Below are 137788 nucleotides of genomic sequence, written 5' to 3'. Positions count from 1 at the left end.
ATTTTGAACAAGACCTATTACTCTCATGCACTATTTAATAGTGTATTTTAAAGATATATAAGTGTCCAGCTGAACAAGTTACTATTTATAATGATGCAATATTTATGATGTTCACGTGGACACCTCTATATCTTTAAAATACACTATTACATAGTGCAGTGGGTAACATGTCTTGCCCAAAGTTTGGGATTGTTACATCAATTTTGATCAAAGTTCAGATATATTTCGAATATTTCTCCCCAAATTGAAATAGCTTTTAGGCAAGCAAGAACAAAGCAAAATAGGTAAAATTCAAACTTCCGCTATTTTGGAATTTTAGGTAGCAAATAGATGTCTTATGTTATCATTTTATGTGCCACTTCTAAATAACACAAGAAATGAGGTTGAAAGATGTCAAAAAGATCAGTGAATTTTGACGGGAAGGTCCTTCATAATTTTACTTGTATATTTTAAAAACTAAAGTTGTTAGTTACATTAAATTTTTATGGGATATCTTTTTTAGACATTGTTTTTAAATTTGTACTCATTATTCTACACACTTGGAAAAAACTTGGACGTATGATATTAAAGATAGATTCCTTAAAATCTAATGTCGTGTGATTGAAGTTTAAGTAAAAATAACTATCTAGATTCAATCATATGAAATTTTAAAAATTACATGTATGAAGTTATTCGTAGACTTACAAATTCTTACGCACTATAAACATAACTTATCGATGATTTTAAAAAAAGTACAGTTACCTAACTTATATTGCAAAATATAGTCAAAACCTGACATTACAAATCTTTAACCCAGAACACAATTTGATGTACAAAATATTATACATCCAACATACAACAATATACGAAACTCTCATATTTTATTTTTACAATAATGTTTAGAAACTTGATATACAATATTATCCAGTCAATATATAATATTATACAAAATTTTAACAAACATCTATTCACTCATATACAATATTATTTAAAAAATTGAACTCGTATCCTCCCTTGAATTCAAATACCAAATTCATCCAATAACCCCTCAAAACTTACATCAAATCACCCAAAAATTCAAATTTAAACTCCCCAATACATAATCGATCAAGACTCTCTCAAAACATAGCTTTCTTTTTTGCGAAAAATCAAATTTTAAATTTTAAAGTATTCGATACAATAATAATCGCCTATGAAGTTACTGTACAAATTGGAAACTTCTAGAAGTTTTAAAGTTTTTAGAAATTCATATATTAAACCCTTAAATTCGCCACCGACTTAGAAAATGATAAGCATCGACGAATTTGAGATGAAACTTGGAAGTACACCATTGATATTGTTGTTGGTTGTTGAGTAGATAAATATGTTTCAAGATTGGATGGTCACTTGACTATAGTACAACCTAAAATGTGAATTTTGTGGTAGAATTGTTATGTACTGCAATGCCACGTGGGTTGGGGTAGCATACTAGCATTGAGTGCTACTCTTTGATTTCATTAAGGAAAAAAATAATAATTGGTGTCTTTGAGTTGCTAGCTAGGATAATAGATAAAAAGTAAATTTCAATTTATATAGTAATTGAGTCAAATTAGATAAGAAAATAAAACCTTGATAAATTTTGATAGCATTGTTGCTTCAACTATAACTTAAGTGGTAGTTCCCATAATTCATATATGTGCACAATGCTCGTTAGTTGATCCATATCCTTAAACTAAATAAAGGACAAATATTTTTATGATATTTATTAGTTTTTCTTATAGTTCGAAATAATTACATACTATTTCACTAATTTATAATTTCATACCAAATTTCAAGTCAGATGCATCTAGATACATATATTTCTGCTACCAGATAAACTAAAATAGGGAGTGAGGCGAGAGAAGGTGAGAGGTGAGCGAGATAGGAGGGAAGCGAGCGAGATCCACANGTATAGGACGAATATATATGTATTTGCATGTGTATATACAATTTTCTCTCGCTTTATACAAACAGAAAGGCAATTTATACACTTCTGTGTATAAAGCGAGAGAGGAGAACACAGACGGAGTGAGCGAGAGAGGAGAGTGGCGAGCGAGAGTTTGAGGGAGAGAGACGCTGGCAAACAGTTTGCTACAGGACACAATTAAATCAAAGTGTGGTTATACCATTTAATTTGAATTATTAGTTTGCCATTATATACAATTTTCCCTTTATAATTTCATACCAAATTTCAAGTCAGATGCATCTAGATACATGTATTTCTGCTACCAGATAAACTAAAATAGGGAGCGAGGCGAGAGAAGGTGAGAGGTGAGCGAGATAGGAGGGAAGCGAGCGAGATCCACAAATGCATACAAATCACACTAGATACATGTATCTAGGGTACCAGATAAGAGAGTCAGATACATGTGAATTCACTTGGATACATTGTATCAAGAATAAATTACACTTAGTTTTGACCCCATGATATCCGAGATACATGTATTTTGGCGTATATAAACATGCCAAATACATATATCCGAAGTCAAAATTCTGGTAAGACTCGTAATATTACAATTTACAAACTAACATGAATTTAAGTGATTAACTCCTAAACTAGTGGAATTTCTGTAATTACCCTAAAATAAAACATAAAACATTTTAGGCTTTGTATACTTTTACTTTTTACTTTAGAAGGAAGTCAGCCCACAACCAATATAAAGGTATTAAGGAAGGAACAAAAGAAGTGAAAGAAGTGCACAATAGGCTAATTTAAGGCCCATTATAGAATCGGATTCTGGTGACCAATAAAGTGGTATTCAATCTTCAAAACAGCTTGAAAAAACTTCTTTAGATTCTATTTTGAAGTATTTTTTTTAAAAAAATATTCTTTCTTTTTAGAAGCTACCTACTTTTAAATTCCAAAAAACTATAATTCAGGCTCCTAAAAAGATAAAAATAAGAGAATAAATTAGAGTTGTCAATATGGGCTAGGCTCGTTGGGCTAGCCTGGTCTAATATGTGATTTAACTGGATTGGGCTAAAAAAATTGGAGTTTATTTAAGAAAGGCAAAAGGGTCTGGTGAACCCTTATACTTGATTCGGATTGTAAATTGGACCCTTCTACTCCACAAAGTTTCAATTGGACACTTCAACTCAAATAAAATAGAAATTTAAAGCCCCTTTGACCATTGACTGGCCTTAGGTGGCGTTAAATCAAGTATAAGGGTCTACCAGACCCTTTTGCCTTTAAGAAAAATGCCTTTTAGCTCGGTCCGGATAAGCATGCTGATTTATAGGGCTTGAGCAATATGAGTTGGGCCTCCCGTTGGCTAATAAAATATAGTATAAAAAATAATGAAAGTTCAAACTCAAAGTTTATTCAAAAGTTATATTAAAATTTAGAATCATCAAACATGATGTACTTAGTATTCCTGTTACTATTGAATCATCAGAATAATAATATAGCATTGGTGGATGTGTTCTCACCAAGTATAAAATTGTATCCATCATGAAAACATTTAAACACTTGTTGCTACCCGAAATTGGTTCCATGGTATATATATCTTGTCAAACTTAATAGGACAAATTACTTAACTACACTCCTTTACTTACCTTAATATCCATTTATCCCTACTTATTTCAAAATTTTCAAAAATCCCTTATTTACCTATGTATCCCGTGTACAATGATATGTATCCCGCTATGTGGAATGTATCAAACGTTATGTATCCGTGCACAACGCTATGTATCCCGCATGTATCCCGTGCACAACGCTATGTATCCCGCTATGTGGAATGTATCAAGCCTAATGTATCCCGTGCACAACGTTATGTATCCCGCAAGCATCATTTTTAAGGGATTTTTGGTAAATAGAAAACTAGAAGGGATAGGATGTTATTTAGTACTTATAATATGTGGTTCCTATAATTTATACAACTTAATAAGTATTACACCCTTTGTCCCAATTTATGTGAGTTACTTTCCTTTTTAGTCAGTCTCAAAAAGAATGATACATTTATATGTTAAGTAACAATTATCTATAAAATGTTTATTTTACCCTTAATGAAATGATTTACGACCACACAAATCTCTATCATTCATTTTGGATCACAAATTTTAAAAGTCTTAATTTCTTTTTTAAACTCCGTGCCGAGTCAAACTACCTCACATAAAATGGGACGGAGGGAGTATGAAAATTATTTTATTTGTGGATTTGATTAGCAAATAGTATCCTAACACCATGCAATAGTATCTTGTCAATATTTATGTTATTATTTTTAAATTATAGTTTAATCTAAAAAATTATTTTAAAAGTATATTTTTTAAAAAGTAGGCTGACTTGACACGGTTTGTGGCCCACATACAAATGGGTTGGGTTAGTTGTTTTCTGGCCCACAAAAAAAATGAGTCAGTCCAACTTGATCTGTCAAATTTCAAAGCTCGTATAGGCTATTCCGTATGGGATAGACTAGCCCATATTGATAGCTCTAGTACAAATATCAAAAATATTTTGCTTACACTATATATCTTAATTGTAAATTTATAATAGTATATAAATAGACACAATATGTGATACAAAACATATATACTTGAAGAAATAAGAAAATGCCATCTCTTTCTCTCTATATTTCTTGTTTTATATTGTTCTATTTTACTCTCAATTTATAAAACATGCTAACTAATTTTTGATGAAAAATATGATATAAATTATTCCTTTTTTCCAAAACAAAATATATGTATTTATAAACTTCAAAATAAGTACTATAAATCACGGATTATACCATTCAAACATAATTTACCTTTGAAAAAAGAAAAAGAAAATCAACTCTTATTAGTTTTGGGATGAATGAAATGTTGCTTTCAGTATTTGCCTGTGTTTTACCAGATTTCTGTACTGTTATGAGGCACGTGTGAACATTATGGTGACACGTCAAATAAACGAGCACAAAAATATAGAATAAATGAGCTCAGAAGTAATAAGACCCTATTTAAATTTTGGTGTGTCGCTGAATTTTCAGGTATAATTCAGGGTACTTGTGTTTTATACTCTTTTTATTTCTTCTACTTATTCTTTGGTCAACTTTGTAACTCTTGTATTTAAATTACTTGATTTTACAAACATAACATACTCAATATAGTCTTACCAGGTAAGATTTTAAAAGAACAAAGTGTACATAAATTTTATCTCGAGGTTAAGATGAAACTTACTTTGATGAAGTGATAATTTGTTTTATTTTTTGAACTAATAGTATCAAGTTCATGTCCTTATCCTCACCAACCAACATTATGAACTACCAATTTGTCAACTTAGACAATGATGTATTTTGTATTATTGTTTTCCATCATTCTCAATGGAATCTTAGAAGCAAGTTTACTTCTTCTTTTAATTTAGACACAATTTTATTTTCCCCACTAGATAGAATTTTATTATTCCATGGCTTCACTATAATTGATCCACTTATATAATGCTTTAATGCCATTAATTCTACCACCAATTAGTAATCAATAGCTTTACCTAAAGTAGCGGCGCATCATGAATTATTCCCTACATTTTGCCAAATTTTTATGGTACACTTCTCATCTTTCGATCTCAAATAATGTCGTATTTCTCTTTTATCCGTCTTTTAATAAATATGAATTAAAAATAATTTTTAATTTTATTAGTATTTGAATAGTATTTTCTTTCATATTGTCTATGCTACGAGTTATAAAAAATAACTTCTTTATCTTTCTAAGATAAGAACAAACTTACCTGCACAATTGTTTTTTTCATATTTGATTACTTGTGAAACTATATTTTATGTCATTGTTATTGTTATAAGACTCACTTCTAATCAAGATGTTTATAGACTTAAAGGACAATAACTTACTAAGAATAAAATGAGATGAAATAATCAGTGGCGTAGCTACATGATGATCAAGGTGTCCAATTGGACACCCTTCGTCGAAATAAAATATTGTATATACAAGTAAAATAATATACGAAATGATTAAATAACATATTTTTTATACCCTTAACGTACTCAACAAGTTATTGTAGCCTAATGGTTTTAGATGATTGAAATGAGACAATGCTCGCGTGTTCAAATCTCATTTATTCTACTTTTTAAAAAGAGTTTTGACTTCGCCACTGAAAATAATTAATCATGATAGATAATTGAGATAAAGAAAGAAACTGATATATGTATTACTTTCTCGATTATTTTACTTGTCATATTTAAGCAGATTATTCTTATTTACTTTGATTTCAATGACTACTCTTTTTAAATCACGTTAATAGCGTAAAAATATTCTTTCATTGTAGAATATCAATACATAATGTTTAAATAATCTGATTGTGTCATCTTATTTTACACCGTCGTGCAAAGTGCTTAATTAAACTCAATCTTCGTGATCAATAATATGGTAGAACTAGAATAGAGGTTGTACATGGTTTATCCTTACTAATGAAACGGATTTGACAAATAATCATGCCAGAGATAGATAGATGGATCTTAGTTGTTTTTTTGGTTTTCATTCTGTTTTATTGGAATCCGATTAAATTTGGGATATTATTTAATTTTGATTGACTTAATAATTAAGAGGTGTGCATCGATCGATTTTGATTCGGTTTTATGTATTATCGGTTCGATTTATCGATTTTCGTTTTTTATTAAGCTAAACCAATAAGATATTCTTTATCGGTTTTCGATTTATGAATCTTTGGTCATTAACGGTTCATTTTTCGCTTTACCCAATAAACATAAAATAAATATATGATTTCTCACTTCTCTAACAATTTGGCACGATACAGACAAACAAATCAACTGTAAGTGCTTTGATATAGTAAAACAAAAAATATAATGAAAAATTGCATCAATAAAAGTAGATGTAATTTAGGCTCCAATAACTTGTTATAACCAAAACATAAAATGGAATTTGTGAAGTAGAAATACTATGACATGTGAAGTGTGTAGACCGTAGGGTAGAATATTGATATAGTGTCTAGTTATATTAAATTATTAATATTTAATATTTATGAAGGGTATAGTAGTAACTTACTATCGTCTTATTGGGTTATCGATTTTACCCAATAACCATTGATACCAAACCGATAATCCAATTTTTTTATTTTATAAAACCACTAAAGCCCGTTAACCCAATAACATTTTTTCGATTCGTTTATTGGTCGGTTTGATTTCTGCTACTTATATATTACTTAAGAAATATTTAATTAAAATAATTTTATTTGTAAAATTTTTGAAAGTTCTAATTGGCAATTGTCATTTTAATGGGAGCACGAAGAATAGTATGAGAAAAACTTTCATTTTACTGAAACAAATACGTAAAATGAAATGGAGGGAGTACATAAACATGTTTATGATGGCAGGTTGTAGATTTTATCGTAAAATTATTCGAGGTGCGTACAAATTAATCAAAGAGCTGACAAAATCATTTGGAGCAACATAGCGTTACAATTTACAACACATTTTTTCCAGTCTGCAAGATTCGCCATCATTTTTTAAAATTAAGTAACAAAACCTCAAAAGGAAGAAGATGAATACTGAATGTTAATTACTAGTATTAAATCTCATGATTAATTAATTACCGTTTACATTAATCTCAGGTCCAATTTTAGCAGTAGCAGCAGCACCATCACGAGGACCTAATTTTCCCTGAGAAATTATTATAGACTTATAGATCTCCACCAGCACTTTCTCATCGTACTCTTTAACCCGCCGCATCCCAAATCCGTCGATTCCGCCGCCGTAATCGCCGCCGAATCCCCGAGTATTCGCAATCCTCAGCATCGCATTCACATAAGCATCACGCAGCCCAATAAGTAGCTTCTTCAGTGAGAATCGTTTAAAATTGATTTTCAGCTTCAATTTGGGGGTTAACTTTATCTTCCAGAACTTTCGTTTTCGGGTCGAACCTTCTGTTGATAAGTCGACCCGGTTGTTCCGATTCAACTTCTGATAACCTCTTCTTCTCCAGTAACCCTTTAATCCTCTGTATACCCGGGTTGATACCCCTTCCATTTTTTTGTCTGTTTGTGAAAAAGGGATCGGATCGGATCGAGCTGAGAAATGGTAATTTACATTAAAGGAGAATGATACAAAGATAGAGAGAGAAATATAGGTTGGAATTTGGAGGATGAAATGCAATTAGCTTTGAATGTGAGTATAAAGAAATAATGGAAATTGGTGAGAGAGATATGAGAGTATTTAATATCTGTTGCAACTTTACCTGTATTTCACTCGGGATATTAATACCTTGTGACTCATGGTTGACGCAAAACTACTCCTTTTAAGTATCTAATGATCGTGGTGGTGACATGGTAAGTATTTTTTCGTTCTTAATAAAAGATCTCAAGTTTTACTTCTCCTGAGTATGAAATTGTTTTTATTAGGCAGGGATTTACTTTTAATATGGATTTTCATGCGTAAATTCGAATTTAATCGGACTTTGATATAACTATCGGACACTGAGTGGAAAAACATAATTAAAAAAAAAAAAAAAACTCCTTGAATAATGCTAAGGGAAGAAATTAGATTTTTCGTGTCTTAATTTATGTGATGTCTTTTAAATTTTGAGATTTAAATAACTTGTTTTTATTATAATATTGTATATGTTTTTAAAAATATTTTAATTTTTTTTTTTTATGATTTATAACATTTTAAAAGTAGTTTTTATATATATAGATTTTATTTTTTTAAAAAAAGTTAAGATCTCATGTCCAACTTTGTGATAAAAACTAAAGAAATTGAGTTTAGAATTTAAATTGAGTGACATATAAATGAAAATAAACAGTAATAGAATATACATAGATTTTAACCCGTATTGTTACTTTTGTTAGAATGGTATAACAAAATAAGTAGGAGTAGTTCTTCAATAAGGAAAGAGACGTCATGGTGATAGAGTGCTATTTTTGGAAAATGTTCTATTTAAGTAAAAAAATCAAAGCGTAACTAAACGAAAAAATGGTAGTAAAAAAACATACTCCCTCCGTCCACAATTAATTGTCATGGTTTCCTTTTTTAGAGTCAAACAATAAGAACTTTGACCAACATTTTATGATGTATATTTTCATCATATTGTTATGCAAAAAATTGCAATTTATAGTACTTTTCGTATAGTTTTTGATTATCTAATTTTTTTTTAAAAAAAATCGAATTAACGTAATCTAATTTAACTTTAAAAATTAGTCAAATTGACTTTCGAAAAGCGCAACATGACAAATAAAAGTGGACAGAGGGAGTAATAACTATTCCCTCCGTCCACAATTGTTTGACAGGTATACTAAAAATAGATGTCCAAGATTAATTGTCAATTTGAACAATCAAGAAATAATTAGTCATTTTTTTCCAATTCTGCCCTTAACGATAGTGTAGTTCAATTGAAAAGTTATGTGGACTTTTGATATTCTTGATATAATAGGGTTATATTAGTCAAATTACACCTTGTATTAAATTTTCCTTGAGGGGTGTGCATGACCTTATCCTAACAAACAATTGTGGACAGAGGGAGTAATAAACAACAATTTAAAGCATTCTATGTCCCCCTATCCTCCTAGATGAAAAAATGCGCAAGGTTCTATATATTCTTTCTTTGTTCAATTATTTCTATCCTTTTTATTTTCAGTCTCAGATTTCTTTTCCTCTCCAAGCCAATCAATCGCCTTCTTAGTTAGCTGCGGAATCCGAACAATAGCATCGATAATATAATAACGTATGCTAATAAATATCAAAAGTTTTAAACTAAATGAATAATGCTAGTACCCTGACAAAACCCCCGATCCTCCATACTACGAGCAAACCCTATCAACTAATAATCTTTGCTATAATTTGAGATCATCATATCTAAAATCATATTTATTTTCAATAAGTTGAAGTTATATCATGTCCAGTCTAATTATCTTTGCCCAATAATTTTTTGACCTATCTTTACCTCTTTTCGTATTCGCAATACCTAACCTATCACGCTGAGCATTGGCCTTCCCTTCTCTCATCAACATAGGTCGATTCCTTCTTGTTATATTCGAATTCCTATTTGATAACTTTTCGTATGACATCCATCTCAATATTATCATGCGCAACTTGTTTCTTCTGAACATGAAATATTTTGGCTGAACAATATTCTGTTTTGTACAATATATTGAAGTCGGTCTAATCCATTTCGTAAAATTTATCTTTAAATTTTGATGATATCTTTTTATCATATAATTTTTTTTTAAAAAAAGAACTTATTTTCATCCATGCCACATCAAAATTAAAATTAAAATATTTAAAAATTATATAAATTAATTTTTTCATATCAATATAATAAAAATTTATTTTAAAATTAGTATATTTCGACTTTCGTAAAATTAATAATGACATATTATTTAAGAGGGAGGGATTACTATTAAATAACTGAAAGGGAAGAAGGAGTAGCAAAACTTAACTTTGCTAGCTGCTATAATGTATGGTCCCTATCTTTCTCAATTTATAAACTATATAGTATATGCCAATAATTCCAAATTTAAGTGATAATAATTGAGTAGGCACTGTTGATTGATTTGGAAATGGATGATGTAATGTTAAACTAATTTTATACTTAAATTAGTAGCATTGGTATGACTATATATATAGCGACGTATGAAACATTATCTTTATTTATATATTTATAACATTATCCCTTTCGTGAAGAAGAAAAAGAACATTAATTGTAACTTTAAATCTAATGGGGGGAATCATAAATAGTTAGTAACGTATTAGGAAAAAACTTCCCTCTCATTCATGTTTACGTACCTAAATAAATACTTCATCAGTTTATATTAGTCGATCACTTTTTGTTTTACATACTCCCTCTGTATGTAATTAGGGACAGAGGGAATACATATTAAGAAATCATAAATTAAAAAAAAATATGAATTCACCTCTTAAAAAACATCTTGAATTTTATAAATACATGTGAATACTTTGAAAAAGAATTAATTGAAAGAGTAACATAGAAAGAAAAAAATTAGTTAATATTTTCTTCATTTATTAAGGTGGACAATTAATTAATATGGGACAACTATATTAGTATGATGATCAACTATTATGAGACGGGGGAGTAGATAATTTGATATGTATCTGTACATAAAATTTTATATTTAATTGTGTTTAATTATACTAGCTTGGTTAGTTAAAATTTCAAAATTTGTTTCAAAATATTTTTTATCAAAAGTATTTTCAATTTTTTTATAAAAAAATACGCTCTCTGTCCCATATTAAATGGAAATCTTACTAAAATAGTTATCACATATTACTTGATCAATTACTAAATCAGGATAGAATTAATTGAATTTTTTCCATATAATCCCTAGAATTAATATGGCCAGTGGAATATGAACAATTCTCAAAACTAGCTATTCTTATATTCTATGTACATTTTTTCCAACTTATTTTTATGTGCATTGATATGAACAAAGAATAAAATAGTAAAGCTGATTAATTTGTCAATAATTTCTTAATCATCATATAAATTAAAAAGTATCCATCTAATATGAAATGAATGGAGTAATAATTCATGTTTGGTCAATCGATTTGAAAAGCAAATCTGCTTATGATTTGGCTAATAATTTATGCTTTATCGAAATTTCAATAAAGCTTCTAAAAAAAAAGTAAGACTATAAACTCTACCAAAAAAAAAACTTTTACTAAAAGCATATGTTTTCCTTAGAAGTTTAGCCAAACATCTGATTTACATCCTCAAGTCATTTATTATTTAATCATATTATAATATGATTAATCTTGGTGTGTAAGTTGAGTGCAAACAAATATTTTCACAAAGCAAATTTCTTATGATATATGAAATTTAACTCGGTTATTGCTAAAGTTAATAGATCTGTCATTTTTTAAAATCTCTCTTCTGATGCAAAATTATAGTGTAACGTGTATCTTTCCTTGTTCCAGATTAATAAGCATGACTCATCAATTATTTGAGGTTCATGAATTTGGGCCATAAACCTTGCATATACATGTATCGTCGCTCGTTAACAATTGATGGCCCAACTGAATGTGATTGAAAAATGAACAACTTCTATATTTCATCATATTTCTTCTATTATTATGCAAATAATATTTTTAAAAAATTGAAAAATAATCATGTGAAGAAGTACGTGCGAGTGCAAATATGGAGGATTTTTTTTTGGAAATTTCGAGAGAAACCCATAATTACTATCATTTGAATACGTATTGTGTAAATTATTCATGTGCAATAGCTTCTAAATCACACAAGAGATGTAATTGCATTGGGCAACCCTTGTACAACAAATCGGACTAAGAAAGGGACCAAGTGATGAACACCCCCTAGCATCCCTTTTTGGGATAGTGTACTCACTACACCAAACTTAGCCAATTCCGAAAGGATCACGTGAGATTCGATCCCTACTCTCTCTTATAGAATACTCTTGCTATACTATATCAGCAACCCTATTGAGTTAAATAAAGAATTGAAGATCTGTGTTTCATTCCGTTAACAAGTTAAAAATTTTAACTTGTGATTTTTGACTTATAAGTCATAAGTTATAAGTCTATCCAAACAGACAATCATAAGTTATTGTGTCCCTCTTGAAGTTACCCTTAACTTTCACTAAGTTCCTATATTGTTTATTCACTTGTTTCATGATCCAATTAAGTACAATATATGTAGTTGGTTCGATATACTTTATCAATCATCAAAACTCCTTAAGTTTAACAGAATTAATTAAAATGCGTGCAAATTAATTCAGCAACAACCTTATAAAAAAAAGAAGAGGAAAATACACACATGGTGTTTTGTTATCTGCTATCCCATAGTGATACACCTCTCCATACATTTGCCATTTGGATCCACACATCTACTCTGCCCTTTATTTTGTGCATGTTCCCTGCCGACAATATGCCATGAAATCCTTTCAATTCTCACTTGTACTAATAACATGGGAAGTGCTAAAAATTAAAAATATTATAATATTTTTTTTATTTTAAAACAAACTAATCTTTTTTCCATTTTTAGTTAAAAAGTATTAAAGTTAAAAGGGTAAAAATGTTTAAAAAGGTAAAATAACATAGATAAAATATCATTTTGACCAAACTCTGATCAAATTTTCTGGCAAATTTTTTTTTTCCCTAATAATGGGATATTCTTTTCTTTTGAGTTCTTGGAAGTTTCTCTCACCCATACTCCCAAATTATGTATTACAGTAATAAAAATGTAGAGAGAATCCCAATGGGTCAACTTTCATGCCAACCTGTATAGTATAAAGCATCTTTTGAGATGATAAAATCGATTCCATAAAGGGATTCCCAACATTTTCGCTATCAGACATTAGTTGAAAATATAAAAAGAATTTTTTTTAGAAATAACAAAAATAATAGATATAATAACACTTTTTACATGTGAATTCACTTGGATACAGTTGAATTTTCACTATCTCAAGTCAAATTCGTGAAAAGAAGATTGCATAAAAGCGCATACTAAAAATCCAAAATAAACACAAACAAATAATATAGGGTAAGTGATAAAATAGTATTGTGAAATATTAAGTAAGGATATAATTGGAAAAAGAAATTAAGTAACACTGGGAACACACCAAATCGGTTGTTCCATAAAATGGGATTTTCATTGTTATGTTTAACAAAATTTAGCAATACAATACATTTTAAGTAACAATCAAAACAAACATTGTATGTATAGTAACAATACAATATAATAGGTAACAATACAATGGGTAACAATACAATAAGAGTATGCAGATGACCAACAAAGGGTTGTAGAGGAGTGGTAAGTACTCCTTTATCTCTAACCAAGAGGTCTCAAGATTGAGTCTCCTTGGATACAGAGTCGCCTTAGACTCCAATTTTTTTTTCAAAACTAATTTTTAATTATATTTTACCTTTTATAGCGCAACAACAATTTTTATAACAACACGTTCTTTGTTTAATTAACCATTTCTATAGAAATAGAATTTCTAAGATTATCAATAATAGGAATAGAAATTCCAACCATATATTTTGATATTTTGCCAAATTGTTTTGGTTCGTTCGTTTTTTTCCTTTTTAGGTTGTTGTGTGGTAACAGGTAACCTGTTGATTATTTCTGTATTAATAATCGCACTAATTTTTAATTAACCTGATAATCAACAAAATTACTCATTTTAGTGATTTTACACATATCTAGTACTCCTTCGATCTCTCTTTACTTGTCAAATCATATTAAGAAAATATTGATTGGTATAGTGAGTTGTCATTTTATCCCTATTAATTGAATAGGATTCCAAATCATATTTATTCACTATATTTTTCAAATCAATATTTATAATTAAAAAAAAACTATTCTTTCTTGATCTGTCAAAAAGTGACAAGTAAAAAAGAACATTAAGTTAAAAAATATTGACAAATAAATATGGACGGAGGGAGCAGAAGAGTTGAGAAAGTTCAATTGAATTTAAGTTGGTAAAAGAATCATAAAAATTAAAGACTCAAAACTCGTAGCATTACATACTCCCTCTGTCCCTAATTACTTATCCATTTTGATAAATCAAGAAATGATAAAATATTTTTACCTATTATACCTTCAATATTTTTTGAAAATCTTAAATTTTTAATTCATTCGCTTCATAATTAATAGCGGTAAAATGATAAACTTACTATGTCAATAATTATTATTTTTAATAGATATGACAATTTAAAAATAAACAAGTTATCAGAGACACAGAGAGTATGAAATTAGGACGGTGATTTACAAACTGAGTGCCCCCCAAGAGCGCCGTGCCTGCTGGAAATTCCACAAAAATTATAAATATGTACCTTCACTTATTTAATTATACGTTAAAAGTTGCAAGTCCCAGCGCAAGCAAACTGCCTACTTTGCCTTATATTATATTTCCTCCGTCCCAATTCATGTAATGTACATAAATTTTTATTTTTTTTTATTTTTTTATCTAAAATAAGTTATAGATATTTATGTTTCTATAAATCATCTCATTAAGAAAAATTAAGAATTCATAATTTTCAAATTTTAGATTCCCCTAAGTTATCATGTGTTCTAAAAAATATTTATAAATAAGACCTCCTATCTTCCACTCAGCTATGACCTTGTCGCATGGGACTTGCCTAGTGCAATTTATATTTCATGTGCAGTGGCGGAGTCAAAATTTCACGTTAACTAGTTATTTGTCACATAAAATTGGTAGCGTAGAAGATGCAACACTAGAAATAGTGCGGTCTTCAATAACATGCACTAGTCCATCAAGCCCACACATGCACCCATTGTCTTCATATATATTCCCTACTTTTCCATCAACTTAATGTATTTGTTACATTTCATACATTTGAACTACAACTTCTCAAAATGTTTGCTCCAAATTCTCAATTCCAAAATTTTCTCACCTTCAATTTTCTTCTTCTTTTCTTCCTTTCACTAAACAATGTCCAAATTACTCAAGCCATGTCAACAATCACAGCAATTTCCAAAGACCAAATAGCTTGTGAAATGTGCACCACTTGTGAAAACCCATGTCAACCTATTTTGCCTCCATCACCACCACCACCATCTCCGTCACCTCCGCTTTTATGCCCTCCTCCACCATCACCACCACCACCACCACCGTCACCGCCTCCTCCACCACCGGTCAATTATTGTCCACCACCACCTCCACCACCGACACGACGTTCATGCCCGGAAGATTGCTCTCTACAACCTCGTTCACCACCTTATTCCATATATCCTTATTTTTCGCCACCTTTAGCTTACTCTAATAAATCCACTCGATACAAAAATCAACCTTTCGTTACTTGTCTTATTATTGCCATTGCATGTCTTTTTAAAACTTTCGGGCTAATGTAGTGTCAAATCGTTCGTTTTAGGTCAAGTCTGCATAATTTTTCTTAAAACGTCTTGTTGTACTCCTATGATTAATTCTTATTGATTTTTAGTATCAGACTTTGGTCGTATACTCAACATAAGCGGAAAAAAAAGCGTAGTGATATGTATAACATTTAATGTTTGTTTGCTTATATAAATAAATATATGTAAGTTTCATGTTTAGACAATGTGAAGAGATCTAGCAAAAAGAAATTGAAGGGGCAAGAAGTGGTGGATAAAAAAAGATGGTGTACCAAATTGCCAAAAAGAAAGAATTAATGTGGATTCGAAGGACATCTCATATGCTTCTATAAGGGAAAGTAGGAATAGCCTTCTTTTGCACTTTAGGTAGTGGAGTTCAATAAAGTGACTTAAGTGTAATACAAGAGTCACATGCTTAGTTTTTATATCATTTATGATATTTTACTTAAATTTACTTATTGTTGGATACTAATGTACTCATCTATTCTATAAAAAAAAATGAAGCATCTAATTGGTTTTTATATTCTTTCAAGTTCTTTTGGTTTTTTGTGAAATATTTTTTTATAGTCCGACTAATTCAGATACGAGCAAAAAATTTCACTTTAAATATAATACTTGTCATCGCATTATAACTTTTGGTGAATTTTTAGATGATCATTGATAATTCATAATGTTCATGTTTCAAAAGCTTCAATATTATTTATCAACACATTGGTTGCCAATCACACAAGAAGAAAAAAGTGGGAAGATTATATTGGATTATAATTCCAATAGTAACTTCCACCACATAGTCATTAAAAGCAAATGATTATATAGATTATAGGAGTAATATTTTTGGGGTGATCTTGGAAAGTTGGAATAAAGATCAATTTTTAAAGCGTGACAAAAGAGCATCGTATAATAAGGAAAAAGTGTCTAATAATGATATGATATAAACTTTTTGGATTTTCATCTGCGGTTTATGTTTATTTTAAATTTTGATTAATTTAGATTTGCATTGTATAAGATCTATTAAAAGGAGAGATTTTTTCTACTAAATTTTTTCCATTCCTAGGACTCGTATTCCAAACACCCCATTAAAAGTGGACAAATCATATTCATTTCATCACAACCTTCGATGGTAATAGATTTTCTTTGTGTTTCTATGTTCTTTTAAACCTCTTTTTAATATGAATTTGGTGAACTTTTAGGAATGAATTATTTCTTCTGCCACAATATAATAGACTTGATTGGAAGTTACTATATCTAGAATAAAATGTTCAAATGGATTATTGATTTATTCAAAATATTGAGTTAAATGTGAAAAGTATAATATTAAGGCCTCGATTAATTCAAATTCACACCTAAACGAAACAGAGAGAAGGGAATTTATTGAAGGAACTAAGTAACAAATTAAAGAAAAAATATTAGTTGTTAAATCGAAAAAAGGAGGAGTATATTTTTTGAACAAAAGAGAAAGAAAATCGATAGAAATCATATTCCATGTCCCTTTATTCTTATTCCCATTTCATGGCAGTCCGTCTGAGAATGCTGATATAAAGAAGGTGAAAAAGCTAACTTTTTTGTGCTCTGTTTGATTGACACTGTTCAACTGACTTTAGTTACGCTGCTGTATTTAATAGAGAAAATTTTAGAAATAGCAAATATAATAAATAGGAGTATAATAAAGCTCTACAATTATAATTTTGATAATTGCACTTCAAATCTCTAATTTCGTTTGAAAGTTGCCATTTGCATTCTGTCCGTTTGTAGATTTCACTTGCGAACATACAAATTTTGTATTTATATATTTAGGAATTTTTCAGACGTCCGTTTGTGTATTTCATTTTTCAATATACAAACAGGGCAATTCATTATGATTTTTTAATAAATCATATATAAATAGCTAGAATAAACATATACAAAATTCTGAATTTATACAATTAGCAATCGGATTATACAAATTTTGAATTTATATAAATCAAGTGAATTATACAAATTAGGCAATTAACAAGAATTGAAAAAACTGTAACCACGAATTACTATTTTCTTAAACTATAGCCATAGTATCTATTATAAGCTAAATGTTTTGTTATTCCGCATAATTTTCCCTATTTAATATGTAGTTAGGGAATAAATTAAATATTACTAATATGAATACAATACAATGAAGAACAACACCATCCAAACAAGGTGTTAGGAGCTAACGACTGGATTAGCTAGTTGGGCCCCATCAGTTTTGGGCCTGCATTATCAGTCTTGCTCAACACTTGCACACCTCATCGCAACAAAAATGTTTAATTTTTGATAGATTCAAAGACATGTTAAACTTAGTTTAAGGATTTCCAACGATATTTCAAAAAGAAAAAATTACCTTATTAAATCATATATACTAATTCTATCTATTCTTTCAAGCTTAGCTTAAGTGAGAAGTGTATATCAACTAAGCAACTTTCTATTGTCAAGCTTGAGTTTTTTCTACACCTCCCAGGAGTTCTCACATTTTAATGTCCTTGACAACTTGAACTCATAACCATAAAGTCGAAAATAAAGGGTACTTACCATCCGAAACTCCCCACTGTCCCAACAAAAGTTCACTACACCACATTTATCAACAAAAAAAAATAGCACGCCAATATAATTAACAAACAAGCTAGGCCAATACATATTTGATACCTAAGGCCAATTCATATATATATACTGACCAAACAATAACAATAACAATAACATATCCAGTAGTATGCATATTTGACTTGACTCTTGTTTTCGACCCAACGTACATTGTAGGATAATCAGAATTTTAAGGAGGATATGAAAATTACATGTATACAACAATAAAAAAAAACCAGTACTATCAACAATAATACATGTAATAAGACAGATAGACTCTATAATTCTACATACCACATCTACAAAAGTAGATTAGGATGTCCTCAAAGCAAACACTCTTAAATTTTCTATGGAAATTTGGTGGCACAATTTGTTTAGTCCACTACTAGCTTCTTGACTTCTTAAACCTATCCCGTGAACGTAACATGTATCCCATGAAATTAGTTGAGTTGTGCCTAAGCTTGTGCAAAACACTACAATTATTAAAGAAAAAACAGTGTCTCTAAGACTGAAATACATATTCTGATTGGTTAAAATGGGATAAAATTATGGTTACAGACACAAGAAAATGGGTAGAACAAGAATGAGACAAGTGATAAAAGGATGGTTCTTGAACTGAACAGATTTGGAGTCAACTGTATAAGGTGAAGGAGGGTTGTGAAAATAGAAAGGGAAATATGGCAGAATGGGGTTTGGAGGTGGAGGGATTGGGTATACAGAAGGGTCTGTCGGAGGATAGTAGTAATCACCATCACCGACACCACCACCACCGCCATTATAAGGCGGTGATGGAGGCTGCTGAGAGCAACCTCCCGGGCAATATTGTGGTGGATGAAAATTATAGTCAGATGATGGTGGTGGTGGCGGAGATGAAATGGGCTGACATGGGTTGTCACAGGAGGAGCACATTGTGCAGGATATTTGGTCTTTGGCAATTGCTGTCGTTGTCGACGTGGCATGAGTTAATTGGACATTGAGAAGCAAAATGAGGGTGCTGAAAACTAGTAATTGAGAATGCAGGGGAGACATTTGCATGAAAACAGAGGAGATATGAAACAGGGCAAATGAGGTTTTGAGTTATGCACAAATACAAGAAGTGAAATGGAAGAGTTGTTTATGGTACTAGAAAAGAAGAGGACAATAATAGTGAGAGGCTAAAAAAAGTGAGAGGCTTAGAAGATAATGAAGAGAATGGGTGTGTGTATTGATGACCGCACCATTCCTAGAGTTTTATCTTCTAAGCCACTACTCTCTATGTGACAAAAATATTACTCCCTCCGTTTCACAAAAAGTTTCACAAAAAATATCTGAACTTAGCACAAAATTTTAAAAAATAAAAAAGACTTTTGAATCTTGTGATCCTAAATTAAAGTTATGTCAAATATACAAAACCGTTCTTTAAACTTGTGGCCTTAAACATGCCACGTGAAAAACTGATATTAAAATGTTACCAAAAAAAAAAAAAGTCATTCTTTTTGTGAAACGGAGGGAGTAATTCCCATTGCCCTTTTCAAGTGTTTGATATAACACACACAAGAATGTGAACGCAATCAGATATCTAAAATTTAGCTGTACGCAGCCGCCTAGTGGTTCAAAAAAGGAGGTGGTTTTAGGTTCAATCTTATTGACATACTTCATACAAAGTCGTATTTCGTATTTGTTAGGAAGTATTGTCCCTCAACATAGATAGAATTTTTTCAGTGCTAATTCAAATTTAATGGGATATAAGATCATCTGCCAAGAAGCAGAGGTAAATTAATTCCCAGCAAGTTATGATGTCTGTTTTTTTTTTACCCATAATACCCTTGAGTCTTGACATTTCCATTTACAAACATGATGTCTGTTTTCACAAAAGAAAACAAGACCAAATCATCATAAAACATAAATCACCAGTTTTCACCACGAAGCTTTCTAAGAATCCTACCTTGAGGTGAATCCGGATCACCTCTCATAGCATTCATTTTCCATATCTCCACAGCTCTCAAAAGAGCCTCTTCAGCCGTATCCAGTTGTTCCGGCCTCCACACCATCATCCCGCCCCAAGGGGCGGGATACAGAGCAATGCCATCATCCGCAGGCACATCAGTCGCCTGCGTAATTGGCTTCCTCGTATCAGCCATCTCCATTTCCGCTAATGGAGATGGCTTATGATGACTAAAATACTCTCTATCATCTTCAAATTGATCTCCCCTGCTTTTCGATTCGTCAGGCCACGGAGAACCATCCAATCCAGCACAACTAACATCTTTTAATGACGTTTCATCGGTAGCATTACTAGATTTCTGTCGTTTTTGTTGTGTCAATGGGTCTATAGGTTGGTTAACGCCCGTGCTTTCGATCTTTTGAGATGACCCGATCGGTGATTTGGGTGGAACAAATGCATCCTTGGCGTTAACAGACTTTATATTGGGTTGTTTCTTTTCATTTTCTGCTGCCTTAACAGATTCCTCCAAGTCATCTCCCTGTAAACACAACATTGTAAGGCGATTTATTCAAACACAATTTGGACACTGCAATAATAAGACGTGACAAAATTGTAAAATATAACTCTGGACCTAACTCAACCCAAAAATTAGTCCACAAAGGAAGATTTGTCATTATCCATATAAGCAAACGGTAACCCACTCTAACAAAAATTAACTCACGGATTAACTAAGACCCATTAGAACAAAAACAACTTTTAACGGCAATAAACAAAAACATTAGTAAAGAGTGCTAAAATATTTATTGACATTAGTTAAGTGTCATTAGATCGCTAAAAACTTTAGAGACATTAATAAAGAGTGCTAAAATCTTTACCGACATTAGTTAAGTGTCATTAGATCGCTAAAGACTTTAGAAACATATACCAAGAGTGTTAATTGCCGCTAAAAATGCATATTTGATTGCGGCTAAAGATCATTTTTATTTTTTTTTATGTAGTGACCCTCCGTGGGAGGGAAAATCATGTAAATATCATGGAATAAGAATCAAATTGAAAATGAACAATTAAACTATAGAGTTAAAAATAGGTAAAGATAGTGCAATGATCATTTTAAGTGGATTGATTTATGCCTCGTACACTATAGGCAAACTGAATCGTAACCCATTTAATAACTTAACCAATTTTAATTGCCAAATTCATCAAATTATTGAACTTGGAAACATTCAGATGGTAAGCACTCACTCTCCACCTCGAACTCCAAAAGGGAAAAAAGAAAAGAATTGCTTACTTCAAGAGGTCCAGAATGGATGGCAGGATCAGCTGTTCGACCTCCAGTAGAAGAGAAAAATGATTTGTACTTTTGAGATTGTGCCAATAAGAGTCGATGAAGTTTTGTAGATGAAGAAATCGCCAATCTTGTTTGCATCTTTGAGCTTTTTTTATATTACGCAACGAGTAATTAAACGTTACAAATTTTCTTAATACTTGTATTGGAAATTAGGTGAGATTATATAAAAGCAACACTAAAAAACTTGTCACTTATGGGCACTGTAGGCATTTAGATAACGTGTCAGCTTTTGTAGACGTGACTAGAGTTTTCTAGTGACTCCTCCATTCTTCTGTTTCGTGTCAAATTCTACACTTTTCTCTTCCAGAATTGCCTAGAAATATTCTACATAACATTTTTATTTTACCTTTTTCCAAATAGTTACAAAATTATGATTTTACTACTTTTAATTAAGATAATTAAGGATTTTCCCTTCAATAAGCTCTACTATTATCAAATTATCGATCACCTCCCTTATTAGTAATAAAATTTTGAGTTTCGACTCTAATTATGAAATCTTTTCATTTCATTCGAGCTGAATTATATTTAGTTTTGAACAACATGCTACTATTGCATTACCATCATTGTTGACCTTCTCAACACAAACGTAAACACAACCACAACTAGCTATCAATTTACAATTATTTTTGTCGATTACCATCATAACTTGTCATAACATCCAGTGGCGGATGTAGAGTGTGTCCAGGGGGTCAACCGACTCCCTCGGAAAAAAAATTACACTATATATATAAGATTAATTTTTTTGTGTACGTGTATATAGTTAAAATTGAACTCCCTAAGCATATGTCAAAGGAGTAGCTCAATGATTTATGGGGTTCAGGATTTCACCTATGTTTTATTTGAACCCCTTGATAGAATTTCTGCCTCCGCCACTGATAACATCAAGCTTTTAAAGCGCGGTTCATAAAAAACTACTTACTAGAAAGGGGTAAAAGTAAATTTCTTACTTTCTTCCCCAGTTTTCCACCATCCAAACAGCCATGTAAATTTTTTTCTTCATATTCCTTTATCTCTTTTCTTTGTGTCCCTAAGCCCCTAATGTTTGGCCCAAGTTCTCAAATTATATTTGGATGAAATTTTTGCTGAAGTGCGCCAAGTTTTTCTAAAAATATTTTGACTATTTTAAAAAAAATAAAATTTATACCCATAAGTTTTAAAAAATTATTTAAAATATTCATAAATTTATATTATTATTTTATAATTAATATGTTTCATTAAAAACAACATTATAATATCATGGATAACAAACAAAAATAACAAATGATAATTTAGGCAAGACAATATATTAATCGCATACTTAAACTTGTCACTGATTCAATTATGATTATAACTCATTAAACACAAATTATTCTTTTCCTCAATTTTATCACTTAATTAGAACTCAAACTTTTTCAAAGAAAATAGTAACAAATATTAGTTGGAATTAATAAATAATGCGTATCTTTTTATAAAATATAAAAGGTTTGGGCAATTTTAAATTTTTTCAAATTAGCACTTGGTCCAAATACTAATTTTTTTTCAATATTTTAAAACTTAAGATACTTGACAAATATATTTATCAAATTATATGACCAAATATCACTTCCCAAATTTTTCTCAAATATTTTTGAGCCATACGGGTCCTCAATACACTGAGGGGCAAGCTTACAATGACAATAAATGTGATGATAGGTACTAATTTAATAATTTTGGTACCCTGTTACTGCTGCAAGTGCCAACTCACAATTGACACCAACCAAAATTCATATATATATATATATATTATTATTATTATTTTAGCAGTGATAAGCATGACGTTGATAGTAGAGTAGCAACTTTCTTGGCGATGATTTAATTCTTATACTCCCTCTTCGCCCCAAAATATTTATTATTATTATTATATTTTGTGTGATTTAATATGGTTAATTTTTTGTATAAAATTAATTAAACCCAATTTAAATATTAAAATATTTCGAAACGGATAGAGTAATTAAATCAGGTGGATTTTGAAATTCAATTTTTCCCTCGAGTCGAGAAATTAATGGAGTCTGCATTCAGAACTGACAGATCCTCCACAGAAAGTACCAAATAACACCACAAAATTCCAAAATTTGAATCAAAATTCAAAACATTACTACATTAGCAATTACAACTGAAACTGAAAAAAAAACTCTTGATCAAAATGGGTCAATTAATTAGTAAAAATTACAATGGGTTTCTGCTGCAAGTAGGAATTGAGGGTTAGAATAGTAATTTTCCAACAGATCCACAAGAAAGAGCCATCAATAATATCGCCGCTTGTTCTTCTTCTCTTAATTTTCCTCCAAATCCCATCAATTTACCAATTTCTCTACTCTTTTCCTCTTTACAAACAATTCTCCTCTTCTTCTCGACACCCAAAATCTGTCTCCTCTTCTTATTATACTTGATCCCACATGCGTTACACAACGACTAAAACACAACAACAACAACAAAAAATTAAATTACACTGTATAACCACCGTCTATCAAAATAATAATCGACAAATATATATTGATCTAAGTTTATTTTTACCTTGGGACCTGATGGACCACTTCTCCAAAGAGGTGTTTTTGTGGTATGACAATAACTACAAGATTTCATTTCCTCTGCTTCTTCTGATCTCTAAACATCATAAGAAAATTGAGATCAGTGAGCAGAAAGAAAAAATAAATATAAGTAAGGACTCTCACCTTTACTTCCTTCAGATCCATCACTACAAATGTTATTGTAAATGTTAATTAAGATCACACAGTTCGTTTGTGTGGGAAGAAAAAAGAGTAACTTTTAAACGTGTTATAAATTGCAAGGCGGGAGAAAGATTTGTAGTGTTGATGTGGCTAAAAGAGATACACAATTGAACTACAATAACTAGTACTAGTAGTAGTAGTAGGGTGAAATGGCCAAAAAAATAAAAATAGGGGATAGGGAAGCTAAAACGGCGATATAGTACTTCCTCCGTCCACTATTGTTTGTCACGGTAAGATGCACAATTCTTAAAAAAATTTAATATAATATGCAATTTAACTAATATAACCTTACTATCAATCATTATTAAAATGGTTTGTACTTTTTGAAAACTATAAAATCAATTTTTTTTCATATTAAAGTAGTCTTGTAACTTTAAAATGACTACTTTTTGAAATTAGTAGTTATGTAATTATTAAGGGCAGAATTGGAAAAAAATGACTAATTATTTCTTGATTGTTTAAATTGACAATTAATTTTGGATAACTATTTTTGCGTATACCTAACAAACAATAGTGGGCGGAGGGAGTATTATTTTGTGGACACGACATCATAGATAAATTTAGATTCCTGTTTTGGGGAATTTTACATTAATACCCTTGTGATAATTATTTCTTGATTGTTTAAATTGACAATTAATTTTGGATAACTATTTTTTGTATACCTAACAAACAATAGTGGGCGGAGAGAGTATTATTTTGTGGACACGANAAAAAGGAGGTGGTTTTAGGTTCAATCTTATTGACATACTTCATTCAAAGTCGTATTTCGTATTTGTTAGGAAGTGTTGTCCCTCAACATAGATAGAATTTTTTCAGTGCTAATTCAAATTTAATGGCATATAAGATCATCTGCCAAGAAGCAGAGGTAAATTAATTCCCAGCAAGTTATGATGTCTGTTTTTTTTTTACCCATAATACCCTTGAGTCTTGACATTTCCATTTACAAACATGATGTCTGTTTTCACAAAAGAAAACAAGACCAAATCATCATAAAACATAAATCACCAGTTTTCACCACGAAGCTTTCTAAGAATCCTACCTTGAGGTGAATCTGGATCACCTCTCATAGCATTCATTTTCCATATCTCCACAGCTCTCAAAAGAGCCTCTTCAGCCGTATCCAGTTGTTCCGGCCTCCACACCATCATCCCGCCCCAAGGGGCGGGATACAGAGCAATGCCATCATCCGCAGGCACATCAGTCGCCTGCGTAATTGGCTTCCTCGTATCAGCCATCTCCATTTCCGCTAATGGAGATGGCTTATGATGACTAAAATACTCTTTGTCATCTTCAAATTTATCTCCCCTGCTTTTCGATTCGTCAGGCCACGGAGAACCATCCAATCCAGCACAACTAACATCTTTTAATGACGTTTCATCGGTAGCATTACTAGATTTCTGTCGTTTTTGTTGTGTCAATGGGTCTATAGATTGGTTAACGCCCGTGCTTTCGATCTTTTGAGATGACCCGATCGGTGATTTGGGTGGAACAAATGCATCCTTGGCGTTAACAGACTTTATATTGGGTTGTTTCTTTTCATTTTCTGCTACCTTAACAGATTCCTCCAAGTCATCTCCCTGTAAACACAACATTGTAAGGCGATTTATTCAAACACAATTTGGACACTGCAATAATAAGACGTGACAAAATTGTAAAATATAACTCTGGACCTAACTCAACCCAAAAATTAGTCCACAAAGGAAGATTTGTCATTATCCATATAAGCAAACGGTAACCCACTCTAACAAAAATTAACTCACGGATTAACTAAGACCCATTAGAACAAAAACAACTTTTAACGGCAATAAACAAAAACATTAGTAAAGAGTGCTAAAATATTTATTGACATTAGTTAAGTGTCATTAGATCGCTAAAAACTTTAGAGACATTAATAAAGAGTGCTAAAATCTTTACCGACATTAGTTAAGTGTCATTAGATCGCTAAAGACTTTAGAAACATATACCAAGAGTGTTAATTGCCGCTAAAAATGCATATTTGATTGCGGCTAAAGATCATTTTTATTTTTTTTTATGTAGTGACCCTCCGTGGGAGGGAAAATCATGTAAATATCATGGAATAAGAATCAAATTGAAAATGAACAATTAAACTATAGAGTTAAAAATAGGTAAAGATAGTGCAATGATCATTTTAAGTGGATTGATTTATGCCTCGTACACTATAGGCAAACTGAATCGTAACCCATTTAATAACTTAACCAATTTTAATTGCCAAATTCATCAAATTATTGAACTTGGAAACATTCGGATGGTAAGCACTCACTCTCCACCTCGAACTCCAAAAGGGAAAAAAGAAAAGAATTGCTTACTTCAAGAGGTCCAGAATGGATGGCAGGATCAGCTGTTCGACCTCCAGTAGAAGAGAAAAATGATTTGTACTTTTGAGATTGTGCCAATAAGAGTCGATGAAGTTTTGTAGATGAAGAAATCGCCAATCTTGTTTGCATCTTTGAGCTTTTTTTATATTACGCAACGAGTAATTAGACGTTACAAATTTTCTTATTACTTGTATTGGAAATTAGGTGAGATTATATAAAAGCAACACTAAAAAACTTGTTACTTATGGGCACTGTAGGCATTTAGATAACGTGTCAACTTTTGTAGACGTGACTAGAGTTTCTAGTGACTCCTCCACTCTTCTGTTTCGTGTCAAATTCTACACTTTTCTCTTCCAGAATTGCCTAGAAATATTCTACATAACATTTTTATTTTACCTTTTTCCAAATAGTTTTAGATAGTTACAAAATTATGATTTTACTACTTTTAATTAAGATAATTAAGGATTTTCCCTTCAATAAGCTCTACTATTATCAAATTATCGATCACATCCCTTATTAGTAATAAAATTTTGAGTTGCGACTCTAATTATGAAATCTTTTCATTTTATTCGAGCTGAATTATATTTAGTTTTGAACAACATGTTACTATTGCATTACCATCATTGTTGACCTTCTCAACACAAACGCAAACACAACCACAACTAGCTATCAATTTACAATTATTTTTGTTGATTACCATCATAACTTGTCATAACATCAAGCTTTTAAAGCGCGGTTCATAAAAAACTACTTACTAGAAAGGGGTAAAAGTAAATTTCTTACTTTCTTCCCCACTTTTCCACCATCCAAACAGCCATGTAAATTTTTTTCTTCATATTCCTTTTATCTCTTTTCTTTGTGTCCCTAAGCCCCTAGCGTTTGGCCCAAGTTCTCAAATTATATTTGGATGAAATTTTTGCTGAAGTGCGCCAAATTTTTCTAAAAGTATTTTGACTATTTTAAAAAAAATAATTTATACTCATAAGTTTTAAAAATTATTTAAAATATTCATAAATTTATATTATTATTTTATAATTAATATGTTTCATTAAAAATAACATTATAATAACATGGATAACAAACAACAATAACAAATGACAATTTAGGCAAAACAATACATTAATCGCATACTTAAACTTGTCACTGATTCAGTTATGATTATAAGTCATTAAACACAAATTATTCTTTTCCTCAATTTTATCACTCAGTTAGAACTCAAACTTTTTCGGAGACAGTAACAAATATTAGTTGGAATTAATAATAATGCGTATCTTTTTATAAAATATAAAAGGTTTGGGCAATTTTAAATTTTTCAAAATTTTCAAATATTAGCACTTGGCCCAAATACTAATTTTTTTTCAATATTTTGAAACTTAAAATACTTGATAAATATATTTATCACTTCCCAAAATTTTCTCAAATATTTTTGAGCCATACGGGTCCTCAATACACTGAGGGGCAAGCTTACAATGACAATAAATGTGATGATAGGTACCAATTTAATAATTTTGGCACCCTGTTACTGCTGCCAACTTACAATTGACACCAACCAAAATTCATATATATATACTTAGACATCGGAGCCCGTGTTAGCACGGGCCTAATATGTATCATTTTTTATTTCAATTTATGTGACAAAGACAAAATTAAAGAGTTAATCAAACTTTAATATTAGTTTTAAATAGTTTAAATTTTTAATTATTGTTAACTATAGTAAAAATTTTTTTATCTCTTTTAACATTCTAAATTGTTAATTATTGTTATATGATTTGTAATATCTTTTACGCAATTTTCAAATAATAAAGGTTATTTCTTCTTTCTCAATTTATGTGGTACTAATAAAATTTTGAGATTCAATCAATTTTTTTTTGTCTTTAAAATATTCTATTGTTTATTACTGTAAATTATTGTACTTTCTAAGTAATTTTCAAATAATATATATTATTTTATTTGTCCAATTTATGTGTCACTGATAAAATTTGAAAAGTTAATCAGATCTTTTACATATTTTTATATCTTTTGAATATTTAAGTAAATAATTATTGTGATTTATAATATTTTATACAATTATTTAAAAAAAATTAAACAACAAACAAAACGAATTCATCATAGGAAAATTACCAAAGCATCCTTCAATACATCAAAAATGGGTCCCACTTTTTGTTTAAAAAAATATGCATATTGGGAGGATATTTTTGTCCAAAGTGAAAATAAAATAAGTATAAAGCATTATAGTCTTTTAAAATTTTTAATTGTTAATTCTTATTGTATGATTTGTAATACTTTTACGCCATTTTTAAATAATAGAGGTCATTTTTTCTTTCTCAATTTATGTACTACTAAAAAAAATTTTGAGATTCAATCAATTTTTTTTTTGTCTTTGAAATATTTCTAGCTGTTAATTACTGTAATTTATAGTACTTTCTAAGAAATTTTCAAATAATATATATTATTTCATTTGTCCCAATTTATGTGTCACCGGTAAAATTTGAAGAGTCAATCAGATCTTTTATATATTTTTATATCTTTTAAATAATTAAGTAATTAATTATTGTGATTTATAATATTTTATACAATTATTTAGTATAGTAAAATAAATTTAAAAGAAACAAATAAAACAAATTCATCATAGGAAATTACCAAAGTATCCTTCAATACATCAATAATGAATCCCACTTTTTGTTTTTAAGAAATTGCACATTCGAAGGATATTTTTGTCCAAAGTATAAATATTGTGTAAAAAATGTGTATTTATTGTGATTTTGCATGTTTTGTGGGGTAATAGGATGCACGCAAAGTTAAAGCGTCTTTTTGAAAATCTGGGACAGCTTCAAGTATCACTTAATGTTTTTTCTCAAAATCTAATTTACTTTCGTAAACTATGTCTCAAATCAAAATGAGATTAACAAATTCAAAAGGAATGAGTAATAAATAGCTCATACAATGATATATTTATTATTTGAAAGAAGTACTCATTTTGGTTAAAATCTAACAAGATAGTTTCAATGTAACTAAATTCTATAAAAATCTTTGCATTGTATCTTATTATATATAGAATATATATAGATATATATATTATTATTTTTTTAGCAGTGATAAGCATGATGTTGATAGTAGAGTAGCAACTTTCTCGGCGATGATTTAATTCTTCTACTCCCCCTTCGCCCCAAAATATTTATTATTATTATTATTATATTTTGTGTGATTTAATATGGTTAATTTTTTGTATAAAATTAATTAAACCCAATTTAAATATTAAAATATTTCGAAACGGATAGAGTAATTAAATCAGGTGGATTTTGAAATTCAATTTTTCCCTCGAATCGAGAAATTAATGGAGTCTGCATTCAGAACTGATAGATCCTCCACAGAAAGTACTACCAAATAACACCACAAAATTCCAAAATTTGAATCAAAATTCAAAACATTACTACATTAGCAATTACAACTGAAACTGAAAAAAAAACTCTTGATCAAAATGGGTCAATTAATTAGTAAAAATTACAATGGGTTTCTGCTGCAAGTAGGAATTGAGGGTTAGAATAGTAATTTTCCAACAGATCCACAAGAAAGAGCCATCAATAATATCGCCGCTTGTTCTTCTTCTCTTAATTTTCCTCCAAATCCCATCAATTTACCAATTTCTCTACTCTTTTCCTCTTTACAAACAATTCTCCTCTTCTTCTCGACACCCAAAATCTGTCTCCTCTTCTTATTATACTTGATCCCACATGCGTTACACAACGACTAAAACACAACAATAAAAAATTAAATTATACTGTATAACCACCGTCTATCAAAATAATAATCGACAAATATATATTGATCTAAGTTTATTTTTACCTTGGGACCTGATGGACCACTTCTCCAAAGAGGTGTTTTTGTGGTATGACAATAACTACAAGATTTCATTTCCTCTGCTTCTTCTGATCTCTAAACATCATAAGAAAATTGAGATCAGTGAGCAGAAAGAAAAAATAAATATAAGTAAGGACTCTCACCTTTACTTCCTTCAGATCCATCACTACAAATGTTATTGTAAATGTTAATTAAGATCACACAGTTTGTTTGTGTGGGAACAAAAAAGAGTAACTTTTAAACGTGTTATAAATTGCAAGGCGGGAGAAAGATTTGTAGTGTTGATGTGGCTAAAACAGATACACAATTGAACTACAATAACTAGTACTAGTGGTAATAGTAGGGTGAAATGGCTAAAAAAAAATAAAAAAAATAGGGGATAGGGAAGCTAAAACGGCGATATAGTACTTCCTCCGTCCACTAATGTTTATCAGGGTAAGATGTACAATTCTTAAGAAAAATTTAATATAATATGCAATTTGACTAATATAACCTTACTATCAATCATTATTAAAATGGTTTATATTTTTTGAAAACTGTAAAATCAATTTTTTTCATATTAAAGTAGTGTTGTAACTTTAAAATGACTACTTTTTGAAACTAATAGTTATGTAATTATTAAGGGCAGAATTGGAAAAAAGTGACTAATTGTTTCTTGATTATTTAAATTGACAATTAATTTTGAATAACTATTTTTCGTATACCTAACAAACAATAGTGGGCGGAGGGAGTATTATTTGTGGACACGACATCATAGTTAAATTTAGATTCCTGTTTTGGGGAATTTTACATTAATACCCTTGTGATTCAAATAATTTACTCTGAGTCAGAAAAATCTCAACCGTTGAATTCTCTTATGATACGATCGAGGGTTGTGATGGGAAGTACCATGGGCATGGTCCCGAGGGTTATCGCTATCGAATGGAAGTAAGTGGCAGGGGAAATAGTTCGATCTCAAACTTTTTGATGAAAAATTATATTATATTAGATCAAAAAATAAATAAAAATTGGTAGGAGTAATTTAATTAACATTGAAATTTGTGGAAAAAAAAGAGATTAAAGGCAAGACTGATAAGTTCTTAAGGTAATTTGACATGAATGTTTCATTGAAATATTCATTTTTATAAGAGGAAGAAATTAAATTTATAAGTTTAAAAATAAAAAATTCGAAATAACTAAATTGATAAAATCGAAACTGAACTTAAGAGGATCAATCATTTAGATTTAGATTCTTAAATACGAAAGAAAATCTAATAGATTGAAATTTTCATATTCAATCTGAACTGTTGAAACGTCCGTCCCTAGAGGCAGACCCAAATGCAAAGTTGGGTGCACGTGCATCCATTAACCTTGAGAAAAATCATGTGAATATATGTATATCTATGTTGGAAAACTGACAAAAATTATATATTTGTAAACTACGTAAAAAGTACTATAAGTCACAATAATTAACAATTCAAAATAATTAAAAGATATATGAAAAATTTATGATCAAAGATAAACTTGTTTGAATCTCGTAATCCGAAAAGTGTCACATAAATTGAGACAAAGGGAATAATTAACAGTGCACCCATGAGGAACATAGGAGTGGTTTGTGCCATTGGTATACGCCAAAGGTACCACCCATGAGACCAATGCTCAATTTTACTTGAAGCCATATTTTGTTGTTTTTATTTTAAGTTTAGATTGATGCATCCAAAGTCTTCAAATCCTATGTCCACCTCTGCAAACCTCATAACAACAATAGATAATTTATCAAAGCAAATGTCACTCATTTTATTTTAAGTTTAGATTAGTGCACCCAAAGTCTCGCTCATAATTAAATAGATACAAACGAACCATAGCCATTAAAAACATATATAGTTATTAACCTACTTTACTTATATCTAAACATCCAACAGCAAGAACATCATTAGTAGAAAACACAAATACATATGCTAATACAAATATTTGCCTAGAGCCTTATTCTTCACCATTTTAGCTTGCCTTTATGTTTCTGGGCCAGAACATTGAAAAGTTGGGCCAGACAGGCAAAAATGCTGGCTATAAAGCACATAAGACATGACAATGCAAATAATGCCCAATCCTTAAATGTTTTCTTGACAAGTTGAGCTCTGTCTGAAATAAGCAATGATCTGTAAACAGCTTCAGTTACAGAATATGCTGAGATTGGATCATATTCATCTGCTAATAATCCATATTCTGTTACACAAACTATATCATATATTCCATTAGTCTCTGAGGTACCAAGATGTTTGCATATTTTCAATCGACAATCGATTCGATCCTCAGTTGATAACTTGTCTCCATGAGTTAAAATCAATATGGGATTCCCATCTGCAATACAAATATCTGAGTTTAACTTCTATATACTGATAATATAAAAAAAAACTTGTTTACTGTAACAAGTGGAAATAGAGATCTAAGAATACAAGAGAGTAGGAAATGTCCAATTGGCACTTGTGAGTTGTGACACAACGATTTCAAATTATGTTTTTTTTTTTAAATTTCCCACTCGGTCTCCGGAGTACACATTTAAACCCCAACAAAATCTAGATCGCGCATTATAGGGTCCATTCAGGGGTGGCGCTCCCAACATTATTTTTTTCATACCCAGAACTCGAACATGAGACCTCTAATTAAGGGTGAAACAGTTTCACCATTGGACCACAATTGAATTATGATCTCTTAAGACTAGGAAAGAGACAAGCTTGTACTCTCTCTAGTCATTTTTATCTGACATTTAAGGTTTGACTATAATTTACTCCTTTCGTCCTATTTTAAATTTTCTTCACGTCCATTAAGAAAAAAATGTCCATACAAAGTATAATTTACTAATTTATGCCATCTATAATTATTTTTTTTTAGAATTGAGCAATAATAAAAATGACTACTTATTTAATGTTAAGAGCATAGTTGAAGTTAAAATAGTTCTCAACTTTGATTTTGAATTTCTGGGTACAAACTTTTCTTAAGTTAAAGCGACAGTTAAAATAGGACAGATGAAGTACTTGACTGAATGAGTAAGGATGAGTAATAGAGTAATAAGAGAGAATTAATAATTAAAACTCACTAGATTTGTTGAGTGAAGATGAGCAATAAAGTTGCTTCAATGCATCCAATGGCTTAAAATCATCAAGTTTGAGAGACTTATATATTTCATAAGCATTAGCCACCACCATAACACAATTGACTCTTCTCTTTATGAACATTGAAGAAGAAGCATCCTCCAATTCATTATTTAACATTGGTACAAGTACATGATCTTCTTGTCTGGAACACAGCTTCTTATGGTGGACTCCATCAGGAGCCATCCATTCTTTCAATTCTAGAAGAGCTTCATCAACTCTATCATAATCGAAACCCCTCGTATCGTAAATGCAGAATCCACTTCGTGTTGATCTTAACACATTGTGTTCCTCCATCGTTAATGTCGTGTAACCACAATCATTTCCTATGATTTTTTTAAAAAAAAAATCACAAGAATTAAAGTCTTAAGAAGAAAAAATATTGATATGTACAAAATTTGTGGTATTTTATGGCTATAAAAACATGTCCTTAACAATAAGACATAAAGTACAAAATACAAAATTAAATAACTTTAAATAGAGAATATGTCATTCTTTCTGTAACAAATTAAAAGGGGATACTAGAGTCATATACAATGAAACAAATAAAGCAATATAGGATTCTTATAAGTGATTCCAACTAGTTTTGGACTAACGCTTCTCTTTTATATCATCTCAAATGTTCCTTATAAGTTACTCTCTCCGTTCTCTTTTACCCGTTCAGTATACTAGAAATAGATTTTTAATTTAGTCATATACTTTAGCAAATTAAGAGAGAATTGACAAAAGGGAGTTGCTCGGATGATAAGCACCCACACTTCCAACATTAAGCCTTAGAGTTCGAGTTACCAAAAGAGCAAAGCAAATACAAGAAATATACAGAACTGACGTAAAAATAAACACTTGATTAGCAGTTTCTTAAGGAAAAAATGCAAAATGTAAACTGGACAAGTAAAAAAGAACGGAGAAAGTTGAAGGAATGTTGCATTAAGTACCTGAGGAAGTTTGTGCAAAAGGGATGAGACCAGATTGACCTAGAACACTATACATAAGGTTGACAAGTGAACTTTTGCCAGCATTATGAAAACCAACCAACAATATAGTATTCACAGGTGGAATATCCAAATCCTCTTTGTTAATTCCACCAATTGGCACCCAAAAATCCCCTACTTTATAAGACATTAGCTTTTGTCTAAGCTCATCAAAACTCTCAATGGACATCAAGTATAACCTCTCCATTTCTCTAAGCACTTTAAGTATTGGTGTCAATTTTGACAAATTTTGTATTTTTTCAAACTTGAATTTTACACACTCATCAAATTTTGATGCTAATCTCCACCAATAGTGCATAGCTCTACTTTCTTCATCTTGTTTGTTAAGATCAAAATTTTCATCCCTCATTGTAGTAGAGCTAGCACTAGTTTTTTTTTCCTGTTAGGCTACAGGAGCTAATTTGCACTGCTATTTAAAGTAGTTCTTGTCCCTACTAGCTTGGTACAAGCATGGCTGAGCCAGAAGGTTACGTATCGTTTCGATCGAACTTAGTAACTATATAAAATTTGATATATTTGTATTAAGAAATTTACTGAATATGTATAAATATTAAATTCATAATTCAGTCACTAACCCTTAGCTTGTATTTGAACATGCGATATATAATCATGATTTCAAATATCAAATTCTTTAAAAAGCACGATTTGGGATTTCAAATCCTAATTTCAAATTTTTTAACATATAAAGCTTGATTCATAAGTTTATATTTTATATTTTTTAAAAAAAGACCCGATTCTTTTACAAAGACTTATGTTCAGCCTGAAGAATTTGTTTGTACCATGTGAAAAGATTATAATAAAGAATAACTAGTTAGTAGTAACTACTATTATTGACTAGTTGATCTTTATAAAATTATGTGTATTTGAAAGTTTGTAATCACAAATATTTATTTATAAAAGGAAAAGGAACATGGAGATATGTGATTTATCCGTTCGATGCCTTAGGATATTTCGATATCTTGTTTATCAACTATGGTTTGATCATTTGGTAAGATTGTATAAGAATTGAATAAATATTAATAGTTTCCACAACATGTGGGGTTTTCATGTTTATATATTAGAAAAAATACAAACTTAAGAAATTCAAATTGCTTGTCCAAATAAAATTTCGACTTTAAATCACTAATTCCAAATCATGATTATATATCGTAGGTGCAAACCGGCCTTAATGTCACTATCCTAAATTTATAACTCATTAAGTTCAAATTTTGATTCTCCCTTTGGGTAAAGTGTTTACTTCATCTATCTTAATTTATGTGACACCATTTGACTGACATACTTTTTATTTTAAAAGACATTTAAAATTCATCACATCTAAAACAAACTTTAGACATTTGTTTAACTATAAATCATCTTAGCAAAAGTAAAAAAGAGAACTTTAAAGTTAACCTATTTGTGACTATAAAAAGGTGATATTCTTGTTTGGACAGACTTTTAAAAAATTGTCACATAAATTAAAACGGAGTAAAAAAACGGGGACAAGAAATTGTACCACCAATGACGCAGTGTTTGTTTTGCACCACAACGGTCAACCGCTACTCATTTCATCCTTTCTTTTCGCTCACTAGGAAGTTTCTAAGAACCTTCAACCCATAACAGTACACATGGAAATTCTCGGACATGTCCCGTATCAACAACGATAATATATTCAATGTATTCTCATAAAGTGAAGGTTTAAAGAAAATAGAGTGTACACAGATTTTACCTTTATCTCTGAGGTGAGTTTGAGAGACTGTTTCTAACTGACCATTGACTCGAGACAGAAAAAAAGACTAGAAAAAGACCTAATAAAAATACAAGAGACAATAAATAGTAACAAGACAACATATAGTAGCAGAACAGAACTACAACCAAATAATACTATAATTAAACAATACGAAACAATAAATATCATAAAAAATCAAACAACATCCATATGCACTTATTCGTACAAAGTGTTTATACTGAATCAATTAATGTAACTTATCATAGTTGAGCAATATAATGAAATAACTAAAGTTAAGTGATAGTTATATATGTTCAAACATGTATCATGCCTCTATTTGGTATAACTACAATTAAGTGATAGTTGTATATGTAAACAATTGTTCAAAAAAATTCACGTTTTCCTATATATGCTTTGTGGATGTACAGTTTTTTTCTTAATTCGCAAAATCCTTAACTATTTTGTTCATTATGCTGTGTATGTATCAACAAATTCACTCCATTCAGGTTGCAAGTGTATTTTCTCCTCTAGTTATGTTCCGTAAATATGAAAATTGTAGCTATGTTTCAAAATTATGTCCTAAACTAAAGCTATTTACGAAAAAAAATTAATCTTGTTCCCTTTTTGTCTCTGGTTAGCCCATTCTAGATTTGGGCGCGAGCTACTAACCCGTTTGGCCATAGATTTCTCAAGTAATATTTGGAGAAAAAACTGGCAAATAGTGTTTATATACAATTTGTCATTATTTGGCAAATATCCCAAATTTCCAAATACTAGTTTTTTCTAGTATTTGAGCCAAATCTCATTATTTGGGATCTTTTAAAAATTGAAATTTTACACCAAACTTTTTTCTTTTACAAAAACACCCTCTATAGTAGTTGTTTGAGTTGTATTACATAATTTTTTACGTGAACACCAAAATAGTGATGAAATATTCAATGAATATGAAAGTGATGATATGGTTGTTGATGAAAATGATGAACAATCAGCTCAAGGTAACAAAGTTTGTGCTTTGTCTACTTCACAATGTATGGAATGATGCTTGTTGCACTCACTCCAAACTACCACATTGCTCTAGTGTCATGGACACTACTTGTTATTAGTTGCAACGAAGATCCAATTGACTTGTAATACAAACTTACGGTTAATTTTGATAGTTTTTAAAACTTATAGGTATAAATCATATTTTTCTAAAACAGTGAAATATGTTTTCCAAATACTGTGGCCAAACACATGGTGAAAATTTCACCCAAATATATTTGCCAAGAATAATTGAAAATCTATGACCAAACGCTAGCTAATAGTGGAGCCAAAATGTGGGGAATATGGTGAGGATGAAAGTTGTAGAAAGCACTAGATAAGGTGAAAAAGAAGGGTAAAGTAGTTAAAAAAGAACAAATCCCCTGGTTCCATTACCATAATGTAAAGAAATATACTAATTTTTAGGATGGTAGATAAGGAATTGTTTTAGTGTCAAGCACAAGCATCCTCTCCATTAAGAAAAAAAATGAGATTCCTCTAACCCAAAAGGGCTATCCACTAATGCTTTGTTGTCAGGGCAAGTTACACATTTAGTCGGACGGCCAAAAATAATTATATTCACTTAGTCAGATATACGTTTATCGACTAGTATTTTGATGAGCAGATATACAATTTAAAGCACTAAATAAAACAAAATGAGCTATAGCTTCAATTGCAAAAATTCATAACCCATGAACTTCAAATCCTGACTCAGTCTCTCTACCTATGCTTCTTGTATCTTTGGTCTATTTATGGGAGTGATATTAATGAAGATACAGTAAAAGTATGATGATGAAGGCAGCCAATTATTAAAGAAGATACAGTAAAACTATGATGATGAAGGCACTTTGTAAGTGTAATATATTATTCCTTCTTACTTAAGAGACATTAATAAATGCATGCAATATGATTTGCGTAAGAAGTAACCTTTCGGCTATATGAAACTTTGCTTCAAAACTCCTCCAACTTTATCTTTTTAATACCACCATCAACGACCCAATTTAACCGTCCCCATTCATGTCTTTTGTCCCCAACTCCAAACTCTTTATAAACATTTATTCCCATTAAAAAATAGTTCATCCACTTCTTGATTTCCTTCACACCACCATCCTACTCCTCCACCTTTGGTGTTTTTCTAATATAATGGCGGCTGAGAAAGCAACTTACGGAGCTTCTGAAACCTACAACACCAGTGGTTGCCACGAGGAGTGTGATGATGGTGAGACGAGGCAACAAGATCACAGCAAAGATTCCAGGGCTGAGTACTGGCTTTTAGGCAAAGCATTGGCACATAGAGCTGTGTTTGGTTCAGGCAGCCGTCGAGGAAGAGCCAGAAAAGTCAGGAACATGAATGATCTTAAGACATTGCCCAGCAGGCTAAGCAAAGTTTCCTTAGCTGATGAAGATCAAAATTACTAGAATGTTTCATTTCATCATGTTATGGCATCACAAGTGCCAGTCTAAACAGTAGTATCACATCCTATAGGTAGTCTTGTAAATGTTGTTTGGACCGAATACAAGTATTAAATCGTAATCTATACTACATAAGCTTAGAATAGATATCCAACTAGTGGAATGTAGACCTGCGCTTTTTGCACATTAGTCAACTTGTACCATTGAACATTCATCGAAACAAACACAGAACGCCATTATCACAGGATGAAGGGAAGAAAAAGAGAGAAGAATCACATGTATCTAGCAGCAGTTGGATTTCAACTAAATATCAATATTATATCATCTAACCTCGCTCTCTGTTTTCCCCGTTGAGGCATGAGAATCATAGTGCTACATCTTAAATGCTTCTTTTTTCCTCTTCTTTTAGGAGTTGAGATTGGTAGAACAGAAATAAGAACGCTCCTTCTTTGGTCCCTGAAAGGAGGACCTTCATTTGTTACAAAAAAAGAATGTTGGTCAGAAAGTGGTGTTCCAGTATAAATAAGAGTCGATTTTTTGGGTCACGAAAGTTTAAAGATATAAAGCATTTGCATTAGGAGAGGAGAAACTGTCGGTTATGGACAGAAGGGATGGTATATATTCCCTACTTCCTCAAAGCGCCTAGCTCCATTTCACAACATTCCTGCTATAAAAAGCCAAGTCTATCTCCATTCAAATCTTCACCTTCTATCATTGGACAATCATTTGCATCATGGCCATACTGCCCACAACATGGAATGGAGAAACGTCTCCTCTTTCCGTAAAAATCCAGTCCATTTCTTGATCCTCTCTCTTTCAACTTTGCCAAATTTATACACTCCTGAGGGTTGCAGGTGAAGCTTTGACCAATGCCTTCAGAATCCTCAACCTCTGCAAGAATCAGTGAGTCTGATGGGCTCTCATATGCAATAGCATTACCCGAATTGGATGCTGTAGGTAACCCCTTAATGCGAGATAAAACTGTAGAAACTTCATCACAAACAACATTGAGGCGTTCTTCGGTTTCAACTGATTCATTAATCAGTGTTGAAACCATGGACTGCAATAACTGAACTTTTCCCATATGATCACTTGGTAGGGAAAAGAGTGTGGGCTTAGCCAAAGAGGATGTAAACTCACGCCAGCGCATGGGCAGATATCGGTCTGGAATGTGAAAACAGTTGTTTGTTGATAGAACACGAAGCACATGCCTGCAGAGAATACCAGTAAACTCAAAGTTATGGCAGCTACAGCTAATGAACTCATCATGTGGAACCCAGAGTACTTTGTAACCCCCACCCATTTCCTTATGGTGTCTCACGACGAAATAACTTTCATCTACCATCAGTGATGCATATTGTGGTGCAAAAACAAGCTCCTCTTGTAGTTTTGAGAAGGCATATGGTGTAAGAACAGTAGCAGCATGAGATTCTATTGGTGAACCTGTTTTCAGGGGAACCTTTTGAACAATTCTCTGTACTTTATGTTTTGCTCCTGCTTGATCTTTAGCATCTACAACCCGAACAACCTGCAGTACGTTAAGTTATCAGAAAAAGAATTGCAGAAGAATCAAACGAGTAATAATTAAACTTTCTAAGAAACAAAAGTTAGATGAAAATCTCACACCTGCTCCACAAAATTACCAAGTACAGATTGAGCACTCAAAAACCTCTGGATAAAAGTATTTATTGTCTCCGACTGAAATGTACTCATCATTCCAGCAAAAAAGAAAGATCTCAAAAAGGGCAGTGCCCAGTATGAACGTAAAGCATATAGACTGGCAATGTGTTTATTTCCATCCAGCCGGTAGGTTTCGATCATCTCATTCCATCCCACTTCGTATTCCTCAATCAAATGTAAATTGTAGAGGCGATGGAACTCAGCCTTCCAATTATCATATTGGGATCCAAGAAGTGTCGAAAACCATTCTGAAAACCTCGAAGTTATATTCCAAATGCAAAATGCATGTTTTACTCTTGGTATTTCAGTGGCAATTGCTTCTTTGAGCCACAAGTTTTGATCAGTCAAAATGGTTCCTGGGGTCTTGCCGTTCATGAAGCCCAAGAATGTCTAGCACAAATTTTAGAGAAGCAAATCAAAACAAAGGGATTTCATATTAGCATGGAACCACAGGAGTTGCAAGCTATGGATAGAAAGATGCATCTCAAAGATATCTGCAATTGTTACAGCTAAGTTTGTAGCTTATGCATACCAGAATGGAACTGAGATGGCTAGACCTTATGCCCGTAACAAACATATGTACAAACAAAAGATGATAAGGAGAGGGGATGATTGGTAAAAGGATATAAGTAGTGAGTTTTGTATCATTAAACAGAAAAGAGGAAACTCAAAGAAAGATTACAAAGCCAAGGTGAAACATCGTCATTGGGATAAAGCGAGTCAAGCAAATTATAAAGCTCAAGCCAACAAATGGATAATAATTTATTAAGCAAGAGATTTTCCAACTAGCTGCAGCATGCAACATATTCTTTTATTTTTGATGAAGAAAATGATATATTCTTCTTATAAGCTTGAAATGTGTTGTGTATATATATCAGCTGCACAAAGCCTGTGCAACAACTAATTTACCCCTGCAAGATACACATACTTTTTATGATTTGGGTACGGCTGAACAAACCCTCTTCATCTTCCATTTCTGATGCCTCAGAAGTATTTGGCAACTTAAATATGACCTTTTGTACTTCAAGAATCAAACAACATTACTCAAATTTGGAATCTGATCTGATGAACTTCTTTGTTAATATACTTGCACACTAATTACAAAATTTAGTTCAATAATTTCCTCTACCACCAATTTATACAGTTATCCGAACTAGCCCCATAACATCTGAACTGATGAATAATCCTTTTTTCCTTCTTAACATATGAAGTAATAAGTAAGAGCAAGGAGTAAACACATATTTTTTGCACTAGTTTCATCAGTATTTTCTGGGAACTCTCGCAGACTCCTATTGTTAGGCACATGATAGGCATTTCAAGCACTTGAACATTTTGGGTACTGGAAAATTAAGTGGGTTTAAAGAAAACTCAACACTCAATAAATGCAATTAGTATAATGGTACAGTAACAAGATTGCACGGCTTCATACCTTCAATGCCCAGGAGAACGACCGCATATTTTCATCCCGAAGGAGTACACAACCAAAGAAACAATGACTCCCATGGTTATCCACTCCAATCCATATCCCAAGAAGCATATCATAGGCATCCAAGCGGTGAGTAGTGTCAAATACTATGGCATCACCAAAATCCTCATACAACCTCATTGATGAAGCATGAGACCAGGCAATATGCTCCAACCTGTTATTACAATCTATCTTATAGTCGTATTTGAATTTCAGGTCTTTGTCTTTCATCTCCTTGCACATTTTGAGAAGATCAATAGGGTCGTTATCCTGGTCCACATTTCTAAAAGATTGTAGGAAGTTTCGGACATCGACCTCTGTGAAGGGTAAACAACCCAACTTAACTCCCTTCTCTAGCTCCATCAACCTCAGCATTTGCCGAACTGACATCCCAGCTTTCGCAAACAAGCAAATGCGACTCTTGTCATCAGGAGACATGGTGCAGTAGGCAGGAATAAGCCGCATCTCAGTTGACTTTAAAAGTTCATGGTTATGAACATTGCTGAAACCTGTAATCCGCCATTCGGGGACATTAAGATCTGCTCTTTTAACAATTCTCATGAATGCCTGGCACCCACAACGTGATGATTTTCGATTCCTTTGCAGCTTGCCATCTTCTGAAGGCTTTAGTTGTGGATAGCCACCACGATGGCATGTAAAATCCCTTCTTGTAATGCCCCTACCAACTCCATCCTTCCCTCGAGTACGATGACGTCTAATTGAGAAGCCGCATTGCTTTGCAAAGCTACAGTAAAATTCATATGCAGCGTCCTGTGATACAAACCTCTGACCAATGAAAGGTATAAGGTTCACAGACGTTTGTCGTGATAAGATTGTGTCCTCAGGCATTTCCTCAACAGTGCCAGTATCATCCTGAGATGAATCTGTCCCATTTTCAGATGTTTCTTTTGCTATGTTTGTTATCTCGGGCATTTCCCAATTCTAGAAAAGTCGGATTATGGATATGATAATACCATCTTCACATACTATATACGCAGCCAATAATGCACAGCGAGCCAATGTTGCGGAGAGGAGAGAAAGACACAAAGAAATGATATGGATCAGAAGGCAAAAGCACAAAACTGAAAACAAAAGAAGAAGGAGTCTAGTGTCATGAAGGTTCTGAACCACTTAGATTATCATTGAAGTGCTAAAAATTAAGGCATGATCATCACGATTATTATCATGCAGCCTGTAAAAGGATATCTATTAGCAACTCTCACCAATACAACGAATTGTTACAGGCTGAAAGCAGGCTTCAATTTATCAAATACTCTGTGAAGAGCAACTATACCCTGTGTTACATGGATCCTTCATTTGCCTTGATATACCCATATCTAAACGTACTTCACGAGGATTTTTCATAATACAATAAAAATAGTCACAAAGACACTAAACATATCAATATGCTTATCCATAATCAAATCTGAACATAGATAATACCCAGGGGAACTTGTAATCACTCCTTGTAGTGAACTCTTGACAGCATCTCTTGTAGTAGACATGTTAAAGAACTGGTTCTTAAATAGTTCTTTGTCATAACTACTACCCGTTCTATTTGAGACATGTATGATATTTGGTTCTTGCATATGTTTGTTACTCCCTCTGTGACACACATTTGTATATTTAGTAGTAACAATTTAACTTTAAAATGCTCATTTCACACTTAAAAGATGGTTATAGCCACGCAAATATCTATGGCTTATTTTAGACGACAAGTTTCAAAATTCTTTCTTTCTTTCTTTCTTAAACTTCATGCCACGTCAAACATCACATAAATTGGGACAGAGTGAGTATGTATTACTAATCATTTGCTAATCATCAAAATTTCATCTTGTTAGCTTCACATTTAGCTCTCAGGTAGCCTCTTAAGGAGACAAAACAATTTGGAGAAGAACTGCCGAAATTAATCAATTCTACTACTTGTATTTTTAGTAAATTAGTTCCTAAAGTAAAATAGAACACGAATACCGTGAATGCTTTTGCACTGGCGCAGTAAGCCATTTCAAGTCGCTCCATTAATATATCAATATTTCAAATTCCAGAAAAGCATATTACAATAAATCAGATATCAGAAAAGGAAATTTTCACAAATAATCAGAACAGCACATAAAATGAGCCTGAATAGAGCAGAACAGATACAGAAAATTGACATATTTGATTATCTAGTTTGTGATTATGGCATAGAACAATAGCTAGCACAGCCGGCCTGGCGCATAAATCAGCTACGATACCAAATTAAGCTTCAAATACCCAAACACTCTATCTACACACGCTAAGAAAATAATAACAAGAATACCTTGTGTTGGAGGAGGCGAACACGAACACCGGTGGGAACCACGGCGGAGCGGCACGGAACTGGCAGAGATGGAGTAGCCGGGAATCGACTGAGCAACTGTGAGATTTGAGTAAAAGCCAGGTTTACCCCCGTAGTCCAGTTTTATATGTTAGGGCAAAAATGTAAATATGTAGCCTTATCTCCTTATATGATCTGCTCCGCGAGCCAAAAGGAATATTTTAATAAAAACCATACAAAGGGTATTCTAGGAAAAAAGATTTAAATATCTCTTGGAAGGTGACATGGACAACGTAGAGATTAGTAACGCAAGGATTAGTAATGTAGGGATTAGTAGTGCAGAGATTAGTAATGCAGAGTTTATTTTTATCAAGTGTTTGGTTCATTATTTTCCACCTTATCTTGTGTTTGGATTAAAACTCTATAAAAAGTTTATTTCCAATTATACCCTTGAATTATTAGGTAACTGGATAAGGTAGATAATTGTCGTACAAAATTATTTTTGTATGTCCTTCTAACTAGCTATGAGAAGAACAATTTTGTTATCATGTTTGTTATTTTTTCACTTGAATTATTTGAGGATAAATAATTGTCATCTTAATAAATTGATCACTCACAAAATGTCATTTTTCAATTTAAAAAAGATAAACCATCTACTTTTAAAATTGAAAAGACGGTCATCAATGGTAAAATTGAATAAACCATCTACATTTACACATAAAAATTGCAAGTTGTAGTTTTAATATGTATGTATGTTTTAAATTCTTCGAAATACAAATAATTAGAAAATCACACAAATATATATATATATATATATATATATATATATACACACACACGCACATTCAATTAAGATCACAAAAGTCATATACTCACATTTCAAATTTGTATTGGATTTATTTAGTAACAAACAACTCTCTCTAAATAATTTGTAAGCTAATTTATTTAAATAAATTTACTAGTACAAATATAAATTATAAAATCAAGAAAATAAATAAAATAATTAAAATGATTTGAGGGATATTTTTGTCTTTACATAGGCTTATCCCATGGTATTATTTCATATGTATTACTAATACCTCCAAATGGAAGGTATTAGTTATACACCATATAATACCATGTAGGAGGTATAACTAATCCATGAATTAGTTATACATAGGTCCAAATTCCTACCAAACATAATATTAAATAATACCTTACCTAATACATGGATTATTTCTTCTAATGCGGCGTATCAAATGACCCCTTAGTAAATAATGTCAAAATGGCATATCGGGTCTCACATAAAATGTTTAAAATAATTTTTTTAAATTAAAATGTCTAAGTTAAAATTGGCGTCAACTTCAACTCACCAATGGATTCAATCTCCAAGCAATAGAGAAGAAGTTGGGGTTTTGAATTGTGATGGGTTTATTTTTTGGTTAAAAGACCAAAATGTCTTTCCTATTAATGAGTTTCAATTAACTATCAGGAATACTTAAAAAGATGGATGCAACGCGCAAGACCTATATATTTGTGTGAGAAGGAAAAAATTAATTTGAGGTGAGTTTTGACGAAGACTCAAGGTTTGAATAGTCATTTATTTGAAAGAGATTAAAACATTTCAAATATATGAAATCATAATTTGAAATTATTAGATGAATTTAAAGTTTTATTTTGACATGCAGTTTGAACTTTTTATGTTGTATGTTTTTTCATAAACATAAAAACTCCATAAGTTGTATAACTATTAAAATTATATTGTCTCAATTCTTTATACAATCTTACCAAATAAGCAAAAGGTTATAATATCTCATAATACATTATCACAAAGATATTTTTTAAAAATACAATGTTTATTGATCAAGCTTTAATTCAATAAAAAAAAAATTAACAATTAAACATATATAAGTTGTGGTGTACTAGTCTTTAATATAGTCCTCCCACATCGTACGAACAATCTTCTCACGTCATCTTGCATTTCTTATTCATATAACTGAGAAGACGAACCAATATTGTTACTTTGTGCCTTTTGTTGGTCAATTTGGTTGGTAAATAAATTTGATAAAAAATAATGAATTTGGTGAATATAAATGGTAAAGTAGAAATTGATTTGAAATAATAATAAATCCTATGTTAGTGAGAATAATCATTATATGAGATGTAAATGGTTCAAAAAGTAAAGAAATGAATTATAAATTCTAATTACATATGAAATAAATGTGGGGTTGTTTTTACAAAATATAAATTTGTGGGTCAATTTTTGTATTTCAAAAATCTCAAATTGTTTTTTGGAGAATTTGAGATTTCATCTCGTGATATGAAATCATGTGATAAATCAACGTGAAATCACATGTCCAAATGCTGATTTCATATCGCGATAAGAATCCACCTATATTAAATGATGAAACAATTGTGTTATTCTAGATGTAAAATCAGTTGAAATTTGTTGCAGCGATTTTGAAATAAAAAAGTGAACGTTAAACGATAAATACATTGTTGTGTTTTGAATACATTCGGACACAAAATGAAGCATTGAAGAACTAGGTATGAACAAATGATTTTTAGTTGTTTTGACTAATCTGAATGGATCGAATTATTAATATCTCTTAAAAATTAAATACTATTAAAAAGATGGCATATATGAATTTTTGTCTTAAATTTTTAAATGACACATATTTCAGAACTTTTTTTTTTTTTTAAGATGATACTTTTTTTAAAACAAAGAGAATAATTTTTTTTATTTCGTCAACTAGCTTCTTTTTTTGTTGATCACCTAATTTCCGGTAATTATAGTGAACTTCGACTATTTTGCATTTATATTGTGTAGGCCCCATTCAAGAGGATACGACAAGGATTTTTTCATAACCCAAATTCAAACTCGAAATTTTTAATGAAGAATTGAACAATTTCATCCTCTACAACTAACATAAATTTCTATGGTGTCAACTAGCTAAAATGTCTTGGGAAGTATAATTGGTGTTGGAGACCGGTGTTTTGTGGGCATGAATGTCTTTGACCAAAATTAGTGGGTTGACAATCTTTTACATTATCAATATATTTGAATCAATCACGCTATATTATATTTTGAGGTTAATTTTATCAATGGTCACTAAGTTTAGTCTCCAAGAAAATTTAAATTATTTTCAATTCGTTAACGCACTTAACGGTAATTTAAAACAAAAGGCATAATCAATTTTCTCCGAGTAATAAATCTAAATTCAACACTTAAAAGGAAATAACAAAACCAAAACAAAATCAAACCATTTTCCAAATCTAAATAATTCCTTTTGTTTCAAAAAAAGAAAAAGAATGACTTGATTTGACTTGACACAAAATTTAAGAAAATAAAAAAGATTTTTCAATTTTTATTTTCCAAATTAAAATTGTGTCAAATATAATAAAATATTTTTTAAACTTACGATCTTAAATATGTCACGTGAAAATAATAATTTTGGAACTTCAATGACTATGTTCAACGAATATTCTGAATAATGTGCATGAAATTCTTGTAGTCATATCTATTAATTTTATTAATTTAAGTATTAATCATCACTTTGGATACCCTTTTGGTGTAACTAGAATAATTGTGGACTTTTCTGATCATGGCCAACCAAAATTAATTATGATTACTTTTAAGGTGATAAGATCGATACCATCGAGGTTGGCACGACATAATAATAAATCCCAAGCACCATTATTTTCAAATGTCCATAAAATTAATTTTAACACCATAGTACCAAATAGTCATAAAAACACCCTATTTAAATAATGCTGCAAATAAATAAATAAAATTAAAGTGTCATCGAGTACTGGGTTACCACCATTACAGAATCTAATCTGAAAAAAAATATATTTGCCCAATTACAGCTAAAGTTCTGTTCCATGTTACAGGTGTCTCACTTTTATTTTTTTTGAAAAAAAATAATTGTTTTAAGTACTATAGTTTATTTAGAAAGCCTATTACAATAATACCATTTCACATTCCCAAATGTATTCTTGAATTTTTCTATATCCTCTTGGCAAGTTTACATTTTGCACTCTTTTATATAATATGGAAGAGTTCCGGCCGAGTTTCCGGTGTTCCGATGACCGGAGATTGGAGATCGTAAGCGGAAAGGGGTTCAACATCAATCAGGTAATTAGCAACACAAATGTTCAACTGAATCTAATATTTATTTTATATTATCCAAAGATAAATATATGTACATGCAAATAAAAATAATAATTAGTTTTGAACCTATAATTTTGATGAACTTTAAATAACATCCCTTATGTTGCGAAGCTAGGGGTGCAAGGGGTTTATTTGAGTATCTACATGGTCAAAATAAGCTTATCTAAATGTTGGTCCATTAAATATAGTTTTTTCATGTTCTTATATTTTAAATTTTCTTAATGAAAATTCTGATTCTACCTATGTAGGTAAATCGGGCTCGGTCACCGGATCTGGCTGGGGTAACGAGCAAGGGGACGTGGCCGAGTCAGGTGGCAGCAGCGCCGTCGTCGAATAAGCCATGGGGATTCAATGATCCAGAGATGAAGAGACGAAAGAGAATAGCTAAGTACAAAGTTTACACTATTGAAGGAAAGGTCAAAACTTCAATTAGAAATGGACTAAGGTGGTTCAAAAATAAATGCTCTGAAATCATCCATGGATATTGATTAATTATCCTTTCCGACTCTACTAACACGAGATGCTTTGTGCATCGAAATATCCTGTCTGGTCTCTTCTTTCTCAAAATGATCTGATTGAGGAAGGTGGAAAACATAGAGGTGGCAGGTCTAATTTCATATATTAGTACTTAGGATGTTTTTTGTATTTTTTTTTTCAAATTGAAATTCTAATTTGTTTGCATGTCATTTAATCATGTTTAACAATTGAGATTATTTTTTTCCTTAGAAGCTTTAAGTCATTATTCCTCTAGTTAATGGTTTGCCAACATTTGTTGTTATGATTTTTCATGCCTCTTTTGATTATCAACACTATGAAATTGATTTATCATTTTTCAAAATATAGGTAACTTTAATACATTGACTTTGACAGTAGATTTATAAAACTGAAAACCCAACTTGGGCTAAAATTGGCAATGAATATGATTTTGATTTGCAACTTTTTTTTTTTGTCATCATAATAATTGGTTTGGAACTTCAAGTTGACCAAACTGGCCATCAATTTGAAGGATCAAAGGGTACTCTAATTTTAGTCTTCAATTTTATTTTTAATTTTTTTTTTCTTAGCTTTCAATTTGTTTGTCAGTTTATAAGCCAAACAGAAGAAGTGGTTTGTAATGATCCTGAAGGTTATTTTTATGATTTTTGGTTCTTTTTCCATATTTAATCCTTCACATAGTTTTGATTAGCTGTTTATAAATTGCAAGGATGGGTGACACGATTTAATATATATAAAACATATGTCATGAATCGATTAAGTCAGTGCAAACATCGAGTAGTAGCATAGGAGAGTAGAAATAAGGTATCTAGTAAAATAGGAGTGCAACAATTGTATCTTAACAAAAAAGCTCTCTTAGATTTGGATACATATTCTTTAATTACGATGTGATCCATCGTATTTTCCTTAGCACATTTAAAACAAACATAATGAAAGAATAATTCAAATATTTTGGATTTTCTTTCACTAGTTTCTTGATGTAGAAAAAAAAAATTCTGCTCCTTTTGGAACTAATTAACAGTAGATATCTAAGAGACATTAAAGCAAAAGGCAGTGATATTTCTACGTTAATTCTGAAATATTATGCCTTTTGCTAAAAAAAAAAACGTACTTAAATTAAATTAAATATTACTACTACAAAATGAAGGAAATTAATTTGATTAGGTTCCGTTCATGCCTTCTATGTGTTTGATTAATTGCCTGAATCACTTTTGAAGCCTCATTTGTTCGTAAAATTGAGCAATGAAATTCTCTGCCTTTGCATCAATCATGTCATCTCCTCCAATTGCATCAAATACCTGATCAGGATCTTCCTCCTCATCGTCGTCGTCGTCGTAGAGATCTTGTAGATTATTTGCTGAAGCATATTGACTCATGGTGCCAATGGAGGACGTTGATGGGGTTGGAGAGTACAACGACGAAAAATGTTCACTGAATTCTACAGGTAGTGATGTAGATTTCACCGGTGGTGGTGGTTGCGGGTCATGAGGACTCGGTGGTGATTGGTTGTCTTGGAGATGTAAAGGCCTCATGGACCCTACCAATTTTTTCCAATTTTCTCCCTTTGAATCAGCAGGGGGAGCGGGTTCCTGTAGTACGTATTCAGAATTTAAAATCAGTGAATGTACGTACATACGACTATATGTCTACAATAATGAAAATTTTCTAGCGTACCGTAGTAAATTTCTGTTGCTTTAGATCAAGGGAACGACGACGAAGCTTGAGTGATGCAGCTCTAAGGAAGCCAAAAGCACCCTGTTTTTTCTTCTGTTTGACAATACTGTTATCAACCGGAGATTTATTATTGTTGTCAATGTTCATGTTGGTGTTGGTTGAGTTCATGACTACCTCTTCCGTCATTCTATGGAGGAGAATGTTCCACGAAAAATATGGCTTCGCTCTGTTTGTCAACGAACGATGGTGCACGTAGTTATTAATATGCCCTCCCTGCAATGCAGGTCGAGTTGTTTATAGAGACGTTGCGAAGAAATGAACCTTCTTTTGTTGTATATATATAGAGATGCTATAAAAAGGGAAGGTAGAATTTGTAGTGTTTGGTGTTTGATACTTTGTTGAATAATTAGTTACGGTATAACTATATAACCACCTCAGGATATTTGTGTGGTTTACAACCTAGCTAGCTAGGAATAAGTTGGAACATAAAACTACTAGAATGCCTATTATAACCATAAGAAAAAAAAAGAAAGACTTATTTAACTCGTGTTCTGAAACAAGTTATTCTCTTCGATCCAAAATAGTGGACAAGGTTCGAAAGGTACATAGTTTAAACTTATGATGTGCACCTAATTACCAATACATCATACATTGCGCGTCTAGCCTTGTAACATTATTAAAACTCAAGATCACTTATGTTGGATGAAAGAAGCAAAACACTTTATCACATCTTTAGCTTTCTCAACTTGAGGATTCTTTACAAAGAAGCAATGTTCTTCACCTTCAACTTCAAGAAACTCCAATTCACCATTCCATCCACTTTTCTTCACACCTTCAACAAATCGAATCATAATTTCTCGAGGAACCAATACATCTTGCTCAGCTATAACCATAAACAACCGCGAGCAGCCTAGGCTCGATAGACTTGGAGCCTTTTCAGCAAGTGGATTAATCATTGGACTATCAATTGGTGAGTATCTATATTCCATTTGACATATGGTGATCCAAACTTGATAAGCCAGATTATTCTCCATGTCAAGACTATCGTCTTGCATCAAAAAGAAGGGACACGCAAGAATACAACCCATTATTTTAACGTCTCCGTTTAAACTTTCTTTGCCAGCTCTCATAGCCATGTGATAGGCTATGTTACCTGTTACAAAAATTATATAAGCGAGGGTTGCTCAAATGGTAAGCAACTTCCACCTTCAATCCTGAGGTTTTAAATTCGAGTTATCAACGGAGCAAGAAATGTGGAAGGGTTCGAGTCATAAGGGAGGTGCGAGCTTCTAGAATGAAGTTAAAAAAACACAAAAGGCATGAACTCATAGAAGTTAAAAAAATGCCTTGTAGATATAAGGTATTTTTTTTTTTAATGTATTTATATAGATTTTGAACCTTTGTACAAAAGATTAGAGGTTGCTTAGCCGTTCAAGAGGGATTCAAAATTCACCTTGAGGTTTCAAGTTCAAATCTCAAATTCTCTTCTTCTTTATATATATATATATATTACGAGTCTAAAATTGATTGAGAATGGACTTCAAGTTAGTTAAAAGAAATAATTTTGAATTTTGTGACCTAATTTAAAAATGAAGACAATCTACTATAATGTCATTTGAATACAATAATCTTAAACATGGCAGATTAGATGTTATAATTAATCAAAAGTTACTAACTATAAAAGATGACATTATTTCTATATAACAAACTTAAAAAAGAAAAAAAAAATAAGACACATAAATTGAAACAAAACGTGTAGCATTACCTCCGGCGCTCTCTCCACCAATGAACACCCTGTTAAAATCAGCATAGCTAGTTAACCATGAGTCTTTACTAGTATTACTGGATCCATTGTTATTGTCACTGTGATGACTAGCCACCCATTGAAGTCCGGTCCAACAATCTTCGTACAATATTGACAAATCATTCTCTGGGGCTAATCTATACTCAACTGAGACACAAATCGCATTAGATTTGGAAACCAAGTGATTCAGAAAATAATGCACCTCGTTGAAAAAAGCAGATCCAAGCACAAGTCCGCCACCATGATAAAATACTAATACAGGAAGTTTTTCATTACAAGTAACATTAGTATTTTTTGGAAGGTAGAGTCTAGCAGAAACGTGAGATGAGATGGTAATATCTTTAGAGGAGACCCCGGTGGCTGGATCTTCCAACGATGGAGGAACATAGAACATGTTAAAGTTTTCGTTGAAACGTTCTACGCGGCCATTTTTGTATAGTCGGAAAAAGGGATGGAAATCGATGATTACCTCGTTGTTCTCTGAAGCCATGGCAGCAGAGAGCTAGGAACGATATATTTTTGTTAGGTCTTTGTTTCCAATTTATAATGTGTAGCTAAAACGAATAGTTTTTTTTTTAAATTTATTGATTTGATTTTAAATATAATATGATATTATAATTGACACATGGAGGATGATTTAGAAATGTTATGAAATTTCTTTTTGGGTGAAATGTTGAGACGTGGAAGACATTATCAGCCATCGTGCACAGTACTCCAAATTTTTTTTTTGTAATATTTAAAGTTTACTTGGAGTATTAATGGATATTATATTTTTTTCATTAAATGTGTCAAATCCTATTTTTCGGATAAAATCCTATTGTAGAAGTGTATAAATTATTGGCGGAATGACTTGAAAGGTTTTGTAGTTGGCTCCGTTTGTCAGTTAGCTCTTTTTTGTTTAATTGTTTTAAAAAAAAATTAAATATAAAATATTATATTCACTCGTTGTAAGACGTATGCAATCACTCTTTTTTTTTTTAAATAGCAATGTGAATGTCACATAAGCTTGGTCAATGGTCAGGGGTTCTTAAAATATTGTGTTTTAATGAGTTTAAAGATTCAGTTGACAAAATCGTGAGTATAAGAGTCCAACTGACAAACGAAGCGCCAAGTATGAAGGCCTACCAGGTCATTCCACCTAAATTATTTATATTGGATTGGGAAATGTATACATTTATTTTTTGATAAGTATTGTTTTGATAAATATTAACTATTATATCGAAAGTGTTATTTGTTTTGAATAAGTTATATTTATTGATAATTATATTCTTAAGAATTAAACTGTTTAAAAATAACGATTGTTGAATATTTTGTATTTTAATACTAAGTTGTTACTTGTTAGCCCTTGATATACTTAAGAAAAGGTTTACATTGAAATTTGGATTATGAACACTGATCCGAATAAAAGAAATTGAGACTAACATACTATAAACCTACATTTAAATATCAAATGTTTTGGGAGTTAATTGTATTCACCAAAATTGAATTAAGATAGATTTTACTTCCTCTATTTCAAATTAATTAAATTGTTGAAGTGTTTCACACCCTTTAAGAAAAGAAGATTGAGACATAAATTAGGCATAATTTTCCATTTTTACCCTTAATAATTATTGTCAAATTTATGTTTAAAATAACTAAACATTAATTAATACAACTAATTCCAATACTAACTAATGAAGGACAAAATTGGAAAAACATTATAAAAATAATCTTGAAAATTAAACAATTAAATTAATATGAAAAATGAAAAATATCTCAATAACTCAATTAATTTGAAATGGAGTAATTGTTATCCTAATATTATACTAGGTTGATATAAACATAGATTTTACAAAATAGTAAAAAGGTTATAACACAGTATCCTCATTAATATGATTGATTCGATTCTTATAATATTACAACGAAATGACTTAAGCAAATAAGATACGTGATACTTATTGCTTGGTTGATCACCTAATTGACATTGGGATCTTATATCAATATTGGTATCCTCGTAAAATGTAAATAAAGTATTTAAATACATTTAGGATTTAAAAGTCATAAATAATTTCAATGAGTTGAAAATGGCTTACCAAACACATCCTATAGAACACAAGTTTCAATAAATAAATAAATTGCAATTATAAAAATTTCACTATTTTAGGAGCTTCATTTAGGTATACACTTGTTAACAATATTACAAATCTTATCAAATTTTATTGTGTTTAGTTACGATCATACTTCGTGTACATGTATTTTGAGATACATAGATCAAAAGTAGATATAATTTGTTCTAGATACACTGTTTTCAAGTGAATTTGTATGTATCTAGGGCAAAAAAAAATCTTACTCGCCTCTCACTTGCTACTCTCTTGTTCTCGCTTGTTTCTCTCTATTTAAGTGTATCTGGTAGCAAAAAATATGTATTTAAATATATCTAACTAGAAATCTGATATGAAATTATTAAATAGTGAAATAAAATATATATTAAAAATTTGATATGTATGATAACAATATTTATGTAATTAGATAGTTATCCATTATAAAAAAGAAGAAGAAAACACTCAATTAGAAAAAAAGAGAGTAAAACAACAAAAAAAAAGAAGAGAGAAAAACAACTCTATGACGGATAACATAAAATCTTGAACCTAAATAACGTGAAAAAATAGCAAAGGACTGAAGTAACTCTCAAATATTAAGTTTGATTTCAACCCTCACTTTCCAAACTTAGATAACATACTATAGTTACTAAAAAAGGATACGTAACTATAATATACACGGATATAATAATTTATTCCAAACTTAGATATGATACTATAGTTACTAACAAAAGTTATGTAACTATGTTATTCTTCAATAGAGTAATTTATTCCAAACTTAGATAACATACAACAATTACTAAAAAAAAGGATACATAACTATAATATACTTCGATAGAATATTCCAAACTTAGATAACATACCATAGTTACTAAAAAAAAAAAAAGTTTACGTAACTATAATAAACTTCGATATGATCATTTTCTTAACATTTCCCAAAATGTTCATCGCCAAGAACAGTCACACACAGCTCTTTTTGATAAAACTAGCTATTTCCTTAATCAGAATTTTGGCTTTTTCAGTTTCAGTATCAAAAATCTGAAAGCAATGATCTTCACCTTCAACATCAATCAATTCAATTTCCCCTTTCCATTCACTGTTCTTCACTGCTTCAACATACTTAATCCCAATATTTCTCAGCTCATCTTTCTCTGCAACACAAACTAAAATCTTTGAACAACCCAATGTTGATAAACTTTGAGCTTTTTCAACAAACGGATTAATGTTTGGATCATCAACTCCGTCTTTAGTTGATGGGTTTACAAACCCCCAAAGCTGACTGGGTAAACTGTCTTCTTTAAAATCAATTGATGTTAAAAAGTATGGAAAACAGAGTAATGAACCCAGGATTTTGATTCCACCATTTAAGCTTTCAGATCCAGATCTGAGAGATAGATTATGAACTATGTTACCTCCCGCACTATCGCCTCCGATTAGTACCTTCTCGAAATCGCCATGGTTAACTAACCAAGGTTCCTTTTCGAACCCGGGTTTTGCTTCAACATGGGATCCGACCCATTGAAGAGCGGCCCAAGAGTCTTCATACGCTACCGGAAATGGGTTTTCCGGGGCAAGACGGTATTCAACTGAAACGGCGATTACATTAGATTCGGCGACTATGCGGTTAAGGTAACGGTGGTCGAGGAAAGAGAAGGCGGATTCGAGACAGAATGCGCCGCAATGATAGTAGACTAAGATTGGGAGTTTTTGGTCGGTGGAGTTTGTGAGCTTTGGGAGGTAAATTCTAGCTTTGAATTCCGGCGAAATGTCTATGTCTTTTGAGGAGACGCCGGTGGCAGGATCTCCCGGCGACGGCGGAACGATCGGTGAACCGAACAACCGCTCAACACGGCCGTTTTTGTAGACACGGATGAGATGAGGAAAATCGACTACCACCTCGTTATCGCCAGAGTCCATGGTGTATTATTAGTGATAAATAATTTTTGAGGTGCAAATCAGCTATTTAGACTCTTGTCATTTTATAATAAAATAGCCGACCATGGACTACAATGGAAACACGATATAATATTTTTTTTAATAATAAGGTAATATTTCTTATATTATTAAAATTAATATTAGTTCATCTTACTAAAATTTGTAATCTCATACTTCCTCCGTTTCATTTGATATGTCAATCCTTTTTATAAATAACTGGACCACAATATTTATTCTTTTATAAAATTTATGCATAAATTACCATATTTTGTCTATTATACCCTTGATAAAATAATTAATTAATTTTATCATTTATTAATAAAATTGACTTAAAAAAATATTAAATAAAGATAGAAGGGTAAAATTATATCATTTTTTAATGTAAGTACAAAGTAAAAATATGATGTATAAAATGGAACGGGAGGAAGTACTATTAATTATTCGTATCACTAAATTAAAAAATGTTGATGAATTTTTTTATATATTGTTTTTGTAATTAATTAAGTGTTGACGTTTGTTCGTAAAAATATTATTTTTTAATAAGCCTACGTAGCTGATGAGGTCATCCTGTATATACACATTCTCATCGTCCTAAAACAGGAAGTGGCTGTCAGTCTTGACTGGTAAATATAGAAAGGAAAATGGCGAAAATAGAGTTGAAATTAGTGATATAATTTATACTTATTTAAAACTAATTTTTTTTAAAAATAATATAATTTGAATTTTTAAAATTATATTTTCTCCTAATAATGAAATTCTAACGAGTAAAGAACAAATAAATAAATAATCAAAACATATTTATTTATGAAAGAGTCCCCTCAATTAGATTATTTGCCAAAAGTAGCATCATTTCTACAATTTGCTTGTTTGATTAGATTACTTCACCTTAATTCTATATTCTTTCCAAAGTAAAAGCTTCAGTTTTTCAATATGTAATAATCAAACTCAAAATCTTTATTAATCAACTAATACTGGTATTTTGCTTTTCACGAGAAAAAATTATCTAAATACACAACTTATTTTATGATATTCTCTTAAATTTAATATCATTTAAAAAATTACAAAAATCTCTATTCTCTTATGTTTTCGAATACATCACTCTTACGCGATATATAGGAACACGATGTATTGAGACCAATGTGTCTCATATCAACATGTGTTATTACACATGTTTCTTGTATCGAGATGTGATGTATCCAGACGTTGAGTATGTACTGAGATAAGTGTTTCTTGTATCAACAAATTAGGTAGTGTATTGGGATCAGTGGCGGAGCTATAATTTTTAATAAGGGAATTCAAAATTTGAAGGACTAAACACATGAACTAACCAAAAGAGGTTCGACATCTACTATATATACATAAAATTTAATTTTAATCATGTATAAATAATAATATTTTCTGCCGAAGGGGGTTCGGATGAACCCCCTAACAGAAGGCTGCCTCCGCCCCTGATCGGGATGTTGAATGATATATCCAAAATCGAGACGCGAAGTATCGAGACGTTAAAGTAATGTATCTGAAATCCTTAAATTTTAAGAGATTTTTATAATTTGAAAAAGAATAAGAATATGATGTAATTAGTTCTTAGCATTATGCATAAAATATACAAATTTTAATTCATCATTTCTTTTTCGAGTCGATATGTCAAGTTTTGTAGTGTATAATACCTAAAGATTCACAGAAGATTTACATGGATACTTACCCAAATGTTTGCCAAATATTTATCGATTATAAGTTACAGAAGTAAATAATTTTATAAAAATTTCAGCATGCTCTGATTTATCTTATTGAAAATAATTTTATTTTGCAATAAACATTCATCAGTAACAACAATTAAGATAAAAAAGAGAATTATAAAGCAAACAACAAAAAAGTTACAAATCCAACTCACGAGCGTAGCAAATTTTGTTTGTCACAACTCACAACTCACAATCCATTGAGGTGTTGTTTTCCTGAAATTCTGCATTAGGACACTTTATCTATCGAACTGTCTTTTACTAGCGATTGATGAAAGCAGCATAACACTTCATCATACGTTTAGCTTCTTCCGATTCAGGTTTATACATCTGAAACGAATGCCCTTCATCAATCTCAACAAACTCCAATTCTCCATTCCACCCACTCTTCTTCACTTCTTCAACAAATCGACCCCCAATTTCTATAGGAATTACATAATCTTTTTTCCCCATACACAACAAAAGTCTCGAACAACCCAGCCCCGATAACGATGGAGCCTTTTCACAAAGCGGATTAATCAATGGACTATCAATTGGGGACAATAAACCAAACTCCAATGTCGGACAAATATTAACCCAAATCTTATAAGCTAAACCTTCTTCATCAATATCGATATCTCGAATTAAAAAATATGGGTATGCACAAATCGATCCAGTAATTTTCACCTCATTATTATTCAAGGTTTCTTTGCCAGCCCTCATAGTCATATGATAAACTATATTGCCACCGGCACTGTCCCCAACTAAAAACACTTTACCAAAATCACAAAAATTCGTTAACCACGAATCTTTATTATTATTATTACTAGACGAATTTTCATCGGCGTGTGATGCAATCCATTGAAGTGCAGTCCAACCATCTTCGTAAATTGTGGGCACTTCGACTTCAGGGGCTAAACGGTAATCTACCGAAACAGCAACGACGTTTAATTCGGAAGCGAAAGAATTGACATAACGGTGAGTCCATGTAAAAAAAGCGGATTCAATGCAAAGTCCGCCGCCGTGGTAATATACTAAGACGGGGAGTTTTTGGCCGGCGGTGGTGTTTTCCGGGAGGTAGAGTCTGGCGGAGACGTGTGGTGAGATGGTGACGTCTTTGGAGAAAGCTCCGGCAGATGGATTTTCCGGCGATGGTGGAACGTAGAAGGAGCCGTGTACGTCGTAGAAACGCTCAACGCGGCCGCTTTTGTATAACCGGAAGTAGTCGTCGACTTGTTTGACTACTACCTTGTCGTCAGAAGCCATTGTAGTAGAGAAACTTTGTTAGGGAGAACTATCTAATGTGAAAGTAATTCATTGAGCTGAATGCTTGGTTGAGTATTTTTTGCGTTACGTCAAATTTTAAAAAGAGAAAAGTAATATTTTTTGTGTTTCATTTCATGTGAGATAGTTTGATTCGATAATAGTTTAAGAAAAAAAAGAAAGACTTTTAAAATTTGTGATCTAAAATAAATGACAGAAATTTGTATGAATATAAATCATTTCATTAAAAGTAAAATAAATATTTTAAAGTTATATTTTTACTTAATATAGAAATGTGTCATTTGCATTAGATTAAAACTTAATTCTGGGTACAAAACTACAAATAGAAAATTGACAAAAAAGTGAAGTTGAATAAGTATGGTGACTAATTGTTTGGTAGCAAAGCGACCGTTTTGAAATTCGTATTATGGATTATAGAATGATAAATTATTTCATAAGACAAATATATAACGTCATGCATGACTATTATTAATGGTGAATTATTAATCTTGTGAGGATAATGTCCTCATCAATATCTAACAATCTCAACCACCTTTGTTATATTCGATATCTGTCGTATCATGTTTATTCATAAATATCAATGAGTAATACCGTGCCGTGAGGATAATGTGTATATTCAAAATATGTTCATATAATCACCTTTCTTTATTAATTCATGGAACTCTAACAGAAAATTTCAGTATAAATTACGTTGCATTGAACTAATTACCAAAGCACTGAGTTTTTTTTTTTTTTAAAAAAATAATACTACTATCCTTTTTGTCGTAGTTAATTTTTAACAGTAAAGAGAAAACAACATGGACCCAACTATAAATAATTAGAGCTAGCTAGTATTGGGGTACAAAGACTCAATGTAAATGATTAAGAAAATGAGCATGATTGCTCATTTGTTTGATGGAAAAATATTTTAAATATAGTACTGTAGTATCCTTTTTATATTTTGAATAAGGATAATGTGATCCAGTTAAGTATTATTTTATACAACATGATTCAATAATTGAACCATTTAAAGATATTCGTCAAATCAAGTTAGGTACATAGTTGATTTGTCGTTTTTGATTGTTGATCCTCACTACTTTTATCGACCAAATAAATGATTCAAAATAATATATCGATAAAGCCAAATATTTCAGTAATATAAGAGTCAAATACTTTAATGTGTAGTGTGACACGAAATTTAAATAGAGGAACTTTCATATATAGCCATTTAAAAATAGCCTAATTACTCCTTATAGCTATAGTTTGATAATTATAATTCATAGCTACATGTCATAGGGAGGAGAGAGGTGAGCGAGACTGGGAGAGAGCGGAGAGAGGAGAGAGAGAGGGGGCAAAGAGTGTGAGAGAGGTGAATTGTATATGTATATCAGTTAGATAATTGTATATTATACATATGTATTTGTATATATGGCAAGCGAGATTGGGAGAGGGAGGAGATAGGCGAGTGAGAGAGGGCAGAAAGTGGGAGAGAGGTGAATTGTATATGTATATCGGTTAGATAATTGTATATTATACATATGTATTTGTATATTCTGGAGAATTATGCATATACAAACGTGACTAATTATACAAACTCGGAGTCAGCCCACGTAATTAATGTATAATGTTAGTCGCGAGTGGTAATTATAGCAAACTATACCTATGATGAGTAATTAAGTAGTATAAATTTGCTTAACCGCATAATTTTTCCATTTAAGTATTATAAGACAAACAAGGTTAAACGGAGGAAACAATTAGTAAATGCTCTAAATAGAAACTAATATAATTTAAGAGAATTTCGAAGCAACAATAAGGATTATTAATTATTCGTACTTCGAGCTATAGCTCTAAGATAGCATGACAAAATATGCTATCACTTATGTTGAATGAAAGAAGTAAAACGTTTAATCAAATCTCGAGATTTCTCAATTTCAAAATCAGCCAACTGAAAGCAATGACCTACATCTTCAATTTCAATGAACTTCAAATTAATCCCCTTTCCAACCAATATTCTTCATTCCCTGAACGAATCGAATCCCAATTTCTCTTGGAATATACTCATCTTTCTCCGCGATACAAATCAATAATCTTGAACAACCTAGCCCAGACACACAAGGAGTCTTCTCAGCAAATGGATTAATCATCGAGCTATTAATATCAGCTTCTGATATAGGTGCAATAGCCTTCCAAATCTTATACGATACCACTTGTTCAATATCCTCAATTGGCATCAACAAGTAAGGAAAAGCAAGAATCGAACCATAAATATTGACATTTTCATTAATACCACCTTCTATTCCCGCTCTCATAGCCATATTGTAAACTATATTACCACCAGCACTGTCTCCAACTATAAACAATTTATCAAAATCACCATTGTTTGTTAACCTTAGGTCTTTGTTGATCGATTTTTCATCATCAACATGGGACGGGATCCATTGAAGTGCAATCCAACAATCTTCATAAATCGTTAGTACGTCATATTCAGGGGCTAGCCTGTACTCTATCGAAATTGCAATTGTGTTTGACTTTGAGTAATATTGGTGGTGTTTTTTGGAAGGTAGAGTCTAGCAGAAACATATGGTGAAATTGTGACATCTTTAGAGGAGACACTAGTTTTTGGATCATCAAGTGATGGGGGTACGAAGGAAAAGCCTATGCTAGCACTTATATTCATCAAAACCTTCAACTCGACCGTCTTTATAGATTCGAAAGAATGGATAAACATCAGCCACCAAATCATTCATGTTGTTGTCATGTGATGAAGCCATATATGTATGGAGAAATTATGTAGACTTTTAAACTATGGAATTAATTTGAAGAAATGGAGTATTACATGCAAGGTGGATGGTTAATTAAGAAGTTGATTTGGATGTAGAAATTGGAATCATACTGCATGTTTATATAATGGAAGTTGGTTGTCTTGTTTTATTTGTTTAAGTGGTGGTTAAAGAACCAGTTGAACCAATAATCAAGATTTGACTTTAACCGTCCAAGACTAATGATTATAAATAAGAAGAAACAATAATATTTTATTTATAAATAGTGTGAGTATAATTTGTTCATCCCTTAGTTCTTCTGTTTGAATTTCTCTGTGATTCATATTTCTCAACCATAGGAGGCTAAATCTTGATCTTTTTTTTTTTGAATATTTCATAAATTTATGGAATTTTTGAAATGTTTCTTAAGGGAATATAATATCTTTTATATAGACATAAACTAAGGTTTAAGATAGAATAGCCTCCAAGAATCTTAACTGGAATCAAATACGTCTGGTATATCTGGGGCTATATCTGTCCACCAGGACTAGAGTCTGGGTTATTATCCCTTTCTGAAAAGGCTTCGTCTTTATCGAGGCTAGGTTGTTCGAGGATTTTGGTGTGTGGGGAAAAGAAGGATGATATTATTCCTTTAGAAATTGGGGTTCGATTTGTGGAAAGGTGTGAAGGAAATCGGATGGAATGGAGAATTGGAGTATCTTGATGTTGACGATGGACATGTATGTCAGATATATAAACCTGAATCCGAGAAAGCTAAACGTATGATAATTTTGTCAATCGCTAGTGTGATTAATAGTACAAGTTCGCTATATATGCGAGCATGTTAGTGGATTATAATTAATTTGTATTGTTTTTTTTTTCTTCAAATCATCTTTTTAGATTTTCGCAATTGCTTTTTTGTCTTGAATTGAAAAAGTAAATCATGTTTTGTTTGTGGCAATAAGAAGACAACTTTGCAGCTTCGAAATGTTTTTAAAATCATTTGGGCATTTTCATGAAAATTTAATTCATAAAGCTCTCCTGATTTAGANGGGGCTAGGTTGTTCGAGGATTTTGGTGTGTGGGGAAAAGAAGGATGATATTATTCCTTTAGAAATTGGGGTTCGATTTGTGGAAAGGTGTGAAGGAAATCGGATGGAATGGAGAATTGGAGTATCTTGATGTTGACGATGGACATGTATATCAGATATATAAACCTGAATTCGAGAAAGCTAAACGTATGATAATTTTGCCAATCGCTAGTGATTAATAGAACTTTTGGATGGAATTTATGAACTCTAGTGTTATAGAAAATTCAATCAAGTCTGCAGATACCTTAGCAAAATAGAATATTACAAATGAGGAATTGAATATTTTAACACATGCTCATGATCTTATAGACTCGATCTCATACAAACAAAGTTCATGTAAACTTCCATTCAATTCGTGGGGAGAGAGATCATAGCCAGAAAATACATTTTATAAATAAAACCACCAAACAATTAATCTGAAAAAACAACACACAGTTATTTCATTGTTACCTGCAGTACTAGCGATGGATGAAATCAGCATAACACTTCATCATACGTTTAGCTTCATCACATTCAGGTTTATACATCTGAAACGAATGTCCACCATCAACCTCAAGATACACCACTTCTCCTTCCCATCCACTCTCCTTCACACCTTCAACAAATCGAACCCCAATCTCTAAAGGAATTATATCATCTTTTTTTCCCATACACACCAAAATCCTTGAACAACCTAGCTCCGATAGAGACTGAGCCTTTTCAGAAAGTGGGTTAATTAATGGACTATCAATTGGGGATAATAGCCCAGACTCTAATGGTACTGGACAAATATAACCCCAAATCTTATTAGCCAAACCTTCTTCATCAATTTCAACATTTGGGAACAAAAAATAAGGATAAGCAAAAATCGATCCAGTAATTTTCATATCATTATTCAAGTTTTCTTTGCCGGCCCTCATAGTCATGTGGTACACTAAATTGCCACCAGCACTGTCTCCGGCTATAAACACTTTACTAAAGTCACAAAAATTCGTTAACCATGAGTCTTTATTGTGAATACAAGACGAATTTTCATTAGCATGTGAAGCGACCCATTGAAGTGCAGTCCAACAATCTTCATAAATTGTAGGCACATCTACTTCTGGGGCTAACCGGTACTCTACGGAAACAGCAACGACGTTTAATTCAGAAGCTAAAGAGTTGACGTAAGCATGCATCTGGTAGAAGAAGGCGGATTGTAAGACAAGTCCGCCCCCGTGGTAATATACTAACACGGGGATTTTTTGGGAATTGGGAATGTTCTCCGGGTGGTAGAGTCTAGCAGAGACGTGGGGTGAGATAGTGACGTCTCTGGAGAATACGCCTTTTGATGGGATTTGTGGCGATGGTGGAACGTAGAAGGAACCGGGCACCTTGTAGAAACGCTCAACACGGCCATTTTTGTAGAGACGATAGTGGTCTTTCACTTCATAAACCACTTGATCATTATTATCGGAGTCCATGGTAGAGAGAAATTTTGTAAAATATGAGAGTGGTGTTATGGTATATTTGATTATTCTCAATATATATTTTGAAGATCGAATATAGATCCAGTCTTACTGTCATTAACCAGATTTAATATTTTTTAAAGATATTATAAAATGAATAAATAAATAATATTTTCTGATCTCTAACAGTTGGTTAGGGAATCTTTTGGGCAACGTTAAGATTTTGGATGAAAAATAAACAATTATAGATGTTGAAAGTAGTTTATGAGAGCTTTGGAAACGTGGAAAAAAAAAAAGAGGAGCCCAAGATGGGGCTTATTTATTTTACAAAAAAGGGTTAAAAATACTCTTAAATTATGAGAAATAAATTTATTTACAGTACCTTTTATTATATTTTGGGATAAAAAATAACTTGTCATTATTTCAAGAGACTACAAATACCCTCAAGAGTTAAACTATCTAAATTTTTAGTGACGTGGAAAGCTACATAAGACTAATCTCTCCACCTAAGCGTTGCTAACTAAAATTCACTACAAAAGAACTAGCCCTTTACGGCGACAAAAGTCGCCACAAAATTCCAAAATATTCCACTAAAGGTTTTGACTGATTTTCTTCATTGTTTTTAAAAAATCACAAATGATATCGACCAAGGAGGAGTTTGGAGATACTATATATTTTATTTTTATGGTATATGTAAATGCATAAAATGTACAATGATGCATATTCTGAGCTTTTGTTACGACTTTTGTCGCCAGTAAAGGTCTAGTCCTACATAGTTTGCCACATCACTAAAAATTTGGAGTGTTAACTCTTGAGGGTATTTATTGTGTCTCTTAAGTAACGGCAAGGGCATTTTTTTTTATCCCAAAGGGTATAAATAGTCTATTTCACAGAGTCGAAGGATAATTTTTGAGCAACTTTCACATATAGTAAACATAAAAATCATATTTGTATATTATAGCTATAGTTTGCATAATTGCGCTCCATAACAAATTTTATTTTTGCTATGGAGCTTTTGATTTGTATAATTCGCTAGATAAATCCAATTTTATACAAATTGTTCAGTTTTGTATAAATTCATTTATACATTGTAATTTGTATAATAAGATCTATATTTGTATAATTATAAGTGTATAGGACGAAAATATATGTATTTGTATACACGCTTTTCTCTCGCTTTATACAAACACAAATGCATTTTATACATTTGTATAACGAATGGGTAATTGTATACCGAAAATGACCAATTGTATACCGAATCAAATGGCAAAAAAATGAGATGTTTGTTGCGAATTACAAATAAAATAAACTATAACTATAGCATTTAATTTGAATTAATAATTTGCTATTCCATACAATTTTTCCTAATTTTAATCCTTTTCCATTTATTTTAATTTGAAATTTTTCAGTGAAACCCTTTTTACACCCTCTTAATAGGAGCAAAAGTACAATTCGACTTTCACCATAAAATTACATTATATTATATATTTACAGTGGCGGAGCCAGGATGTTCGCTAAGGGGGTTCGAAGTATAAAGTAATAAATACGTGAGATGGGAAAGAAAAATATTAATCTTAACTCGCTAAATTTAACTTGTCTTGTTATGCCGCGTTTAGGTTCTTCTTACTTTTTACCCTATTCCATCGAGTTTTTTTTTTTCAAATTCTTGTGCTATTTTTTTCTTTAAGTTTTGTCATGTTTTATTTTATATTGATTTTTTTTATTAAAAAAATTCTGAGTTAGTGCCCTTTCAATCATATGTTACTATAAAAATCACTAAGATTTTTTAAAGGGGTAAAAATTGACATATTTAGAAAATAAATAAATGACAACATCTTTTTTCAGTTCAATTAATTCAATTTACTAGATTAGTCATTTGTCAAAAAACAAATGATCAATAAATCAAATAAGATTAGTTTAATTTTCATCACCTTAGAATAAAGTTGAAAAAAATACAATGAAATTAAAGAAAGAAAATTAAATTAAATAGATTTTGTTTAAAAAACTATTCACAATTTTAATATTTCTTCGTTCGGTTAAATTTAATTTACTTTATTATATATAAATATTTTTTCTAACTCAATTTAAAATTTAATAAAAATTTATCGTTTCTTCAACTTAGTACACATAAAGATACTATGTAGAAACAAAATGAAAAATATAAATAAGAAGAATCTAAAAGAAAAATTTACAAAGAATGTGGCTAATAAATTTAAACAAAGACAAATTGGAAAAAAAAAATAGCATAAAAAGGAAATAATGAAAGATAAAAAGTATAAAGCTTCACATTGAACCAATGAGGCATTTTCATTTGTTTGGGAATCTGGGCCCAAAACTTCTCAGCCCTTTTAAAGCATAAAAAAAAGATGAAAAACACTAATACGCCTGATGAGATTCGAACTCAGCCCTTCCAGGCGGAACTTGAACCCCTTGACAATTACGATATCCTTCTCTTTAGTGTTGAAGGGGTTCATTTTAATTAATATACCCATAAAATCAAAATTTGACCTTATATATATAGTGTAATTTTTCCGCGAGAGAGTTTGGGTCCCTCGATTCAACGTAGCTCCGCCCCTATATATATATAACATTTGAATATCCTTAAACACAATAGAAAGTAGTAGCTTAGTGGTCAAAGTTATAATATTACTTTGTACCACACTACTGTCATAGAAAAGCCTTTGATGCATAACTTCCACAACTTTGTCATAGAAAAGTCTTTGCTACATAACTTTCGTTAGTGGCTAAGTTAGAATTTTCAGTAAGAGAGTTAAAAATTTGAAGAAATAGATATATGAATTAGTCGAAGGGGGTTCAACATCTACTATATATAACTTAAAAATATATTTTAACCATGTATAAATAATATAATTTTCCATTAAAAGGGGTTCGGATGAACCCCTAACTATAAGGTGGCTCCGCCACTAACTTCCGCAACTCATTTAATATATGGAGGAAATTCTTTGGGTTCACTTGTATTATGTAAAGGGCAGAACTTTATGGGAGGCCAATACAAAACAAGCATCTTGGCATATCAAGAAAATTTTCAAAGCTACGGAGTACATGGAAGCTGCTGGTTACACAAAAGATCAATTCCAAAGATTGCACTATTTCTCTATAAAAAAAAAAAGATGTACCAATTGGTGCAAGGGGTGTTTCCAAAAGTAGGATGAAAGAAATTAGTTTGCAATACCCCTTCTGCCTCGAAATGGTTGTTCATTATGATGTTGGTTGCTCATGGAAGGTTGTACACGAAGGATAAGATGATTCACTGGGGAATAAGTGTTAATCTGGTATATATGCCCTTTGTGTAAATCAGAGAATGAGTCGATCTCACACCTTTTCTTTCAGTGCTCTGTTTCAGCATCAATGTGGAACAAGCTACTACAATGGCTAGGACAGAGACGACTAGCAAAAGCATGGGAAGAAGAACTTACACTGGCAGTGAATCATCATAATGGGAATAGTGCTGCATCAACAATTTATAGAACGAAAAAGGGCCAAAAATACCTCTGTACTATTTAAAAAGGTTTAAAAATACCCCTCAATCAACCTTTTTGGTTCAATATTACCGTTTAAACTAACAACCTTCTAGTTTTGAATTAATATATTTAATGATTATTACATGGCGTCTTTCTATTGGATAAAGTTAATTTCCGACCCACCAAACTTTCTCCTACCCACTTGACCCAAACCCAACTAAAAGATGAGAAACTTACATAAATATACTATATTAAGAAAATATTTACCATTTATAGCAATAACATTTTTTTTTCCACTTGATCACTTTTAATGCATACATATTACAAAAAACAATTTATTATTCACATATAATACAAGTTTTGTTGATGGTTAATACATTTATCACACATTTTAACACACTTATAATACAATGTGTCAATTTCTTACCAAACAAGCATAGTATATTTTAAAAAAACAGTTTTATAACACATATATATTGCATACATAATTCACTTTTAATACATATTGTAGATTTAACATAGTATTGCTATAAATGGTAATAAATAAAAAGTATCGCTAAAATCGGTAATTATTTATTAAAAGCTATCAATCCAAGTAATTTTTCCTTAAAAAGATCCATCTAAAATTTTTAAAAAATTGAATCTCTTCTCCCCTGAACCTAATTTCTATGTGGCAACTTTTCCTGTATATCTTAATTCTTCATCATAAGCTTCTCTTTTCTTGATTCTATGGTTTATCGATTAGGTTTGTCAATGTGGTTGTTTAAAGATTTAATCTTTTTTGTTTCATGAACATACATTTCGTTGTTGGTGTTTGTTAATCTGATGAAATTCATGTTAATTGTTTGTTATCGATGAATTTATTTACATGGGTCATCGTTAATTTCTACTCTAAATAAGCTTAAATCTGAGCATCTTCTTTGTCGCCGAAAGCCGAAAACTTGACTGAATCCTTCATCGTGAGCTTCTGTTTAACTGATTCTGTAGTTTATGGATTTAGATTGTTAATGTGCTTGTTCAAAATTTAATCCTTTTTGTTTCATGAACATACATTCCGTTGTTGGTGTTTGTTAATCTGTGAAATTCATGTTAATTGGTTTAGAAGGAGAAGAAATGATATCTTTTTTATTTGTGATGGATTTTTTAATTGGGCCTGGGGCAAGAAATGTCAATATGGGTCGGGTGGGTAGGAGAAAATTTGGTAGATTGGAATTTAACTTTATCCAATAGAAAGACACCACGAAATAATTATTAAATATAATAATTAAAAAATATAAGATTGTTAGTTTAAAGGGTAATATTGAACCAAAATGGTTGACTGAGAGGTATTTTTAAACCTTTTCAAATAGTATAGGGATATTTTTGGTCTTTTTCCGTTTATAAAATGACCTTAACAGGTTGCATCTATTACATGTGGTAAGAGAGGAACAAAATGTTTTTCAAGGCAAAAAAAGAAAAATATCTTGTAATTTGATTTTTTTTCTTACTTTTAAAATAATAAATTCATAAATTTGATACCTTAGCAAAATAGAGTATTAGAGATGAGGAATTGAATATTTTCACACTTCCCATGGGACCTTACAAACATGATCTTACACAAACAGAATTATATTCCTTCGGTAAGAAAAAAACAAGAATTATTTAGAAATGATCCATTTAAGGTGCTAGGCTATTATTTTGTGTTATATTTCTGCGAGCCGTCATTGGCTGCAAAGTAGAAAATAATTCTTGTAAACTTCCATTCATTTTCGTGGGAAGTGACGATCATAGACAGAAAATAAATACGTTTATTTATTAATAAAGCCAAACAATTCTTATGAAACAAAACACAAATTAATCTTAATACCAATACAATTGCTCTGAAAAAACAACACAAAGCAGTAGTATGTTATTTTATTGTTGCCACGCACTAGCGATGAATGAAATCAGCATAACACTTCATCATACGTTTAGCTTCATCACATTCAGGTTTATACATCTGAAAGGCATGTCCGTCATCAAACTCAAGATACACCACTTCTCCATTCCATCCGCTCTCCTTCACACCTTCAACAAATCGAACCCCAATTCCTAAAGGAATTAAATCATCTTCTTTTCCCATACACACCAAAATCCTCGAACAACCTAGCCCCGATAAAGATGGGGCCTTTTTAGAAAGCGGATTAATTAATGGACTATCCTTTGGGGATAGTAGCCCAGACTCTAATGGTGGACAAATATATCCCCAAATCTTATTAGCCAAACCTTCTTCATCAATTTCAACATTTGGGAAAAAAAAATAAGGATAAGCAAAAATCGATCCAGTAATTTTCAAATCATTATTCAAGTTTTCTTTGCCGGCCCTCATAGTCATGTGATACACTAAATTGCCACCAGCACTATCTCCGGCTATAAACACTTTACCAAAATCACAAAAATTTGTTAACCATGAGTCTTTATTGTACGAATTTTCATTAGCATGTGAAGCGACCCATTGAAGTGCAGTCCAACAATCTTCGTAAACTGTAGGCACATCTACTTCTGGGGCTAACCGGTACTCTACAGAAACCGCAACCATTTTCAACTCAGAAGCTAAAGAATTGACGTAATTGTGATGCAAATTGAAGAAGGCGGAGTCTATGACAAGTCCGCCCCCGTGGTAATATACTAACACGGGGATTTTTTGGGAATTAGGAATGTTCTCCGGAAGATAGAGTCTAGCAGAAACATGGGGTGAGATAGTAACGTCTTTAGAAAATACGCCGTTTGATGGGTGTTGTGGTGATGGTGGAACATAGAATAAGCCGTGCATGTCATAGAAACGCTCAACGCGGCCGCTTTTGTAGAGCCGGTAGAAGTTTTCCACTTCATGAACTACTTGATCATTATCATCGGAGGCCATGGTAGAGAGAAATTATGTGAATGGTACTGTTGTGGTATGTATATAGGATTATTCTCGATAGATATTTTGAAGATTGGTGGAATTGTAGATAGAAATCTAGATCATGTTCTTATTATTAATAAATAAATAAAGATATGGTGTTATCTCTAGAAATTTGTGGAGTTATGTTTACGCATCATTTTTCAACACTTGCCTTCCTTTTCTTTTACTTTTGGGTATGTTCGGTAGGCGTTTGACCATTTTGTATTTGTGAAAATAAAAAATGATATTTCCTCTATCCTAATTTATATGATACTTTTTATTTTTTTGAGAGTTAAATAATTTAATTTTAATTGAAAATTTGCGTGTGAAATCTTCAATTTTCTTGAAATGAAATTTATATATTTGTAAACTACGTAAAAAGTACTATAAGTCACAATAATTAAAAAATATATGAAAAATTTACAATTTCAGATAGATTTGTTTGAATTTCGAAATCCGAAAAATATCACAAGACGGAGGGAGTGGTAGTTTTTTATTTTTGAAGTAGAAAATAATGTTTTTAATTTGGAGTTGGGAAATATATATTCCAGGACTTTGGTCCAGCGCACAGTTGCTTGTCGTTTGCATACCAAATATGGGACCAAGTTCTTTGGTGGTCAAGCATTCTTTGATCTTTAGATAAGGTGTCATTGGTTGGCTCGAGATTGATGGTAAGGTTTAAGGTGTAATAATTTCATAATGAAATGCAAAGTCATTTTATTTCGCGTTTGGTTGGAAGTATTAGGCAGTCTTAAAATATTTATCCCACTATTTATGTCTTAGTAATGGAATAAGTTAAATCACATACATGGTGGAATAACTTATTTCAGGATAACTATCTCAAGATAATTACCCGAAATAACTTGTTTCTAACCAAACGATCCCTTATTAATTATATTGGGTAAAAGAATCAAAACGCTTGATCAAATTTTGTGATTTCTCAATTTCAGGACTAGCTGAAAGCAATGACCTTCACCTTCAACTTCAATGAACTTCAAATCTCCTTTTCAACCACTTTTCTTTACACCTTCAACGAATTGAATCCAAACTTCTTTTGAAATATATTCATCATTCTCCGCAAAACACAACATCCTAGAACAACCCAATTGAGACAAACAGGGAGCCTTCTCAGCAAGTGGATTAATCATTGGACTATGAAGCTCAACTTTTGATGGTGAGCTAATAATAATTCAATCCTTGTACGATACACCTTGTTCAATGTTCTCAAGTGGGATCAAAAAGTAAGGACACACCAGAATCAAACTATTAATATAATAGTCTTAGCCGCCCCCCCTCCCCCCCTCCGCTTGTACTTGTCCGTGAGGTTATTTTATCTTTTAATCTACACACTCTTTTTAGTGGTATAAATTTGATTAAAAAAATTAATTATATAAATAACGTTTGACTTGACCATCCTTATAGATCTATACAAAACCATCCATTTCAGCGACAACCTCAATATTGTTGTTGTTATTGGAATTGGCCATGGAATAGTTAGAGGATGGGATATTGTAAGAAAGTTAATTTGGGTATATCTAGAAATTTGGAAGGAAGTTTGATATATATATATATAATGGGATTCGTTGTCTTTTTTCTCAGTAATTGATTTACATAGGTGGATCAACGATATTAAGAGGATGTGTGCACTATTATAAAAAAACACTACTTTTAATAGGTTAGTTTGAATAATCATTTGAATCCTCAACAACTTCTAGAAATTAGACATCAAAAGAAAAGTCAGAGAAAGGAGAAAAAAGTAATTGCTCGTAAATTTAAAATAAATGATACTTAAAAATTATATACATTATTTGTTGCCAACGCACTCCTGAAAGTATAGCTTTTCAAAATAGGTTTGAATTATACACATTATTAAAGTAAGGAAGTTTTTCCAATATCAAAGTAAAACGTAAAAAAGATTCACATTTTTTTGTTTCTCAACCAAATAAATTAGATAAATTCTTCTTAACATTTTTCTTTAAGAAATTGAAACTATTATAGAGATGCTTTTAATTTTTTTTTAAATAAAAAGGACAGTACTGTGTATATACTGATTATCTGGCTGCCTGGTCATCACGTGTATGAGGTAGTATATGGCCAAAATATTGATTAGTCATTTGTAGTCAAATGAGGGAACTACATAAAGACCAAAATATATTTTACTTGTTCGCTTACAAATTAAAGTTGGTGGTAAAAGGAATGCATTTGCCTTCCATGTTTGATGATCATAGTGTGGAATCACATAAATTGGAACAAAAAAAGTATTAATCGGGAGATCATATAGTAACGTATATCATTGAAGAAAGTGTTGGCAGATAATTTTTCCGTCAATATCAATAGGTAGTGGTGAATCCAATATTTTTATTAAGATTTAGAGGACGCAAAAAATAAAAATACAATATTTAGGATTTAAATTTGAAATCTCAAGATCAATTATGAATTCTTAAACCACTGAGTGAATCGCTAGTGTTTTATTAAGGAGATTCAAGATTTATCTATCTATCTATCTATCTTTTTATCTATATATATATCTCTATATATATAGAAAGAAAAATGATTACCTTATATATACAATATAATTTTTATAGAAAAAATTTAAGCGGAGAACGGGGAAGGAGGCAGTGTACGTCGATCGTTAGAAATGCTCAATACAACTGGTTTTGAAGTACAAGCTTTCAATTATTGTTCATTTGTGTATTTTTTGTAAGGCCAATTTGAAAAGAAAACAAATTGTCTCAAACTCCATCATTTTAGTCAAATAAAATTAGGATTTTTGTAAAATAATGAAATACCAAAAAAAATTACACTCTCCTATATTTTATGTCTTTCAAATATTAGTTTCGAATATGTAAACAACTGATTAAATTATATTAAATATTATGCTTTTTTTTATTATATATTCATTTTTGCATAGCTTTTACTCATACTTTCTAACTTTAAAACAATCAACGGAATCTCATCATGATAAAAATAAATATAAAGAGAACTAATGAAGCAACAAGTTGGATATTGCTATAGTAGTGTACCATATATCTAATGTAGTACTATTAATTTAAATCAATTAAAGTTGGATGAAAGCAGCAAAACGCTTGATCAATTCTTGAGATTTCTCAGTTTCAGGATTAGCTAGTTGAAAGCAATGACCTTCACCTTCAACTTCAATCAACTCCAAATCCCCTTTCCAACCGCTTTTCTTTACACCTTTAACGAATCGAATCCCAACTTCTTTTGAAATAAATTCATCTTTCTCCGTAAAACACAACAACATCCTAGAACAACCCAACTGAGACAAATTAGGAGCATTCTCAGCAAGTGGATTAATCAATGGACTATGAAGACCAGCTTCTGATGGTGAGCTAATAATAATCCAATTCTTGTACGATGCACTTTCTTCAATATTCTCAATTGGAACCACAAAGTAAGGACAAACAAAAATCGAACCATTAATAGTTACCTTTTCATTAATACCACCTTCTCTTCCTGCTCTCATCGTCATATGATAAACTATATTCCCACCAGCACTATCTCCAATTATAGACAATCTACTAAAATCTCCGTAGTTTTTAATCCACGGGTTTTCGTTACCACTAGTGAATTTTTTTTCACTAGCATGTGACGCGACCCATTGAAGTGCAGTCCAAGAATCTTCGTATATTGTGGTCACATCATGTTCAGGGGCTAAACGATAATCTACTGAAATCGCGATTGAATTGGATTCAGAAACCAAGACATTGAGATAATTATGGTACGACTTAAAAAAAGCGGATCCAAGAACTAGTGCACCACCATGGTAATACACTATAATGGGAAGTTTTTGGGTAGAATTGTTTGTGTTTTTTGGAAGGTAAAGTCTAGCAGAAACATGTGGTGAAATTATAACATCTTTAGAGGAGACATTATTTTGTGGATCATCAAGTGATGGAGGCACGTAAGTTGATAAGTTACTTTTTTGATAAATATATCGTTCGACTCGACCATCCTTATAGATTCTATAGAAACCATCCACTTCAGCGACAACCTCATTGTTGGTATCATTGGAATTGGCCATGGAATGTATAGTTAGATGATGGGGTATTTATTGTAAGAAAGTTGATTTGGGTATAGAAATTTGGAAGACAAGTTTGATTTATATAATGGGATTTACATAGCAGCATCAAGAGTATTAAGAGGATGTGTGCAAATGAAAAAGCACTACTTTGGATATTAAGAGGATGTGTGGTGCATATGAAAAAGCATGCTTTTCAAAAGAAGTTTAAATTATACTCTATCCATTCCTTTTTAATTGTCAAAAATTAATTTAACTAATTTTCAAAAGTTCAATTAGATTATATTAATTTGATGTTTTAAATAAAACAAATTAGATATTCAAAAATTATACGAAAACTACTATAAATTGTAATTTTTTACATACCAATATGATGAAAAAACACATCATAAAATATTAGTTAAAGTTCTTATCGTTTGAATTTAAAAAAAGAAACCATAACAATTAAAAGTTGACGGAGGGAGTATACATAATTAAAGTAAGGAATTTTTCCAATATCAAAGTAAAATGGGTAAAAAAAGATTCACATTTTTTTGTTTCTCAACTAAATAAATTAGATAAATTCTTCTTTAAGAAAATTGAAACTATTAATACAGATACTTTTTATTTTTGTAAAATAAAAAGGATAGTACTGTATATACCGCTCAGCTGGCTGCCTGGTCATCACGTGCATGAGATAGTATATGGTCAAAATATTGATTAGTCATTAGTAGTCATAAAGACCAAAATATATTTTACTTCTTGGCATACAAATTAAAGTTGGTGGCAAAAGGAATGCATTTGTCTTCCATGTTTGATAATCATAGCCATCATGCGGAGGCAAAGCCAGAATTTAATATTTGTGAGTTCTAAATTTTAAAACAGAACAATATATTAGTCTAAAATCGTTAAAATTACAACCAAATATATATATAACCACAAACATATAAGCATATCATTAAAATTTCACTCGATAAGTTGTTATGTTTTGAAAACAAAAATGATGCATCATTTAGTACACTTTCAAATACTTCATTTATTAATATGAAGATTTGAGTTATTTATTTCAAAATTTTAAAATATTATTTGGTAAAAGATAGATAATTGTTATATTTTAGTATAAATTTTGAAGATTTTTTTCTATAATCTCAATATCATTTTAAGTAAAATTAAAATTATTAAATTCACCATTAATATTTTTGGGACCTAAATGGAAGGTTTTACTTGCTTCACCCTTGAGTCACCCTTGCCTTGAAAGTTAAAGTTCCGAGAAACAAACAATAACTTAATTAATATAATCAATTATTAATACGTGGAACAGTCTTAAAATCAAAGATTAAAAATCAGATCTTTGAATAAATTGTTATACAATGTAAAGACAAATTAAAAAAGAGAAAAGGGAGAGCCGAGGAGGACCTGAGAAGAGTAAATAGTACTTACCGGGGTAGAGGTCTACACTTTGACAACAAGCAGTAGCAATGAAGTAGGTAGTAAATATTAGAACCCTAACTTTAAAAATAAAATAAAATTTCGGTTTAACATTTTATTGAATGCTTCAAAAGAAATCAATATAGTGAGATGTTGTTTTAGAGTATGACACTATATTTTGGTTACTTACAATTTTCTTTGAGATTAATAGTTAGATGTTGTTTTGGAGTATGACACTACTTTTTTATTATTTTCAATTATCAATTTTCTGTTTTATTATTTAAAAAAGAATTTATAAAAATCTATATAGGAAAAATTGAATTAAAGGAGAGTAGAAGATAGGCACAAAACACATTTTTTTTATCCAAAATAAAAAAATTCAGAAAAATTGAATTAAATAAAAAATTTAAAAGTTGCCAGTGGGGCTCGAACACCCCTCCCCCCAACCCCCCAACAAATTTATTTAGCCTTTTGACTTCCCTAACACCCTCTACCACCCCCTACTTTTAAAACATTAATTTAAACCCTAAAGTTATAATAAATACACTTTAACCCCCTATCCTTCATTATTTCTTACAAAATCATCTATTTTCTATATCCTCTCATTCTTAAGTCTTGATTTTTTATTCCATATCGGTTATAACGTCTGCTAATAACACAGACGTTTGGTACATTCGTTTCATAATATTTATATTTTTATTTTTCGCAATTAATTTTTGTGTTATTAATATTTTTATATTTCACTTCACATTTAATTAAAAATGAGTTATAGCAAAAAAGATATCGATAAAGGAGAAAAGAGAAAGTAGAAAACACCATTAGTAATTTATTTAATTTTAATAAAAAAAGTAGTAAGGAAAAAAATAAAAGTAAATGTAGTGGTACTTCTTCTAAATCAATGTCTAGAGTTAGATTTAATACAAATGATTCTACTTATGTTGATGGTACTTCTTATGATATTGATTCAAATGTTCAACTCAATCATGGAATTTTAGAACGATGTTATGGTAATATGAATCCTAATCTTGATGAAAATTGAAGTGAAGAAGTAGAAGTTGATTCGGGAGAAGATGAATTAGAAGAAACACCTACTAGTCCGGTGACGGAAGTTCCAACTGAAACTAAGGCTGGCAACGGAACCGGGAGGTACCGGTACCGGTTCCAGTCCATTCCGGTCCGTTACCGATTCCGAATAGTACCGGTTTGATCCGGTATTGTGCCGGTCCGGGAGGGGTAACGGGACAGAAACGCGGATTTACCGGTCCAGTTAGTCCCGGTTTCGGTCCGATTCCGGTCTGATTCGTTCAGTATTTTATTTTATTTTATTTTTAATCTGAAATTTCAAATTATAGCCGTTGAGAGCCGTTGGGCAACGGGTTTTGGGCCCCACCAATGGCTCTTTCACCTACATAACTCCCATTTACACCTCCCTACCCCCAAACTTTTTTTAATACCCCAATCTTCTTAAAACTACATTTTCATCCTTTTTTTAACTATAAATACCCCTAATCTTTCATTCTTTTCACTCACAAAAATATCTTCTAATCTCTCTACTCTCTACTCTCTAAATTCTCTTATTATCGTTAAAATTACGAATTTGGTCTTTGGAAATTGGAGCTTCAAAATTCAACTTTCAATTTTCGGCTTCCGATCATACACGTCTACTCTTTTAAGTAGACGTTTGGTACATTCGTTCCAACTCACTTTTCATTTAGTTATTTATTTGTTTGCATTTAATTATTTATTTTGGGAGTAATTAATCTCTAGTCTCTACTTATTTAGTTATTTATTTGTTTAAAACTTTGCTAATCATTTTCGTATTATATATAATTTACTCACTTTTTATATTTGACTATGGATTTCGGAAAAAAACATTATTGAAAAGGATAAAATAACCATAGTTAATTCGTTCACTAATTTATCTAGCTCAAAATTCAAGAAAAATAAAAAAATCGATAGTACTTCTCTATCTAAAACTAAAAAAACTTCTCAATTAAGAATAAATACGGATGATTATACGCATGTTGATGAAACTGTTTTTAATATTGATAGTAATAGTGGATTAGATCCTTATCATGAACATTTACAAAGAAGATTTGGTAATTTTGAAGAGGAATTACCTGAAGATGATGAACATGATGATGTTAATGCTTATGTTGATAATTTTGATATTAATGTTGATGAATATGATGATGATGAAACTGAGCCACCGTCGGCTACTAGTCCCAATCCCTCTTCCCCGGCTCCCGCTCCCTTTCGTTGTCCTGCTCCCGTTCCCCCGTGCATCCTAGGACTAAGGTAGAACGCGCAAAAAAATCAGTTGTGTGGTAATTTATGACTCAGAATGAAGATAAAACACAAGCTATTTGTAATAAATGTAAAAATATAATGAATCATAAAACTGTAGGAAAATAGGGTGGGACGGGACATTTGAGTAATCATTTAATGTCATGTTGTAAAAATGAATTTTTGCATGCTAAAGTTGTAGCCGAAGCTAAAAAAAATGGTACCACCCTTCCTGAAAATGTAGGAATAGAGAGCTCTAATATGGTCCAAACACAATTAAATCCTTCTATTGTTTTTGGTTCTAGTATACAACAGTCATATAGTAGAGAAAAAGATCTTGAAGAATTAGCTAAAATGATTGCTGTTATGGATTTGCCATTTAGTTTTGCTGAAAATCCCGGTTTTATTCATTATATTCAAATTGTGTATAATCTACATTTTAAAGGTTTTACTAGAAATACAATTAAAAAGGCTATATTTGATTATCAAGCTCAACATTTCAATATCTTCGTTGTTTATTTTATTATAACCATTGTAAAATAGCTATTACTTCTGATATGGGCCGTAGTGTAAATGGTAATGATTATTTCACTATTACTGCGCATTGGATTGATGAAAATTGGACTTTGCAAAATAGAATTTTAGGTTATAAATGTTGTGAAATGCATAAAACCGGTAGTTATATAGCTTAAACAATTATAGATGTTTTGCAAAACTATGAAATTTGTGATAAAATAAGTAGTGTCACATTAGATAATGCTTCTAATAATAGAACTGCTGTTGAAATACTAAAATCGTCTCTTTGCCCTATTTATATTGATGGTGTTCATATTAGGTGTGCTGCACACATATATAATTTGATTGTTAGAGATGGTATAGCAATGTATGATTGTGGTTGCAGAAAAGTTGAAACTGCATGTCATTTTATTTTTAATGTCAAGTTAAGTCTAGACGTAGAGATTTTAAAAATCGTTGTCGTGAATTTAATATTCCACCTAGAAAAATTCCAAAATTAGTGTGTACTAGATGAAATTCTTTATTTGAAATGCTTGAAGTTGCTTATGAATATAGGAAACCTTTACAAATGGTTTGGAATGCTCATAATTCAAATATGACATATAGACTTGATGATAATGATTGGAATGACATAAAAGAACTTTTAGAATTCTTAAAAGTTTTTTATTTAACTACAAAAAAAATATATGCACTTTATTATCCAACTATTTGCTCTGTTTTACCTAATATTTGTGTTATTTCTAGTAAATTTTATAAATTCAAAAATAAACCAAGATTTGAAGAATCTGTTAAGAAAATGATTGAAAAATTAAAAAAATATTTTATTCCTATTCCTCAAATTTATTTAACTGCTTGTTTGTTAAACCCACATTACAAAGATGAAGGTGCATCACGAATGGTTGATAAAATATATTTTAATTTGGGTATTGATAGTGAAGATGATGAAACACCTTGTTGTCAAGATGTCAAAGATAGTATAAATATTGAAGCTAGAAAATTGTACGACTTGTATAATTCTAATATAAGGAATGTAGTACATAACGAAGAGCCTCAAAGTTCTAGGAGTAGATATAATAATGAAGATGATATGATAGATTGTATTATTGAACTTTCTCATAATGATAGAAATGATTTTGATGCATATATTAATCAAAATACAGAACCTACCACTATTGATCTTCTAGAATGATGGAGCAATTGCGGCCAAGGATTTTCAAAACTTCAACCGGTTACTCGAGATGTGTTAGCTATTCAAGCATCTTCAGTAGCTTCGGAAGGCGCTTTTAGTGCAACAAGATTTCAAATTGGAGAGCATAGATATTCATTAGCAGCAGATAGCTTGGAGATATCTGTACTATTTAGAGATTGGATTAATGGCGAGAGAAGGAGTTATGGTCGTCCACCTTTACCGACCAAATTTGAAAATGACGTTGATGAAATAATGCAAGATTTTAGTGATGACGGCATTGATGCAATGGAAGAACTAGCTAATCAACCAATTCCTGAGCATGTTACTAGAGAAATGTTAAATGATTTAAAAAAAGATTTCCTTGGTAGCATGAACTATTAAATTTAAATGTCTATTAGTATGAGTATAATAATTCGAGGTCTAATTCAAACAGAACCTTTCCTAGAAGGTGGCTCTGTAGATTAGATTTTTTAATACTCTACTAATATTTTGTAACTCAACTTGTACTATTTGATTAATATTAATAAAAGTATAGGCTATTCGTCTTAATTTTTTTTTATTATTGTCTTCAAAAGTTCAAATTTAACTTTTAAAGTGTGAAATTTAAACTTTTATAGTTTGAAAGTTTTATATTTTCAAGGTTTTAAAGTGTGAAATTTAAACTTTTATAGTTTTAAAGTTTGAATTTAAATTTTCAAACTTTTAAAATTTAATTGTGAAATTTAAACTTTTATAGTTTTACAGTTTTAAAGTTTGAATGTAAATTTTCAAACTTTTAAAATTAAAAGTGTGAAATTTAAACTTTGATAGTTTTATAGTTTGAATTTAAATTTTCAAACTTTTAAAATTTCAAGTGCGAAAATTAAACTTTTATAGTTTTATAGTTTCAAAGTTTGAAATTTAAATTTAAATTTTCAAACTTTTAAAGTGTGAAATTTAAACTTTTTATAGTTTTAAAGTTTGAACTTTGAATTTAAATTTTCAAACTTTTAAAGGGTGAAATTTAAACTTTTATAGTTTTAAAGTTTGAATCTAAATTTTCAAACTTTTATAGTTTTATAGTAAGTCTGAATTTAAATTTTCAAAGTTTTAAATTGTGAAATTTAAACTTTTATACTCTTAAAGTTTGAAAGTTTGTATTTAAAACTTTAAAAGTATAAATTTTTTTGTGTAATGTTCCTAATTTTTTAATTTTAATAAAAAAAAATTTAATTATAACAATTGGGACCCGGTTTCCCGGTCCTGGACGGGTACACTGATTTTTTTTGGAATTACCGGTTCTGGTCTGTCCTGGTTCCGGCCCGTGGTGCCTGGTTCCGTTCCGGTTCCGGTCCATCCCGGTCCGGTAGTCCCGGCTCCGATCCTGTTGCCAGCCATAACTGAAACTACAAATCCAACGGAGCAAAATTGTGGACTCCCACCCCTTATATCTTCTACAAGGGAGAAGGTGAAGTATCAACGCCCTAAAACTTCTGTTGTGTGGTAATTTATGACTTTCGATAAGGAAAACTCTATTGTTATTTGTAATAAGTGTAAGCAACCTTTTAAACATAAACAAGGTGGGACGAGGGGCCTAAATAGACATTTTGTTATCTTGTATGCCGATTGAATATAAAGAAGCTAAAGCTTTAGCCGATAGAAAAAAAAGAATTCAAGTTAATGATGTTGATATTAATGTTAATCAATCGGGGTAGGGGCTTCTAACTTGGTTCAAGGAACATTAGATTCTTCTAACCCCAGTGGTCCACTAACACAAAGTAAATATAATAAGAAAAGAAATCGCAAAAATTTAGTTAAGATGGTTTCTGTTTGTGGTTTGCCTTATAGTTTTCCTTCACATCAATATCTTCGTTGTTTGTTTAACATATGAGATTGTAGAGTGTCCATAACTTCGGACATGGATACTGTTAAAGCTGATGTTTTTTTATATCAAGGCAACATTGTCAATATCTTCGTTGTTTGTTTAACATAAGAGATTGTAGAGTGTCCATAACTTCGGACATGGATCATTGTGTTAATGGACATGATTATTTAACTATTACAGCACATTGGATTGATCATAATTAGAATTTGCAAAAAAAAATCTTAAGTTATAAAGAATGTGTAGAGAAAAAAACTGGTGCATATTTAGCTTCAAATATTTTGAGTGTTTTAGATTATTGCATATTTTTAGATAAAATAATGATTGTTGCATTAGATAATGCATCTAATAATACAAACGATGCTAGTATGTTAAAAACAAGATTATGTCCAAGTGATATTAATGTTTTTCATGTTAGATGGGTTGCACATGTATTAAATTTAGTTGTACAAAATGGTATTTCATTATTTGATTGTGGATGTATGAAAATTGAATATACTGTTGCATGGATTTTTTATGCTCATAGAGCTGCTAGAATTAGGGAATTTAACGAGTGTTGTATACTATGTGATATGCCACCAAGAAAAGTTCCAAGACATTTTAAAACAAGGTGGAATTGTTTTTACGAAATGCTTTCAGTTGCTTACGAATATAAATGATCCATACAAATGGTGTTTAATGCTCATAATGCTGACCCATTAGATAGAATTTGTGAAGAAGATTGGGAAGAGACTAATGAACTATTGGAATTTTTCAGACTTTTTTATTATGCTACAACCATGTTTTCTGGAATTTATTATCCTACTATTTCATCAGTATTAATAAGCATTTGTGCTATTACAATTCAATTTTCTAAATACAAAAAAATTGAAAAATTTAGATTTGCAATTGAAGGTATTTTTTTTGAAAAATTTTAAAAATATCTTTTTCCTATTCCTCAAATTTATTTAACTGCTACTTTACTTAACCCTCAATATAAATTACGAGGTGTGCAGGGACTTGTTGAGACTTTTTATGATACTTTAGAAATTTTACCGGAAGAAATTTCAACTTGTGAAATGTATAAGTCTAGCATAAAAGTAGAAGCAAAAATCTTGCATAAAAAAATAGAAATATAGGAAATACTGAAGGAGAAGTTGGTCAAACTTCTAATCCTACGACTAAAGATCGAATTGATAGTTTTATGCGAGATTTTCTTGGTCTTAATTCTACTAACCGTGATGATTTTGAAGAATATCTTAATCAGTCTTTAGAAACAATGGACGTCGACAATGACAATGTAGAAACATTAGCATGGTGGAGGAGACGGAGCGTTGCATTTCCAATTCTGAGCACAATGGTTCGTGATGTTTTAGCTATTCAAGCTTCATCAGTTGCATCGGAGGCTGCTTTTAGTGTGGCAAGGTTTCAACTTGACTATCATAGACATTCATTGACGGAAGAAAATTTGGAAACATCAATTTTTTTTAGAGACTGGGTCAACGCCGAGAGGAGGAATTATAATTTGCCAAAGTTAACTTCCAAACAAGAAGCTTGAATTAATGCGGTAATTAGATCTAGTGACGATGAATTAAAATCACAAGAGTTTCTAGCCAGTTTGTCAACACCGGAGGATGTTACCGTCGATATGATACGACAATTAGAATTGAATTTTCGTGGAGAATACAAATATTAGATTACATCCGACAACTAATTGAAACAGAACCCTTCCTAGAAGGTGGTTGCGTAGATTAGTTACTCCACTAATATTTGTAAATTAGATTTTAATTGAATAAATTTAAGTATAATTTTTAAGAATCACATAGTGTAAGAGTGAAATTACCTCCTATTCCTATTTTTTTTTCTAATTACATAAATTTCATGTTTTTAAGGCCATCCGGATACATAACAAATTGGAAGGATACATTATTGTTGATACATCAACTACCGTCTGTTAAGCGTAATAAAGGGAGAAATTTGAAAATCAAATTCAGATCCCATGATTGACGCTTTTCAGTTTCGTATTATTATCAATTATCCATTGACAAAGCATACCAGATCCAAAACAATTCAAAATTCAAAATTCAAATCTCTTCTCCATGTTCTTCATTTAGCTAATTTTAATAGCGAAAATGGATTAATATCTAGATTAGTTTTCTTTTTTCTTCAAGAAAGACGACAAGGGAGGTTATAGGCAAGATGGGAAGGCAATATTTGATGTTCAAGGGTTGAGTGCAACTACGGCTAATGGAGTGTCTGCATTACTGACAATGTCACTCGACACAATGAAAACAAGATTACAAGTATTATATGATGATTGTTGTTGTAGTAGTTCATTCAGTAGCCGATAATTTCATAAAATACATAATGAATATTTCAATTTTGCTGAGGCATTCAGAAATCTAGGAATAACGAGGTTAGTTATGAATGATACAAAAGTGAAAAATCATCGTTGGTAAAAATATTTCATTCATCAACTTAATTTCTGCCATTGCGACAGAATTGAATATTGATGCATTAAGAAAAAAAATTGAGATCCGATACATGGTATAAGGTAATTCTTCTCCATTGATTATTAGGAATGATATAGGAGTAAGGTTGTACGTCGAGGTAAAGAAACATGAGTTTGGATACCTCACTTGGAAATCAGATACATTACGTTGTTTCTACATCTGGAGAAATTATGTGTGTCGAAGGTTCAGAAAAAATACTAAAACTCTTGATATGGATATGTAAGTCATGATACATTAGTAGTAAATGAAGAGTGTGTATAGTAATTTCGTGAGTTATGATGTGATTGTTATTTTGTATCTAATTGTATATGATACATGTAACAAATGGATAAACAATTGAGTTGTATCTGGTACATTTATATAACGAACGTATGTATATGACTGATTTGTATAAAATGTATCAGGTTAATATTGTGTATCTGGATGACAATATTAATAATATATCAATTAAGATGTATAAAGTACTTGTAGTAATCAAGAAAAAATGTGGATGATACATTAATCTTTTTCATCTTTATGTGCCAATGGTTTTTCTGATAAATAATTTGTGACATGTTGTGTTTAAAAAAATTAAATTTGAATGTATCACATTCTAATAAAGAGTTTATGTGTATATGATACATAAGTGTTTTATATATATATATATACACACATTGTTGTGACTCATATCTATTGTATCATATACATTATGCCATAACTAATGAGTTCTTTATAATGACATTTGAATCAAAACAATTATAAATCTGATATTTATCTTTATGACATCTAATTATATAATGTGAATGTTTTAAGTATCAAATGATGTGTTGTGTATCAAGATCACTNATTCTATCATATACATTATGCCATAACTAATGAGTTCTTTATAATGACATTTGAATCAAAACAATTATAAATCTGATATTTATCTTTATCACATCTAATTATATAATGTGAATGTTTTAAGTATCAGATGATGTGTTGTGTATCAAGATCACTATAATTAAAACAACAAAATATAAGAATTTACATGATATAATTAAAAACAAATATATTCAAATTCAGACATAATATGAAACAATTTTTAGAGTAACACTCTAAAACTTAAGTAAGATTGTCTTTAACAAAAAAAAAGAAACAAAACATCAAAGGGTGTCTATTCATTGATACATAATCACTATTTGACATTAACCAAATCATCTTGTTGCGGTGGAGTAAAGCGACCCTTGAGCTTTGTTGGATCATTTTTATCGCTAAAAATAGCGTGACTTAGCCTTTTCAGTACCGTATCTCCATAATAATGCTTCATATCTTGTGCGAAGATAATCAGCTCGGAAACAATTGTTATGCCGTAATTTTCCTATTTTTAGGAAAAAATTACTTTTTGAAATGTTCTAAGTATAAAACATTTTAAGAAAAGTACTTAGAAAAGAGTCGCCACTTAATTTTTTAAAGAAATTAAGAAAACTTATAATTTTCAAAGATTAAACAGAAAAAATCATTTGAAAATACCAAAGAGGGTTTGAGGTTCAATTTACACTTGGAGAAGGGTTTAAGCATTCGAAGTGTCCGCTAACATGCGGTTGACCTGCGACTTGACTAAAATATATTTGACTATTTTTAGGAAAATAATGATTTAACATAAAAAATAATAACTTACAATATTTGATTAATTTTTTTTAGAGAAAGGGACCCAAAATGAAACGTTTGAATTAAATTGCAAGTGATTAGAATATTAATAAAACTAGATTACTTAGTTTTTATTTGAATCATTTTTTGGTTAATCAAAATATGAATACTATTTAAAACTAAAAAAAAGTTTTGACTAAAGATTATAAATGAAAATATAAGAGTTGATAAAATGAGATTTTAAAAAAAAACAAAACAACACAGAGAAATAGTTTGTCTTTTGGGAAATTCAACTAAGTTAATTAACAATTATAAATTTAGAGTTAAACAACAAACAATAAATAATCACAATTAAATAATTAAAGAGTAAGAGAAATTGAATTTGGGCCTCCTTTTGGGCGAATTTCGCTGGAAATTTTGGTCTTAACCAAATTTTTGTTTTTGTATATCGGCATTTATATCAGCTCTTTCCATGTATCTCCTGCTTTCGAACACCTGTATTTTACCTTATCTCGATATTTTCACGTTTTTGGCTTATATATCAGTTGTATATAGCATGTATACAACCTATTCTTTAACCTTCCAAGGCATGTTTTGGCTTCCAAAACTCGAACAAATGATAAAGGCCGACTTGATAAAAAAGAGGAGGGTCGGGTTTCAACCCAGATCGAGACACAAGGAGTGAAAGAGAGAGTCTCGAATTTGACTCAAGACAAGAGATTCATGCAAGAAAAATAAAACGATAAGAATTAGAATGTTAATTTACACAATTCATAATCATTCACGCCTATGGTGAGAGACACATTACAAGAAGCATCTAATGAACTAGAACAAATGCATTAATATATTAAGTTAAGCGTCTGCAAGTAACAAATCAAGCACGTATTGATTTAAAAGCAATTATAGGTGCTGGAAACATATATATGTATATAGCAACCATGGCATACAATTGAGGCAGTGGGGCATGAATCATAACATGGACTTGATCAAATTAAGTTACTAAATAGTGACGCATGATTTGAAAACAATGTTTAAACAAAATGAAATATACATCAGTTCATTAATAACAAGGCAAATTAAATACTTTCATTGAAAAGAAATGAACATAAACTCAAGCTAACTAGAGTATTGCTACGAAAATCAAGTTAAGACAAAAGAGGGACATACAACAACGAAATACAAACCAATCTCACGATGCCGACAATTTTCGGTAGCAACACAATAAACATTAAAAGCTTGGACAAATGAATATTATGCTTAGGTTAACCAATATAAGATGAAACCGCATGATCGACCTATACTATTAACTAGCTAACTTCACAAATGAACCAACAAAGTAATAGATTTATATAGAGCCAACTATTCATATAACATTATATATTAAACTACACCTTGTTAAGCTTTTAATTCCAGAAACTGAACCAGAATGACATAGAAGCTTATAGCGGAATAATGAAGGAGAAGACGAAGCATTTTCTAAACAATCGCTATGTCCTTAGGATTCAAGTGATGGGCACGACTAAGAACATGTAATTATCCCCAACAACTCACTTCTAATGCTTTGAAGAAAATCCGACAATCAAACAACATGTAGCAAAGATTTCAATGATGTGATATCCTAAAGTCATAATGGCTAAAGAAGATGACAGTAATGTCACAAACATTTTTAAGTTCTATATAATCTGGAATCCAAACGACCTAAGTTAGACATTATATAAAAAAAAGAAAAATATTTCAGCAAACCATATCTAAACATGTAGAAGAAGATTGTACCCAAACAAAGTGAATCCAATCATCTATTGTATATCCACGTTAAATGCAGAAAGTAAACAAACATAGAGAATTTCTATTGGACTTGTAGAAAACAATGATTAACTTGTTATAACTATGTATGAAAATTGAACTAAGATGAGCATAGCGGGAGATCGACACTTAAAGAAACATGAAAAAGGGAACTTAAGCAACCTATGAGTTTAAGAAAAATATCAAACTAAAGGCGTATGTAAAAACCAAGAGCTACACAAAGATACATCTTGAGCCAAAATTTCAAAAAATATTGCTATGTCGGTAGAATAGTGTATATTTGTTTATATATATATATATATATATATAGAACTTTTCTAAGGTTAAAAATTAATGGGACAAGCTTGGAGCTGTACTAAAACAAGCAGATTGGGACTTCAGGGAGTATTTAATTGAAGAACATGAACAACAAAATAAGATAACACTAGGAACTTGTGATAAAATTTACACAACTTCTAAACATGAGTAAAAAATTTTTTTTTAAAAAAATAATAATAAAAAAAAATATATATATATATATATTTATATATTAGCAACTTTAGTAAGAGATGAGAGAAGGAGTAGACACATTTTATTAATATTATTATTATTATTATTAGGCATAAGTCCAATAGCATGGCTATAATGCAGCTAAAGAGATGGAGAATGTTATTCAAGCTAAGTTAGCCACAAATTTGAGCAGACGAACATTTTAAGACTAAATTAGAGGCCACTTTGCGAGAGCCAACACAAGTTAAGCCAATCATTCCATGATTCCGAATTTTCAAATAATGCTCTTAATCGCATAATCTGAAAAAAAAGAAACTAACCATACTCCATACATAATAAGTAGACAATCACACAATCTGATGATGTTCAAAGAAGGAGCTAATTAAAGCCAAATAACTCACATGAAAATTTGTAAAGAGGTGACTACCGAAAAGTTGTCGAAAAGCTTAATTTTCACCTAAACTCTCAAGTGACAAGGATAGCGTCATGAAGCGAAATTGCTTATCACATAAATTAGGCAAGTTAAAAATTCAAGAGCAAATAGGTATACTATAAATTCATGATGCTCTTTCAAGATATTCAAAAGGTACAACTAGTAAGGTGTCACAACAAATAGGATTACTTGATTCCTTTACAACATATTTTGGTGTTTCATGCTATTACAACTTCTCGAAAGCCAACTGAGAGACCATAATTAGACATTCACAGCAAAACAATATGAACAGGTAAATAAGAGGAAAATGAAGGGGCGACGACAAGATAAAACAAAGAGAGGCATGGCTGAACACCGAAAGCTTACAAACGAGTAAGATTCTTAGACTATAACAGTTGGTTATCAGCAAATACAGAGACAATGTTAGCAGTTTCTCATTCTTGAAGTTAAATATCATCACAAATAATAGAGAGATTATTTCAGGGATTACGAAGAATAACGTCTAAAACAGCACAAGCATCTCATGAGCATAATTAAACTAAGCCTAATGCATTATCTCAAAAATGAATATATATTCAAGAATGGGGAATATTACCTTTATACGGGCAGCAATTCTTCTACCACACAAATCGAATACCAGCAACAAAACAAGGAACCTGGGGCAGAGTCTGAACCCCCTTTTTTGGAACTTAAAATCAGAGAATCAAATATATCAAATTTCTTGAGTGTAAAATAACTATTGCCCAAAAACCGGAGCTCAAGAACGTGTCAAAATCCAATTTCCAAATTTGTCTTTAACTTGAATGTAAAGGATTATTTATAGGGGAAGTTGGGGTGATTTTAGGGGGGAAATTCGGTGGATTTTTGAAAGGAAGAGTTTGAATTTTTCTTTGTTGTCCGGGATTTCTGGGTCGCTGATCTGCTTCACTCACTGCGTGTGAAGAAGACGACGATGTACAGGGTGGGGTCGTTTATTGTGTATTGTATTTTTTGTCGGAATTTGGGCTTCTTTATGTATTGGGTTGGTTATGATTTTAATATTGTATGTTGTTACTTGTATTGTTGAAATGGGTTTCTTTTGAATTGAGTTGTATTGAGGAATTGTTGCGGAAGTGGGCTGGTATTAAGAGTTGAATAGTGGGCTGTAGCTGGGCTAAGAATTGGAAGCAAAGGAAATGGGTTGAAATAATAGGGTCCAAGATTAGAGGCAACAAAATGGTTAGGATTGCAATTGGAGAGATGACCCAATTATAGTCAATTGTAGTTAATAATTTAGCCAATAATGAAGTTAATTAACAAATTCGGTTAAAACCTAAATAAGATGAATTAATATTAATTAATTAACGAGCTTTTTAATCTTAACGAAATAAAATAAATTAATTCGAAATTATAAACAATTAATTAACTAAACTAATTAACCAAATATTTAAGTAACTAAAATCTCTTTTAGACGATTTTCAAATATTCATAAAATATACCAACTATATACTTATTATGTAAAACATGTATATTATTCGAAATTATAAAAAGGCGACAAAACATTTAAATAACTTGCAAACTATTATTATTTTTTTTGAAAATTTCTAAAACTAATTATTTTAAATCGCTTGAAATTGAAGAAGCTCGATGATTAATCTATAATATGGAGATCCAAAATTGGGTGTCAACAACCATTTGATGAGATGCTGATTTCGTTACTAAGGAACTCAGCAAAAGCAACTACAAAAAGTAAATCATCATGGGAAACATGTCAAGTTCATCATATGATACATAATTGTAACTACAAAGTGTCTTAATGTTTTGTTGATACATAATGATAAAAAAGAGAAACTAATGCTCAATACAAATTGATGATCTATAAAATTTGACATATATTTATATTTAATACTAAATGCCCACCAGTTGAAAATGATACAAAAATTGTCCAACACTTAAACATGATACAAATAATGGATTACAGTTAAATTAGTAACTTGCAATGTATTGTATGTGTGTATTTGATACATTTTAGTAAATTTTGTGTATCTGATACACACTTTAATAGTGCAGATTTTAAATGATACAACAATGAACATTATTTTTGTATCAATAANTCAACTTAATTATAAACTAAATTATTTAAAATATAAACTACTAAACTAACTAACCAAATATTTGAGTAGAGCTAAAATCTTTTGAGGCGATTTTTGAATATTCATAANTTTGTGTATCAATAATTTCAGAAAATTACAACAACTCCTCAAATAATGAATAAAATTAGTATAATTTACATAAATTCCATAGTGTAAGACCCTAATTATATCTTATCAATTAATTTGATACACGATGCTTTATGTATAGAATAATAGGATTTATGTATCAAGTGTATTTATTGAGTAATGTGTACATGCACATAATCTTCTAATTTAAATAAGTCTAAACAAAAATTAAACACTACAGATATATAACAACAATTGATATATGGTAGATTATACAATTTGAACACGATATATTGAGCATGCTGAAATTGTAATGTATCATAGTAGTGAAAAGAAAGCATTATACATTAATCTAAGAAAATAAAAATAACTAGATACATTAAAAATATGAATCCATATTTATCAAAAAAAGATGAATAAGAAAAGATCGAAAAAAAAAAAACCCAATAATCTGATCTGCTTCTCCTTCTTCTTCTCAACATCGATAATGTATCAAATTGTTGCTGTATTTGTGGTAGTCTATTGAATGCACAATAAAAACCTTGTAGTCGCAAGTCTACCAGCACCGACATTTTGGAGGAGGACGAGATGGACCCCAAGATCTCATATTAGTATTAGAAGAATTTAATTGAGTAACCCCAATACTAAATGAAGGGGCCTGGCCCATATGTATTAGGAAAAAAAATCTGGAAAAAAATGGAAGAAAACAACAATGGAGAAGACAAAACCCTACCTATTCACATGTTGGAAATTGATCGACTTAAGAGAGAAAATCCTTTTGAAAATCAAATTAATTTGAATATTGTAACTGCTAAGAATGTGGAGTGAATTTAGGGAGAGAAAAGAGGATTGAAAAGGGGAGTAGTAAACGTGGGTTTTGGCTGATGGATCTTGTGTATCTGAAAGTTTTAAGAATTGGGAGAAATAAGGGATTTATGAAATATTTCAAAAAGATAGGGAAAAATGGAGAACAAGGTAAGTAAAGTTGTGTATATAAGTAATTTATCCTAAATTTAAAGGCTTTATTCAAGTCTTTTTTATACAACTATTGTCTTGCATTTTAATTTTAATATATACATACATATTTACATATATACTAAACTTACTTTAAAATACTTAATTTAAAAATTGAAATTTCAAGTTTAAATTACTTGAAAATATTTAAAATACAAATTTCAAAGTTTAAATTTGAAATTTGAAATTTGAAAACTTTAAGCATTTTTTATTAGCTAAAAATGTTATTGAAAAGCAAATAAATTAAAAATGTTATTCAATAACATATAATTTCAATACAAATAAATAAACATATAAAAAATAAAAAATCCCACATCCCGTCTCGTCCCGCCAAACACCATCCCATCCCGTATATATAGTGGGACGGGATGGGAGGTATTTTTGTCCCGCCAATCCCGGTCCCGGCCGAATCCCGGCCAAGGGCGTCCTCCTCCTGTCCCGTCCCCCTTTGTCCCATCCCACAGTCCCCGTCCCCGTCCCCTTTTCAGCCCTAGCCCTCATGAAAAGCAAAAAAAGGCAATTAGTATTGCCGGTACAAGTGAGCGCGACCACTCATGTGACTGCGGTTTGATTTAAGGTAAAACCACATTTTATTATTTTTATCAACTCATAATATTGGTGCACCCGTAGTATTCAAAAAAGTAATCTTTTGTCTTAATTGATGTGATATGTTCTTTTTTTTTATAGTTTGTATAGAAAAAAGAAATAACTTTTTTATACTAATTAGAAACAATTTAACTTTAAATAATTTGAACAAATTTTAAATATGGCCGGTACAATTTAACTTCAATGCTGAAAGAATATTTTAGACCACAAGTTTTAAATATTAATTTTCGAATATGTAAATAATTTGAACAAATTATATTAAATATTATGCTTCTTTTATTATAGGTCTTTTTATGTTCTTATTTATTATGGTTGAAGATTCACAAATCACAATGGTTAGCAATGGTGAATTGTTCGCAGCTTGTACCCTAGTAAAATCAAAATTGTGTTTGATTCAGAAACAAAAATATAAAGGTAACAATAAAATCAAACGTAATATAAAATAATATTAATTATTTTTGCATTGCTTTTACTCGTACTTTTGGACGTTAAATTAAAACAATCGAAAATGACATCTCATCATGAAAAAATAAAGATAAAGAGAATTATTGAAAGGTTAAGATATGATCTAATGTAGCATTATTAATCCTAATCATCACTTAAGTTGGATGAAAGCAGCAAAACGCTTGATCAAATCTTGAGATTTCTCAGTTTCAGGATTAGCTAGTTGAAAGCAATGACCTTCATCTTCAACTTCAATCAACTCTAAATCCCCTTTCCAACCACTTTTCTTTACACCTTCAACTAATCGAACCCCAATTTCTTTTGGAATATATTCATCTTTCTCCGCGAAACACAACAACATCCTAGAACAACCTAACTGAGACAAACTAGGAGCATTCTCAGCAAGTGGATTAATCATTGGACTATGAAGCCCAGCTTCTGATGGTGAACTAATAATAATCCAATTCTTGTACGATACATTTTGTTCAATGTTCTCAAGTGGAACCAAAAGGTAAGGACAAACAAAAATGGAACCATTAATAGCTACCTTTTCATTAATACCACTTTCTCTTCCTGCTCTCATCGCCATATGATAAACTATATTCCCACCAGCACTGTCTCCAATTATACTCAATTTACTAAAATCTCCGTAGTTTTTTATCCACGGGTCTTCGTTACCACTAGTGAATTTTTTTTCATTAGCATGCGACGCGACCCATTGAAGTGCGGTCCAAGAATCTTCGTAAATTGTAGTCACGTCATGTTCAGGGGCTAACCGATACTCTACTGAAATTGCGATTGCGTTGGATTCAGAAACCAAAACATTGAGATAACGTTGATACGCATTAAAGAAAGCGGATCCAAGAACTAATGCACCACCATGGTAATACACGAAAATGGGAAGTTTTTGGGTAGAATTGTTTGTGTTTTTTGGAAGGTAAAGTCTAGCAGAAACATGTGGTGAAATTGTAACATCTTTAGAAGAGACACCAGTTTGTGGATCTTCAAGTGATGGGGGTACGTACGTTAATAAGTTATTTGTGTCATATAAACGTTCGACTCGACCATTCTTATAGATTCTATACCAACAATCCATTTGAGTGACAACCTCATTGTTGTTGTCATTTGAATTAGCCATGGAAAAAAAATAATATTGTAGAGAGAATAATTAGAAGATGAGGTATTGTAAGAAAGTTGATTTGTGTATAGAAATTTGGAAGGAAGTTTGATTTATATAATGGGATTTGGTTGTGTTGTTTCTCAGCAGTTGATGGCCAAAGTAAAGAATAATTGAGCAAATCTAGATTCTAGATTTAGAGGAGGCATGGGTTTACATTCAAATAATGACATCTCATCATGATGATTTGGCAAACTTCTAGAATCAAATTAAGAGAATGATATGGTTATTTTTCTTATTTGGTACTCCCGTCTCATATTAATTGATCACTTTCTATTTTGCACGGTTTTTAAGAAATTATAAATAAGAAGATAATAATTTTTTATTTCAGTACTCCTTAAAAAGCTTCTTGGGAATTACACAAATAAATGTGAATATTTTTTAAAAGAATTAATTGCAAGGTTGATATAAATAAAATTAATTAATATTTTTTTTATATAGTAAGATGATCAATTAACACATTTTTTATAAGATAATCAGCTAATACGGGACAAAGTAAGTAAAAGGAAAAAAAAGTTATATATTTGGAGACTTTGATACTAACATGTTACATTTGGTCTAAGATGATCCTAAACAATTTCAATGATTTTCTAGATGTTGGACTGAGCACTAGGAGGAAATTAAAGGGAAGAACCTTCATTAAGAAAATTTAAATCCTCAAATCAGTGGTGAAGTCATATATACAACAATCTATGAGAAAATTATATTCTTATTTAAATAAAGTAAAAATTAACTTGTAACACATATATAAAATGTTAAATCTTCTTAATTAGCATAAAATAAATAAGTATTTAAATTTCAGATTTGAATAGCCATTTGAATCGTCAACAACCTTCTAGAAATCATACATCAAAATTCAAAAGAAAAGTTGAAGAAAAGAAAAGGTTCCTAACCTTTATACGTAGAGTTTAAGTTTTATAATTTTTTATTACACCATCAGATAACATTAACCTTCTATATCAGGTGACTAATCTTTTATTAGTTTTTTCCTTTTTTCCAAAATTCAAACATTATTTTCATTTTTACTGCTCATCTGGCCACGTAGCCATGACCACGATGAGATAATATATTGTCAAATTAGTAGTCAAATGAGGGAACTAGATAAATAAAGTCCAAAATCAACTATCTATATTCTATAAAATCTTTTACTTCTTGGCTTACAAAGTTGGTGACAAAAGGCATGCCTCCCATGTGTGATATCTCTTTTTTTTTTCAATGGAGAATTAGTCCATAAAAATAATTCCTCTTTTTTATTTACGTGGCGCAATTTTTTTTCAGAATATATACTTTTTGATAATTAAAAATAACTTAATTTTATAATTTTCCTTCTACTCTTAATAAAATGATTTATAAGGTTAGGAGTTCATGTTCAATTTTCAACATTGATTTCTCATGTTCTGTGTATTTTTCAATTGATTAACACTATTTTACTGATAAAAAGATGGCATTGTTTTGACTATTAGTATGCAGTCACATGCCATAAACTTCTATACAATATGTCAAAATGTTTAGTGTTACATAAATGTTTAATTTGCTATCAACGTGTGTGTTTTGCAGATGCATACATGGAGGACTATTGACTCATATACTCAGAAAAGAAGTTCGATGGCATAGGACTGTGATTTTTAGAACTATACAACGCATCAAATTTTTCTGTTTACCTTGACATTAATTTATGTTAACTTCTTCATGATTTAGTAATCCTTTGTACTTTTTATTTGGTGAAATATTTTATTTATTTAATTATGAATGTATTGATTTGATTACTACAAAATTAGCTTGAAGTATAGTTGTAGCTTAGTTTTATATAAACTACAATGTGAATTAAATATTAAAATTTCATCAAAAATATTGTGGAGGTTATGACCAAAATAAAATAAAATGAAGTACTAAAAATTAATTCTTGAGGTATAAACTCCCACAAAATGAAATAAAATTATTTTGCCCAACAAAATATTGTTGTGTTAGAACTCCTACTATTTATCTATTGTGTGGTTGCTGCAGGAAATTTTGAAACCCTTGTAACAGCAAATTGTTGGGTTCTAAACCTCGTTATTTGTAATTTTAGCTCCCTCAAATTGACTCTTTTTTTTCTGTAGTGCTTTATCATTGTTAAAATTGTCAGCTTGCACACTTTGATGTTTGAAAGTAGTCTAATTTCTAACTTTTCCAAGTATGGTAAACAATTGCTCCCCAACAATCTCCTTTTTGAAATACTTCTGGTACTTATTTTTAATTCTCCCTATCACAGTTTTCATTTCACTTGCTTGAAGTTGCATGCCCGACCAGTTATTTGATAAATTATAATGCAACCACAATCTGCAAAAAAAAATGCAGCGGTATTTCTTTAGTCTTCATGTCATATAAGCATAATTAAATGAAGAAACTCTACAAAGTTCTAGAATTTTTTTTCTTTTAAATTTTGGAATGGCGTTGTGGTAGATTATATGATTATTATCATAGAATAATTAAACAGGGTGAAAGCAACAATTTGAAACACTATATTTGGATCCAACTTATTTCAGTTGTGGCCATATGGAGTATTACAGATTTAGGAGAATATTTAAAGAACATTCTAAATTTTGATTATTTTATTTAGATCATTTTGAAACTATCAATAATTTTAGAGTGAAGTATTGAAGACAATTTTAAATTCGGAGCAAATTATTAGTTTCATTATTGAATTATTGACAGTCTTAAAAATATTTTTTTACTTGACTAATTGAACTTAAATACATTACTCATCTTACAATATTAGTGAAACACATTCCTAAATTCTTGTCATTTGGCAAAGATCTATTTAAATTTAGTTAGTCAAGTAAAAAAGTGTTTCTTTCAAGTAAAAAAGTGTTTCTTAAGGTTGTCTATAGTTTATGAACACGAAATTAATAATTTGTGCCAAATTTAGAAGTGTTTCAATACTTCTTTCAATGACAAAAATTGGTAAATCATACAATTTTATGAATTAACGTAGTGTTTGGGTCTGTGCTAGCACAAATTTTTATCTCATCTAGTACATTTTAAAGTTTTTTTTATCTATTTGGAAAAATAAAATATTAATTACTACATGAAGGATAAATTTGTTACTCCATTTGATAGTTTTAGTTTATCGTATTAATTTTTATATATTTTTATTTCATATTTTATCCCGTATTAAATTAATATATATATTCTTGCATGATACTATATGAAATCAACATAATATAAAATAATATTATACTTGCATTGCATTTATTACTTCACTTTATGACGATAAGACAATCGAAAATGACATTCCATCATAACAAAAATCAAGATAAGAGAATTATTGAAGCAACAAGGATGTTTTTTCTTTTTTTTTGTTAAGGGGGAAACTCCATAAAAAGAGTAACCCCTCCAAAAATAGGTGTATGCCACTAATTGCAATAATTATATGCAGATTTTTGTTAGTCCTTACTTTTTGGTTCCAATTCAAAATATTGAACAAAGTGGAGCGTACAAGAATTGAATTATTATTAGCTCACCATCAGAAGAAGCTGAGCTACATATAGTCCATTAATATTTAATGTAATATTTAAAATTACTCAAGTCGGATAAAAAAAGCAAAACGCTTGATCAAATCTTGAGATTTCTCTGTATTAGGATTATTTAGTTGAAAGCAATGAACTTCATCTTCAACTACAATAAACTCCAAATCCCCTTTCCAACCACTTTTCTTTACGCCTTCAACGAAACGAATCCCAATTTCTTTTGGAATATACATATCTTTATCCGTAAAACACAACAACATCTTAGAACAACCCAACTGAGACAAACTAGGAGCATTCTCAGCAAGCGGATTAATCAATGGACTATGTAGCCCAGCTTCTGATGGTGAACTAATAATAATCCAATTTTTGTACGATGCACTTTCTTCAATATTCTCAATTGGAACCAAAAAGTAAGGACAAACAAGAATCGAACCATTAATAGCTACCTTTTCATTAATACCACCTTCTCTTCCTGCTCTCATCGCCATATGATAAACTATATTCCCACCAGCACTGTCTCCAATTATAGTCAATCTACTAAAATCTCCGTAGTTTTTTATCCATGGATCTTCGTTATCACTAGTGAATTTTTTTTCATTAGCGTGTGACGCAACCCATTGAAGTGCAGTCCAAGAATCTTCGTAAATTGTGGTCACATCATGTTCAGGGGCTAACCGATACTCTACTGAAATCGCGATTGCGTTGGATTCAGAAACCAAGACATTGAGATAATTATGGTACGAGTTAAAAAAAGCGGATCCAAGAACTAGTGCACCACCATGGTAATACACTATAATGGGAAGTTTTTGGGTAGAATTGTTTGTGTTTTTTGGAAGGTAAAGTCTAGCAGAAACATGTGGTGAAATTATAACATCTTTAGAAGAGACACCAGTGGTTGGATCTTCAAGTGATGGGGGCACGTATGCTATGCCAATTGTGTCATAGAGACGTTCAACTCGACCATCCTTGTAGATTCTGTACCAACAATCGATTTGAGTGAAATCTTCATTGTTGTTGTCATTGGAAGTAGCCATGGAAAAAAATTATTGTAGAGAGAATTAGAAGATAAGGTATGGTATGGAAGTTGATTTGAGTAAAGAAAGTTTGGTTTATATAATGGGATTTGGTTGTCTTGTTTCTCAGCACGTTGTGACCCAATTAAGTGTTGGAGCATGACTTTGGCAAGCTTCTAGAATTTTAGAGATTGAATTTGGAGGGAGGGGGAATAAAAGTGAGAACAATATTTACTTTATTTAATACTTTTTTTCGTCTCAATTTGAGCTAGTGAATACAAAATTTAAAAAGAAAAACTTATAAAACTTACAACAGTTTTAATAAGAGGCATGTGTTTAGTTGTAAATCATTTATAAAGTAAAATAACATATTTAAAATTAAGTTATTTCTTTTTTGGAATATAAAAAAATATTTTTCTTAGAATAAATTTTAAAAAATACATCAAATAAATTGATACATCACAATTAATTTTTAGTATAAAGATCAACTAGAATGGAATAGAAGAAAGTAGTTGTTTTTAAAAGCTATTCTCTCTAACCCATATTAACGGATCACTTTTTATTTGACACGTACTTAAGAAATTATAAATAAAAAGATTAATTTGACTAATTTATCTTTTATCCATATTGATTGATATCAAGATAATTGATGATGACACAAGGCATACAAAAGGTATCATTGGAACTTATATATGTACATTTATTTCAATATCAATATATGGTAAAAACACTTTCTTCTTCCAAAAAAATTCAAAAGAAATTTTCGGATCTTCAAATTTTGGTAGATTAATTATAACTTGTCGCTTTAGTACTTTGTTTGATCTTCGCATCGAATTGATATTCTCACTTTATAAGTTGTTTTTGTTATTCACTAGTATACTTGTTCTTAAACAATTCTATTATAAAAAGTATAGTGAGGGCAAAAGTATAAAAGAGTAATTAAGTATTTAATGAACTCTTTGAAAAGATAAATTATGTGAACTTTAATTTTTGTAAGCTAGAAATTATGAGAACACTAAGTTTGATGATGAATATTAATTATAGGGGTAAAATAGAAAAAAAAATTATCTTGATTTATTAAGTAATCAAGTAATTAGGCAACCAACTTGTGACTTTCGGCTAGCTACATTGATTAGTAGATATATATAACGTAGATCGTGATCACATAACTTTTTTTTATTTCATCTTAAATAATTTAATTGAGTAAATTATATATCGTCAAAGTGTAGAATTAAAATCCAAAATAAATGGATGGTTTATAAAATTTCTGTCATTATCCTCTCAATAATGGAAAAACGAAAAAAATGGAAGGGTTGAAATATCTACTGTCTGATATTTCAAAAACCTTCTAGAGAGTATGTTTTAAAAATAGTTATTTTAATATTTCAACAAAAATATTTTTTTTTTATTATTTGCATTTACATTTCAGCTGACAATTGCCGCAAAATTAAATTGCCTTAAAGGTTTTCAATGTTCATTATGACAAATTCAGCCATTTGTCTAACGTCTCTTTATTGTCATTTATTTTTTTCATTTATTGGCATTAAGAGATGATAGCGTTCTAGTTTATTCCGTCATTTCATTTTTTTTTCACTTATAAGTTTTTGTTATTTTTACTCTTAATTCGTATTAGAAAATCTTATTGAATTTTGGAATGTTCATTTTTATATCTAGAAAATGAAAATTCTAGGTTGCTGGTGATGGCAAGGGCTATGTAATAGGGGGCCATCGAGTTTACGTAAATCTATACTTTTTTTTCGAAATTATATATAGCAGTGTTATGTTTTTAAAAAAACATTTAAATATAGATGTATGAATTCACATTCGAAGTATCATAAAATGTAATGATGATATGATGTATATCTCTAAGTGAGGTTAAAAATTTGAATCTTATATCTATTTAGTTTTATTTTTCTTTCTAAAATTGGGTAAACCTTTCTAAGTGGTTATTAATAGCACATTATATAGATAGATTTCAAGTTCATCACATTGAAAATTCCTAATTAAGTTTCTTATCACTGTAATTTTTTATATATATAATTAAATAAAATGTGTGTATTGAAATTAATAATACGGGTTGATATAACATACAATCACCCGGTTAAGTTAATTTTATAATTTTATCGATTTTTAGTGAGAAGAACCTAAATATCAAATTGATCAAATTTATATCTTAAATCTATCTTTTCTTAATACTACATCCATTATTTTAAAATCCTGAATACCCCTATGTGTAATGGGTGATAAAATATCATTTAAATATATTTTCTGCCAAGGCACCAAAATTGATCTGTTAAGTTCATAGTTAAAGTGATTTTTTATTTTATTTTTTAAACAAAAAAACAGTGATGTATATAAATGCATGAATTTATCAAATAGTCAAATACTTTCTAAATTGTAGATGTCTTTTTTTCGCCAATTGAATAAACATGCTCCTCCATTTCTATTGGGGTAACCATTTAAAAATATGATGCACTACAATAGGCCACCAAGTAAAGATCTTTAGAGTTATTATTTTTAGTCTAAAAATTGAAATTAATGAGATTGATATTAGAAGATTTTATATCGAATTTAGAGTTATTTAATTTAAATTAATTTTAATGTAGACACGTGAATAAATTCTTACACAATATATTATAGTGATCCATCAGTTTACGATTCCTGTGATTTGACCGGATTTATAATAAGACAAATTTTTACCATCATTTTGAAATTGCCAAAATTTTTAACCAAATTTTTGGTGATATATCAAGTTTTAGCCAAAAATCTTGGTGGATTATGGTAACAAGGTTTTGTTTGTCGATTTAAATTTTTGATGATTAACCAAGATTTTGTTACAAAAATTTGGCTGTGAATTTGTGTGTATATATATATATATAAAAAAAATTTGTATTTGTATATGTATAAGCGACGTAATTACAACTAAAATTAAGTTGTGATCCCTAATTAATTCAAATTATAATTATGTTAACTAATTAAGAGGAAATACATAATTACCCCATGGAACTTGTACCCTTTTTTTAAGTAGACATCTTAAGTTTGCAGGGGTCCTATTACCCCACGAAACCATCCAAAAGCACAACAAATACATCATTTTTTCACCATCAGTGCTCTCAATCCAAGAGCGTGTGCCACACCTCCAACCCATTTAACAAAGGCCGGGTTTTATCCTAACCCATTCATTTTTTAACCCATAACCCAAACCCTAAGAAATTTCCAACCCATTTCACTTTCACCTACCCTCATCTCTCTCTCTCTTTGACCGATCAAAACCCTAAGAAACTTCATGAGGCGGAGCTAGTTGGTAACATTGCTGGTTGAAATTTGTTGAATAGTGGTGTCGGAACGAAGAAGTGAAGGCTCATAGGTTAGTTATTTGAAAAATCTTTGAGAAAAAGTTTATTTTACATTGTAAGTGAATTTTGTAGTGATTAGTCGTTAGTTTATTTTACATTGTTTGATGCGTATTTCGTTTGTCTTGCATTTGACATCTCTCCCTCAAAACCTAATCACAGGAAATTGATTTCACAGATTTTAAACAAAAAAAAAAGTAATTAAAATGAGAAATTGCAGATCTCCAATAGCTAACAATGGAGATTTTTGGGAAGGTGGTCTATTTAATGAAGAAGCTAATTCAAATTGGGAATGCCACATGGCATTTTAACATTGGTTGGATGTTGTTTTTTTATTCCTTGACGCGCCCAACCTGCGTGACAACACTGATGGGTTTGAAACGGGTCAAAATGATGTATTTATTGTGCTTTTGGATGGTTTCGTGGGGTAATAGGACCCCCGCAAACTTAAGATGTCTACTTAAAAAAAGGGTACAAGTTCCATGGGGTAATTATGTATTTCCTCACTAATTAATGAACAACTTTCACATTTAGCAAACATAAAAATCATATTTGCATGTTATAACTATAGTTTGAATAATTGCGCTTTGCTATGGAACATCCGATTATATAAATTGCTGGGGGCATCAGATTTGTATAAAATCGTTGGCAGCCTCTGATTTGTATAAATCAATGGCAGCCTCTCGTTTGTATAAATCGCTAGCAGTCTCTCAATTCAATTTTATGTGTTTGTATATCTGCATAAAATTTGAATTTGCATACAATTGAATCGAAATAAAACGTTTGTGTATCAAATATCTCTCTCTCGCTTTATACAAATACAAATTATATATTGTATTTTGTATAATCTATGTCTGTATAAAGCGAGGAGGAGAGAAGGGCAAAACAAAATTAGGCAAGAGAAAATTTTTATTGTATAATTATAAGTGTATAGGACGATATGTATTTGCATGTGTATATACAATTTTCTCTCGCTTTATACAAACAGAAATGCAATTTATACATTTGTGTTTGTATAAAGTGAGAGAGGCGAGCGAGAAAGGGAGAGTGGCAAGCGAGAATTTCAGGGAGAGAGGCGAATGACAACAGTTTGCTATGGGTTACAATTAAATCAAAATGTGGTTATAGCATTTAATTTGAATTATAATTTGCTATTATATATAATTTTTTCCTAATTAATTAGTATTTGTTTGTTTATCCACGTAATTTTCCCTTTGGCTAAAGATCTTTCAGCCCATATAGAAGTGAGGTTCAACAGTCCAACCTCACTTGATCCGCTAACATTAAGAATTGGGCCGAGGACGACCCGTTAGACCCAGAAAAAAAAAACTAAATATAAATGCCCCAAAAAATAATTAATTTAAAATAATAAAGAAACGATCAAAGAACAAGACACCAAACTACCTCACTACAAAAGATCACACGTGGCATAAGCTCTGATGGGCGATTTGGTCTAGGTTCCTTTGACAATTATTTTGGGCATAAATAAATAAAGGACTTATCGTTTAGTTGATATTTATGCTCATCAATTTTGGTACGTATGAGTTAATATTTGAATTTAATAAAGTTAAACAAATAGACTTATGTATTTTTATGGTGTCTTATGTGATAATTCACGTTAAATTGATTTGTATAATGCCATGTAAAATGTGTCTTTCCACTTATATAATTTAGGGATAAGGGTTTGAAAAATACCTCAATTTTGGTCAGATTTCCTGTTGCGATACTAAACTTTCATGAGGACCTATTACCTCCCTAGACTATTTAATATCGTATTTTTTACCCTCTAAACTATTTAATAGTGTATTTTAAAGGTATATATGTGCCCACGTGGACACATTACTATTTATAATTTTGTATTATTTTTTATGTCCACGTGGGCAAATATATATGTTTAAAATACGATATTAAATAGTCTAGGGAGGTAATAGGTCCTCATGAAAATTTAGTATCGTAACAGCAAATTCGACCAAAGTTGAGATATTTTTCAAACTCTTATCCCTATAATTTACATAAATTTAAGTGTGTACCTGTGCACAACTAAAATTGAAAAATATAAATATCAATTGAGACCAAATTAAAAGTACGTTCATATATTATGCTAATTTTTTATATTCCAAAAACCTTGACTTGTTACACGAGAAAATATAATAATTTAAAAAGGACAGACAAAATTATATTTTATTTGCCCGTCGTGCTTCCAATTAACTCAAATCCATAAATAGGAAGAGTGAAATTTTACAATGTAGTGTTTAAGGTTGCTTCAAATCTTTTTGAGATATTATGAGTAATGTTTTTGCTTATTCATAATTTGGTAAAAAGATTAATATACGTTATTTTTTGTTTATTTATAATATTATTATGTTAAAAAGATTCAACACATCAACTTGTTTAAACACTATGAACTTCTTGATGTTTATTTTCTTTAGACTTTTGAGTATTTTAGAATTGAAGTGCTTATCTATATAGTAGGTACGTAGTATTATATCTTCCAAGTTCCCATGTCGTTACACACGAACCATATCACCTGCCAGAAAAAGTCAAACATAGTCTTATTTACTATTTTTTCGGTTTCAATTTAATTGTCTGATTTTAATTTGATATAAAGTTTAAAAGAATAAAGAGAACTTTTTAAATTTGTGATCTTAAACTAAAAATAAGTAAAATGTAACTAATGTCCTTTAATCTTATTTTAAACATGTCTTGTGGAAAGTTAAAACTAAAAGTTACAAACGAAAAGAAAGATGCATTCTTTTTTAAATTGACTAAAAGTAAAGTAGGACAAACAAATTAAAATACGAGGAGTTCATTAAAGTATCTAAGCCAATGTTTGATAAAAAAATGTTGAGAGTAGATTTTGAAAATTTTATCTTCAAATATTTATTTAACCATGAAATTTGAGTCAATTTTTAGATTTTTTGGACGGGATAAGGCACAAGTACCCCTAGACTACGAGCGAAATCTCAGGGATACACCTTAATTAAACTAAGGTCCTATTACTCCTGAACTCATTTTTTTTTTTTGTAATTTTATACACATTTTGACTTATGTGGAGATGTTTGGATGCCACCTAAGAGATGCACAAAATTACAAAAATAATAGATTCAGAGGGTATTACGATCTTAGTTTAGTTAAGGTGTATCTCTGGAATTTCGATCATAATCCAGAAGGCTACTTGTGTCTTATCCTTTTTTTAGACACCATTCACAAAACTTTAAAACTTTCAAATAAAATACGTATACAAATACAACTCTAATTTTAAAAATAACAAATTTAAAAGCTCAAATTTTCAAGTTTTAATTTCAAAATTTAGGCCAAACGATAGCTAAATATTTAACTTTTTTTTTTAATTCAAAAAATGTTTTGTAGTTTACATTTTTTTTTTTGTTTGCTCGTCCAAGGTAGGTGTTTATATTGAAGTTTCGACTAAATTCGAGTTATGCACTATGGGTGAAGGTGGCGCTCCACACATGGTGTTCTCTATATCTAACGCTTAAACGCTAAATTTCAATTAAGAGTGATGTAGTCCTACCATAATACATTATCATATTCATAACTCTTTTCCTCTCTCTTTCAATTTAGAAACAAAATTTTAATAATCATTTTTTTAAGAAAAAGAATTAGCTACTCCGCAAATGGCAGCAAAGTGAAGCAGGCTGACCTGGTTCATTCCCGCGTCTCTCCTCCCAAAAAAACAATGGCATTAATCCAACTTTGATTCTTTCCTCTTCACCAACTTCACCTCTCATTCTCCAAATTTTCTATTCTTTTCTTCCTTAACTCACCCAAACGACTCATTCAACTCCACTCCACCTAAAATCAACCTTTTTTTTCCTTCTCAAAATCATCACATGACTCTCTGTTTCTTCAATCATCATCATTAACCATGTCTTTCTTCTATTTCTCCTTCCTTCTCTCCTTTTTTGTCTTCCCTTCTGTTTCTCAATCCTTAAGAGGTAAACCCCTTTTCCCCATTTAATCAATCCCTTTTCAAAAATTTGATCTTTTTTTCAAGATTTCAACTTTTCTTCTTTTTTTTTCAGGTGTTTTGATTGATTGTGGTGCTGTAGTTGATTCTGTAGTTAATGAGAAGAATTGGGTGTCGGATTCTGGTTATGTATCAGCAGGAAAACCCAAGAATCTTACTGTTGATGTTCTTGATTATACACTGTCAACTGTCCGTACATTTCCATTGAAGAACAATGTTTTCAAGAAGTTCTGTTATGAGGTTCCTGTTTATCGTGGAGGGAAGTACTTGGTCAGGACGACGTATTTCTATGGTGGGGTTAATGGGAATTTGAATCCTCCTGTGTTTGATCAGATTGTTGATGGGACTTTTTGGAGTCCAGTGAATACAACTGAGGATTATTGGAAAGGAATGTCTTCATATTATGAAGGGATTTTTAAGGCTGTTGGGAAGAATATGAGTGTGTGTTTGGCTGCTAATAGTTTAACGGATTCTGACCCTTTTATATCTGCTTTGGAACTTGTTTTGGTGTCGGATTCGTTGTATAATTCTACAGATTTTAATATTTATGGATTGACTTTGATTACAAGGAGCAGTTTTGGGAACAATGGATCAATTATCAAGTAAGTTTGTTCACCTATATGGACCTAAAGTTGTTAGCTTTGACTAAAAAAGATTGCTTTTGATTTGATTAAGTTGGTATTTTTAAGTTCTGATTATGATTCCTGAATTTCACGATGCAATTCAAATACATTTACAGTTTATGTAGAACTGAATCCCCAATTCCGGTGTTGAAATGATTAGCAATTTATGTATTTCTATCCCTATTGATCATCGACTTGCGCCTGAACTTTAAGATTTTAGAAGTTCTTTCAACTTTCAATATAGAATCTGCTGTAATTTGGTTTAACTAGTCTGAATAACTCTTTTGATCACAATGTGAATTGAATCCTTTGAGGCTAAGTTCTTTCTAGTGCTCATTTGGAATAGGTTATGAACTGCAGCAGAATCTATCTTATTCGTGTTTCTCCTAAATTTATTACAAGGAAGATAGAAAAATGGCTAGGCATGAGTTATGCTCTTTGTACTAACCAGCCTTTGTGAGCATATCTTTTTGAGCGTGTTCCTGAAAATTGTTCTCAAGCATATCTAAAGCAAGAAAATTACCACCCTTAATATACATAGTTGCTAAGCTGTCTGAATGCAAATATACTCAAGTCTATTTGGTTACTAGTTTTATAGTGGTAGTTTGAGGAATTAGTAGCTGATTATATCATCCATGTTTAAACAAACGTGTTTCTTTTGGTTATGTTTATCATAACTTCAAGCATTTTAACCTGCCAGATATCCTGACGATGAATTTGACCGTTACTGGGAGCCCTATGGACAACATTCTCCTGCAGAAAGTTTCAGTCATGTTTCTGTTTCTGGTATCTGGAATCAGCCCCCGGCAAAAGTATTTCGGACACGGTTAACAGTAACTAAGCCTGAAGCTATGGAGTTATTATGGCCTCCAGCACCTCTCCCAAACGCAACGTATTACATAGCTCTTTACTTTGCTGATGATCAAAATTCACTCTCAGGAAGAACTTTCAACATAAGCATAAATGATATATTGTTTTATCCCAACCTTAATGTTGCTCCGTCTGGCATGGTTGTGTTTGCAAGTCAGTGGCCTCTGTCTGGTATTACAAAGATAACTTTAACTCCAGTGATTGGATCAAGTGTTGGTCCGTTGATTAATGCAGGAGAGGTTTTTGAAGTGCTGCCCCTCGGAGGAAAAACTCATACTCGAGACGGTAATCTGCTTTTCTTGCTTCGAATATAGATCTAGCACTTGGATGAGTATGAGCTATCTTTCTAGGATTGCTTTTTACCTCATTTTCTGTAGATTAATTACCTCTGCTACATCAATGTGATATATTTCTTACTGCAGTGATGGCTCTGGAAAAATTGAAGGAGAGTTTCAAGAATCCTCCCCCAGATTGGAATGGTGATCCATGTTTACCCCCTCAATACCAATGGACTGGAGTTACATGTGCTGGAGGATCACGAATTCGTGTTACTTCTTTGTGAGTTCAGATGTCTCTTACTCCATTAACCTCAAACTCCCCCAAACCGCCCGCCTCATGAATAAGAAAAATGGGAAAAATGAATACTTTACCTTACCTCAACCCATATTACGGTTGCCCAAGTGATTCTACCTATTAACTTGTGTTCCTTTCTCTTTTGTCTGAAGAAACCTAACAAGCATGGGTCTTTCTGGATCAATTTCACCTAGCATTGCCAGATTGACAGCATTGAACGGCATGTAAGTGAATATTAGTTTCTTAGTGCTCATATATTGATGGATGCAAATAGATTTTTTAAAAGTCTCTTACTTATCACAGATGGCTTGCGGATAATAATTTGACGGGATCTATCCCAGATTTGAGCTCATTGAGTATCCTGGAGACTCTGTAAGTAAAACCTTTGGTTTCTTTTGTTCTTCTTCAAAATTGCTGTTGCAATAATGATCTTTCTAATTATAGCCCAAGCTTTTGTGAAAAAGTCGGGAAAAAAAAACTTGTGTAATTAAGTGTCTATTCCTAATACTCTCGTCTTTTATTTCAGACACTTGGAAGACAATCAGCTTAGTGGAGAAATTCCGCCTTCTCTTGGAAACATTATGAGCCTTAATGAAATGTAAGTTCGTCTTTCCATAATAAAACAAAATGAGTATGATACATAATGGATTTTGCCCTAAGTTTGCATAGATTTCAATTAGTAATCTGCAACCCTTCTGTTTTACACAATCATAGTTTCCCTATGATGTATTATAAGTACACTTTTTCTCAAGTATAGTTGCCCTACGACGCTAGCTAGTATAAGCACAGTTTCTATAACCACCTCAACGGATTTGCTGGATCTTTTCTCTGTCGGAAAGTGGGTGGTGGTGGTACACAGCGTCATTAGGCACATGCTAAGCAAGGGAATTAGGATAGCTGGATCAACAGACAGGTGGATGTGGCTATGCAGCACGGAATTAACTAAGTACCTAGTCTCTTAAGTAGTTTTCTCTTGGTATAGAGATCATTTTCAAAAAGGTTGAAGCAGGTTTTAGGAAAGTTTGTGTCAGATACTTAAATTGATGGATGGTAGAGCGGCCATTGATCTCTTTAGTGTGAGAATCCAACTGTCAATTCGAGGTTTTTATCACTTACGAGTCATTACCTTGAACATCAACAAGCAAAAAGGTACCGCTTGGAAATATGTCTAGGCGCCGAGAAAGGACTACTATCCAAACTCATGGTAAATGAGAGATGTACTTACTGACCTTTGTATTCATCTGCCACGTAGTTCTAATATTTAGACTACTGCAAAATTTATGAGTACATGAGAAATAGGATCACAGAGTTTAACCGATAGTAGTTCTAGTTTCGGGATGCAAGTGGTGAGGCTGTTAGGTTGAATGATAGTTGTTAAACAAAGAAAGCAATGAGCTAGCTTACCGCAGCTGTACATAGCTCAAATTATTCTTGTTCGCTTCAGCAACAGGATCTCTATTGAGCGAAATCACCATTAGAGCCCACGCGATAATACTCATTTAATAGAGCTTCCACTACAAATCACTCATTTGATCAGAGCTCATAGAAGCTATTGTATGAAAAGCTAATGTTCTAAAGTCATTACCTTGACTGCTTTAGACATAACTTTGCTCATAGAATTCATTTCACAAGCACTCGTTATGTTTTCCTTTCTAAGAGACCATAATAGAGATATATTAATGATATCAAATGCGATCGAGGAACTTTCTTGATGTTGTATATGCTCATATGCTGAGGTAAAGTTAAATGACACATTATTATTTTTGTTGCAGCTTCTTGCAGAACAATAATTTATCTGGCCAGATACCAAGCAATCTTCTCGGAAAACCAACGTTGAATCTCAGGTAATGAATCATTCATTAGCGATAAGCTTTTCGTTGTTTTTGCCTTTTGCTTTTTGTTCGAATATTAATCAAATTGCTCTGTTGCTTTAATTGTAGAACCACTCCTGGGAATCCATTGTTGTCCCAGCCCCCTATATGAGGAGATTGTCCTTGCTACTTTGGACATTGAGAAGTATAAAATATGCAGTTTTCGACATTAGATTTCAGAACCTCCAGTTCCTTTTTCTCAATATTTTTGAATTTTTGGTGAAAAGAAAAATCTTCAAAGCTTACTATTTTGGAACTCCGGAATACACTCACCAAGACTAACTATTCAAAATGGTTTGCCAGCACATTGTCTGCCCAAGTAGTTTAGTAAAATGGAATTTTGCTGTAATTTTTGTGTGTCCATAGCTGTATGTACAGTCATTCAAGGTTAACTCAAAAAATTATGTTTTTGATTCATATTACTGAAAACTCAATTGTATAAACATGTTTGTAACTTGTTTATTATTGAAGTGATGCAAGAGCTTTTGTATTGATTGTCGTAAAGATATGACACTTGCACCTAACTCAATCCAAAAACTAGCTCTTGGGGAGAAGATTGTCCAAAAGTCCATATAAGTAAATCACCAGTTCATTCTCCAACTAATGTCGGACTATAATCCACACTAACACCTCCTTCACCCATGGCCCAATTGGAACGTGGATTGAAAGCCTAAACAAATATGCATTTGGCTCTGATACCATGTAAAGATGTGACATTATGAGCCTAACTCAACTCAAGTGTCATATCTTTACTATTGTAAAGTGAACTACTTCGTTTTGTTCCCTCTACAATGAAACCATTAATGAAGAACATACACAAGAAATTGCAAAAAAAGTAGAGAGTACTATAAACTTGCACAATTCCAAAAGAAATTCAAAGAGGCATATGCCTTGTTGGTTCACTATTTCTTTGCATGAAAACAAAAGCTAGAAAATGTTAGATTACAATAACTCTTGAAACTTAGATAACATTAGCTTCACATACATGATACATTACAGGAAATGAACACATCAACATTGTAAGGTAAATTCATCAGATCCTACGACGAAAACATGTAATCTAAACTCATGAAAAGAAGAAAGAAAACCAAATCAAATAGTAAGAACATCTCTACACAATGACAAAGTTCATTTTTCACCTCTCCATTGCTCTTCCTTTTTTCTTAAGAGAAAACAGAGGTGGCAGAGCAGAGTTTTTCCCCTGTGAACAAATTGGCACATGAATCACAGGTCTAACTCTTAAAGTTTCTGATTTACACCTCTCTACTCCTTTCTTAATCCTTTTCACATGTTTCTCTTTGATTGATTGCCCTTTACTTTTTTCATTATCAGCAAGTGAACTTGAAGATGAAGATGAAGAAGAAGAAGAGGAAGAAGTCGAAGAAGAAGGCGATAATGAAGAAGCTCTTTTGTGCTTCAATCTCAACAACTCTTTCCATAAAACAGTACATTTTGGTGGTCTAGGAGAAGGATCTTCATCAATAAACCAATTTATTGGCCTAGTAGTAGTTTCTTCCTTACTCTTTATGACCATGGCATTGTCCAAAATTTCCTTGTCAGCTTTTAAACTAATTTTATTGAGCTTTTCAGCATAATGCATTTGCCAATAAGGACGTAACTTACCCTCGAAGAACAGTTCATCTGCTGTGATCATGTTTTCATTGGTTAACTTACTCGAGAGGAACTCGAATTCAGCTGCACTACGCGTTGATCTGTCTTGTTGCTCTTTTCGCTCTTTCTCTGCTTGTGCATTTGGTGTAATGGATATGAAGTTTCTCTCATCAAGAAATTCTGAAGAGAAGGAAATTCGGGGACTAGACATTGGCTCTTCGGATATAAGAGTACCTTCTAGGGAAACCATGTTACTAAAGGGGAGAAAAAGAGAGTACTTGAGAGAAATATAGGTAAGAAGTTGAGTTTGTTGTGTTTTATAAGGGGAGGAAGTTTTAGAAGTAATGGCATTTGGAGTCCAGCACCAAAACGGATACTTTTTAAACCCTAAACACTAAAAGGGACCATTTCTAAAAACACACCAAAACGGACAGTTTGCTCATTTATGAGTGATGGATGTGATTGGTGTGTGTTGTTGTATTTGGTAAAACTCTTTAGTAAATGTTTATGGACAGTGAGAATATTTAAACCAAGTGGTCTGGAGAAGCAGAAACAAATGGAGTAAGTTTATGTATTAGAATATGGGAACAGCACATGGACACCCTTTGGAGCTAAAGACAAGCTTCTTCTTTTTTCTACTATGGCATCTTTGGTGTCTTTTGATGGATTCAAATAATCAAGTAGCATAGGACAAGAAAGTACACTTTGATAGTTCTTTCTTCTGTTTTTTGAACTCCCTAGGAGAAGAGAAGTTTCTACTTCTCTTGTTTGTTGTTTTTGAGTAGATGCGCGCTACTGAGGCGGTGCGAGTAGTTGATTATTGGTGGTACGAGGAGAGGTAGATGTAGGTCAAAGAAGTATTTAGAAAGGTGACAACTTACTGAAGACATGGCGCTAGATAGGAGGATATGGAGGTTGAGGATTAGGGTAGAAGATTAGTAGGTAGTCGAGCGTTGTCTAGTTTTCTTTATCAGTATTATTATTATAACTCACATACTATCTTGTTCATTGATTTTATTATTACTTGTTGTTTCTTTTGCTTCGATTATCGTATTGTGTGTTGTTACTACGGTTCATTTCTCCATTATATTCAACATGACCGCTTCATTGTTGTATCTACCCTTTCATACTTGATTTAATTATGCTTTACTTGAGCTGAGGGTTTATCAAATAAACTTCTCTACTTTCACAACATAAGGATAAGATTGTGTACATACCACCCTCTCCGAATCCCAGAATTATATTGATATGTTATTGTTGTTGTTATTACTTTGGGATGAATTCTATGCTACACTAGTAGTCAGCATAAACTGTAACGGCAAAGAAAAAAGCTGCACAAAAAGATACATAGAACCTGGGAATATTTAAGGAAGGTGGTTGAGTCAAGTCATAAATGTCACTATTCATCAACATAATGAACCTAGTTAAATTATGTTTATAGAGAAGTCAATCTAGGGATTAATTTGAGCAAAATAGTTGGTGAATTAGGATGTCATTTTCTCAGATATCAAAATGCCCATGATTCAATAACCTAAGACTAGTGTAGTTATAATGACAAAGCTATTTCATTATTAGTGACATAATTGAGAAACTATGTGGCCCTCATCTACTTTTGGCATAGGTGCAGCTGCACTTAATTTTAACTTTTGACCATATAAGTATACATGTAAATTTGACAAAAGACCTTATAGTTGAATTTGCAATTTTAGTTCCTCAAATATCGATAAATTGCAATTTTCGTCTTTGTTATATCTGACTAAATAAATATAATCTTCAGTTAACTGAGATGTGTATCTTTGATTCATTTGCTGGCGAATCTTCATAAATTTTAAAAAATATATACCATTCCATCATTTGACTACCCTGGTATTAGGTTAAGTTTGTACATTAGTCCATATTAAAGGGTAATATAGTCATATTTTTCACCAACTCTTTATTATAGATTCACCTATATTTTGTAGCATTAAAACATTATACTAAAATAAACTGAAAAATCAAGAGTATCAATTAGTCAAAGGGAGAGGATGCTTTATTAGTTTGACCCTTCATATAACCTAAAGAGAGTTCATAATAATAACATGGGAGGACTTCTAGGCATGTGGTCACATGAGTCTGGCCATGTGAAACTATGCAATTCCCAATTAAATCAAAGTTAATGATCTTTCTATTTGACAAGATTACCCTTTGCAGAAGTTTGTTTTTGGCTGGTCCCTTGGTAATTTTCTTCACCTGGCAAAGGGTAGTTTAGTACTTTTGCAAGGTTTACAGTGTGGTACTTATCATGTCCTGCATTAAAGATTTGGAACTTTGTAATGACCCTTATCCATTTCTTTATTGATATGTCTCACATTTGATATTTATATTGAAGTCTGATCAAATTAAAATTCGTACAATAAAGTTAAATGAAAAACAAAAAGATAACTTTCGTATTTAATAGACTCAACCTGAAACGTCTTATTAAAATAAAAATATACTTACAACTTCATCACAATTCTAATCGGTAATGACTCTTATCTAATCAATGACAGCTATGAAGACAGGGTGAATCCTTTTCATTATTACATGCATACATAGGTGTAATGACAAATTTTACTAATATTATTTTTCTTAAAGACAGAGTACCTTTGCATGCACAATCAATGGCTCTGTTTAATTGTGATTAAGAAAATACTGATGAAGTTTAACAACGGCTCATAAGATAAATTAATATAAAAATTGATGATCTTGGGAGATGGAAAATATGATTGAATTTTTTTTTCATTTTTTATGTTATCTTTGGTCAATTTGCACATATAGGTTACTTATTATCTAATTAAGTAGATGAAATAAAAAGGATCCTGAGGAAATTTTGATAATTATGAATTGATCTGTTTTTTCAAGTTTTCATTGTTGGAACCAGTGAGGAAATATGTATAAGTTTATTGATCTTTTGTATTTTGAGAAATTGTGAATTTATATAATAAATATTATAATATACATAAAAGATGCATTTTTTTTATACAAAATAGTATATATTTCTTGTATATTTGGCTAACAAATTTAATTATTTTAGCTAAATATGTAAATATTTCCAATTCAAAAATTAACCCTCTAAAATAGTAATGGTAGGGAGTATTTTTATGCCAAATTAAAAATAAATGTGAAGGTAGAATTTAAGATAGATCGAGTTAAAATATTATAGTTCAGCAAAAAAAACAGTACGGTTTACTTTGATATAGTGGAGGAAAAAGATAACGCAGTAAAGAATCAAATTGAGGGGGGAAACTCTTTTAATTTGGATTTTTTTTTGGCAAATAGTGTTTATCCATATAATTTGTCATTATTTAGCAAATATTTTTGATAAATAACTCAAATTCTCAAATACTAGAAAAAATTAGTATTTGAGTCATATCTCATTATTTGGAAGCTTATAAAAATTTAAATTCTACACCAAACTGTTACTATCTTTTACAAAAATATCATCTATAGTAGTTGTTTGCATTGTATTACATAATTTTTTACGTGAACACCAAAGCAGTGATGAAATATTCAGTAAATATGAAAATGATGAGATGGTTGTTGATGATAATGATGAACAATCGGTTCAGGTAAGTCATGTGTTCGTCTACTTCACGATATATGGAATGATGATTGTTGCACTTACTCTGAACTACCACATTGCTCCAGTGTCATGGACAATACTTGTTATTTGTTGCAACAAAGATCCAATAAATATATTGTGAAAGTAATGATAGTTTTTAGAACATATTCATTTCATGGGAGGCGAATTATATTACATATTCCTATCCACAATAAAAGAATTTGTGAGACTTCCTTTCTTTTGATATCCCCAATCTTATTAAATTTTGGAAGTCAACTCATTTCACGGGCCTGGTGAAATGCAAAACGACGAAGAGGAATTCACATGGATTAGGGTATAAATCATATTTCTTAAAAGAAGTGAAATATGTTTCCCAAATAGTCAAATACTATGATCAAATACATAGTGAAATTTCATCCAAATTTTCATCAAATAATATTTATCAAAAATATTTAAAAATCTATGACCAAACGCTAGTATAATATAATAAACTGGTGTAATTGAGGAACTGGAACTAAAGAAAAATTGTATCGGGCAGGACAATTAAAATAAGTAGTTAAGAATTTAAAGTTTGTACTTTTGATTTGAATCAGTGAATTTAGTGAGCCCATGTACTAAAACTATTTTTTATTTAATTTTGTTTGGTGTTGTCTTCATATAATTTGTACTAATGTATAACATGTCTTAAATGGTAAGGTTTAAGGATTGAGCAAACGTACCAAGATGAGTCAAATTTATTAAAGTACGTATTTAATGTCATCTTAAAATATTGAATCGAACTCACGAGCTCACCGTAGATTTCATGTTCAATTAATATTTACTACAGAAAAAAAAAAAGTTTAAAACACAAATATATCGAAAATAGCTTAAACTTGTTTTCTTTTCACCTATTAAACTCCAATTTTCGAGTAAAAAATATTTTCTTTCTAACATATAATGGATCATCATTTTTCTTAATGTTAATTTTTTGGTTAATAATAATCATCTTTTTAAAAACATAATTATGAGATGACATATGTGAGACGTTAGTTAATAAGTGACACTCATTTGCCCCAAGTATAATAACCCAATCTATCCGTCTCGATGCAAAATAATTAAAAACCATATATGGAATTCTTTCTTTACGGGTTTCAATGAGTACTTCTTTATTTGGAATTGACAAAGAAGAGAATAATGATGAAATTTGTTAATTACATGAGTCTGCGTTCGTTATTAACAAATTTGTTAGATTTAGAGGTAAAAGATTAAAATAAATACTTTCTATTATATATTAAAAATTATGTTGATCAAATGAATTATATTTAGGACCAAAATAAGTAACTCTCATACATTAAGGACCATTTTGAATATTTTCTTTGAATGAAACCTGCAACGTTTCACGATGATGTTATGCTTTAATTAACAAGTTGTTTTAGTTTAAATCCCAAAAGTTAAACAGGCATAAATAGTTTTATGTACATTTTTATTATGAAATTCTTGTTCAAATAACACGATTTCTTATTTATTTTATAAAAGTTTATTACAGAGTTTTTTCCAAATTTGAATGTCTCTTCTTTCTTTTTCTTTTTTCTTCTCAAAAATATTTTCATAATACCATTGTTATGAATCATATTTTATTTATTAAAAATATAAATAATGAAGGGAGACTGAACGGCTGGTTTCACGCAAAAGCCTAGGTGTTAGGGGTGTACAAAACCGAACCAAAAAACGAACAAAATTGTAAACAATCGAATTAAACAACAAAAAAAATCTGACTAGTGGTTTGGTTTGACTTGGTTTGGTATTGGAAAAAAACACCCAACTATATTTGGGTTGGTTTGATTTTAACTAAAAAAACCCAACACGAGACCAAACCAATCCGACATGATATAAGTAATTTTAAAATTTTATTTTATACATAAAAATATTTACTTTGATATAATTTTAAAATATTTTTTATACTATTTCATAGATTTTATCTTTTAATATATTATTTCAATTTTAAAATTTAGAATTCCGAATGGTCCAATAAAGATTATAGTTCATAGATGTTGATAATTATAATAAAACTTAAATCAAAATCAAATTAATACTAATGCAAAAAGAAAATCAATTCAATACTAAGAATGACAATAATATTGAATATTTGTTCTTTAGTTTTACATTGGTTTAGACGATTAAAATACATAATCTAATTTTAATTTTCCTTAAATATTTAGTAATGTTACTAATACTTATTAAACTTATTTTAGCATGATTTAGTACTTTTAAATTATGATCATTTTCATTATGACTTTGCAATATTTATTTTATATGATGATTTCATTATTATTTTTTATTGAATATTTTAGTGTCATCGGTGCTCATCTCATATTTTGTGTTATTTTCTTAAGAAACACCTTAGATAATTGTATTTTGGCTGGACTAAAGAAATATTTGGAGCACAAGTTAATTATATGTTTGTATGCAAACTTTACCAAAAAAATCCAAAAATTTGAAAAAATCCGAGGTTTATTAGTTTGGTTTGATTTATAAATTTAAAAATTCGACACAATGGTTTGGTTTGGTTTGGTATTTGAAAAACCCGAAAAAATCCAAATTTTATTAGTTTGGTTTGGTTTATAAATTTAAAATTTTTACACAAATGATTTGATTTGATATTTGAAAAACCCGAACCAACCCGGTCATGTACATCCCTACTGGGTGTTAACGTGAAGTGACTTTGCACCCCACCCCTACTTTTTTCTTAAAAAAAATTAATCTAATTGATGATTGGACTTTAAATATTAGAAGTCGTTTCGTAGGATATATTAGAAAAAATAATGCATGTATTAACTTTGTATATTACTAATATGTTGTTTGGTATACTTTTTCAGCATATATGTATCTTCAAAATCTTTTCCTCATTCTTTTTACTGTATTTGTAGAGAATATTCTGTAAACAAGAGTATAATTTTTTTTGAAATAAGAAATGCATATTATTTTTAATACATCAAATTAAATAGTGCATGAGAATTAATCTGAACGCACATAATTAATGTCAACATAAATAATACTATCAATATACAATATTTATACTATTCTTATATATCCTATCAAATAATCTCAAAAAATAGTTTGGTACAATATGAAACATTATTTATTCATGCAAAGTAATAATATAGTCCGATGTATCCTCCAAAATTTAAATGGACGAAGAAAATAGAAAGGGAATTAGAAATTTATATAATTTGAGTTCACCAAAATACTTATATATAGTCTATACTATATAATATATCCACATACTTTAGCCGCTAGCTGAATTAATTATTTCATAGTACTAATTAAAGAGTTTTAAATTCTATTATACTAAGTTAACGGCTAGTTTATATTAGCTAGTTAACAACTAGTTTGATTATTTCAATTTATGAGTCAAATAAATAAATAATAAATAGATAAAATAAGAAGTATTTTCGTTTAAGTTATTCATTAGTTCTTATCACGAACCAGAAAAATCTTATTGCACCCTAAGGAAGTGTGAATTTGATAGTCTATGCTTGGGCATAAATACATATCATGATTATAAAAATTAATTTCACAACTCAAATTCATAACTTATATATTACAATCTCTCAATCCTCCCTTTGAATTATTTTAGACTTTTAAGTGTAGATACAACAGTAAAAAGGAATAATAATATAGATTTGTGGATAATGAACCTCTCAACATATGGTCGAATACAGATCTATTTGGATTGACTTTTAACTTATGACTTATAAGCCAAAAGCCATAAGTTAGGATTTCTAACTTATGACTTTTGACTTATTTTTGTTATTTTTGATTAAAATAAGTACTTATAAGCACTTTATAATTTTACCAATATATTTCAAAACTGCTTAAAAATTACCTTGACTTAAAAACACCTAAAATAAGTCAATCCAAATGGGTACAACTATCATATGTATTGTGGTCTCACCCACAACATTCTTTAAAATTAAAAGTCCTTTTTAGTTTTTGGTAAGGTGCTTTATAACGAGGTCCAATGTTTGTGTGTTTTATCCAAGAACGAAATGAATTAATTATTCAAATTATATAATAGGACAATTTCTGACAACATTATATTAGTCAACAACAATATCTTTTTTGGTCATTGTACTCAAGCTCCATCAAATCTTTACTATTTTTAATTTTTCACCTGCCTAGTTATAACCATTTGTAGTTGTCACTTGTCGGTGTATACGGAGTGTATAGCATGTATAAAATACATAGATAATCAGTATATAACTATATATAATGAATAGATACTAATATACTATGATTAACTAGAAAACACTTTATACCCAAAAAAATATGAGGGTTGTCTTTTATTATGAATTTTGTTAGACTCTTATATTTTTACTAATATAAATATTAATACGTTTAGTTTGGAGACCCTATGAAGATATGAGATCTTAATAATTCACACAAAATTAGAATTTGGGATCTTGGAGATGAGAGTCTTGATTTTGGGGAAATTATAAATTGGGTGAGCTTAAAATTATGATAAATTGTTTAGGTTCATTTAATCTCTTTTACGTGAAAGAAAGGAGGAGGGAGTTACATGTCTAAGAAATAAATAAAGGAAAGGAAATTTAGGGCCCGTTTGGCCATAGATTTCCCAAGTAAAACTTGGGAAAAAATTTGGCAAATATTGTTTGTCCATACGCTTTCTCATTATTTGGCAAATTTTTTTGGCAAATAACCCAAATTCCCAAATACTAGTTTTTTCTAGTATTTGGGCCAAATCTCATTATTTGGAAAGTTTTAAAAATTCAAATTTAACACCAAACTTTTATCTTTTACAAAAACACTTTATTTATTAACACTTTATAGTTTTTTCTAGTATTTGTACTAGTCTTTTTTAACGATGCGACTATTTACTGTAATGATGCTTTTTGATTTGTTGCGGAAGTCATGAATCTTGTTACGCGACATTTCTATTTTGCTATGTAATACAAATTTATGGTTAGTTTTGATAGTTTTAAAAACTTATGGGCATAAGTCATATTTCTTAAAAAATTGAAATATATTTCCCAAATACTATGGCCAAACACATGGTGAAATTTCACCCAAATCTTCACCCAAATAATATTTGCCAAATATATTTGGAAATCTATGGCCAAACGCTAGCTTACTCTATACTTTACTTTTTTGGGACGCGTATCCCAATATTCTCCTTTTTCATTTGGTTTTACGATTTATATGCTTTCTCTTGGTTATAGATTTTGAAGTTAAAACTTAAAAAATTAAGTTATTAAAATAAAGGTACAACATATTACTCTTTTTTTTAATGTTTTGTGAGTGAAAGTGAAATTTTTCCCAAAAATTGGTTCGAACTAGTTCTTGGGAACTTGAAAATATTGTATAGATATATTTCCAATTTTTTTTTAAAAAAATCATGATCAAACAAATATTTTAAAAATTTGTTACTTCTGTTGTCCCAATTTATGTGTCACTTTTCATTTTTCGAGAGTAAATAGTTTAAGTTTGACCGAAAATTTACGCATAGAATCTTCAATTTATTGAAATGAAATTTATATATTTGTAAATTAAGTAAAATGTATTATTAGTCACAATAATTGACAATTCAAAATATTTAAAAGATATATGAAAATTTTAAGGTCAAAGATAGGCTATTTTGAATCTCAAAACCCGAAAAATGTCACATAAATTGGGATGGAGGGAGTAATATGTTTTGAATTAAAGATGGACAAATTACTTAAGTACACAACATTACTTTACCTATTCTCAATATTTCCCTACTCTTTTACTAAAATACAAAAATTCCTTATTTTCCCCCAATTCAACTTAACCGGATACTTTATTAGTTTAAGTATCCGCCTGTTATTAATTAAAGTATCCGCGCTGCTATATTATGCATCCGCCCGTTATTAATTAAAGTATCTGTGCCAACAACTTAATAATTTAAGTATCCGCCCTTTATTAATTAAAGTATCCGCGCTGCTATATTGTGTATCCGAAAGACACTAAAAAAGAGATTTTTAGTAATTAATGAAAGAATAGGGATAGGAAGTAATTTCCTTCTTATACTATGTGATTTGCCTAATTTTTACATTAAAAATTGTCAATTTATTTAGGACTTGTACCTACATGTTTTATGCCCATGCTTTCGCTTGGGCCGCATAGCCCAACTCCACGCTTGGCCCAACTATAATGGGCTTGGTTACCAATCTGTTGATTAATTGTCATTCTTTCTCTCTCTTTTTTTATCCGATATCTGATACCTGCTTTGTAGTTTGACTAAAGTTGAATCGCGTCTTGCAAGGTTCATTTTTTTGCGAGCAATGCTCCCAATAATAAATGTTTTATTTCAAGACTTCATAAGGGTCTATGGTCTAGACGTGGCAAATGACTGATCCAGTTAGTATTATTGGACCAAGTAAAATGATGGAGAGTTTTATATCGGATTCAGGACCAATTAGCTCTTGTTAAAAAGATCTAGGAATTAGAAAAAACGGTTACACAAATTGTGTCGAAACTTTGGCTATCAGTTATCTCTTATCCCATTTCTCTATTCTAGTATCTGATCCCCTTCTAGTTACCTTCTTCTATGTTAATTTCTCTGTAGTTAGTGATTTACTACTTTGTTGTGCGATACTATATATTGTAACTTGTATTTAGCTATAATAATATATATCAGTGTTTGTGTTGGAAATCGAATTTGTTTCACTACTCATCGTCTCCAAGGATACCTCTGGGGCGGTGCTACTATACGATTTACAAATTTGATTAAATTCAGTAACTTCAATCAAAATTTTAAGTTTATCTCAAGGAATCTATTGAATATATACAAATTATTAATTTAAAACTGAATAATTCAAATCAGCTAAATTTTTGCATCCATAAACTTTAAATCCCGATTTCACCTCTAATACCTACTCCACTTTGCGCCATATTGGCAAAAATGACACAAAGTCTAATAATTGGATGGTTTTAATAATATTCCCTTACCTCTATATGGTGTATATTTTATACGTTTTGTCGACCTTGGAAGTACAAGGAACTTTTCAACGTACGATGAGACATACAACATATTATATGTTACATATATAACTCCAACGCGTTACATAACTATTTAAATTAAAATATTTGTTGTATATACCGACTAAACAGGAATCTAGCTACGATAACGAAATAAAAAATAGAAAATCAACAATATATATATATGGAAGCTTCCTTTTAATATAATTCATTCCTCAAATGAGGTGATCAATTTGACTTTTCTGAAGGAATCGATTTCTAATAAGTTGAGATGAGCAATTTACTATATATATCAACGAACGCAACGTGTTAGGGTTCTGATTTAATAATTTCAAATGGTAATTAATTGTAATTAACTTTTAAATTTAATAAAAAAAAATTTAACACAATTACACTTTTTGAATAAGAATCTATTAAATTTGATTAAACCGTAACCAAACTTCTAACTCCGCTCCAATATAATAAAGTTGGAGATTAGTCATTTTCCATGCATGAAAGCTGGGACTAACTAAATTTGGCTCCATTGAAAATTCATTAAATTACGGGATTTGTCCCTAATGTGTCCCCGTTAAAACTTCAATCTAGTATGTTGAGAATTTGTGTGTTCTAGTAGAAGCTTAGTACATCACCAATTCACCATCACCATTAAGTCGGTTAGAAATTTTTATTCATAATAACGATAAATGAAAATATTATTAATCTTTCTAATGGTTCACAAATATTCTATATTCAGTTATTAATCTAAAAATATATTCAATTTACTTCTCAAACTAACATGATAAATCTTTTTCTATAAAGCTGATTTTATACGAAAAAAATTTAGGGTATTAGTTTGAGGGTCGTTCTTAAGCCAAAAACATAATAGTTTAGGATATATTTTTAGAATAATACATTGATGAAGAATATGTGTGAGTCATTTTTGATATGTTAAAGATATTTTGACTCTTTTCCGTAGTAAGAAACACACATATTCTAAAACATCATTCGTTATACCAATATAGAGATATAGAAATGGAGCTGAGAAACTTCTTAGAAATTTTTAAATTATATGGTCGTCCATCAAAATCATAATCAATATATATTTATGCAGTTGAGTGATGATTGTTGGAAGGTGGCAGTGATGAAAGGTGCTTTACGTGCACTATATATGCGTGTGAAAATGGCAAACTTAGAGGACCACCTACATTTAATGGCCGATTCGGGATTAGAAGTTTATGATTTTTTGTAAAAATATCAAATTTATATATATCAAAATAATTAAACATATGATAATTTATATAAAAATTATTAGATTCTCTCAAATTCTTATGTTGTACTCTAGATCCGCGTCTACCCACAAACATCATATATACTTACAAAAGGCAGCGTAAAAGGCTTATCATGTGAGCTGTCTGCTTTGTTACCCACACATGTGGATCTTCCTTTTCATTGACAATTTGTGCTTTCATATGGAGAAGTTGAGGCATGCATCTATCTCTCACGATGTGTTTGGTCTACTCCACAAATGTTTAAACATCGTATAAATACAGATTTAAAATTTAAAGTTTATAGATTTTTATGATAAGAAATGAAGTTGAGAGTGCATTAAGGGATTCATGTTTAGAATTATTGGAAAATAAATTGCATATATAAAATTCAAATTATTTTTTATGCATGTAATTGATGTTGAATTAGTATTTTGGTTTGTTTGTGTATTTAATTCTTTATACGTTAATATTCTTAGTGAAAATTCTTATTGTCTTTGGCAATAACGTGCTCTTAGTTAAGTTGATAATATATAATAATAATTAGATTCACAATTAAATATTTAGTAAATTTCTTTTTAACACATACATAAGATGAGATCCCCCATTAATAACTACAAAAAGTCACAAACTTAGCAATCTATAGCAATTTTAAATCCCTTTAAGTCCAAGAATATCAAATGACAAAATTTAAAATATTAAATTAGTTTAGCTTTAAAGATTAGTCAAATTAATTGTTATAAATTAAAACGTGACAAATAAAAATGAAAAAGTATATATACACTTTACTTGCCGTGCTTTGTTTTTTTTAATAAAATGTAAAAATGTGATAGCTACGGGACCAAAATTTCTCTAAATGAAGTCTGTGCCACCTCCAAACGTAACTCTTATTAATTTCTTCCTTTAATGCAACTGCATGCGGAAAAAACCTTTTACTGTAATATAGGTTTAAAATAAATTATAAATATTTGTGTAGCTATAAATCACCACATTAGAGGCAATAAAAAGAAAATTTTAAAATAAAATTATTATTTCAAATTTACTAGCTAGCTATAGTTCAAACCAATGTTTTAAAAGGCGGGAGCGTGAGGCGAGGCGTTTTATACAGTATGGGGCGAGACGTAAGCACCGAGACAAGGGGCGTAAGTCCCATTGATCTATGGGTCGTAGTCTCATGCATATTTAATTTTATAATTTTATTACTAATAAAATAAGCAAAAGTAAACCTTTCAATGATTTTACAAATAAATTTTTATAAATAACCTATAATATATAGAAATTATATTATGATTTTTATTTGAGATAAGTATTAATAATAAATAATTAAGAAAAAAAAGTATTATGATTACTATTTGAGAAATATCATTACACCAATAATAAAAAAATATGATTTAAAGCAAAAAAGGTTCAAAAAATAAATTAAAAATGCTCGGGACTACGTTTTTACGTCCTGGACTTACGTTTTTATGCTAGAGGCTTACGCCTCAATTTTTAAAAATCACACCTTATAAATCTATGTCTTTAATTTACATCCCGAGCGTTTTTGATACGCCCCGAGACTCGCCCTGAGACTCACCCCAAAAATATTTTTGAAAACACGGATTCAAACTATCAAACGTATGTAACTTAAATCCTTCACTAGATGATACGCCAGTCTTACTATACAAACAACTTTTCCCAGACAACATCTTTTCCAAACTTTCATGATTATCATCTCGCTTATACATTACTAAAAATACAAGAAAATAGTAACAGACAAAATTCTATAGTTATATAAAAACAGTGAAATTTCTCATACTAATTCTGTTTAGCTATGAATTTATATAAAAAAAATTAACTATCTAAAAACTTTTTAGCGACGAATTAACTGAGAATTAGTGATAAATTCCATATTTTGTTGTAGTATATTACTTTAACTTTTATGTGTTAATAGTTTGAATTGGAAGTAGTGGATGTGATCGAACCAAAGTCTAATCCATGTCACACAAATTCAGATACAATTCCAAATTGTATTATTTTTAATTTTCTTATCCAAAACAAGGTACCCTACTTGGAATAGTCATTTAATTTGATAGCATCATGTGATGCTGCCTGGTCGAAGGGCCAATATAATACAGAGCTGGTACGGTGGACCAACTTTACAGTACCAATATAACGTACATAACATAACATGAAATCTATTTATCATCATATATTCATATTCAAAATCTACTTTGTAAATCAGAAATTAAATGAGAGTGTATATATATATATCGATGGCCTCATAATTGATTCTACTAGTGTTATGTGTACAATCATCTAATGTCCCACAAAACTATTTTGTAAACCCTACTAATTAGCTTATTGCCTCCTAGTGTAGGACCTCCAACATCTAATCATAATAAATTGAACCACTTCCAACTATTATGTCAATCTTTTTCATGGTGTATTTGGTACGAAGAAAAAATATATTATTAAGGATTTAGTAAGTAGCAAAAAAATATTATCTCGTGAATATTTATATGTTAATGTAGCGAAATCGTGTGGTGGTAGGATGAAATGAGAAGTGAGGTAATTCAAGGGTGAAATGGTCAAGGAGCGGGGGTTGGGGGATTGGATGGGTGTGGGGAGGAGTATAAGGAGATAATGAACTTAATGTCACTTATTTTTTCTACTTCGTTTAGAAAAGTCATTTTTCTTATTTTTTAAGAAAGTTATTTAATTTTCCTAGAAAAAATATTTTAACAACCAACATATTTTTGAAAAATATTTTCCTTAATAGCAAACACACCCTAAAAGGTTGAAAATTATTGATTTGGAATTTTATTTTATAGATATTGAGAGAAGCCTTTATGAAGAAAAAAAAATGAAATTGCTCAATATATATACTTCAACCCCCTTTTTTATGGATAGGGGATCCCCTCCATTACCCTTTCCCTCCAATTCGTCAAGTGCACGCTAGACTAGAGACATGTGTCATATTTAAAGTTTAAAGATCAAGATTATATTATATTAATAAATATCATATAGTTAAGTCAACTAATTTTAGAAAACTACTCTCCAATTTTGATAAGGATTACAATATATTCTATACAAAATTTGATATTTATTAATATCACTAATTTCATATTATATTTTTGTATTTAAATATTAAATTGTAAATTTTTAGTTTTAAATCAATTATTTTTAAATGATAAAATATTGCTATTCTTCGTTCTTTTAATTACTTCTGATCAATTTCAATGTTCTCCTTTTTTTTGGATCATTTTTCAGCTTATTTAATTCTACTAAACATTTGCTAGAACGGAAAATGATTTTTTTGTCTATTGCTACAGTACGTTTTTCTAAAAAAATATATAATTAAATAATTGGAATGGATTAGTAAGATAAATAAAATAGATATCTTCTTATTTCTTATAAAAATAGTTTAAAATAAAATTACATTTCAACAAAATTTAATGAAAAAAAAAATATTGAAATTGATTGGGTGACTTTTTAAGTGAAATATCAATAGTTGAGTGACTTTCTAAGTAAAATATCAATAGTTGAATGACTTTTGAGTTATAATCATTAATTTCATATTATAATTTTGTATTTAAATATTAAATTGTAAATTAAAAATATAAGATGAAATTAATGATATTAATAAATATCAAATTTTGTATGGAATATATTGTAATTCTTACCAAATTTGGAGAGTAGTTTTCTAAAATTAGTTGACTTAATTATGGTTATGATATTTGTTCATATGATATAATTGACCTTTAAACTTTAAATATGACACATGTCTCTAATCTAGACGTGCACATGACGAAATGGAGGGAATGGGTAATGGAGGGGAGCCGGATCCATTTTTTATATATAGAATTTCTACAATAAAATTAAAATTCCAAAATTAACGTACATATACGTTCACATAGGTGTACATATCGATTTAGTTTGGACTTTTCAAATTACCAAATCAAACCAATTATATCGAATTTTAAAATCTATAAATCAAATTAAACCAATAAAAATTGAGGTTTTCAATCTCGATTTTTTTTAAGATTTTTAATTTTCTCGGATTAATTTTAAAATCTATAAATTAAATTAAACCAATAAAAATTGAGGTTTTCAATCTCAATTTTTTTTAAGATTTTTAATTTTCTCGGATTTTTCCTGATAAAGTCTTTGTGGCACAATTATATGACCGATAATTAGTCGGTCTTCATAACATGTTTCTTTTGTCAATATTTTTGAAGTCCAAGAATAGGACTACTTGGTGTGGAAATACACAATTAGTTCCAAATTTTACAAAAATATAGGATTATGTCAAGAAAATTCATGTGTGACATGTTTTCAAAAAATCAAATTTTATTTAGAAGTAAAGACTTTATAGTAAACATATGAATCCACCAATTGGACTTGATAAGTAAGTTCATGCGTAAAATTCCGTACTAAATATATATTTGAAGAAATTCCATATACAACCGAAATTTAATATTGTCATGACTCGATCGTGTGATCCCTAAAGTCAAAATTATGATGAGAAAAAAAGAGAGCATTTATTTAAAGGTGACAATGCTAGTTTTGTCGGTGTTGACTACGAAATTAATTGGATATTTGAGAAAATTGTAAGATCAAATTCAAGAAGATCATCATAGGAACATAAATTAAGTTACATAGATATTAATCGAACGAGTAAATTTTGAATACTAAATTATTATTTGAAAAATAATTTTTACTAATATCAATCATTGGGAGTATAATTTTTTATGTTATCAAGTTATTTTTATATGTTATAACCATAATCTATCAAGATTACAAATTTACTTTTTTAAGGATAGTTATTGTTACTTATTTTTTTAACGATGCAATATTATAAAATTGTATGTATATCATCGGCTTATTTTTTAAAATTTATTTTTTTGTGTGCAAATTTGGGTGCAAAGATGAGGGAAATAAGAATAGAAAAATACTACATAGAGAATCAAATTCTAACCAATAAGATAAAAACTTAGATAATCAACCAACTAAACTATTAAAATTTTCTATATTATCAACGTATATAGTAAATTATCAAGAAGAGAAAACCCATTCTATTTTTATAGATGGAAAACATGAGTAATTTAATTCTAAGTTTCCGTAGTTTGAATGAATTTGAAATTCAAACTAAAGAAATTTCATAAGTTGTTTCCTATAATAAATGTCACACCGGCCTTATGTCCAACTAGAGAATTTTAAAACTATACTCAATCTTTCCATGGGGCACATGGAATTAGAATCTTATATATATTTACAAAACTCATTAATGCCTGTACGACCCTCTTATAATTAATTTCAACTCAAAACTTACTAGTTACTACGTACCGCCTTTCATTTTACTTGATCTTGATTTGAAACTGTTTTCGATTAATTATTTTATTTATCTCAAAATAAGTATGTTATTGCAAAATATAATATTTGTTCCTCACTATATCAAATTCGGGCCTCATTCAGGGAGAAATATTTGATACGAACTATCAAAACTTTTAATTAAAAAATAATAATAATTTCATCCACTGCACGATATTCTTTGACGAAGTACTACTCAAATTACACATACACTAGAGAGTCGTAGAAGACAAATTACGGAGTACAAATTCCAAGAGGCTCCAAATTTCGATGGAACAAAACAGAAGGGAAAAATCCAAATGAATGATCCATTAATAACATCACATGCAACTCATTAAAATTACTTAGATCAAGACACAACGGCTAGGTTAAAACTATATAATAAAAAAAATAAGGAAAAAAAACCAACAAAAGGTTAAATTCCTCATCTTCCATCAGTCAAATAACCCACTAAATAAAAACAAAAAACTCTTTAGATCCCCAATAGCTAATTAATTAAACTAGAAATTAAACACAAATACTCTTATCTTTTTTTTTCCTTCCTTATTTACCCTTGCAAAAAAAAAATACATTAATTAAACATTCGTTAAATTTCAGTACTAACCCAAATTATTATTAAGTAACGTGATTTTGAAGCATGGAATTTTTGCAATGTGCAATTGCACCTTGAATTGCATTTTGTAGCTCCTCCATAGTAGAAGAATCTGATGAATTTCCACCTGTCATCGTCTTATTGGTCGGCGGCGGCGTGTTGTACCCGCTTCTACTAAGGATCCCTGAATGGCTAGGCGATGATCTCATCGACGAAGGACAGCTTGACACGTAGCTTCTTCTCCTTGGATACCTCAAATTCCCAGAAAAAGAATGTGAAATTGTTGCATTTTGAGTACTTTCTTTGATCATAGAACAAATATTCTCTCTATTTTTGCATAACGTTACCGTACGTGACGAAACAATAATTTTCTCCGAAGGCTTTTGTGATAATTTCTCGTATAATGGTTTGACTTTCTTCAAGTACTTACGGATGACTTCTCTAGCCGACGTACTCATCCGTCTCATGGACGATGTTTGAGCAGACAGAGTTCCTGAGATCCCGTCAGAATCATTGATAACATTACGGTTACTCTTATTAGATTCCTTGCGGAACACGGAAGAGAATCTCGCTAGCGAAAAATTCAAGTACTTATTAGTACTACTACTACTACCCGCCTTCTTGACCGACCCCGTATTAAGGCGCTTGAACTCGTCCTCCTCCGTGACAGAGCTAGGACGTGATGAATCACATCCGTCAGGGAGGAGGACGAGGTCTCCAGTACTTGAGTACGAGTACTGGGAGTCGTTGGAGCTACCACTGCTTCCCGTGGAGTCACGGGAAGCAGTGGTTGTGGTATCAGAGGAGGAAGAGGTCGAGGATGAGGCTAGAAGGAGAGTACGAACCATAGACAAACGAGGGGATTGATGGAGTGGAAGGAGTTGGCCTTTGTAGAAAAGTTCGTCAGCGGGGCATATGTTAGGGGAGATTTTTCGACTACGTGGAGAAAGGGGAATGGTGAATTCGAAATCGGAAGATGAAGATGAATGAGTTGGAGAAGAAGGAAGAGTGTAAGATTTAGGTTTTCTATCTGTTCTTCTTCCCATTTTTTTTTATGTAAAGAAACTACATTATGGATATTACAAAGGCTATGGAGGTGAAAGCAAAGAGAGGGGCAGGCAGGGAGAGAAGTGGAAGAAAAATGGCTTCTTATATGGAGCACATGTTGAGACTTTAATTTGTGGAGGAAAGTGTAATTAAAAAGGGTCTAAGCTTTTTTTCTAAGAAATGGAGTGTTGGTACTTTCTAAATAAAATAATTGATGGAACAATAATTATTATATATAGATCTAATTAAAGATTGAACTTTGGGTTAATGTTTTAGCAACTTATGTCCTCCCATCTACATTAATAATGAATTTTTTGGGGGTGTGACTTACCCTTTTAAAAATCACTTCCAGCGTTTATTTTTACTTATCATATCTAAACTTGTACTCATATAATTATTTTATCACATTATTCCAATTAATTGATGCTTATTTAGGAGTATTAGGTTTTGAAAATTAATTTTAAATAATAAATAAAATATGAGGAAAAATAATTATTTCCTTTGTTCCAATTTATGTGGCATTTTTTATTTTTCGAGAGTTAAATTATTTAAGTTTGACCGATGATTTACGTATTGCATCTTCAAATTTTTTGAAATGAAATTTATATATTTATAAACTACTTAAACAGTACTATAAGTCACAATAATTGACAACTAAAGATATTTAAAAAATGTTTGAAAAATTTACAATTAAAGATAGTTATGTTTGAATTTTAAAATTCAAAAAATACTGCATAAATTAGAACGAAAGGAGTATTTATTTTTGATACGTTTAAAAAAAAATCTACTTTGAAATAACGGAAGTAAAAGTATACAGAGGGCAGAGTAGTTAATGACATTAATTAATGATGGTCAATATTTATTTTATTTTCTTCCAAACTTTTCTTAAAATTAGAGATAGTTGAAAAAGTTATTGAAGAGATCAATGCATTTAAAATTCGATAAAAAGTTTGTCTAATAATATTTGTTCAATTTATAAAATTAATGAATAATTTGAAACTTAGTTTTTAGTTTAATTTTATCATTAATTATAGTTATTCTTATTCTTCTATTTCATTTTTCAAGACAGTGTGTTTATTACTCCATCTGCTAACAATAGTTGTTCACTATTGACTTGGCACACCCCTTAAGAAACAATAATAAATAGGGGTAATCTTACTATATTATCCTGTGATTTTATTAAATTTTTAATGCTATGAAAAATATGTTAGATGATAAATAATATTTGATAACAAGTGTTAAATAGACACAAAAGGTAAATTATCTTTTGATTTTCTAAATTGGACAAGTATTGTTGGACAATTATTTTTAGTATAGTAGACAATTATTGTTGTAGGGATTATATTCAAAGAGTGATATAATAAAATTATCCTTCTATTTATAATTTCTTAATAAGTGTGCAAAGTCAATAGTGAACAAGTATTAGTGAACGGAATGAGTATTATAGTGTACTAATTTCTCATTGAAAAATATTGTTGACTATCCAAGTGAAGGGAATACTTTTGTTAAATTACTAATTTTAATAATAATAATATTTCAAGAAATAAAGTTGTTTAAATTTTCAATTATCGAAATTGGGTAATATTTTATAAATAACAAAGTTATGTTTTATTAAATTTTATTTTCAAGTACAATACTTGATAAATACTTATTTCTATCAGATATTTATATCTATCTAAATAATTAACCTCAAATATCAACAAATCAACGAGAAAATACAAATCAATTAATCAATGATTAATTATTAAAAAAGTGTATACGCAATCTTATATTCATATTCTGAAGTAGTTTCAAAATGTTGCAAGTAATTTAGGTATATATAATTATCATCAGTGTTCTCTTTTTCTTTTTCTTTGAAAAAATGAAAGGAACTGAACACATTTAATTCCAAAAAGAGATAGAATTAACATTTGATTTGACTCGATGCAAACCGAACCGACAAATCGGACTTATTAACCATTAAAAAAATGTCGTAATACAACTGTTAAGTTGGCTTTAACTTGATCACAATTAAGAAGATAATAGCCATACACCTGTATACACAACTGTTAATTTGGCTTTTAACTTAATTACCATTTAGAACACGACAAAATCCAACTAATTATCTCATCCTATATAGGGACAATCTAACTTTTCTTTATAACCATTTATTATTTGGAGTCCACTCATCTAACTAATTCAGATTTATCTAATATGAGGTGCTCTCAATCAAAAGTTTCTTCATTTTTAAAGCTCAAATTTAAAATTTTTAATTACAAAATAGAAAATCACATTCATTCTCCATGTTTTTTTGTTGGTGAGTGAGACGACAATAAAAGTTTTTTTTTTTTGTATAACTATATGGTATGTTTGGAAGGTGCTTTAATTTTTTGATTAATTCAGATATTTTCTATACATATAGAACTTACACAAAAGAAGTTAATCGTTATGTTTCCTACAAGAAATTTCTTCATTCCTAGCTAGGATTTGAACCTGATATGTATTATTAAAAGTAAAAAAGTTTCGTTTATTTCATTGCACCCCTTGATAGTGATCAGACAATAATACTTATTCTAGCTAGATATTTCTCCAAAAGGTGATAGGTTAAATTAAATCCAGAAAACAGGAGATAAGGTTGGAGGATTCATAAATGTGGTGAGAATTAGAGTATACATAAATGAAAGAGGGGATGGTGGGGAATTGATTTGAATTTTTCTGAAGAAAAATCACATGGGAGATGTACATATAATATATTGAGAAGTCCTTCTCACTTCTCAGCTATAATATATAAGTGCATCTGTCTTATAGTCCATGCATGTGCAGGGGCGGATTCCAGGGACGATGGTGTTCACTCAAATTTATTTAGTAAGAATTATATTTTTGCATATATAAAGATATAATGTATATATTGAGGGAGATTTTGAATATTTGAAATTAAGACTTGATATTGACTAGTGAATTTTGAGATTCGAAATTATCTTGAGGTTTCAAGTTCAAAATTCAAGGCTCCACGCACCTTTTTACGAGGGCTCTTGTTGCATTTACTCAAAGGTGTCACGTGACTTGGACGTTAAAAGTGGAGGGCCTAAATAAATTACTGTTGGATTTATGTCTTAGCACTAGTGAGTACATGAGGGGACCATTCTAAGGATTAATTTATCTTCAAACTTTTAGACTATGATAGATCAATATATTTTAACATGTCATAATTAAAAAATTCATTATTACAATTTATATATTTTTAATTTTAATCGATTTCAAAAGAATGTCTGCTTTTTATAACTAAAAACAATTTACTCATAAGAAAATAAACTTATAATCACACAAATCTTTAAATTTTTCATCATTTAATTTTCATATTTTGAATCTAGTCAATTATTATCATAAAAATTGAGACGGTGAAAGTGCTACATTGCCTTAATTCACTTGTTATAGACAGATATACTTGTAATATAGCCTCTAACTTTATTTTTAATGTGAGCCAGATACATACATATAATATTAATTACTATACATGTATATAATTGAACTACTTACTTTATAGGTGTAAAGAGAAAATAACAACCATAATTTTATGTTTTGTAGTGCATACTACATATAATTTATATTGCATGACGACAATCTGGTAGGCAAGATATATATGTGACAATTATTTCCTCATTAATTTAATTTCACGTGACTACAAAAGAATTTAGATAAAATGATTTTATCAATCTATAACAAATATCTTTAAGATTATCCTAGCTAGCTATATACTATATACAATAAAATTTTCTACAATAATTTGTATAGTTTTCTAATTACCATACAATAACACATCTTCTCCTCCTCCTCTCTCTCTTTTTTTCAGTAGAAATATTGGAGGGGATTATAAAGTGAGAACTGAACTCTCATCGACGAAGTAAAAATTGAAATAGTCAATTAACTAAGCTACATACTAAGATTTACCTGCTCATATGCTAACTTCGATTGTCATACATATAGCTCAATGAGTTGATTCAGATGTTCACTCAATTAACAATTATTATCTCATGATAAAATCACTTCTTCTTTTTTTAATTTTAATTTTAATTTTCTTCGATAAAGAAAGTGATTATTGATTAGCACCTTATTATGAAACTAATTACTAAAAAAAAACCATTACTATATTTAGTAATTAATTAATTAGTGACAGTAGGATTATGATGGGATCAAGTTAAGTAATATATGCATGCATAATAAAGGCAAAGCTTGTAGGCTGTGGCAATCAAGTGTAACACTTTTTGACATAATTTTATATAATTAAGTATTTGCATTGTATCAAATCTAATTAATGATTATTATCAATCTTCAATGGGATTTGGACCTGCTAAACACAGCTAACTTTAGCTTAAAATCAATTACAATTTGATGGTAAAAAAATCCATAAACCAACTATGTTTTAGCTGTTTATAGTTCAGCTGCATCATAGCTGCCACTGAGCTTTGGTTAATATCACATGCATGAAGGTTTAAATAGAGAATTGAAGAATTAATATTTAGCATGCTAAAAAAGTACTACAACAACATTATTTTAATTAGATGGGAATTTTAAACTTCTGTTCCCCTATGAATATCAAGTTTAACTTAATTTATTAGATGTCACAATTGATAGTTGGCAATGAACATATCTATATTTTGTATTCCCTCGATATTAATTTGTTTGTCTTATTCTGATTTGACATTATTAGAAAATAAAATTTACTTTTTATCTTGTAGTCTTAATACGTGCGGAAGGATACTATTTAATTTTCACTTGTATGTCATTTGTTGTGTAAGGATATTTCAAAGAGTGTAAACAAATTATTGTATTCTTTGCTTTAAAAAAATTTGATTGGATGATCAGATTTTTTCACAAAAGCTACTTGCAACCCATTATGAAAATGTTTATATGTTCCATATATAACATTAACAACTAAGATACACACAGTAGCGTATGTAGAATTTTTTAAAACTAATATCGATATTTATAGAAGGAAAAATATATCATCGTAATATAAATAGGTTATATCCTTGACTCATTGATTTAAACTAATTTTAAGTTAGAAGAGATCTACTTCAAACAACAAAATCAGCAGTGAACCAACACGTCAATAGATAGCTTTTGTCAAATAATGACATTTCGTTTAATATATATATATATCTTTATGCATAGTATTAAAATATATACTTAGTAAAATTTTCGAGGAACGGGGTTGCTTGACACCCCTAAAAAAAATGTTTATTTTTAAAAAATTATGTTATGGGTTGTTCTCTAGTTGTTTTTCAGTTTATTTTCTTTTTTCTGATCAATTGCTGATTTAGATTTAGATTATTGGTATCCGATGAAGACCAGTTCCGAATTAAGCATATAAAGACGAAAACAAGTTCTGAAAACTAATTAATTTAATCTCATTAATTAATCCTTAATTTTGTGATTAAGAAAGTAGTACTATAAATCTAGTCTTGATTGAAGGGGAAAACTCAACAGTGTCACATGCTTAATGAAGCAATCTCATTAACAAAATGATTAATTGCAACTTCCAAAACACTGTTTAATTATATGCATTGATACAATTGATACATATTTTTCCCTCCGTTCCATTTGATTCTTACGTTAAAATAGATTTTTCATTTTACCTTTAACATTAAATAATTATTTAAAATAATGATAGTCAAACTTCAATCGAGCATAAATAATAAAAATAATTTAGTAAAACAAACCTAAAAATCTTGCTACATACTCCACTACAACTTTTGAGCATATATATACTCCCTTCGTCCATCTTTACTTAGTCATATTTGACTTAACATCATCCTTGAGAAATAATGATAATTTTACTATGTCACCATTATTGAATATAGGTCATTTAAATGTGGGCGAGTGAATAGTACTCCCTTCGTTCCTTTTTATATGTCACATTTTTACTTTGCATTTGCATTAAGGAATGATGTAACTTTATCCTTCTACTCTTATTTTCTTTTTTTGGAACTCAAGTTTTCAATCAATGAATATAAATTAATTTATCTTGATTAATTAATTAATTTAACCAATGAACATGAATCATTTACTTAGTTTTTCTAAGTTGGTCAAATGTATATTTTCAAGGCTAATAACTCACAAGGGTAAAAATGAATAATATGATAATTTATGTATTGATTTTATGAAATAACAAATATTATGGATCAACTATTTATATAAAGGGATGACATATAAAAAAGAACGGAGAGAGTGATATTTAATAACAAAAATATAATAGACACAAAATAATAAAATAAAATAACTATTTTTAATATACGTAACAAATAAAGATAGATGGTGGAAATATCTCTTTTGTTCCATATTTGAAAACTTAAAAGTCAAAGCATATACTCTAATAGCAAACATTAATTATTGAGACATGCATTTTCTGCCTATCACTATGAGTAGTCATTCGTAATCACGAAGAGTTGTTATAAACTTGAAGCACTAATTAGAGGGAGAAATGCTAATTAATCGGTGATTAATCTCAATCAATTACCTTAAATACATCGAAATTAATAAATAATTAATGAGTATTGGTTTCGTGGTACGGAGAAGCCAAGAAGGTTTAATTAGATCTGAGAGTAGTGCAAGTTTTTGAAAAATAAAGTTTATTGGCTCCAAATTTCATGCTCTTAATTATGCTTATTTGGGACCACAAAGAGTAAATACTCCATCCGTTTACTCTGGTCATTTATCACTTCTCTTTTATTACTAGTAATAAAGAAAGCCCGGGCGCTGTCCGGGCCCAACATTAATAAAGTTATATTGTTACTTTCTCCGTCCCATATTAGATGAAAATCTTACTAAAAATTTTTTTTTCATATTATTTGAGCACTTATTAAATTAGGATAGAATTAATTAATTCTTTTCCATTTTATCCCTACAATTAATATGACCATTCCTATATTGTATGTGTATTTTTTGTAACTCATTTCAATGTGC

General features: G+C 30.5%; 20 protein-coding genes and 1 pseudogene across 23 annotated transcripts; 2 read left to right on the top strand and 19 right to left on the bottom strand.

The window, feature by feature from the left end:
• Nucleotides 1-7484: 7484 nt before the first annotated feature.
• Nucleotides 7485-8175, bottom strand: LOC125871826 (uncharacterized). The gene has a single exon (XM_049552504.1). The coding sequence runs from the start codon at nucleotides 7959-7961 to the stop codon at nucleotides 7521-7523; it is 441 nt and encodes a 146-aa protein (XP_049408461.1). The 5' UTR covers nucleotides 7962-8175; the 3' UTR covers nucleotides 7485-7520.
• Nucleotides 8176-18548: 10373 nt separating this feature from the next.
• Nucleotides 18549-19546, bottom strand: LOC125871389 (extensin-2-like). The gene has a single exon (XM_049551971.1). The coding sequence runs from the start codon at nucleotides 19399-19401 to the stop codon at nucleotides 18919-18921; it is 483 nt and encodes a 160-aa protein (XP_049407928.1). The 5' UTR covers nucleotides 19402-19546; the 3' UTR covers nucleotides 18549-18918.
• Nucleotides 19547-20010: 464 nt separating this feature from the next.
• On the bottom strand, nucleotides 20011-21750 carry LOC125870920 (uncharacterized). The gene is made up of 2 exons (XM_049551464.1): nucleotides 21579-21750; nucleotides 20011-20828 (listed from the first exon to the last, which is right to left on the bottom strand). The coding sequence occupies exons 1-2, from the start codon at nucleotides 21714-21716 to the stop codon at nucleotides 20253-20255; spliced, it is 714 nt and encodes a 237-aa protein (XP_049407421.1). The 5' UTR covers nucleotides 21717-21750; the 3' UTR covers nucleotides 20011-20252.
• Nucleotides 21751-23719: 1969 nt separating this feature from the next.
• On the bottom strand, nucleotides 23720-30863 carry LOC125870921 (GATA transcription factor 23-like). 3 transcript variants are annotated; one of them, XM_049551465.1, is made up of 3 exons: nucleotides 24329-24480; nucleotides 24171-24260; nucleotides 23720-24068 (listed from the first exon to the last, which is right to left on the bottom strand). In XM_049551465.1, exons 1-3 carry the CDS (start codon nucleotides 24347-24349, stop codon nucleotides 23859-23861), a joined length of 321 nt encoding a protein of 106 aa, XP_049407422.1. In that variant the 5' UTR covers nucleotides 24350-24480; the 3' UTR covers nucleotides 23720-23858. The 3 variants fall into 3 exon arrangements, with proteins under 3 accessions (XP_049407422.1, XP_049407424.1, XP_049407423.1); XM_049551467.1 differs by lacking the exons at nucleotides 24171-24260; nucleotides 24329-24480 and adding exons at nucleotides 30565-30654; nucleotides 30723-30863 and having other exon boundaries at nucleotides 23856-24068; XM_049551466.1 differs by lacking the exons at nucleotides 23720-24068; nucleotides 24171-24260; nucleotides 24329-24480 and adding exons at nucleotides 30144-30468; nucleotides 30565-30654; nucleotides 30723-30863.
• On the bottom strand, nucleotides 25298-26878 carry LOC125870919 (uncharacterized). The gene is made up of 2 exons (XM_049551462.1): nucleotides 26713-26878; nucleotides 25298-25962 (listed from the first exon to the last, which is right to left on the bottom strand). The coding sequence occupies exons 1-2, from the start codon at nucleotides 26848-26850 to the stop codon at nucleotides 25387-25389; spliced, it is 714 nt and encodes a 237-aa protein (XP_049407419.1). The 5' UTR covers nucleotides 26851-26878; the 3' UTR covers nucleotides 25298-25386.
• Nucleotides 30864-32515: 1652 nt separating the features above from the next.
• LOC125871230 (uncharacterized) lies at nucleotides 32516-35048 on the bottom strand. Its single transcript, XM_049551828.1, has 3 exons — nucleotides 34643-35048; nucleotides 33653-34033; nucleotides 32516-32916 (listed from the first exon to the last, which is right to left on the bottom strand). The coding sequence occupies exons 1-3, from the start codon at nucleotides 35046-35048 to the stop codon at nucleotides 32549-32551; spliced, it is 1155 nt and encodes a 384-aa protein (XP_049407785.1). The 3' UTR covers nucleotides 32516-32548.
• A 3776-nt stretch (nucleotides 35049-38824) lies between these two features.
• Nucleotides 38825-44428, bottom strand: LOC125870498 (protein FAR1-RELATED SEQUENCE 11-like). Of its 2 annotated transcripts, none has more exons than XM_049550941.1 (4): nucleotides 44282-44428; nucleotides 41947-42968; nucleotides 40464-40907; nucleotides 38825-40365 (listed from the first exon to the last, which is right to left on the bottom strand). In XM_049550941.1, the coding sequence occupies exons 2-4, from the start codon at nucleotides 42913-42915 to the stop codon at nucleotides 39505-39507; spliced, it is 2274 nt and encodes a 757-aa protein (XP_049406898.1). In that variant the 5' UTR covers nucleotides 42916-42968; nucleotides 44282-44428; the 3' UTR covers nucleotides 38825-39504. The 2 variants fall into 2 exon arrangements, with proteins under 2 accessions (XP_049406898.1, XP_049406899.1); XM_049550942.1 differs by having other exon boundaries at nucleotides 41947-43064; nucleotides 44282-44427.
• Nucleotides 44429-48068: 3640 nt separating this feature from the next.
• Nucleotides 48069-49078, top strand: LOC125871321 (uncharacterized). The gene is made up of 2 exons (XM_049551909.1): nucleotides 48069-48395; nucleotides 48680-49078. The coding sequence occupies exons 1-2, from the start codon at nucleotides 48312-48314 to the stop codon at nucleotides 48917-48919; spliced, it is 324 nt and encodes a 107-aa protein (XP_049407866.1). The 5' UTR covers nucleotides 48069-48311; the 3' UTR covers nucleotides 48920-49078.
• Nucleotides 49079-49940: 862 nt separating this feature from the next.
• On the bottom strand, nucleotides 49941-50943 carry LOC125871232 (uncharacterized). The gene is made up of 2 exons (XM_049551831.1): nucleotides 50601-50943; nucleotides 49941-50515 (listed from the first exon to the last, which is right to left on the bottom strand). The coding sequence occupies exons 1-2, from the start codon at nucleotides 50784-50786 to the stop codon at nucleotides 50132-50134; spliced, it is 570 nt and encodes a 189-aa protein (XP_049407788.1). The 5' UTR covers nucleotides 50787-50943; the 3' UTR covers nucleotides 49941-50131.
• A 216-nt stretch (nucleotides 50944-51159) lies between these two features.
• LOC125871209 (hydrolase 3-like) lies at nucleotides 51160-52894 on the bottom strand. Its single transcript, XM_049551810.1, has 2 exons — nucleotides 52366-52894; nucleotides 51160-51753 (listed from the first exon to the last, which is right to left on the bottom strand). The coding sequence occupies exons 1-2, from the start codon at nucleotides 52892-52894 to the stop codon at nucleotides 51290-51292; spliced, it is 993 nt and encodes a 330-aa protein (XP_049407767.1). The 3' UTR covers nucleotides 51160-51289.
• A 2338-nt stretch (nucleotides 52895-55232) lies between these two features.
• On the bottom strand, nucleotides 55233-56439 carry LOC125871695 (2-hydroxyisoflavanone dehydratase-like). Its single transcript, XM_049552341.1, has one exon. The coding sequence runs from the start codon at nucleotides 56397-56399 to the stop codon at nucleotides 55443-55445; it is 957 nt and encodes a 318-aa protein (XP_049408298.1). The 5' UTR covers nucleotides 56400-56439; the 3' UTR covers nucleotides 55233-55442.
• Nucleotides 56440-58143: 1704 nt separating this feature from the next.
• LOC125870877 (tabersonine synthase-like) lies at nucleotides 58144-59471 on the bottom strand. Its single transcript, XM_049551426.1, has one exon. The coding sequence runs from the start codon at nucleotides 59396-59398 to the stop codon at nucleotides 58415-58417; it is 984 nt and encodes a 327-aa protein (XP_049407383.1). The 5' UTR covers nucleotides 59399-59471; the 3' UTR covers nucleotides 58144-58414.
• Nucleotides 59472-61102: 1631 nt separating this feature from the next.
• LOC125871324 (2-hydroxyisoflavanone dehydratase-like) lies at nucleotides 61103-62382 on the bottom strand (annotated as a pseudogene).
• A 1302-nt stretch (nucleotides 62383-63684) lies between these two features.
• On the bottom strand, nucleotides 63685-64783 carry LOC125871489 (2-hydroxyisoflavanone dehydratase-like). The gene has a single exon (XM_049552091.1). It carries the CDS (start codon nucleotides 64685-64687, stop codon nucleotides 63704-63706), a length of 984 nt encoding a protein of 327 aa, XP_049408048.1. The 5' UTR covers nucleotides 64688-64783; the 3' UTR covers nucleotides 63685-63703.
• A 5245-nt stretch (nucleotides 64784-70028) lies between these two features.
• On the bottom strand, nucleotides 70029-71207 carry LOC125871490 (2-hydroxyisoflavanone dehydratase-like). Its single transcript, XM_049552092.1, has one exon. The coding sequence runs from the start codon at nucleotides 71033-71035 to the stop codon at nucleotides 70064-70066; it is 972 nt and encodes a 323-aa protein (XP_049408049.1). The 5' UTR covers nucleotides 71036-71207; the 3' UTR covers nucleotides 70029-70063.
• A 2752-nt stretch (nucleotides 71208-73959) lies between these two features.
• LOC125871486 (2-hydroxyisoflavanone dehydratase-like) lies at nucleotides 73960-75135 on the bottom strand. Its single transcript, XM_049552089.1, has one exon. The coding sequence runs from the start codon at nucleotides 75099-75101 to the stop codon at nucleotides 74115-74117; it is 987 nt and encodes a 328-aa protein (XP_049408046.1). The 5' UTR covers nucleotides 75102-75135; the 3' UTR covers nucleotides 73960-74114.
• An 18453-nt stretch (nucleotides 75136-93588) lies between these two features.
• Nucleotides 93589-94582, bottom strand: LOC125871485 (2-hydroxyisoflavanone dehydratase-like). Its single transcript, XM_049552088.1, has one exon. It carries the CDS (start codon nucleotides 94580-94582, stop codon nucleotides 93596-93598), a length of 987 nt encoding a protein of 328 aa, XP_049408045.1. The 3' UTR covers nucleotides 93589-93595.
• Nucleotides 94583-98156: 3574 nt separating this feature from the next.
• LOC125871488 (2-hydroxyisoflavanone dehydratase-like) lies at nucleotides 98157-99312 on the bottom strand. The gene has a single exon (XM_049552090.1). The coding sequence runs from the start codon at nucleotides 99162-99164 to the stop codon at nucleotides 98181-98183; it is 984 nt and encodes a 327-aa protein (XP_049408047.1). The 5' UTR covers nucleotides 99165-99312; the 3' UTR covers nucleotides 98157-98180.
• A 6797-nt stretch (nucleotides 99313-106109) lies between these two features.
• On the top strand, nucleotides 106110-110829 carry LOC125871650 (probable LRR receptor-like serine/threonine-protein kinase At1g67720). Its single transcript, XM_049552289.1, has 9 exons — nucleotides 106110-106452; nucleotides 106540-107086; nucleotides 107808-108262; nucleotides 108400-108535; nucleotides 108703-108774; nucleotides 108854-108922; nucleotides 109077-109148; nucleotides 110323-110394; nucleotides 110491-110829. The coding sequence occupies exons 1-9, from the start codon at nucleotides 106383-106385 to the stop codon at nucleotides 110531-110533; spliced, it is 1536 nt and encodes a 511-aa protein (XP_049408246.1). The 5' UTR covers nucleotides 106110-106382; the 3' UTR covers nucleotides 110534-110829.
• Nucleotides 110830-111542: 713 nt separating this feature from the next.
• Nucleotides 111543-112330, bottom strand: LOC125871132 (uncharacterized). The gene has a single exon (XM_049551722.1). It carries the CDS (start codon nucleotides 112280-112282, stop codon nucleotides 111557-111559), a length of 726 nt encoding a protein of 241 aa, XP_049407679.1. The 5' UTR covers nucleotides 112283-112330; the 3' UTR covers nucleotides 111543-111556.
• Nucleotides 112331-129495: 17165 nt separating this feature from the next.
• Nucleotides 129496-130970, bottom strand: LOC125871820 (probable membrane-associated kinase regulator 1). The gene has a single exon (XM_049552499.1). The coding sequence runs from the start codon at nucleotides 130843-130845 to the stop codon at nucleotides 129823-129825; it is 1023 nt and encodes a 340-aa protein (XP_049408456.1). The 5' UTR covers nucleotides 130846-130970; the 3' UTR covers nucleotides 129496-129822.
• Nucleotides 130971-137788: the final 6818 nt, after the last annotated feature.

The sequence above is a fragment of the Solanum stenotomum genome, chromosome 7 (genome assembly GCF_019186545.1).
Source record: "Solanum stenotomum isolate F172 chromosome 7, ASM1918654v1, whole genome shotgun sequence".
Classification (NCBI taxonomy): domain Eukaryota; kingdom Viridiplantae; phylum Streptophyta; class Magnoliopsida; order Solanales; family Solanaceae; genus Solanum; species Solanum stenotomum.
Note: the sequence above shows the minus strand (reverse complement) of the source record. Positions and strands in the feature narration are given on the sequence as shown.

What these genes read in the sequence shown, in the direction of transcription:
- LOC125870498 (XM_049550941.1), bottom strand. Translation starts at nt 42,915, where the DNA reads ATGCCCGAGATAACAAACATAGCAAAAGAAACATCTGAAAATGGGACA. An exon ending in CGTTCTCCTGGGCATTGAAG is followed by an intron (nt 40,908 to 41,946) that starts GTATGAAGCCGT and finishes AATTTGTGCTAG; the next exon opens with ACATTCTTGGGCTTCATGAA. An exon ending in TTGGTAATTTTGTGGAGCAG is followed by an intron (nt 40,366 to 40,463) that starts GTGTGAGATTTT and finishes AACGTACTGCAG; the next exon opens with GTTGTTCGGGTTGTAGATGC.
- LOC125871485 (XM_049552088.1), bottom strand. Translation starts at nt 94,582, where the DNA reads ATGGCTAATTCAAATGACAACAACAATGAGGTTGTCACTCAAATGGAT.
- LOC125871820 (XM_049552499.1), bottom strand. Translation starts at nt 130,845, where the DNA reads ATGGGAAGAAGAACAGATAGAAAACCTAAATCTTACACTCTTCCTTCT.
- LOC125871132 (XM_049551722.1), bottom strand. Translation starts at nt 112,282, where the DNA reads ATGGTTTCCCTAGAAGGTACTCTTATATCCGAAGAGCCAATGTCTAGT.
- LOC125870877 (XM_049551426.1), bottom strand. Translation starts at nt 59,398, where the DNA reads ATGGCTTCTGACGACAAGGTAGTAGTCAAACAAGTCGACGACTACTTC.
- LOC125871489 (XM_049552091.1), bottom strand. Translation starts at nt 64,687, where the DNA reads ATGGACTCCGATAATAATGATCAAGTGGTTTATGAAGTGAAAGACCAC.
- LOC125870921 (XM_049551467.1), bottom strand. Translation starts at nt 30,743, where the DNA reads ATGGATCTGAAGGAAGTAAAG. An exon ending in TGGATCTGAAGGAAGTAAAG is followed by an intron (nt 30,655 to 30,722) that starts GTGAGAGTCCTT and finishes TATGATGTTTAG; the next exon opens with AGATCAGAAGAAGCAGAGGA. An exon ending in GTGGTCCATCAGGTCCCAAG is followed by an intron (nt 24,069 to 30,564) that starts GTAAAAATAAAC and finishes GTTGTGTTTTAG; the next exon opens with TCGTTGTGTAACGCATGTGG.
- LOC125871232 (XM_049551831.1), bottom strand. Translation starts at nt 50,786, where the DNA reads ATGACGGAAGAGGTAGTCATGAACTCAACCAACACCAACATGAACATT. An exon ending in AGCAACAGAAATTTACTACG is followed by an intron (nt 50,516 to 50,600) that starts GTACGCTAGAAA and finishes TACGTACTACAG; the next exon opens with GAACCCGCTCCCCCTGCTGA.
- LOC125871486 (XM_049552089.1), bottom strand. Translation starts at nt 75,101, where the DNA reads ATGGCCAATTCCAATGATACCAACAATGAGGTTGTCGCTGAAGTGGAT.
- LOC125871321 (XM_049551909.1), top strand. Translation starts at nt 48,312, where the DNA reads ATGGAAGAGTTCCGGCCGAGTTTCCGGTGTTCCGATGACCGGAGATTG. An exon ending in AGGGGTTCAACATCAATCAG is followed by an intron (nt 48,396 to 48,679) that starts GTAATTAGCAAC and finishes CTACCTATGTAG; the next exon opens with GTAAATCGGGCTCGGTCACC.
- LOC125870920 (XM_049551464.1), bottom strand. Translation starts at nt 21,716, where the DNA reads ATGCAAACAAGATTGGCGATTTCTTCATCTACAAAACTTCATCGACTC. An exon ending in TCCATTCTGGACCTCTTGAA is followed by an intron (nt 20,829 to 21,578) that starts GTAAGCAATTCT and finishes TTGTGTTTACAG; the next exon opens with GGAGATGACTTGGAGGAATC.
- LOC125871490 (XM_049552092.1), bottom strand. Translation starts at nt 71,035, where the DNA reads ATGGCCTCCGATGATAATGATCAAGTAGTTCATGAAGTGGAAAACTTC.
- LOC125870919 (XM_049551462.1), bottom strand. Translation starts at nt 26,850, where the DNA reads ATGCAAACAAGATTGGCGATTTCTTCATCTACAAAACTTCATCGACTC. An exon ending in TCCATTCTGGACCTCTTGAA is followed by an intron (nt 25,963 to 26,712) that starts GTAAGCAATTCT and finishes TTGTGTTTACAG; the next exon opens with GGAGATGACTTGGAGGAATC.
- LOC125871695 (XM_049552341.1), bottom strand. Translation starts at nt 56,399, where the DNA reads ATGGACTCTGGCGATAACGAGGTGGTAGTCGATTTTCCTCATCTCATC.
- LOC125871209 (XM_049551810.1), bottom strand. Translation starts at nt 52,894, where the DNA reads ATGGCTTCAGAGAACAACGAGGTAATCATCGATTTCCATCCCTTTTTC. An exon ending in TGGTGGAGAGAGCGCCGGAG is followed by an intron (nt 51,754 to 52,365) that starts GTAATGCTACAC and finishes TTTTTGTAACAG; the next exon opens with GTAACATAGCCTATCACATG.
- LOC125871389 (XM_049551971.1), bottom strand. Translation starts at nt 19,401, where the DNA reads ATGCAAATGTCTCCCCTGCATTCTCAATTACTAGTTTTCAGCACCCTC.
- LOC125871650 (XM_049552289.1), top strand. Translation starts at nt 106,383, where the DNA reads ATGTCTTTCTTCTATTTCTCCTTCCTTCTCTCCTTTTTTGTCTTCCCT. An exon ending in TTGAGTATCCTGGAGACTCT is followed by an intron (nt 108,923 to 109,076) that starts GTAAGTAAAACC and finishes CTTTTATTTCAG; the next exon opens with ACACTTGGAAGACAATCAGC. An exon ending in ATTATGAGCCTTAATGAAAT is followed by an intron (nt 109,149 to 110,322) that starts GTAAGTTCGTCT and finishes TTTTTGTTGCAG; the next exon opens with CTTCTTGCAGAACAATAATT.
- LOC125871488 (XM_049552090.1), bottom strand. Translation starts at nt 99,164, where the DNA reads ATGGCTACTTCCAATGACAACAACAATGAAGATTTCACTCAAATCGAT.
- LOC125871826 (XM_049552504.1), bottom strand. Translation starts at nt 7,961, where the DNA reads ATGGAAGGGGTATCAACCCGGGTATACAGAGGATTAAAGGGTTACTGG.
- LOC125871230 (XM_049551828.1), bottom strand. Translation starts at nt 35,048, where the DNA reads ATGAGGGATGAAAATTTTGATCTTAACAAACAAGATGAAGAAAGTAGA. An exon ending in TTTTGCACAAACTTCCTCAG is followed by an intron (nt 34,034 to 34,642) that starts GTACTTAATGCA and finishes AAAAAATCATAG; the next exon opens with GAAATGATTGTGGTTACACG. An exon ending in ATCTTCACTCAACAAATCTA is followed by an intron (nt 32,917 to 33,652) that starts GTGAGTTTTAAT and finishes TTTGTATTGCAG; the next exon opens with ATGGGAATCCCATATTGATT.